This window comes from Elaeis guineensis, chromosome 5, assembly GCF_000442705.2.
Source record: "Elaeis guineensis isolate ETL-2024a chromosome 5, EG11, whole genome shotgun sequence".
Taxonomy (NCBI): Eukaryota; Viridiplantae; Streptophyta; class Magnoliopsida; order Arecales; family Arecaceae; genus Elaeis; species Elaeis guineensis.
This window is the reverse complement of record NC_025997.2, coordinates 24,043,090-24,187,268: the sequence shown is the minus strand read 5'-3', so window position 1 is coordinate 24,187,268 and position 144,179 is coordinate 24,043,090. Positions and strand designations below refer to the sequence as shown.

The window sequence follows — 144,179 nt, the reverse complement described above, 5'->3', positions numbered from 1 at the left end:
AAGGGTCTAGTAAGTTAGCCCTTCGGAGGTTCTTTAAGGGTCTCCCTTCGCTTTTCGTGCGACTTGGGTTCTGCAGAGGTTTAGTAAGTTAGTCCCACCTCGGAGTCGTTGAGGTCTTCTCGAGAGTCTGATAAGTTAGTCCTCTGGAGGTTTTCTAAAGGTCTCTCTTCGCTTCTCGAGCAACTTAGGCTCTGCAGGGGTCTAATAAGTTAGCCCCGCCTCGAAGTCGTCAAGGTCTTGAGTTGTGGATCTGCATACAAAAGATGAGAAAACTTGCAAAATTAGCTCTAACTGAGCTTTTTGATTTTTTAGTTAGATCATACTTTTGGAGGTAAATAGACTGTTGTTACCCATTTGAGCTAGTTTGCTTCTCCTTGGCTTGCTCAGATTTACCTTCTGATGATGTTGGCCCTTTGAGGCTAGTTTGGAGGTCGTCTCATAGGTCTCACCTCATCTTTGTGGCTTTGATTTGATCTCCACTTTAATTTAAATGCTTGAAGATCTGTTTTTCAAAAATAACGACATAGAACAATAGATAAAATTCAAAGCTTTTTACTATGAGAGTTGTGAGCACTGTTTGGAAGCTTTTTAAGTTTTACTTGATTCCTGTTGTTTGCCTCAGTTTGGGCTCATTTTTAGCTTCAGATTAGCCGAATTTTTACCTCAGATCTGCATACTTGGACCTTAGATTTGCATGTTTTACCTTGGATCTATATGCTTTTACCTCGGATTTAAAGGATTTACTTTAGATTTGCATGCTTTTATCTCATATTTGAAGGATTTATCTCGGATTTGAATACTTTTATCTCGAATTTGCATGCTTTTACCTCATATTTGAAAGATTTATCTCGGATTTGCATGTTTTTACCTCGGATTTGAAGGATTTACCTCAGATTTGCATGCTTTTACCTCGAATTTGAAGATTTTTACCTCGGATTTGAAGACTTTTACCTCGAAATTGAAAGATTTATCTCATATTTGAAGACTTTTATCTCGAAATTGAAGGATTTACCTCAGATTTGAAAGTTTTTACCTCGGATTTGAAGAATTTACCTCAGATTTGAAGACTTTTACCTTGGATTTGAAGATTTTTACCTCAAATTTAAAGGATTTACCTCAAATTTAAAAGTTTTTACCTCAAATTTGAAGGCTTTTATCTCGATTTGAAGGATTTATCTCGTATTTGAAGGATTTACCTCATATTTGAAGGTTTTTACCTCAGATTTGAAGGATTTACCTCGGATTTGAAGATTTTTACCTCGAATTTGACCTTGACGTCACCTTAGATGATGGATTTTTTAGCTCGAATCGGTTGGATCAGTCTTGACCTGAGCATCGAACCCATTTGATGTTGATTGGACCTTGGATGGCCATGTTCCACCATCTGCATGCATTCCTATGCTTCATTTTTGACCTAGAATGTTGTGGATCTATGGCGGACATGTGCTCCACTACTTTTTTTTGCAGGTTGTCCACCTGGGTCATAATAAATGAACATAGCGTACCTTGGGGCCCCTCATGGGTGGCCACGGCACAATCGTAGGCCAGACCTCGACTGTCGGTGATTTTCGTGACAAGGCGTGTGAGTGGAGGGTGTCACTATTAGATGTGTGCCCTAGATGCCAGATTGGCTGACACATTCCTGTACAAATGTAAGGATAAATTTATAATTTTGACTATAAATAAATAAAAGAGTTATTCTACTATCACATTGTGTACATTATGTCTGTGATACATCCTTTTAGTTAGTAGGAATGTTAATTCATATTTTCAAGAGTTAAAAATTTAAGTTATAAATTTACATAACTAACTTATAAACAGCTCCTGACCATAAGATCATCATGAGGATGGTGATCGATCCGAAAGATTGGTGTACGATCGCTTTTTTAGGGTAGATGTGTCTTGAGTCTTCAGTGTAGAGACACCGAAGTGAGAGTACAGATATTCATTGAGAATGAGAGTACTGAGCGTGATCACCTCGAGCAGTCATAAGGAAGTCTACCTTCTCGTCGATGACTAGCTCGATGCTGCAGCAGTGTGTCTAGTTCTTTGATCTGAGGTACATCGATAGTTCACCTTGAGTGTGTTATAGTTTGACTACAACATAACTCCATCTTCTAGCCATTCGAAATCCTGAGGTGTATGTTGGCTGTAGCATATTCATTGTAGGAACCAGATTGCACCAAGATGGGATCTATCAACCTCGGTAGATAAGAGGAGTAGTCCTATGATGATCGAAAGATTGAGTCCTTAAGTCCATGGCCATGGCAGAGTGAAATAATGAAAAAGAATTTTTCATTAAAGTTTCACATCGAACTTGGATCGATCGATTGATTCATATGACTGATATTGGGTTTGACGAGTTCACCTTAACCCTAATTCAGTCGGGACTCATGATAGAGGAACTCAATCACACAGGTAGCTGCATCGAGAGGTTCGTCTTCATTTCTGATGGGTTGCCACCATATACTGCTAGGTGTCATTGGTGGATTTTGAGAGCAATTAGAATGATCTTGATGATCGATCATTCTAATTGTCTAAATCAGAAGAGTTCTGATCCATCGAAAGGAGTTTCGATGATGTCGATAATGAGATCACGACATGTCTCATTACCATACGAAAATAAACCTAACTGGATCACACAAACAAGAGTTAGGATCTGGATGTCATCAATTGAACTAGCCCAGTTTGATTGATTTGGATTAGATCCAATTAGGTTCAAGAAAATCGTGCTAGCACACGATTGAGCCTAACTTTCTTCTCGTGTAATCTTTTCTATCTCGACTGAGCCAAATGTGATTTGACTCATCCAGAGAATCTTAAGAAGATTTCTCACAGTCTGACTGGAGTCAATCCAGCTTAGAAAGGACTTGTCTTAATTTATGAGATGAATTTAAGATAATACCTGCTAATTTCTGTCACCTGCCATTTTCGTTTTAGGACATTGGTCAAATGTTGACCCATGGACCTTGGACTGAAGACCACTTGGCAAGAGGTCATTGGAGATTTTTTATGGAGTGTCCACCTACTAAATTGGGCCTTAAAGTGGATGCCATATTCAGATTGGGTGTGCGCCCCAAGTGGATAAGGATAGAGTCCCATGAGATGAGGACTTTGATCCCTTGATCAACTTGGATTGTGGGGCGCCAATCTCACTGTGCTTATCCAGTGTTGGCGCCAACAGTAGGAAGAATTATGGGGATTCTTATCTGATATGATCAGATAATATCACTCCACCAATCAAAATTTTTTCAAAATTAATTAAAATTTTTTGATTGGTCGAATGATGTGGCACTGCATGGCACAGCAGGGTCTATTTAAACCTTGTCTGCGCCTAGGGTTTAGAGACTCTGTGCAATAACCAACAAAAGCCTAAATCTTCTCCACTTCTCCATACCCCTTCTACTCCTTTTCCTCCCCTCTTCACGTCCAAGAGGTTGGGCATCCATCTGGTGCTTGTCCAAAGTATGGTGGCTCTTTGATTAGAAGGCTGCAGAGATTTATCGAGAAGCTGCTGCTCCAGCTTTAGAAGATCTTTTGAAGATCTTTCAGATCAGATCTAGATCTGATTTTTGGAGCAAAGATTTGCGAGGAGAAGATAATCCAGATCCTACTTGAGTGGATATCGGTAGAGGTCAGATGACTGCGTGGCTATTTTAGAACCTCGGGCATTGCTGCGATCATCTACAAGGTAATTTAGTTACCCTAGAGGTATTTCTCTGTTCCTCATGATTTTAGATTTAATTTTAGATTTAATATTAGATAATAAAAATTAGATCTAATAGATCTTAGATCTGAAATATTGTAGGATAATTTTTTTAAAATATTCCACTCCAGATCTCATCAGATCTGGAAGATCCTAAAAAGAAAAAGTTGATTTTTTCTTCAACTGATATCAGAGCCAGGTTGATGGCTCTATTTTAGATCTAATTTAGATCTAATTTTTTTTTATTTATCTGATATTGATAGATTTTAGATGTCACATCAGATATAATAGGATCTGAAATCAAAAAAATTTAAAATTAAATCTAAGTAGATCTAACATGTATGAGATGCATGACTAGACTAGGAATAGTTTCATCTATGAATAGTCTTATAGTTTTATGTTTTAATGTGATTAAAATATAAATTAGATTTAATTTATTCTTTATTTTTTTGATATTATAAATATTATATTTAGATCAAAAAATAAAAAATAAAATTTAATTAATTCATAAGATTGATCTATTGCATGCCTAGACTAGTTGTAGAATTGTTCTAGTAACTGTCTAGAATAGATTTTATATTAAATAGTTCAATTTAAATCATATTTTTCAGCTGTTATATGTGATGTATCAGATCTGAAAGCATGCTAATTAGATCAGATTTTAATACATGAGATGTATGCAAAGCATGTATAAGTTAGATCTGAAATTATATATGTGATATGTAACTTAGATCTAACTAGTTTTGTAGTTAAATTAATATTTTTGATTAAGGTGTTCCTCATGGCCGTCCGGTCATAAAAATAAAGTAGGGTTTAAGATCCTCTCCTTCCATTCAATGGGGTGCTCTTATGGCATGTAGGGGTGCTGCACGTTCATCCTTAATCCGAAATCAAAATTTATTTTTCTGCAAAATCCTAGATCATGAAATTCTAAGATTTATTTTATATATTTTGTTTATGAATCCAAGACTTAATTAATGAATTAAGCCTATGAAATCAAATTAGATCTAAAATTAAGAATTTTAGATATAAGCCATTTTCATAAAATTGGATTCGGACTTGGATAGCTCAATTAGGTCTAGCGGTTGATCAAACCGAATCAAAAGTTGGTTAGGTGAGATCATGAAAGCTAATAATTGACCAGCCTAATAGGATTAAGTCTAGATCAAGGTTGAATCATATTTATATGTGACTCGATCAAGTTAAAACCTAATTTGGCTCAGTGGTTAGAGCCTGGATTGTAGGCTAACCCAATTGGTTCTGGTTCGATAATTTGGTGTCTAAGGTAAGTTGGACAGATGCGACCGACTGATTTTTAATTGGGAGCTACTCGACTCGAATGCGTTCTTGTCAAGTTAATGGCATATCCCTCCCACCGATCTCACTTACCTGGCCATATGTGTCGATCCAATTCTGATTTGAGGTGGCTAACAATTCGAGCTAATCCATACCACTAGGTTAGTCATAATTATTATGACTATGTCAAGTCAAGTTTAATGCGACCTAAATCAAATCTCTCTAAGAAAATATTAAGTCTAAGGTCTTCCACCATTGTGGATGTGCGGGCCCTTCTCAGGGTTGATTGTTTTCGGCTGGTTACAGTGGCTCAATTGCATCGGAAAGATGCAACCATGTCCATTAGGCATTGAATGCTACGGATTAGAGGATGGGTTGTGCTCAATATTCTGGATACAGTGAGGGACCCAATCAGGAATCTAATTCGGGCAAATGGTGGGTTTGACTTAACTAAAGATTAGAGCAATATTCCGGGCACGATGAGCTTCATGAATTAGAGATCAAGTTTTGGATGCACCATGATTAGAGAATCATTGGACAAGAGTTGTCCACTCATCGGTTGATCCATCACCAATAACTATTAGGTGAGGTGGTGAGCCAGTCGGTAAGACCGCACCACCCATTAGAAATCACTAATCACGGAGATTTTCACATCTCTACCTAGGGAGTGTAGGGATCTGAAAAAATAGTGAGAGCCTAATTTATTTAAAAATAAAATCTCTAAATAAATTGATTAAGTCTGATTACAAAATCTAACTAGAAACTTTTGACTCTCTATAGGAAACATGTCTGCGTCCAACCTCCTAACCAAAATACTAGACACCCACAGATTGACTGGACCTAATTTCAAGGACTGGTTGAGGAACTACAGAATTGTTCTGGATTTTGAGAAATTGACTCATGTCTTGGACCAGGACCCACCTGTCATACCAGCATGTCCGACTACTGAACAGAGAGCATCTTTGAAAAAGTGGATGGATGACGATAACAAAGCTAGGTACTACATGTTGGGTGCCATGTCTGATGACTTGCAGCGTCAGCATGAGAACATTATGACTACTCGCCAAATATTGGCTCACCTACAAGAGTTGTTTGGTGAACAAAATCGCGCAGCCAAGTATCAAGTCAGCCAAAGATTTTTTAAGGCTAAAATGCGTGATGGGCAGTCAGTCCAAGATCATTATTTGACAATGATCAAAGACCTTGAAGAGCTTGAAAAGCTCAGTGTCATCTTAGACAAGGATTTTCAGATTGATGTGATCCTTCAGTCCTTGTCTGATGCATATGGTTAGTTCATCATGAACTTCTATATGCATAAGATGCAGTGTACCTTGACTGAGTTAATGAACATGTTGGTTACGGCTGAGCTTTCTTTGAAGGGTTCAAAAGGCTCAGTCCTTACTATAGAGCGGACTTCTTCCAAGAAAAAATCTTTTGGAAAGAAGAAGAAGTCTGCGAAGAAGCAGAAGGTGGATGAGAAGAAGATGAAGATGGAACCGAAGAAGAAAGCTACTGAAAAGAAAAAATATTTTCACTGCAATTCAGACGGCCATTGGAAGCAGAACTGTCCTCAGTACCTGGCCATCCTGAAGAACAAGAAGGATGGTCCTTCTAGAGGAATACTCATTATAGAATCTAATCTTATGGTTTCCTCTGTATCCAGTTGGGTACTTGACTCTAGTTCTAGTGCTCATTTGTGCACTTCTATGCAGGGTCTTGAGGAGAGCAGGAGGCTGAGGGATGGGAATATGATCCTACGCGCGGGAACAGAGCAAGAGTTGCTACTGTGGCTGTGGAAACCTACCCTCTACGATTACCGTTAGGATTAGGTTTAGTTCTTAGAGATTGTTATTATATGCCTACAGCAAGCAGGAATTTGATTTCTGTTTCATATCTAGCATAAGAAGGCTATGTGATTAGCTTTCATAAGAACCATTGTAACATATTTTATGAAAATAATAAAATTATAAATAGTTTTCTTATTAATGATCTCTATCAGCTACATATTGATGTATCTGTATTTCATATCGAGCAAAATGTGAATGCCATAGAAATTAAAAGGCCTAGAGATAGTCTAAATGATAGGTATCTGTGGCATCAAACGTTGACCCATGGATCTTGGACTGAAGACCACTTGGCAAGAGATCATTGAAGATTTTTTGTGGAGTGTCCACCTGCTAAATTGGGCCTCAAAGTGGGCACCATATTCAGATTGGGCGTGTACCCCAAGTGGATAAGGATAGAGTCCCATAAGATGAGGACTCTGATTCCTTGATCAACTTGGACTGTGGGGCGCCAATCTCACCATGCTTATCCAGTGTTAGTGCCAACAGTAGGAGAGATTGTGGAGATTTTTATCTAATATGATCAGATGATATCACTCTACCAATCAAAATTTTTTTAGAATTAATTAGAATTTTTTGATTGGTCGAATGATGTGGCACTGCATGGCGCAGTAGGGTCTATTTAAACGCTGTCTGCGCCTAGGGTTTAGAGACTCTATGCAATAACCAATAAAAGCCTAAATCCTCTCCACTTCTCTACACCCCTCTGCTCCTTTCCCTCCCCTCTTCATGTCCAAGAGGTTGGGCATCCATCTGGTGCTTGTCCAAGGCGTGGTGGCTCTTTGATTAGAAGGCTGCAGAGATTTATCGAGAAGCTGCTGCTCCAGCTTCAGAAGATCTTTTGAAGATCTTTCAGATCAGATCCAGATCTGATTTTTAGAGTAAAGATTCACGAGGAGAAGATGATCTAGATCCTGCTTGAGTGGATACCGGTAGAGGTCAGGCGACTGCGTGGCTATTTTAGAACCTCGGACATTGCTGCGATCATCTACAGGATAATTTAGTTACCTTAGAGGTATTTTTCTGTTTCTCATAATTTTAGATTTAATTTTAGATTTAATATCAGATAATAAGAATTAGATCTAATAGATCTTAGATCTGAAATATCGTAGGAGAATTTTTTTGAAATATTTCACCTCAGATCTCATAGATCTGGAAGATCCTACAAGGAAAAAATCAATTTTTCCTTTAGTCACACGTAAATAACTTTGGATCTGCCACCTCCCAAGCCTCGGATCTGGCTAGTGTTGCGGTGATGTGATGAAATTCCTTCAATTTGGAGATGGCCAGTCTGTGTCTAGTCGGTGTCTAGATGATCCATAGGATCGGACTGGTATTAAGGAGTGTTATGAAACTTCTCTCTAGACTCTATGGAGGTGTCCACAGTTGCTCAGGGTGTGATGGTGGCCAGGAAGCCAAATTTGGTGAGGGTGTCGCCACAGAAGATGCCAGTGGCACCATCTGAAAGGATGTGAGAAAGGTCTGGACCGCTTGGATTGCGATCATCAGATGTTGAACTTGCTGAAAAAGTTGACCGAATTGGTCGGTCGTGACTAGTGCCGGCTGGTTGAACCGATGGAGAGACAACTGATTGAATCGATGGAGAAATTTTTGATGCTGATGATTGAACTTAATTGTTAGCCTAACTGGTCGCCTGTCAGAAAGCGATGGCATTGAAAAGCTGGAAAGATGTCCATCTTTGAGTCATGAATGCAAATATAGGCCCTTCCTCTATCTGTTGCTGCTTAAATTGATCGAAATCAGAGGACGGACACCTGGAGACCTTGAGCGGTGGTGCTGGTACTAGAGTGACTTGCAAAATAAGTTTTCAAATCGAAGGTTGTGGCTCCAGCGAGGATCCTCCGATGCTTAAGTCAGAAAAATAGAGAATAAAGAAGCAACAATGGATTCTCTAAGAGGGATTCGATTGAACTTACTTGGATCCTCAGGGCTCTGGTTGCTTATATAGAAGAATGTCGGATAGTTGGGTTGTTAGCTATGAGATTGCATGATTCCGAGATTGTTGGACCATTGGATATGTCAAATTGGGCAAGATAATTCAGCCCTTAATCGCTCCTGTGAAGTGAGAAGATTGTTGCTGGTAGCATACTGAGTGGGGGATTTGAATACCCCTTTTAAATAACTTCAAAGATCATTCTTGATCTTTTGGCCTTGTTGAATGAGTGGTGCGGTGAGGACCCTCCGATGCTCAAGTCAGAAAAGTAAAGAACAAAAAAGCAGCAACGAGTTCTCTGAGAGGGATTCGATTAAACTTTTTTGAATTCTTGAGGCTCTGGTTGTTTATATAGAAGAATGTCGAATAGTTAGATCATTAGTTGTGAGATTGCACGATCTTAAGATTGTCGGACCATTGGACATGCCAAATTGGAAGAGATAATTCAGCCCTTAAATGCTCCCGCGAGATCAGAGGAGATGGTTACGCCAAATCTTATCTTATTCGGGATGGACAGCTGTCACACACGTCGAAGAGATAAGTCGGTTGAACAGTTCAAATACAGGTCAGACCTTAGGGATACTTCAGCTCATATCAGCATAGATGCTTAGGATACCTCATATCAACATATAAGAGCTCATATCAGGGTCAGCTCAGCTCATATCAGGATCAGCTCAGCTCATATGAAGGTAGCTCTTCACAGTATGTCTTTTCACAGCATAGTCATAGCTCATTGAGCTGTTAATTTGAGACATCCATGATATTACTGTAACAATATTGTTTCCGCAATCCTTTACTCTTCTTTTAGATTCATGTTCTTCTATGCTGTCATAGCATACCTTGGAGCAAGCAATTTGGAAATTATTACCTGCTGCTCAATCTTTGGTTTAAAGATGCTAATATATAACTAACTTGGTCCTACACTTTTCTTTTTGAATTGTTTTTGGCCTCTATTGTGTATTTAATTTATATATAAAATATCTCAAAGATGGTGATGCAAGACATGTGGACAACTTTGGAACAACCAAATCTATGTTGACAATGACTTTGGAACTACCAGATTCCTAAAATTCAGCACATAAAACCTCACTTACTTTGCACCTAGCAAGTTTTTATTATTTAAAATACGCATTCCAAGGAGTAGATTATTTTTCTATTTTAATTTTTAAAAATAAATTACAAAAAATGAAGATAAAAATATGTTTGGTATTAAGATTTTGCTACAGTACTCTTTTATATTATTTTATTATAAAAAATATTTAAAATATTATATATTATATATTTTATTATTTTTTAGAAAATAATATTTTATTATTATTTTCTTTCTTTTTCCTTTCTCTGCTCATGCCTTCTCCTCGCCCACCATCCCCCCACCCCCCTCCAACCGGCACAGCTCCTCCATCCTCTTCTCCCCTTCCCTGTACTACCACCTCTCTGGTGGCTCGATGCTTCTTCGTGCCAACACTCCCCCTCCCCATGCTACCAACCCCCCTCGATGGCCTGTGACTTCTTCGTGCCACCGCCCTCCCCCCCCACGGTTGATGGCTTCTCTGCGCCTCCAACCTCTATGATCGTAGCTTCTCCGCACCCCCACCCCTACGGCTAGCAGCTTTTTCGTGGCCCCCCACCCCCATGGTGCCCATAGTTACTCTACGCTCCTCCCCCTGTGGTCCACGACTTCTCTGTGCCCTCCCGAGCTACGGTGCCGGTGGTTGCTTTGTGCTCTTCTCCACCGTAACCCATGGCTTCTCCATGCCCCCACCCCTCTGATGGGCCATAGCTTCTCTGCGGTGCCGCCACTACCCCCAACCCTCAAAGTCCATGGCTCCTCCGTGCTCCCCCACCACAACAGCTTGGAGACACCAGCACCTCCCTCCAGTGGCCTACAGAGAAAGAGAAGGCCTTTTGAAAAAAAATAATTATGATATAAAATAATTTTAATCTTGGAAATATTTATCGCACCAGCCATGCACATGGACACTCCATCCAGCTGAAATCTGAATGGTCCATATTTAATCTGACGGTCAAAAATAGATAAAAAAATTAAAAATTAAAATATCCTTTGAAGCACCATAGCAAAACTCTTGATATTATTAACTTTGTATTTTATTTATCAAAAATTATTTTTATTATTTATAAAAATATGAAATTAAGTAATTTTTACTTTTATTTTATTCAAAAAAATCATTTTCACTACCATATTGTGATCTTTTCACACCATTATATATCACCATTGTCATCTTTACTACCATAATTGCACCATTATATTGTTGCTGCCCCTATCATCTTTATTTTACCACCACTGCCACCATTTCACCTTCAGTGCACCTCCTCTATCACCACTAAGGCCTCCATTGCTTTTACAACTATTATCACAACCACCACTATTATATTGGATTCTGATTTTAGTACTCATATATATACTTTAATGCAGGATCTAATAAGAAGTAGGAGGTTGAGATAAGATGATATGATCTTTCGGATTGATAATGGAGCAAAAGTTGCTACAAAAGCTGTTGGAACCTACCCTCTTCAATTATCGTCAGGCTTTAGATTAGATTTAAAAGACTGTTATTTTATCTCTGTAGCTAGTTAAAATTTGATTTTGATTTCTGTACTAGCACAGGATAGATTTATTTTTCAATTTAATAAAGACTATTATTCAATTTATTTGCAAAATAAATTGGTTGCATCTGATCCGTTGATTGACAGTCTTTATCACTTGCATGTTGATACTAATGTAAACCTAAACGAGCAAGTAGTAAGTGTCATAGGCCAAAAGAGATCCAGAGATATATTTCACCATAAGTATTTGTGGCACCATAGACTTGGCCATACTGGAGAGGACAAAATAAATAGATTGAAAAAGGATGGGATGTTGGACTTGGTTAAATCTGAATCAATTTCGGCTTGTGAATCATACTTTCAAGAAAAAATATCTAGGTTACCCTTTATAGAACAAGAGTAAAGGGCTACTGAGCTACTAGTCTTAGTACATACCGATGTGTGTGGCCCATTTGATGTGCAGATCAGGAGTGATTATAGCTACTTTATTATCTTTACTGATGATTTATCATGGTACAGATATGTATTTCTTATAAAGTAAAAGTCTGAAGCCTTTGAAAAGTTCAAAGAATTCAGGCATGAGGTAGAGAAGCAAATAGATAAACCCATTAAGGTCTTTCGATCTGATCGAGAAGGAGAATATCTAAGTACTGAATTTCTGAGATATCTTAAGAAAAATGGTATAGTCTCTCAATAGACTCTTTCCGACATGTCTCAACTCAACGAGATATCCAAAAGGAGAAATAGGATCCTATTGGCCTATGGATCAAGAGTAGGAGTAGCAGCAAGAACATGGTAGAATGCCTGATAAAAGGCCTATGGATAAAGAAGGGTATGATACAGTCAGTTCTGACAGTGATTGTAGTGAACCCATGAGTGACTTATTGGATTCTAATGAGCTATTTGAGGAGTATGTTGATGCTTTAGTTGTTGATACAAATATTCAAAGACAGGAGGAAGGGGTTGTAGAAAAAGAGAGGATAGTTGAAAAAGAGTCTGAGCTTGCTAATAGTGATGAACTTAAAAGCATTGATAGCTCATTAGATGGGAAAGGGGACAACTCCTGCTTTTCAAAGTTTAATGAGATCACAGATTTCTTGAAGCCTTTAGATCTGAAGTTAGGAATGCCTTTTGCTTCAATCAATGCATTTAGAAAGGCTTTGAGGCAATATGCTATATAGCAACGATTTGACTATGAGTACAAGCACAATGAAAAAGCTAGAGTAATAGTAGCATGCAAGAAAAAAAGTACAATTAGAGGATACATGCCTCCCTCTACAAAGGGTATCCACCTATTAGATTAGAAAGTTTCAACCCATGACATAAATATAAGAGATTTTGATAATCACCTTATGAAACTTTAGGTGGTTGTTCGAAGCCTATATTGCTAAATGGAGTATTAAAAGATTTATTTCTAGGGTCAAGAGGGACGTTAAGGTATAGATCTCCAAGGCTCAAGCCTATAGAGCAAAGAAAGCACTCTAGCTATTCACGGATTGCATAGAGAGCAATATAAAAAACTATGGGAGTACTATGATGTTATTGAGATGACTAACCTCAGTAGTACTATGTTCATCAATTCATTACCTAGGGAAGGATAGAAGTCCATATTCTAAAGGTTATATGTCTGCCTTCATGCTTGCAAAAGGGGCTTTCTTGATGGATGCAAAGTCATTATTGGCTTAGATGGTGTCACATGAAAGGAGCTATGGGAGGACAACTATTATCAGCTATTGGGAGAGATGGGAATGATGACATTTTTCTTATTGCATAGTTGTTGTCGAGGTCGAGAGCAAAAAGAGCTGGATGTGATTTTTGACTAACTTTTTAGCAGATATAGGAATAAAGGAAGAAGGAGGTTGGACATCATCCCGGACAGATAGAAGGTACTGACCCTTGCCTACACTTATTGGGCTTTCCAATATATATATACTTACTTTTATCTTATTTTGTTAGGAGTTAATGGAGATATTCAACTGCAAGATGCTAAATGTTGATCATATATTCTATATGAGGCATTTGCATGCTAACTTTATGAAGTTGTTTAAAGAAAAGTTCAAAGATGCCCTATATGTGTACAATAGCTCAAGCTTTTACACAATCTGCATTCAAGTTGAGGATGAAGGCCCTAGCTGACTTAGATGAGAAAGCAACAGATGAACTACTTAGACAAGAGTTATCCCTATGTATAGTGTTGACATGCATTCAGTCCCAAGCCGAGTTGTGATATGATATCGAATAATATATGTGAATCAATTATCAATTATATCATGGAAGCTAGGGACAGGCCAATTACCACTTGTCTAGAGACCATTCGAAGGCTTTTGATGCCAAGGTTCCAGACAAAGAGGTAAGCTGCATTGAACTATAGTGGCCCTATATGTCCTAAGATTCAAAAACAAGTTGAGTTAGCAAAGCTGTAGGCTAAGTAGTGGCATATCATATGGGATGGAGGCAGCAGCTTTGAAGTGGATCATTATGATTGTACTTATATTATTGATTTTGAGAAAAAAACTTATGGGTATAGAAAGTTTGAGTTGATTGATATATCATGCTGCCATATAGCGACAGTGATCATATGCTCTAGAAAAAAAGATAAGCAATATATAGATCATTGATACACAAGAGATTTTCATAAGAGCATATGAGCTAATAATCAACCTTGTGCCTCGTATGTAGTCATAGGAGCTCTCTTTTTTTGAGCCACTAGATGCACTTGTACATAAGAGACCTCCTGATAGGCTAAAGAACTCAAGAAGATAGGAGGAGAATGAGGTGCAGGACCCTCACAAGGTAATAAAGACTAAAGATAGTCTTAGGTGTAGCAACTGTAGGCAGTGGAAGTATGATACTAGGACATGCAAAGATCTTAAGAAGAGCAAACCCCCTATGAAAGAAGCTTCTTAAGAAGGGGGAAGGTGCATCCAAACAAAAAAGATCTTATCAAATTTATACAAACTAAATATGTTTTGTTTGTGTTTTCAAGTGGCAAGAACTGAACAAAGAGCTAGGACTTTAGGTGGCAGTGGTCGGCCTTCTTCTGTACCAGCCCCAGCTATGGAGGTATTAGTAGTCCTAGCAGTAGCACCACCAACCCCACCACCACCACCAACAATCCTAGCCAAACAACCCCCTTGGAGACCTTGATATCTTTATCATATTGTTTCGATGTGCAGTATTTTTTCTTGTGATGTTTTTGTATTGATACATGTACATATTCATTGTATTGGGAGATACATGGTCGATATGTATAGAGCTTTTTGTTGTTTATGTGCTAATACATGTATAGAGTTTTTTTGAGGTTGTCGTGAGCATGTGGAATATACATAGCTTTTCATTGTTCAATGATTGATATATTTATAGAGCTTTTCATTGTTCAATGATTGAAACCTATACATAGCTTTATTTATTGTTGTGAATATGTTGATTGATATATTGCTTTTGGCTACTTAATTGAAAACATATTTGAAATATGATTTGGATGTATAATATGGCACAGATATAAACTTATTTGCATTAATAGGCTGACAACAGCTGATTGTATGTTTGTGCATAGTGGAAATAATAATCATATGAATGTATATAGGTGAAAGTTTGGATTGTAGGCATAAATGGTAATAGTGTGAATATGTATGAATGTGTACAAATGATTGTATAGACTATAAGTAGAAATGATAATCTTATGAATGTGTATGAATATGTATAGACAATTGTATGGACTATAGATAGAATTGATAATCATATGACTATGATAAATATGTATAAGTGATTGTATGGATTGTTGACAAAAATTTTAAAGTATATAGATATATATGGATATTTGTATGGACTACTAATAGAAATGATAATTGTACAAATGTAAATGAATACAAATGATTATATGGACAATAGACATAAATAATATGTGTATGTATGTGTATGGATGTGCACGGATGAACACTTGATATCTGTGATTGTATGATATGTATATTTTTTTATTGCATGGATAATTGTATAAATGTGTATGGATGTATACAAGTGGATACTTGATATCTATGATTATATGGATGTGTACATTTTTCCTATTGGATGGATAAATTATTCACTATTGTGTATCTATTCAACCATAGTATCCAATGTTGTTATTGACCATAAAAAGAATATATCAGGATATTTAAGGCACTGAATAGTAAATATGTCCATTCATGACTTAATAAAACTCATTACATAATGACCCCAAATGTTTTGGTTATAGACATTAAGCTCCCAAAATTACCAAAAAGTATACTGGGATCCTGAAACTTACAAAATATTAGAGTTTGCCCCTCCCCTAATAGCTATATCTATAGAGTGAATTGCTTCAGATCCTCATCCTAGCACTCCACTTCAGTGCCAATACAGCACCAACAAATACTCGTGAAGCAAGCAAACCATGCTAAACAGTTTTTCCTCCGTCTGCAGGCATGGAGCTCAGCTTTAAGTTCTTAGTTTTTTTGGATCGGTTTGTTCATGAGATCTCTTGTACGTGATGACAGTGGAGGATTATACCATTGAAAAAACCCACGTCATTTTCTTTTCTGTACTAAAAAATTGAAAAACTGAGTGAGATAGGGGTGATGGTAAAACAAAGAGGAAGTAAGAGATCCATTACCTAAAAAATGGAGCAGCCAAAGAACCTTCGGCTAAGATTAGCCGTGGTCCATGAGGTCTTTATGGATGCCTTCGACCCACGGTCACAATAAACCATGGTATTTTGGCTGGAGCAAATTGGATACATTATTATATTGCATGTGTTGATCCATTATTATATTGCGAATTGGATACATGGAGGGTGATCTTCTACATGTTTGGTTACCATGGCTGGGCGCCCCTTTTCTCATGAGTATCTTTTTGCATGGCAGCAGCGGAAGTTAAGCGGTTCGGGTAGTTAAACTTTAGCTGTAGAGTATTTTTTCTGTTTATTTCTTTTCTTTTGCTCCCTAAGTCATTTAACTGTGTCCATATTTAGTAGTTTATTTTACTAAGAAATGTAACAAAATCAATATAAAGGACTTGACATTGTTATGTGTGGCCAGATGTGGCATATAACTTGTGTAAGCATTCCAGTTTTCGACATGCTACCTAGCAAAGTATAACTTAGTTGATAGTGGATGCTCCATGTAGTTTGCTATGTTCAGGTGCGGCAAATTATTCGCATTGGTAAGTTTTTTTAATAAATCTTGTCTCAGTAGCTGAAAGTTGCTCATCGAGCTATCGTGGTCCCTCGGCTATAGTCAGTAATATAGCGTGTCAGCATGGTGATAAAAAATCCAATGTTTCTCCACAAAATGGGCATGGAGAGTTTATAATGCACCGTTGGAAAAAAGACTGGCATTATTATTCACAAATTGCTGATGAGTTAAGCTAGATATGGTGGCTTGCTTGATCAGAAACCCTTTGAAAAAAGAAGAAATGGTCTCAGTTTTCAGTTAACTAAAAGTGTGAGAAAGAACTAGGATTGGTTGCTAAGAGAGCTTTTAGATTGAAGGTCATGTTTTCAATTGTTAATCTACTGTGTTGTTATGCTCGGTTGCCATAAATTGTGCTTTCAAGTTCAACAGCTGAAAGAGTGTTCATTCAAGGGGTGTTGGAGCGTCCAACCTGAACACCAAGCGTATCTGCAATCCACAATCAAAATTAGGTTCATCAATTTTCATTAGGGATATTAGGATTGAGGGTAATGTCATATATCTGTTCTGCATGAATGAGATGATATTACTTCTGCAAGCTCTGCTATGTGTAGTTACACTGCAGCAATACAAGACAAGTGTTAATGTATTTCTCATGACAGATTGGCTATCTAAATGAGGAGGCAAATTACTCGGCCAAACACTGATTGGAAAAGTTGAGCATAAGTTTTCCTCGAATCATGATTTCCCCAGTTTTTGTCAAGAATTGTTGCTCTTAGATTCTTGGTATTTTAGTAGAGTAACCCACGATTAGATGTGGCACTTTGTCATACAAAAAATAGAAATGAAAAGATAACGAGTTAAATCCCAGATAACAGAACGTGGCAAATTTCTTAAGCATCCCTTTGCTCTTAAAATCTTCATGATGTTGCAATTTTTTAGCTAAAATTTTTATTTCTTTTCAGTGTTCATATTAACAAACCACAATAACAATTTGCCAAATTAGTGCTTACTGGTCTAATAAACATTCTATGTGCATTTTATGAGCACATGAAATATTTCCCATTCTCAAATAGGGGAAGAAAGAGCATCCTTTAGCAATTCAGGGGGCTATAATACTTCTAGGGATGTGCATTTGGTTTTTTGGTTCAAATCGAATCAAAATTATCAAAAATTGAACTTCTGAATTTATATTTCATAGAACCAAAAACCAAACCAGAGTAGCCTAAAACCAAACAAACTACACAAAAATAATTTCGGTTTGGTTCGATTTGGTAATTTGGTTTTGGGTGATGGACAAGTGGTAGAATGGCACGGTCCAAATGGACCTAGTTCAAGTAATACTTGATCAAATCTAAATATTGAACCAAAGGGGATTAGGTAATTTCGGATTTCTGTCAATCGAAGTTATCAAATTAAATACCAAAGACAGAACTGATTAAAAATCTTCGGTTTAGTTTTAAACAGAAACCAAATTTTCAAAAGAAAAAAGAAAAAAGAATCAGATATCAAAATAATTAATGGTTTAGGTTGATTTTTCGTTAATCAAATCATTTGCACACTCCTATAAATACTACAATACCATGGAGGGGTATATAACTATAGCTGTAATACTTGGCGACGGGGAAGACCTCACTGGCGTCCGCCTCATCACTGCCGCCAACGCTGGTAGAAACCTCGGCAGACAAAGCGCACCGCCTCTCTTGACATCTTTCAAAGCCTTGTCATCGTGGTATCTCCCTCCTTCATCTCCACCCAAAACAAAAATGTTATATGAAATTGATGATCTTGGTGAATGGAGCGGATATGATTGGCAACCATGTGCTGTGGAATGGCTGCAACCTCACCGGCTTCATGATGCACTTCTTTCACACCATCGTCAGGATGGCCATGGCCCTCTCTCTTACTCGGTTTGGGAGTTCTTCTTTGAATCATTTCTGCTGTGGTTTTTTTTTTAAGTCAAAAAAATGATACATCATGAAACGAGGAAGGCACACAGTGAGCATTCGTCCATGGGACAGTTGAGGAGGCAAGCTTAAAAGTTTATTTTGTTTTGTATGCCAAGAATACCGGAATGGCTTCGGGCTGTGAGCAGGACACCCTTGGTGTTTTTTTGATGAAATGAGAGGTTGTACCATCCAGATTTTATTGATGGTCTATGTAGTTGAATATTTACATAGAAGGGGAATGAATCAAGCTGAGAGGGCTTGATTCCCAGTACAGGTTACTGGTAACAGGTTTCAGACTTTCAGGTTACAAGTTTTGGACTTTCAGGTTTCAGGCTTTCCGGTTCTGAAGTTAAAGTTACAGGGTTGTAGGATATCAAATTTCAGACTTTCAGAGAGTACATTGAAGGCAAACGAGTGTCGGCTTGTTGTCACTATTTCATAACTCATTTTTTTTCATCCGACTAGGGATGTGTTTACAATAGGATTAGTTCTTCAGAGATTGCCATTCTGAAGATTAATATAGACGCTCTAGAGAGCAAATCAGAATGTCAAACAACATCTGTCTCCGCAACTCAGCAGCCCGTAGCCGATCTCTAAGCACTGTCCATCCTTTTTCAGTGGTCTTTCCATAAGAATGAGCTTGAAAAAGAAATATCCTTTTGTTCCGTTCTTTCCACGAGCGCCACATGATCGCTGAAACCATCCAGCTTACTGCCTGCTTTGTGGTATCTTTATCGAGGTTGTCCATCCATACTCCCAAGAACTCTTGGATGTTATGCGGTGGGGAAGGAAACAAAAGCCGTTGAGTAATCACCTTCCAGATTTGGGAGGAAAATTGGCAGGCAATGAATAGAGGATCGATACTTTCCTCTGCTAAGCTACAAAATAGACGTTGTTGAGGTGCAGCGAGTTTTCTCTTTCGAAGATTATCTGTAACGAGCATCTTTATTGTGAAAGGCAAGCCAAATAAAGATCTTAACCAGAGCAGGCATAGGTAAGGACCACATGCGATTAGGGAACCTAAAGACTATGCCACTGTGGATGAAGTTAAACCAAGAAAATACCTTGAGACCATGCCCCTGGTGTTGTTCGGGGCATTGGCTTCCAAGCTATATAGATATAAAATTAGCTTTTTAACCTTAAATTGAGTTTCACTTTGCTTGGTCTATAATTTGATGGATGTTAACCCAGTAATCAGCAGTAACATTACTTGTATAGTCACTACATGATCATTTGTATGGTCACTACATAAACGACAATGAAATTTATCTGCCTGGTTTCATCAAATAAATAAATATTTGTCTACTTAATTTATTCATAACATTGTAGCTTCTTTAATTGCTAATGCGGTTGACGTCGTTTTTTGGATTATTGATTTGGGCTACTTTCTTCAATCTACAAGACAATAAAGAGACCCAAGAGGAATTTAGAGAGCGAGTATTGTTCAACTTAGGACTTTTTTTTTGATTATCTTTCATGCATCGTTCTTGAGTTTATTCATGGTTGAGAGATGTGAAATTTCTCGAAATTGAGTTATAATGGCATGGTGTCATGCTATAACCATCTCTGATTTTGCTGTAATCATATGAAATATGGCTATAACCACTTGAAATCATGCTGCAACGGTCTAGGATCATGCTATATCTATAGTGGAATTTACTATAATCATCATATGAGTGGATTCCAGCTATAATCCCACCTCTGGCCATTGTCCAAGTGACAGGCCCCAGTTGGCTTGGTGCCGAGCTGAGATCTGTTGTCCGATCGAGTTTGGGAGCTTGACCTTAGAGATCGATCACTTTTGATATGCTTTGACTTACCATATGGTTGGTGGAAGTTGACTCGATCTGATCATGTCGAGAAGATGTCTTGATTGTCACATTGGTTATGGGTTGCACGAATATGGTTGTGTCACACCACTATGCTTCTTTTTCTTTTTTTGGTAAATCATCACTATGCTTATTTGAGGCTGCATCAAATGCATTTCCTATTAAAGTTTTTATAATATCCTTGCTGATCTAGTTGCTTATAGTTTCCCATATTATCATTTCTTAGTGGCTGTAATGGAGAGAACTGAGGTGTGGGATAGAGGCAGCCTTTTTATCTGGCTTGATTATGCCAAGGCAAAGCCAGGTATTGTTTATGGATAAGGCCACCGCTTCAGTGGATTTGGAGACAGACGGTTTGATTCACAAGATACTTCTTTTTTTAACCCCCGATGGAAAGGAAGGAATGTCAAGACATGCTCCCACCATCAAAATTTTTAGGACTAGAAAACCATGTAAGCATAGAGATCTAAAAATATTAAAAGAAAGGAAAAAAAAAAGATAAGATAAATAGCAAAGGATAGAAGAAGAAGAGTACAAATCAGAAATACCATAATTTAGGAAGTTAGGAAGTTAAGCAAAGGATAATTAATCCAAGAAGACTTCTCAGCTTGCACAATTATTAGCATTGCTCATTGTTGTAGGGGTCATACCATCTCAGTTGATGTGCTCAGAACAAGAGTTCTCAGATTGATAAGAATACTGATGTGAAGCTCGACTATGGAGCTCATCAGAAAGTCGACCTCATCGAAAGGCTGAGACCATCATAATGCCAACCTCATTGGAAGGCTGAGATCATTATAAGGCCAACCTCATCAAAAAGCTGAAGGCCAATTTCTTAGAAAGCCATCTCTGGCATGTGGCAATATCAGAGAGAATCATCTGAGAATTATGTTGATCAAAGTCTGCTTCTGAGTCAGATCGGTTGAATAGCGATTTGGTTCAACTCAGCTTAACTAAACACCAATTTGAGTTAATCTGAATTGACTCCTGATGAAGCATTATGATCAGTTTGACTATCTACCGACCTACTGTATGGGATATCGGTCCAAAATCGATGTGACCCCAAAATACAGATGATTATTTTACAACTGTCTTCTAACTTGCTATAGCCATGATACAGCTCATCGCCACATCGAGAGTCACCCTATGATCTCCATACAGCTGGACATTCTGTTATACCAAACTAACGGCCTAACAAACTCCTCTAACAGTCTAACAAATTCTGTAATGACCTCACCAACTCCTCTATAAATAGAGGGCCAAGGATCTTCTAGGGAAAAGCTCTAAGCCAAAACTAGAGTGAGACCCTGCTAGTGAAAACTTTGTCGGTTCCTAAAAGGAGCTCCAGTTCCTATAAAGTCCAATCTTTCTAGTTTGATTTAACTTTCCTGCTCTATTATGCTTTTTCCACCTCTTGTTCTTGGGCTCAAATTGATTTAAGCATCGGAAGATCTTAAACTAGAGGATCTCCATCAATTTTTGACTTATTTTATAGATTTTCTTGAAGGTGTTCCAAATCGAACTGCGACCGACCTCTAGCTCGGCTTTATCCGATCTCATCGTCTCAGATTTTGAGCCTCGCGATAATAGATTGGTGCTAGAGAAAGGAGATTTATCCAAAAAAATTATAAAAAATAATGAATTAGAGAGCACAAAATAATTCTATGCCTTCACCGTCTTTCCCTAGAGGCGTGCCAGAAGCAGTTTCACTTCCACTTCAATGTAACACAAAGTAGCAATTAGAGGCAATTCCTCAAGAAACTCTGTCTCAACACAATCAGCAACCAATCCATCACAATCTGCCTACTATTGGGATCATCAACATAATGTCAAACCTTGGTGGAGATTGAGGGGCCGATGAAAATTTTTCTCCAAAAAGACAGCGCACTGACAATAAGCCTCCAGTAAAGTTTTCTTCTTAATTCTTGTCCATAGAAGATCAAATCTCTACAATTAAGTTGAAGCATCTTTTGTCCAAATGAGGTCATGAAGTTTGATCAAACAAGGATAAAAAAGTCTGTCCAAATGAGATATCTATTTTAGAAAACTGAAATTTCAACTTGAGATTTTAAGATAATATACCCTTGAAAGGGAAGGAGATAAAACATCTCAAGATGAAACTTATCTGATATATGGGAGTCCCATTCTACCCATGACAACATCGATCAAAGATATTTCTTAAACCTCTATTATATTCAATTTATTAAGATTAGTTTGTTCTTAATTAATTAATCTAACTCTTAAAAGTCATATCATTTTTAATATTTTGAAGTTTACTTATTATATTAAGCTACATCAGCTTCATGATTGACCCAATTGAGGTCAGATAATATTCATATTATAAGAGGATGGCATCTTTAGTCCCACATCAGTTGTGAGTTAAGAAAAAGTATGGTTAATATGGATTGAAATTTTTTTTCTTTTCGTAAAGGGTAAAACCATGAAGTTACAAATGACCAAGGCTCACTGAAGCTCAAGACCCACTGAAGCCCAAAGATGGTCATGAGCCAAAACAGACATTACCTCATATACATGAGAGCAGAGTTAACTCAACCATCTAAGCCATCTAACCCCTTGACCATAATAGTTCATTATAAATATAATTATCTAAGTCTCATATAGGATAGTTAAATCCAGATTGGGCTATGTGAGGTCGGACAGACCAATATATACACACACACACACACACACAAATATATACATATATATACAAATATATACATATATATATATATATACAAATATATGCATATATATATATACATATATACACATATATATATATATACACACATATATATACATATATACACACACACGTGCGCACACACACACACACACACACACACACACACACCACACACACACATATATATATATATATATATATATATATATATATATATATATATATATATGCACACACACACACGCGCGCACACACACACACACATATATACATATAGATATATATACATATATACATACATATATATACATATATACATACATATATATACATATATATACATATATATATATATACATATATATACATATATGTGTGTGTGTGTGTGGGCGCATGTTTTTTCAAAAGAAAAAATCCTCAATAAGATCTGAGGTCGCTTCAATAAGATTCAAGGTGGAAGAAACTGATCTCGATAGGATTCGAGGTCATCCAAAAATCATCTACAAGATTCGAAGCCATCCCTAATAGGATCCAAAGTGGAGGAAGCCAAGCTTGACACTATCCATGGTCACCTAAAAATTTTTGATAGGATTCGAGGTAGAAGTCATTGATAAATATATATTAGCAATCTGTATGGAAAATTTATCCGAAGAGATATAGTGATTCACCTGAAGAACCAAGCAGAACAAAAGGCCGACCTCAGCAGAAAGCCAACATCATCAAAAAATAGAGCTCATCGAAAGAGCTTATGAGAAAGCCGAGCACACCAAAAAGCTGTCCTCATTAGGAGGCTGAAATCATCAAAAAACCAACCTTATCAGGAGGCTGAGATCATGTGGAGACCAAGCTTATCAAAAGATAAAGCTCATCAACAAGCCGACTTCATCAGAAAGTCGACCTCATTAGGAAGCTAACTTCATCAGAAGGTCGAGATCATCAGAAAGGCTGACCTCATCAGGAGGCTGATCTCATCAAAAAGTAGAGCTCATCGAAAGGACTCATAAAAAAGTCGAGCTCATTAAAAAGCTATTCTCATTAGGAGCCCAAAATCATCAGAAAACCAAACTCATCAGGAGGTCAAGATCATGAGGAGGTTGAGCTCATCAAAATATCGAGTTCATCTGAAGGTCAACCTCATCAAGAGGTCGAGTTCATCAGAAAGTTGATCTTATCAGGAAGCTGACCTCATCAGGAGATCGAGATCATCAGAAAGTCGATCTCATCAAGAGTCTGAGCTCATGAGAAAGCAGATCTCATCAGAAGACTGACCTCATCAGGAGGTCGGGCTCATCAAAAAACTGACCTCATCAAGAATCCAACCTCATTAGGAGGCCGACCTCATCAAAAAGCTGATCTCATCAGAAGGGCTCATCGGAAGGGGACCGATCTCATCAGGAGGACCAAAAATATGAAATAGCAACAAAAAGAACTAACCCCCTTAAGGGTTTTATCTCAATATAGCCATCAAGTTCATCAAGATGAACACCACATTGATGAAACTCAAAGCTCATTAAAGCTTGGACCTCACCAAAATCCAAAGTTTTGATTGGACCAGGGTTCTGATTGGACCACAAAGTATTCAAGGTGAGACACCCGATCTTCAGAATAAACCTCACCAAAATCCGATCTTCCAATTGGTTTAAAGCCCCGAATGGGCCAAGTCCCTCTAAGGACCAAAATATTGATCTTCGGATCGAGATAAGTCTTGAGAGGACCAAAAACTCGATCTCTGGATCAAGATAAGTCTCGATAAGACCAAACATTCGATCTCCGAATCAGTTTAAAGCCCCGAATGGGCCAAGTCTCTTTGAGGACCAAAATATCGATCTTCAAATCGAGATAAGTCCTGAGAGGACCAAAAATTTGATTTTTGAATCGAGATAAGTCCCAAGAGGATCAAACATCTGATTTATGGATCGAGATAAGTCTTGAGAGGATCAAAATATCGATCTTCGGATCAAGATAAGTTTTGAGAGGACCAAAAATTCAATCTCTGAATCGAGATAAGTCTGAAGAGAACCAAAAATTCGATATTCAAATCAGTTTAAAGCCCTAAATAGGCCAAATCTCCTTAAGGACCAAAATATCAATCTTCGAATGGAGATAAGTCTTGAGAGTATCAAAAACTCAATCTCTGGATCGAGATAAGTCTCGATAGAATAAAAAATCTGATCTCCAAATTGGTTTAAAGCTTTGAATGGGCCAAATCCCCTGAGGATCAAAATATCGATCTTCGGATCGAGATAAGTTTTGAAAGGACCAAAAATCCGATCTCCAAATCGATTTTAAGTCCCGAATGGGCTAAGTTCCCTTGAGGACCAAAATATCAATCTTCAGATCAAGATAAGTTTCCAGAAGACCAAAAATCTGATCTTCGAATTAGATCTCACAAAAATTCAAAATCTCGATTGGACCAAAAGTATTCAAAGTGAAACACCAGGTCTTTGGATTAGACTTCACCAAAATTTTATGTAGAAAAATTGATCTCCGGATTGGACTTTGCTAGTCTTGAAAAGATAAATTCTAGCTTGAAATTTCATGTGAAATGCCCTTGAAAGGGAAGGAGATGAAAAGCCTCAAGACAAAACTTCTGATGCATGGGAGAGATCTACCCATGATGATATTGGACAGGATCCAAGCTACTTACTTAAAGAACCAAATAGCACATATTTGCCACCTCGAACAAGTTGAGAATTTTTTTTTTGGACTACTTCTTTTATCCAAAGCAACTTCTTCGGACTCAAAAGTGGGGGGCAAGTGTTGTAGGGGTCATACCACCTCAGCTGATATCCTCGAAACTCAATAATTCTCTGATTGATAAGAATACCGATATGAAGCTCGATAGAAAGTCGATCTCATTGAAAGGCTAAGATCATCATAAAGCCAACCTCATCGAAAGGCTGAGATCATCATAAAATCGATCTCATCAAAAGGCTAAGATCATCATAAAATCAATCTCATCGAAAGATTGAGATCATTATAAGGCTGATCCAATCAGAAAGCTGAAGGCCGATCTCTTAGAAAGCCATCTCTAGCACATGGCAATATCAGAGAGAATCATCTGAGAATTATGTTGATCAAAGTCTACTTCTGGATTAGATCACTTGAATACTGATCTGATTCAACTCAGCTCAACTAAACACCGATTGGAGCTAATCTGAATTGACTCCCGATGAAGCATTATGATCAGTTCGACTATCTACCGACCTGTTATATAAGACATCGGTCCAAAATCGATGTGACCCCAAAATACAGATGGTAATTTTACAGTTGTCTTCCAGCATGCTACAGCCATGCTACAGCTCATTACCACATGGGCGGTCGCCTCATAATCTCCATATAGTTGGACATTTTGTTATAACAAAAACTAACGCTCTAACAAATTCTTCTAATGGCCTAACAAACTCTGTAACGGCCTCACCAGCCCCTCTATAAATAGAGGGTCAGAGATCTTCTAGAGGAAAGGTCTAAGCTAAAACTAGAGTGAGACTCTGCTAGTAGGAACTTTGCCAGTTCTTGAAAGGAGCTCCAGTTCCTATAAAGTCCAATCTCTTTAGTCCCACTTAACTCTCCTGATCTATTATGCTTTTTCCACCTACTGTTCTTGGATTCAAACTGACTTAAGCATCGGAGGGTCTTAAATCAGAGGATCTCCACTGATTTTTGACTTGTTTTGTAGGTTTTCTTGAAGGTGTTCCAGATTGGACTGCGACTGACCTCCAGCTTGGCTTCATCTAATCTCTCCATCTTAGATTTTGAGCCTCGCAGCAACACTCATAAAATACCTATTATCATGGGACGTGACAGAGTTTTGGTCATAGATTTTGGTAGCAACTTGTTTATCATTTCTTTCGCTGCATGGTTCTTTACCTCGATTGCAATGTTAATGAAAATAAGTAAATCATACACTTTAAAATGTATATTCATAGGTTTGTCTCTTGATCTAGAATTGTCTTTGGGTGACTGAGCTAGAGCCTTCATAAAATTTTTTGGTTTAGTCAACAAGTCAAAAAGGTTGCATATTGTGAAGTTAGTTACTAATTTCAACAGTGAGTCTTATTTACTTATTCTTGATACATGCAAGAGCTCCCTTAAAATGATTTGCATGCTTATTTAGGTTCTAGATGATATTATTCCATATTCTTACTCAGTTGATGGCTCAAAGGGAGAAGGAGAAAATTCTCACAAAAAGGATCCATTATGCCTCTATGACCTAACTACACTTTTAGAATAGCACTCGAAATTGCACAAAGATTTTAAGGGCTAATTTTTGAGGGTCATAATGATCCAACACACAGAAGTCAACTGAAAAGAAATTGGTTAACTATATTTCACATGTTATCATCTCCTCATGTTAAAATAAGCATCTCATCATCTCCTTAAGATTTGTATTGGTGAAATGTTAGTTTGTAAGACTTTTAATATCATCTTCTGAAACCAAACTCTTATTGAGGATATACAACATTCATGTGAAGTTTTGGAAGTTCATGCATTTGAAGATTCCAAGTTATTATGTGTCTACTTTCTCAGAAAAAGGCTAAAAAGGAAAGTTTGAATCTGCATTTGTTGTGTTCCATGTTAGTTGTTTTTGGAGATTTTGCTATTAAACTTGAGAAACATAAACATTTTCACTCAAGTGAAGAGGACTGTGAAAGGAGTTTGACAAACCATCCAACTTGATTAAATGGCCATCTCTCTTCTTTTTTTTGTGGGTACAATGGCCATCTCTCTTTGGAGCTTTAGTTCAAGAGCATGCAAACCACTCTTATAATAGTATTTGTATACAAAGTATGCTATATTAATGATTTCAAGTTCCAAGATATGATTTTTAATATAACTAAAAAATTACAATGACATCTCTTGAACTTTGACCTATTTATACTTAGACCCTAAAAGAAAAGAGTTTCAAAAGGACCTCAAAACTTTAAAAAATTGCAAAGAGCCCTAGTTGTTTGTCTCTGTTTGACTACGTTATAATATGAAACTCATCTGAGAGGTTAAATCTTATGAAATACTATAAGTGCCCTTCCTAGAGTTTTTTTAGTTTTGATGCCAAATAGAGTGGAGGAAAAAAGAGTCACGTAGCTCTCTGTTCCCCATTCATTATAGAGAAGTGGAAAAGAAGAGGGAGGGGGAGAAACGAGCATAGATATGGCAGAAACAAGAGAGACCTTATAGGAGGTAAAAAGGAGAGCATAGATTGAAGGAAGAGAGGGGAACTTGGACCATAATGGCTACGACTACTAGTAGCCATGCATCCACCCAATGCTCCAGCCAAAACACCATGGTTTATTGTGACCGTGGGTCGAAGGCATCCATAAAGACCTCATGGACCATGGCTAATCTTAATCGAAGGTTCTTTGGCTGCTCCATTTTTGAGGTAATGGATCTCTTACTTCCTTTTTGTTTTACCATCACCCATATCTCACTCATTTTTTCAATTTCTTAGTGCAGAAAAGAAACGATGTGGGTTTTTTTCGATGGTATAATCCTCCACTGTCACCATATACAAGAAATCTCATGAACAAACTGATCCAAAAAACTAAGAACTTAAAGCTGAGCTCCATGGCTGCAGAGGGAGGAAAAACTATTTAGCATATGTTTGCTTGCTTCACGAGTATTCGTTGGTGCTGTATTGGCACTGAAGTGGAGTGCTAGAATGAGGATTTGAAGCAATTCACTCCATAGATATAGCTATTAGAAGAGGGGCAAACTGTAATATTTTGTAAGTTTCAGGATTCCAGTATTCTTTTTGGTAATTTTGGGAGCTTAATGTCTGTAACCAAAACATTTGGGGTCATTATGTAACGAGTTTTATTAAGTCATGAATGGACATATTTACTGTTCAGTGCCTTAAATGTCCTGATATATTCTTTTTATGGTCAATAACAACATTGGATAATATGCTTGAATAGATACACAATAGTGAATAATTTATCCATCCAATAAGAAAAATGTACACATCCATATAATCATGGATATCAAGTATCCACTTGTATACATCCATACACATTTATACAATTATCCATGCAATAAAAAATATACATATCGTACAATCACAGATATCAAGTATTCATCCGTACACATCCATACACATACATACATATATTATTTCTGTCTATAGTCCATATAATCATTTGTACACATTCATTCACATTTGTACAATTATCATTTTTGTCAGCAGTCCATACAAATATCCATATATATCTATACGCTTTAAAATTTTTGTCAACAATCCATACAATCACTTATACATATTTATCATAGTCACATGATAGTCATTTCTGTCTATAGTCCATACAATCATCTATACATATTCATACACATTCATATGATTATCATTTCTACTTATACTCTATACAATCATCTGTACACATTCATACATATTCACACTATTACCATTTCTGCCTACAATCCAAACTTTCACCTATATACATTTATATACGTTTATATGATTATTATTTCCGCTATGCACAAACTACAATTAGCTGTTGTCAACCTATTAATACAGATAAGTTTATATATATGCCATATTATACATCCAAATCATATTTCAAATATGTTTTCAATTAAGTAGCCAAAAGCAATATATCAATCAACATATTCACAACAATAAATAAAGCTCTGTATAGGTTTCAATCATTGAACAATGAAAAGCTCTATAGATATATCAGTCATTGAACAATGAAAAGCTATGTATATTTCACATACTCACGACAACATCAGAAAAACTCTATACATGTATTAGCACATAAACAACAAAAAGCTCTATACATATCGACCATGTATGTCCCAATACAATGAATATGTACATCTATCAATACAAAAATATCACAAGAAAAAGTACTGCACATCAAAACAATATGATAAAGATATCAAGGTCTCCAAAGGGGTTGCTAGGCAGGGGTTGTTGGTGGTGGTGGTGGGGTTGGTGCTGCTACTGCTAGGGCTACTAATACCTCCGTAGCTGGGGCTGGTACAGAAGAAGGCCGACCACTGCCACCTAAAGTCCAGCTCTTTGTTCAGTTCTTGCCACTTGAAAATACAAACAAAACATATTTAGTTTGTATGAATTTGATAAAAGCTTTTTGTTTGGATGCACCTCCCCCCTTCTTAAGATGCTTCTTTCATAGGGGGTTTGCTCTTCTTAAAATCTTTGCATGTCCTAGTATCATACTTTCACTACATGCAGTTGCTACACCTAAGACTATCTTTAGTCTATATTACCTTGTGAGGGTCCTGCACCTCATTCTCCTCCTATCTTCTTGAGTTCTTTGGCCTATCAGGAGGTCTCTTATGTACAAGTACATCTAGTGGCTCAAAAAAAGAGAGCTCTGATAAATGATATATTTTTATATTTATTGTAGATATTTTTGATAATTTATGGTGCTAACATCTTCTAAAAAATCTAATTTCATGAATAAATTAGATTTTCTTGCAAAAATAAATAATTTTAAAAAAAAATAAAATTAAAAATATTTATAAAAAATAGATGTTAATTCAATTGAGTAATTTAAGCATCAAAATGATAAAAAAATTTTAAAAAATTAATACATATTTTTTTCAATTTTTTAGATAAAAATCGGAGCAAAAATGAGCCAAAATACCCTTAAAAAAGGCTTAAAAAAGACCTCCGATGCACGGTGGACCAGTCGGTCGGTCTACGGAATCAGGGTGCAGTCCATCAGAAATTTCATGCGATCCACAAGCGGGCTCACAGCACGCGGAAGGTATTTTTTCACGAACGGACGGTCAGGATTCAAACTAAGAGAGATCGAACGCCTATTGTTCGTTGCCGATTTATAAGGGAAAGTTTTGCATGATCCAATGATCAAAAATTTATCCATCATCAGATCCGATGGCTCAGACTCGTTGTCGATTTTGAATAGGACTCTTTTACGCCATCCGACGGCCAGAATTCAATTTGGAGCACGATTGGACGGTTGAGAGCGAATCTGACTGGAAGAAGGATTTAAACAGTGGTTTTTGATCAGATCTGGGTGGTCCAAGCTTCATCAACGGTCAAAAAATTCTTAAGTGTTTAATACATTTTCTAAGAATTTTAGGACTTTTTTCCTACCAAAAAATTATAAAAAATTTATCTATAAATAGGAGGTCCGGAAATAAGCTTTGGGAGTAGAAAAAATTAGTGAAAAGTGAGAAAATAAATAAAAAATAATAAAATAGCTTTAGAAACCCAAAAAAAAGAAGGAGAAAAGTTGGTTCACTCTACGGAGTACGACAGAAGACAGAGAGGCCATCCACCATCTTTCCGACGAGGCTGAGCTGATCAACTTCAGATCCTTGTTACAATTTTATTTTTTTATTTTATTATTCTTTTTAAATTTTTTATACTTGAATTTTAATTTCAATTAATGAAAACTTTATTTTCTTACACTTTAAATTTTTATTTTTTATTTTTTGCAAGTAGATGCTAGAATCTAGTTAGTAGATCTTAGTACCAATTTATTTTATGCACTTTAAATTCTTGTTATTTATTTTTATTGCAAGTAGATGCTAGGATCTAAATAGTAGATCTTAGTATCCGATTTATTTTTCATACTTTTAATTTTTATTTTTCGACTTAAATTACTTTCTTCAAAATTTTATTTTTTTTTATAAAAATCAAAGATTTCAAATCAAAATTCTGTCTTCTTTATGGATTCGACCTGACTCACTACATTCTATATATTTTTAATTTTTATTGAAGTCAAAATTTGATTGATAATCATGGTGTCCTAACGACAATATTGTGATCGTATCAATTTTTGACGTCGTTGCTGGGGAAGGTACCAATTTTAATATTTGATTTCTTTGATTTTTTTATAAATATAGCTTACTAACTTTTTTGATTTTTTTATAGAAAAAAGAAAAAAATTCAAAAAAAAGAAATAGAAAGCTTTCAAATTTGCTTGGTGAGATCAATCCTAACTCTAACCCTAACTAATTTTTTAGTATTAATTACTGTATTTTTTCAAATTAACCTAAAATTCATCCACATAAACCTAATAAAAATTACATGACAAGAGTAGAAACTTAATTGTTAGAAGCATTCATCATCTTAGATTTTCTTTTGGTGATTGCTGGAGACAAGATAAGCTTTCAAGTTTGATTAATTTCATGCATCTAGTTTAGTTGCATAGAACCCCTTGTTTGAAATTGGTTGTGCATATTTATCTCAAATCAATTTAAAGGCAATACCCATAATAAGATAAAGTGGAGATTTCATCACCCTTTCTTAGCCCAAAAACAACCAACCAGCATCCCACATTAGCCCAAACATAACTAAAATCAAGTAAATATTGCCCCTAGGATCAATTGAGTTCAGTTTGAGTATTATGGTCATGTCAAGTATAAAGTAAGTTTAGATTCACCCCTGAAATTAGTGTCTAAGGTAAGAGGTTACAAAGGCTCAGCTTAAGTGGACTCGTGATTATTTAATTGGTTCCGTTAGCTTACCTGGCCAATTTAATTGGTGTCTAAGGCAAGCAATAGGAGGACCCCCATGACCCCACCTCTTACCTGGCTAGTTGAAGGAAGTGAGAACAAACCCAATTTGTATCTAAGCTAAGCCACTCTATATCAAACTATTAGGTCTAAGAAATCCATAGGTATTTAGGTTTAATTGTTTGCTAACTTGATCCAATTAACACTTAACCACAACTAATTCTTCTCATCTTTCACCCTTACGTCTAGAGCTTTCTTAAGGATCTCACCTTTAGAACTTCTCTCTTTCTTTCTCTTTTCTTCTTTTTCTCCTTCTTCTTTTTCTTAAAAAAAAAAAAACTCAATCATATATTAGGGTTTGCACTGGTATATGCACGGTAGAAGATCTCTTTACCCTAACTTAGTTGAACCTAATCCTGAAATTGAATGGCTGATTCATACTAAACCCAAAAATCCAATGGCTGGAGACCCTAGAGAACCACCTAGACAGATGAAGAAATATTTTATTCCTTCTACCTATAACCCATCAACTTGTATCCACTTACCTGATATCCCTGCAAGCCATTATGAGATCAAGTTGACCACAATCCAGATGCTCCCATCTTTTTATGGGAACACCAATGAAGATCCTTACAAGTATCTAGATGAGTTCTTAAAAATCTGTTCCACGGTAAAAATTCAAAATTTTATGATGATGCACTTAGACTGATCCTATTCTCCTTCTCGCTTAAGGACAAAGTCAAGTACTGGCTTGGCACAATAGGGAGACCGATCCGATCATGGGCTGAAATGCAGCATGAGTTTCTTAAGAAATTTTATCCTATGGGTCGAACCAACACCATGAGGCAAGCCATCACTGGATTTGTTTAACTTCAGGAGAACAAATTCACGAATCATGAGAGAGACTTAAGGAACTTCTTAGAAAATATCCACACCATGGTCTATCTAAGTGGCAAATTATTCAAGCTTTTTATGTGGGTTTAGGTGACCAATACAGATAGATGGTAGATACATCTTGTGGAGGTGCATTCATGAGTAAGAGTGAGGATGAAGCCTATACTTTGTTTGAAATTTTGAGTAAAAATTCGATCAATTATGCTTCATTATCTTTCTATGAAAGATCAATCTCTCACCAAAAATGGATAAGAATTTTTGAGATCAAGCAAACAGACTCTAGTCCTAAGGCCGATTCGAACCTAATAGCCCAAAAATTAGATAAAGTCGACCTTCTTGCCCAGAAAATAGATCAGTTTCTAACCCTAGGTCAACAATCTCTTGCGCAATACACACAACTTTTTAATTATCAGGAGATTTATTCTATCTGTGCTAGCCCAGCCTATCATGTTAGTAAATGTCCTACGGCTGCACAGCTTTTACCTTTCATCCAAGAACAAGTTCAAGCTGCCCAAGGTTACTCTAAGCCTGTCAATGATCCATTCTCTAACACATATAATTTAGGCTGGAGGAACCATCCTAATTTTTCTTGAAGATCCTAACAGACTCAGGCCCAAATTCCTTCTGTGCAAAACTTTCAGAGTAGGCCTCCATACCAAAATTATGCCTGTAATAGAGGTCAGCCTAGTCAGCCTACCCAGCTACCATATCACAATCAACCACCATACCCACCTCCTCAACAGACTAATCTAGCTGACGATAGATTTAATCAACTTCAACAATTGATTATGACCCAACAGTAATCTATCGTTAGGTTAGAAGTACAAATAAGATAGTTAGCTGAGTCTACCATGAGGAGAGAACCAGGTCAATTGCCAAGCCAATCAGTACCAAATCCCAGAAATAACCCATCCACCCTCTAACCACTTGGACCAAGTCATCAATCTAAGGTCCCACTTAAGAATCCCCAATTTGAGAATGCCAAAGCAATTTTTGAGCTTAGAAGTGGTAGGATTCTTAAGGATCCATATCCAGACCAGGTGAGAGAGGCTAGTATTGATGCTAGCCAAAATGAAAATTTGAAAGAAGAGGTTAGTACTGAAATTAACCCAATAGAAGAACCTGAGTCTGAAATTGTTACTGATCTGAGTGAAAAAGATAAAGAAAAGAAGAGAGCGGATGAGTTACCCGAGACATATAAACTAAAAGTCCGTTCTCTTCAGCCTTAGAAGCCGATTCTTCTCGTAAAAAATAAGGAGCAGGCAATGAAGAATTAATAAAATTATTTAAGCAAGTTCACATTAATCTACCCCTCCTCGATGTAATTCAACATGTCCTAGCTTACGCTAAATTTCTTAAAGAACTTTGCACCCAAAAGTGTGAGCCATGAAAAATAGAGAGAATTATGCTATCTAAGGATGTTAGTGCAGTCCTGTTGAATCTATTACCTCAGAAAATGAAAGATCTTGATGCTCCTTTGATTTCATGTGTTATAGGAGGCATCACTTTTGATCGAGCCCTGTTAGACTTAGGAGCTAGTATCAACCTGCTTCCAACCTCAGTCTATCAAAAATTTGGGATAGGAGAACTAAAACCCACATCGGTTATTTTGCAACTAGCCGATAGATCTGTGAAGACACCACAGGGTCTGATTGAAGATGTTATAGTCAAAGTCAACATATGTTATTTTTCAGTAGACTTTCTCATACTTGATATGGAACCATCCCAAGAGCTGAATCAAAATTTCATAATTTTAGACGTCCATTCCTAACCACTGCCAATGCCAATATCAATTATAAAACAGGAGCTATGGATATTTCTTTTGGAGATCAAAAGATAAGAATTAATATTTTTAATGCCTCAAAGTATGCTCAAAAGGAGGAAAGCTGTTCGATAATTGATCTGATAGATGAGATAGTTGAAACTGATTCCTCCTTAGATTTAAAAAAACAAGATTTTCTAGATGAACCCATTGAAGAAACCCAAAATCAGGAGATGAATGCCTTGTTTGATTCACCTCACCCAGCACATTCACTACCTTGGTCAATGAAAATTGAATCCTTACCTAAGCTAGAAACTGAACCACTACGTCCTTCAATTCAGGCCCCACCACAACTTGAACTGAAATCTTTGCCTGAATCACTTAAGTATGTATTTTTAGGACTTAAGAAAATCCTGCCAGTAATCATTGCTTCTGATCTAACCTCCGAGCAGGAAGACCAATTGCTGAATGTATTGACAATACATAGAGAGGCCATAGGTTGGACCATTACTGATTTAAAAGGTATTAGTCCGTCAATATGCATGCACCATATTTACACAGAGGACAATGCCAAATCCATCCGAGAAATGCAAAGACGACTCAATCCGAATATGCAAGAGGTAGTCAAGAAGGAGGTAATTAAATGGTTAGATGCTGGTATCATTTATCCTATTTCAGACAGCCACTGGGTGAGTCCTACTCAAGTTGTTCCAAAGAAATATGGATTCACGATTGTCCATACTGACCATAGGGATCTAGTGCCAACACGACTTTCTACTGGGTGGTGTGTCTGCATAGATTATAGAAAACTCAATGCAGCCACCCGTAAAGATCATTTTTCTTTATCCTTTATTGATCAAATCTTAGAGAGACTAGCTGGCCAACAGTATTTTTGCTTTTTAGATGGATACTCAGGATACAATGAGGTAGCAATCTACCCAGGAGATCAGAAAAAGAACACCTTCACATGCTCCTATGGAACTTTTGCTTTTCATAGAATGTCTTTCGGACTATGTAATATACCCGCAATCTTTCAAAGATGCATGATATCAATATTTTCAGATATGGTAGAAATTTTCTAGAGATATTCATGGATAATTTTTCAATCTTTGGAGAATCTTTTGAGAATTGCCTCAACAATTTGAAGAAAATATTGAAACGATGCATTGAGGCCAATCTAGTTTTAAGTTAGGAAAAGAGCCATTTCATGGTTAAAAAGGGGATCGTATTAGGGCATATTGTGTCAAAGAGAGGGATTGAGGTTGATAGAGTAAAAGTTGAATTGATTTCTAAACTTCCTCCACCGACTTCTGTCAAACAAATCCGATCTTTCCTTGGCCATGTAGGATTTTACCGTCGCTTCATCAAAGACTTTTCTAAAACATCCCCCCCTTTATGTAATCTGCTTGCTAAGGATGTCCCTTTTAACTTTGATGAAGAATGTCTTAAGGCTTATAAATTTTTGAAAGAAGCTGTGACCAAAGCTCCAATCATCCAACCTCTAGACTGGTCACTACCTTTTGAGATCATATGCGATGCTTCTGATTTTGCCATAGGAGTTGTTTTGGGCCAAAGGATAAACAAATGTTCTGTAGTGATTTACTATGCCAGCAGAACTCTAAATGAAGCTCAAATGAATTATACCATAACTGAGAAAAAATTACTAGCTGTAGTATTTGCTCTGGAGAAGTTTCGATCATACTTGTTAGGATCAAAAATCATGATTTATTTGAATCATATGACTTTGAGATATCTGCTTTCAAAGAAAGATGATAAACCACGTTTGATTAGATGGATCTTACTGCTACAAAAATTTAATATTGAAATTCGAGATAAGAAGGGATCTAAAAATATTGTAGCAGACCACCTATCGAGGATTCTAGTTGAAGATTGTGAACCTACATCAATTGGAGAATCTTTTTCGGATGAGCAACTTTTAGTAGTTTCACACACAAAGGCCCCTTGGTTTGCAGATATTGTGAATTACTTAGCAGTTGGACAAATTTCTGATGGTTGGTCTAAGAATGAAAAGGATCGATTCTTTGCTCAAATCAAGTATTATTTTTGGGAAGATCTTGAATATTTTCGAATTTGTGCTGATCAGTCATTCGTAGATGTGTTCTTGAAACTGAATAATTGAGTATCTTGAAATTCTGTCATACTCTTGCTTGCGGAGGATATTTTTCTGGATGAAAAACTGCGGCCAAAGTATTGCAAAGTAGATTTTACTGGCCTACATTGTTTAAGGATGCTCATAATTTTAGTCAAGAATGTCTTAGGTGTCAAGCTTTAGGAAACATTTCAAAGAAAGATATGATGCCTTTGAATCCCATCTTGGTAGTTGAAATTTTTGATGTTTGGAAAATTGATTTTATGGGACCTTTTCCACCCTCCAATGGTTTTGAATATATTTTGGTGGCCGTCGATTATGTTTCTAAATGGATTGAGACAATAGCAACATGAACCAATGATCATAAGGTAGTCATAAAATTTGTTCAAAGGAATATCTTTTTTAGGTTCGGATTTCTACGTGCTATCATTAGCGACGGAGGTACCCACTTCATGAACTATCATTTTCGAATACTGCTGCAAAAATATGGGGTCACACATAAGATAGCTACACCATACCACCCGCAAACAAGTGGCCAAGTTAAAGTATCCAATAGGGAGATCAAGAATATCCTGCAAAAGACTATTAGGCCTGATCGTAGAGATTGGTCAGATCGATTAAATGATGCATTATGGGCCTATAGGACAGCTTATAAAAATCCTATTGAAATGTCTCCTTACAGATTGATTTATGGAAAAGCATGTCATCTTCTGGTAGAACTTGAACATAAAGCATATTGGGCAATCAAGCAACTGAATTTTGATTTGAAACAAGCTAGTTCCAATTGGATGTTGCAACTAAGTGAATTGGATGAATTGAGATGAGAGGCTTATGAAAATTTATGAATTTATAAAGAGAAAATGAAAGCCTTTCATGATAAACACATTTCAAGGAAAACCTTTGAGCCAAATCAATAAGTCTGGTTATTTAATTCAAGGCTAAAATTATTTTCAAAAAAATTAAGATCTAGATGGGATGGACCTTACATTGTAAATCAAGTATTCCCACATAGTGCAATCAAACTTTATGGTCCTAAATCAGGAAATTTCTTTAAGGTAAATAGTCAAAGATTAAAACCATACATTGAAGGGATGTCATTAAAACAAACCATTGACCAAATAGCATTAACAGACCCATACTAAATTGAGCTACATTGTGTCTGGCTGAAGACGGTAAACTTAGCACTTTCTGAAAGGCAACCCAACTTTTACTTTTTATTTACTTTTGTATTTTGTTTGGGTTAATCAAGTTTACTTAGTATCTTTTGTAGGGATCTGAAGATAATATTGGCTAAGTTGGGGGGAGAACTAATTTTGAAAAGATTTTTGGATCAGATGGTATCTCTCCTTTTTCTTTTTCTTTCTCTACACCTTTCATTTTTCCTACTCTATTGAGTACAATATCGATTAAGTTGGAGAGAGAGAATAATAAAATTTTTTAAATTTTTAAAGTCCTCAAGTAAGTCAGTATTTAGTATTTAAGCACCTGATTACACTTAAGAATCGAGTTAAACCAAGTATTTAAAAAAAAAATTGATGTACAGATCAGAGAGTTTGTGAGATATTGAGGGATCAAGTATTAAGAAAACTCAATAAAGAGTTAAGTTTAGAACTTAAGCAGTTTTCTTTGGGCATTTCTAAATTTTTCTACCAGCATCAAAGAAGAGTTAACTTTTTATGGGCTTATGTAGGGTAACTATATATTTCTTCATATTAAAAAAAAAAAGAGTTTTCAAGTACTTCATACTGAGTAACCGGATCTCTTTGCCTAAGCAAATATTGAGTTTTGCATCAAAAGGTATGAAGGGCAAAGAAGTTTTGTTGTAAAGTTAGTTTTAACTCATAGCCTGTTTGATTCGAGCAAATAGATCTGAGGGGTATTCTATACCTAGTGCCCTAAAGCCATCTGGTTTGGGAGTCATTGGCTGAAAATTCGCTACATAGATCAAACAGAAAGCTTAAGGGGTTAAGACACTCAATAGCAGTACAATGTTAAAAAAAAAAAAAAAGAGATAGAGAGAGATCAATAAATGAAGGACGGAAATAACAATATATTTGTCCATATGAAGATTAATGATTTGGAGATAAATGTAGGGATAATTTAGAAAAATTCAAAAAAAATTTAGTGTTCTTAGTTTAATTCTTATATTGACTAGTATTAATACCCCATTGACATACCTCATTTACACTCTACTGAACATCAGTGGCCCTTTTGAAAATTGTTTGATGAAATTTGAAATTTTAAGTTAAATGGTACTTAATTCTAAATTCTTTCTTTACTCGAGGACGAGCAAAGTTCAAATTGGAGGGTGTGATAAATGATATATTTTTGTATTTATTGTATGTATTTTTGGTAATTTATGGTGCTAACATCTTCTAAAAAATCTAATTTCATGAATAAATTAGATTTTCTTATAAAAATAAATAATTTTAAAAAAATATAAAATTAGAGAATATTTATAAAAAAATAGATGTTAATTCAATTGAATAATTTAAGCATCAAAATGATGAGAAATTTTTAAAAATTTAATACATATTTTTTAAATTTTTCAGGCAAAAATCAGAGCAAAAATGAGCCAAAATACCCTTAAAAAAAGCTTAAAAAAGACCTTTGATGTATGGTGGACCGGTCGGTCGATCCACAGAATCAGGGTGCGGTCCATCAAAAATTTCACGCGGTCCACAGGCGCGGCTCACAACGGGCGAAAGGTATTTTTTCGCGAACGGATAGTTAGGATTCAAACTAAGGGAGATCGAACGGCTGCTGTTTGCTGTCGATTTATAAGGAAAAGTTTTGCATGATCCAACGGTCAAAATGCATTCATCATCAGATCCGATGGTCCAGACTCATTGCCGACTTTGAATAGGACTCTTTTGCACCATCCGATGGTTAGAATTCAATCTGGTGTGCGATCGGACGGTTGAGAGTGAATTTGACTGGAAGAAGATTTAAACAGTGGTTTTTATCAGATCTGGGTAGTCCAAGCTTCATCCGATGGTCAGGAAAATTCTTAAGTGTTTAATACATTTTCTAAGGATTTTAGGACTCCTTTTCCTACCAAAAAATTATGAAAAATTCATCTATAAATAGGGGGTCCGGGAATAAGCTTTGAGAGTAGAAAAAATCAGTGAAAAGTGAGTAAAAAAATAGAAAAAAAAATAAAATAGCTTTAGAGATCCAAAAAAAAGAAGAAAAAAAGTTGGTTCGCTCTACGGAGTATGACGGAAGATGGAGAGGTCATCAACTATCTTCCCAACGAGACTGAGCTGATCAACTTTAGATCCTTGTTACAATTTTATTTTTTTATTTTATTATTTTTTTAAATTTTTTATATTTAAATTTTAATTTTAATTAATGTAAAATTTATTTTTTTATACTTTAAATTTCTATCTTTTATTTTTTGTAAGTAGATGCTAGGATCTAGTTAGTAGATCTTAGTACCAATTTATTTTATGCACTTTAAATTCATGTTATTTATTTTTATTGTAAGTAGATGCTAGGATCTAAATAGTAGATCTTAGTATCCGATTTATCTTTCATACTTTTAATTTTTATTTTCCGACTTAAATTACTTTCTTCAAATTTTTTTAACAAAAATCAAAGATTTCAAATCAAAATCCTGCCTTCTTTGTAGATTCGACCCGACTCACTATTTTTTATGTATTTTTAATTTTTATTGAAGTTAAAATTTGATTGATAATCATGGTGTCCTAACGATAACATCGCGATCGTATCAAGCTCCTATGACTACATACCAAGCACAATGTTGATTATTAACTCATATACTCATATGATGACCTCTTGTGTATCAATGATCTATATATTGCTTAACTTCTTTTCTAGAGAATATGATCGCCACCGCTACATGGCAGTATGATATATCAATCAACTCAAACTTTCTATATCCATAAGTTCTTTTCTCAAGGTCAATAACATAAGTACAATCATAATGGTCCACCTCAAAGCTGCTGCCTCCATCCCATATGATATGCCACTACTTAGCCTACAGCTTTGCTAGCTCAAATTTTTTTTTGAATCCTAAGACATATAAGGCCACTGTAGTTTAATGCAGCCAACCTCTTTGTGTGGAACCTTGGCATCAAAAACCTTCTAATGGTCTCTAGACAAGTGATAATTGGCCTGTCCCTAGCTTCCATGATATAATTGATAATTGATTCACATATATTATTTAATATCATATCACAACTCGGCTTGAGACTGAATGCGTGTCTACACTATATATAGAGACAACTCTTGTCTAAATAGCTCATCTGTTGCTTTCTCATCTAAGTCAGCTAGGGCCTTCATCCTCAACTTCAATGCAGATTGTGTAAAAGCTTGAGCTATTGTACACATATAGGGCATCTTTGAACTTTCCTTTAAATAACTTCCTAAAGTTGGCATGCAAATACCTCATGTAGAATATATGATCCGCATTTAGCATCATGCAGTTGAATGTCTCCACTAACTCCTAACAAGATAAGATAAAAGTAAGTATATATATATATATTGGAAAGTCTAATAAGTGTAGGCAAGGGTCAGTACCTTCTGTCTGTCTGGGATGATGTCCAACCTCCTTCTTCCTCTGTTCCTATATCTGCTAAAAGGTTAGTCAAAAATTACAACCAGCTTTCTTTGCTCTCGACCTCGACAACAACCCATGCAATAATAAAAATATCATCATTCTCATCTCTCCCAATAGCTGATAATAGTTGTCCTCCCATAGCACCTTTCATGTGACAACATCTAAGCCAATAATGACTTTGCATCCATCAAGAAAGCCCCTTTTGCAAGCATGAAGACAGACATACAACCTTTGGAATATGGGCTTCTGTCCTTCCCTAGGTAATGAATTGATGAGCATAGTACTACTGAGGTGAGTCATCTCAATAAAATCATAGTACTCCCACAGTTTTTCGTATTGCTTTCTATGCATTCCGTGAATAGCTAGAGTGCTTTGTTCTTTGCTCTATAGGCTTGAGCCCTGGAGATCTATACCTTAACATCCCTCTTGATATTAGAAATAATTTTTTTAATACTTCATTTAGCAATATAGGCTTCAGACAACCATCTAGAGTTCATAAGGTGATTATCAAAATCTCTCACATTTATGTCATAGGTTGAAACTTTCTAATCTAATAGGTGGATACCCTTTGTAGGGGGAGGCATGTATCCTCTAACTATACTTTTTTTTCTTGCACGCTGCTATTACTCTAGCTTTTTCATTGTGTTTGTACTCATAGTCAAATCGTTGCTGTATAGCATATTGCCTCAAAGCCTTTCTAAATGCATCGATTAAAGCAAAAGGTATTTCTAACTTTAGATCTAAAGGCTTTAAGAAATCTGTGATCTCATTAAACTTTGAAAAGCTAGAGTTGTCCCCTTCTCCATCTAATGAACTATTAATGCTTTTAAGCTCATCACTATTAGCAAGCTCAGACTCTTTTTCAACTATCTTCTCTTTTTCTACAACCCCTTCCTCCTATCTTTGAATATTTGTACCAACCACTGAAGCATCAACATACTCCTAAAATAGATCATTAGAATCCAATAAGTCACTCATGGGTTTACTAGAATCACTGTCAGAACTGACTGTGTCATATCCTTCTTTATCCATAGGCCTTTTATCTGGCATTCTACCATGTTCTTGCTGCTACCCCTGCTCTTGATCCATAGGCTAATAGGATCCTATTTCTCCTTTTGAATATCCCGTTGAGTTGAGGCATGCCGGAAAGAGTCCATTAAGAGACTATGCCATTTTTCTTAAGATATTCCAAAAATTCAGTATTTAGATATTTTCTTTTTCTATCAGATCGAAGGACCTTAATGGGTTTACCTATTTGCTTCTCTACCTCATATCTGAATTTTTTGAACTTTTTAAAGACTTTAGAGTTGTGCTTCATAAGAAATACATATCCGTACCATGACAAATCATCAGTAAAAATAATGAAGTAGCTATAACCACCACAGATCTGCACATCAAATGGACCACACACATCGGTGTGTACCAAAGCTAGTAGCTCAGTAGCTCTTTCCTCTTGTCCTACAAAGGGTAACCTTAATATTTTTCTTCGAAGGTATGACTCTCAAGCCAAAATTGACTCAGATTTAACCAAGTCCAGCATCCCATCCTTTTTCAATCTATTTATTTTATTCTCTCGAATATAGCCAAGTCTATGGTGCCATAAGTACTTATGCTTAAACATATCTCTGGATCTCTTTTAGCCTATGACACTACCTACTTGCTCGTGTAGGTTCACATTAGCATCAACATGCAAGTGATAAAGATGTCAATCAAAAGATCAGATGCAACCAATTTATTTCGTAAATAAATTGAACAATAATCTTTATTAAATTGAAAAATAAATCCATCCTGTGCTAGTACAGAAATCGAAATCAAATTTTGGCTAGCTACTGGGATAAAATAATAGTCTTTTAAATCTAATTTAAAGCCTGATGATAATTTAAGAGGATAGATTCCAACGACTTTTGTAACAATCTTTGCTCCATTGTTGATCCGAAGGATCATATCACCTTATCTCAACCTCCTACTTTTTTTTAGACCCTGCATTGAAGTATATATATGAGTTCTAAAATTAAAGTCCAATATCCAATTAAAAGTAGAAAAAATCATTAGGTTAGATTCTATTACGAGCATACCTTCAGAAGATGGTTCATTCTTTTTCTTCTTTAGGCCCTTCATGTAAGATGGATAGTTTCTCCTCCAATGGCCATCGAAGTTGCAATGAAAATACTTTTCCTTCTCCATAGCCTTCTTCAGAGCATCCCTCTTACGTTTGCTGTCCTTCTTTTGCTTCTTCACAGGCTTATTCTTCTTCTTCCCTTGAAATCTTCTCTTAGAAGATGCCCGCTTAACAAAAAAATAGAGCCCCTTAAACTTTTCAAGGTATCCTCAGTAGTGTCTAGCATGTTGACCAACTCAGATAAGTTGCAGTCCAATTTGTTCATATAGTAGTTTACGATAAATTATCCATACTAACTAGTAAGAGATTGAATGATCAAATCCACCTTCAACTCCTTCTACATAGTATGCCCGAGCTTCTCAAGTTCCTCAAAATCCTTGATCATTGTCATACAATGATCGTAGACTGACTGCCCCTCACGCATCTTCATATTGAACAATCGCTTGGACAATTTAAAGAGCACGGTCTTGCTCTACTCACTGTACAACTCTTATAGATGAGTGATTATGGTACTAGTAGTGGGCATGTGCTCATGCTGGCTTTGCAACTTGTTTGACATGAAAGCCATCACATAGTACTTTATCCTAAGGTCACCTTTTGTCCACTTATCTAGAGAAGCTCTTTGCTCTATCGTAAGATAGACTGGTAAGATTGGAGCATCCTGATTGGCTACATACCTAATTTTTTCGGATGTCAGGACTATCTTGAGATTTCTGAGCCAGTCCTTAAAGTCTGTGCTGGTCAGACGATTGGTTTCAAAGATGCAGGCTAGGGGGTTAAAGGCCGACATTATTTATTTACGAGAGTAAAGATTTTAGTTAGCTATTTGTACTTAAAATTATATTTGCTCTAGAAACTTTTAGATATAAATAATTTTTTAGATTTCGATACTCTTTGGATGAAAAATGAAAATCCGACGTGACCATGCTAGATTTCTAATGGGTGCTAGGGTCCCACTGATGCTGTGCACCTCACTTAATAGTTATTGGTGACATACACACTAATGTGTAGGCAACTCCTTATCTAGATACTTCTTTAAGCATATTGCAGTGACTTGGTCTCTAAGTCATGTGAGTTCAGAGAACATATATTGCCCCCACTCCTTACTTAAGCCAGACCCACCGTTCATAAGTAGGTGTGAAGCCATCATTAAGTCTCTCAGATAACACATATCGGGCCCAAACCCATCTCCACTTCAGAGCAACTCTTTGCTAATAGAATTGTTGTATGTTTTCGATACAACTGAACCACTGTAACCAACCGAGAACAGTCAACACCAGTAGCATGTCCGTACTTTTACAATAGTGGAAGACCATAAAACTTAATATTGATTAGAGAGGTTTAAGTCAGGTCTCATCTAATTAGTCATCATATGACCGATCTAACTGGCATGGGCTAAACCAAAATACCTTAGCAACTAATAAATCTAATCAATCAATTGGCCAGATAAGTGAGATCGGTAGAAGGGTGTGCCATTAACTCGTCGCAGGCAAAAATTATGTAGATGAGTAGTCTCCTAATTAAAAGCCACTGATCGAGGCTTGCCTTAGACACCAAATGGCTTATTGGTTTCAATTAGTCAGCTTAGGTGAATTGGATTCTAGCCATAAAGTCAAATTAGGTCCTTAAATTGACTCGATTCTATATATAGGGTTTAATCGACTCAATCTACAATACTTATAAAATTATAAGCTTAATTGATCTAATCCAAATCAATATTTGATTCGATTTGATCAATAGCTATATCGATTTCGATCTCATATGATTTTATCATAACCTAAGATGCAATCCAATTATATGACCTAATACTAAACTATCGATACCCAACTATTCATGTACACACTAATTTTAGATCACAAAAATAATTTTTAGATCTAAATTTATTGTATGAAAAGTAAGTTTTTGATTTTTGAAATATTTTCAAAATATGCATGCAATCATATATCATATATATGAAAAATTATGATTTTTTAAAAATTAATTTTAGATCTAAACATACCATCATATATCAATCACATACATAAAAAATTTAGATCACAAAAATTTAATTTCTAACCTATGCATGCTTTCATATATCACATATATGATTAAAAATCAGAGTTAAAATACTTTTTAGATCTGAACATAAACACATACATCGCATGCATGAATCAAAATCAAAATTTTAAAAATAATTTTTAAAATTTTTATGCTACTTTTATAAATATGAACATGTGGCTCTAATACTATTGTTGGATTTCTACAGACGTGCTAGTGCATGTGGATTTAAAAAATAATTTTTTAAACCCAAAATATAGTAAAAAAATTAGATTAAAATAATTTTAATCTAAATATACATTCATCATAGAAAAGTATCTATGGATCTAGTTCATATGCTAAAATTAATATAAACTGATTTAGCATGAATAATAAAAGCCTGTAATCAAGTTGTGCACCTGAATCGCTTTCCCTTTATGTTAAAACTGTAACTGAGGTTGAATCCAACTCAATCCTTGGATCTCGAGATTGAGTAGATTCTGAATTAGTAGCACAAATATCCTACCTCTACGGATATCTATAGGATCGATCTAGATTGGCTCCTCTTGAATCCTCTCACTTGAACCGAAAGTCTGAATAGGTTTGAACCAAGCTTGGATAGGAATCAACCCTTGATCCCTTTTTCACAATTCTTAATTGAAATTAACCCTTACTTGATCTTTCTTTCTTGATTCTTGAAGAAACCAATAATCCTTCTTGATCTCTCAACTGATTAAAAACAACAATCAAGAAGCGGTTGTAACTACCTCTCAACAACCTTGAGAGGAAGAAGAAGAATACCAACAATCTTTTGGCGCCAATGCTTGACACCAATAAGGAGTTGCTGCCCACCTCTCTCCAACATCTAAGAGAAAGGATGCCTAAAGAGAGAAAGGGCATGGGCTAGAGAGAGAGGAGAGGGGGCTTGGGCACAGCAAAGGTGGCAGCAAGGAAGAAAACTTTGAGATGTAAAGAGATAAAGGGCTAGGGTCCTTTAAATAGATAATATAAGGGAGTGCTAATCAAATTAAGATCTTTTTTTCTAATCATATTAGAAATCTGAGCCTAAAGCCTCTTGGACCAAATCAAAGGGGTGCCACCTAGCCTAGACCCATGCCCACATTGGGCTTGGGCATCCCATCATATGGGACCCAATCCAATATTTTCTAATAAGCCCACATGTTTCCTTTAGATCAATTGAAGGAATCTTGATCAAATCAAGATGAATTTTTAACTAATAAAATCAAAAAAATCAAAAAATTCTTTTTTGATTTAATCCAAGTCATAAATTAAGCATCCAACCATTGGAGTCCATTGAATTAAATTTAATTAGGTTCAAAATAAGTATAAAAATTAATTAATGCTTATCATATAAGTAAATCAATTATAAAAAAAATTTGGGTTCACCCATGTACTAGCAAGGTTAACATGAACCCAATAAGATTTTCCTAAATCTATATTAATTGGTGCTTTATAAGCCTAATTAACCAATCCAGGTCTTCGCTCTTTAATGTGTGACTCCATAGATTCATTTATGTCTGATAGTGAGACATACCATGATCTCTATCATAGGTATTACTAAAATATCTTTTAGCGAGTCGGAACAGTTTCACTCTAACTCGATAAAGATCATTGATCCAGAATGATCCTATTGAGCTCTCACAATCCATCAATAACATCTAACAATATGTAGTGACAATCCAGCAGAATCGAAATAAAACTTCTAGGTATAGTTAATGTATGATATAGTCCCTCTATTATGAGTCCCGACTAGATGATAGGTTATGGATAAATCGTCAAATCTCATCATCAGTCATATGATAGATCCGATCGAAATAGTAATTTCAAATAAAAAATTTTTCATCAATCACACTACTATGGCCATAGACTTGCGAACAACTATGACACCACAGGTCAAAAGATCAGTCACATAACTATAGCGTTGAGATGATCACTGATGATTGAATAGAAATTCATGTGATCTTCCGTATGATCACGCTCAATACTAGTTGTTCTCTAACAATTATCCATACTTGCCGCTCAGTATCTCTACATTATAAATTAGAGACTTATCTATTCCGAAGAAAGCAAACCGTGCATTGATCCATCTGAATTGATCATCGTCTCCATGACTATCCTATGATCAAAAGTAATTTAAGAATCGATCATACATGCCTCTAATTTTCAAAAATTGAGAATATGTATCATAACATCAATTTCAAAGATAATTTAAGGATACATAATACTTGAATCAAAAAAAAAATTTATCCTTTATTGATCAAATCAATAGTTTAAGTATAAATTTATGTCATAGAATAAAAAATATGTCAATCAATAATTGACTTCGTACATCTAACAAGATTCTTCACTTAATTTGTAATGTGTGAAAAAAATATTAAAATTTTGCATAGTACTAAAATAAAAAATTATGAACATAAGCAACCAAAAACACTCTATAGCAATTACTTACATTATTCTGAAACCATATGTGAATGTTTCTATATGAATCTTGTCAATATGATTTGCTGCTATACAAGAAACTTGCCTTCTCAAATATTTCCTTCCTATAAACTATAATATATTGATTATATTCTTATTTAAAATAATAAAAAAATACTTAATGTAGGGTTTAGATTAATTTACATTTGAAATGGAGCAACTTTGTCAATGTTATGCATGACATATCGATGAGCTTGTTCCAATATAATTCTATCAAAATGTATCCACAATCCCTTTCCAATAAGGTGATCAAATACATCACCACCATCATCATTCTAGGTTGCTCGATTTGACTTTGTTTCCACATCATTCAGACACATTGAACAAAAATGCATACATTCTTCCATCAAGTATCCTTTGGCAATACTGCCTTCTAGATGGGCTCGATTATGTACGTAGCATTTTAGTGTAAGTAAATACTTACAATATTATTTAAGATGACCAATATGTTGATAAATAATAGGAAAAAATTGATTTCATTCAATCACTATCATTTTGGACATACCTCTCAATGGGATACATCCATCGAAATTGAATTACTCTAGTGAGAATTGCTTCATTGGCTAAATATATAGGCAAATATTTCATCACATCAAAGAAAGATGGTGAAAATATCTTCTCAAGATGACAAAGTGTAAGAGCAATACGATGTTGGATATACTCAAAATCAGTCATTTTGTTCACCTTGGAGCATAATTGCCTAAAAAAATTACTCTATTCAATCAATGGTTCCACAACATTCTTGGGTAATGCTCTACGAATTGCCAGAGGAAGTAATTGTTGCATTAATATATGACTATCATGACTCTTTAAACCCAAATAATTCATTCTTTTCGATGCACGCATCGACTTATATTGGATACATGTCCATCAGACACTTTAATAGTCTTTAGCACTTTAAAGAATATATCCTTGTCCTCCTTGGTCATTGCAAAACATGCAGGGGGTGGATATATTTTGCCGAACCCTCTTGATTGTGGGTGTAACGCCTTCCTAATACCCATCTCTCTAAGATTACATCAAACTTTCAAATTGTCCTGTGATTTTTTTGCATGTCCCAACAATGTCCAAAGTACATTATCACAAATATTTTTCTTGATATGCATTACATCAAGATTGTGACATATTAAATTATACTCCTAACAAGGCAATTCAAAAAAAAAATATTTTTCTTTTTCCAACTAGGGCTTCTGCTTTTGTCATGATATTGCTCTTCTCTTTTTCACTTTTTAAGATCTTTTTTATCATATTCTATGAGTATATTCTCTAACTATCTGACAATATTTGATCCTGATAAGCAGATCTACCTGCTACTTCCCTCTTACTATTAAAAGAGACTTTATCCTTCTGAAATTTATGAGTATTGCCTAATCAGCGACGGTGTCCCATATAACAAAGCTTTCTGCCATTTGACAACCATTATGATCGAGTTTCATTATTACAATAGGGACAAGTAAGTTCACCTTTTGTGCCCCATCCAGATAAATTAGCATATATAGAAAAATTACTAATTGTCCATAATAATACAGCATGGGGTTGAAACATCCTCTTAGAGCATGCATCATAAGTGGGTATACCTTCTTCCCACAGTTCCTTCAACTCTTCAACTAATGGTTGCAAATACACATCAATCTTATTTTCAGGTCTTTTTGGCCCATCAACAAGCACAAATAAAATGAAGTATGGTTGTTTCATGCACATCCATGGAGGTAAATTGAATGGCATAAGGACAATAAGCAGGTATTATGCGCTATTAACATGGATCTAAAGGGATTAAATCCATCTATTGCTAAACCAAACCTCACATTTCGACAATCACTAGCAAACTATGGATTTTTTTTTGATCAAAAATTTTTTAGGCTTGAGAATCTGCAGGATGTCTTAAGACACCATCATCAACTCGTTCCTCTACATGCCATCTCATGAAACTAGTAGTTTTTGATGACATAAACAACCTCTGCAATCTCGATTTCAAAGAGAAGTATTGCACTTGTTTTGCAGCAATTTTGGTAGCCTTATTGCTCATTTGACTTGAATCTCTATCAAATTCTTTGTATCTAGAACTTTCATAGATTTCATATTCTGAACACCCCTCATTCTTACCTCTAAACAACATACAATTATTCGAACATGCATCCCATGTCTTATAAGTGAAACCCAAATCTGTAGTAATTTTATTGGCATCATAGTAATCCCTTGGTAGTTGTACTCCTTTAGAAAATACGTCACTTAACAACTCCAATAATATTATCATACTCTTGTCTGTCCACCCAGACAATACTTTCAAATGCAACAACCTAACAATAAATGAAAGTTTTGTAAATTTAGTACATCCTGGGTATAGTTCACACACTGCATCTTCAAGAAGTCAAAAAAATTTCTTAGTTTCATCATTAGGTCCATCATTATGATCAGTTTCTATTGGATCATCATGTGAAATTAAAATTCTATAAGCTTTATGTACCATCTCAACCATATCATCTCCCACACCTTCTCCTGGACTATTTTCATTTTGTTGTGAAAGAACATGCGGAGAAATATAAGGCTCCCCATGATTGTTCCAAATCTTATACTTTGTGAGAAATCCATTTACAATTATATGTTCTTTTGCAACATTTCATTTCACAAAGTAATGATTAACACATTTTCTACATGAACAATAAATGCTTGCATTAGGACCCTAGTTAGCAAATACAAAGTTGAAGAACTTTTCGACCCCTTCAATATACACAGGTGATACTCGATCTGACAAATCAATCCAGCTTTTATCCATTGCACTTAATATCCCTAATGGCAACAACGAAGACTTTTTCCCTCCTATTAAATATATATATATATATATATATATATATAAGAATAGTATTTAAAAAAAAGCATGCTTGAGAGGAAATGGTGATAACAAGAAAGCTAAAATTAACAAAAAGAAGAGAGGAAAAGACTTTATCCAAAACTATGCTGATTTCTTCAATAATGTTCAATTTGGAACATACTTAGAATTTCTTTACTTTGACCAAAATGGTTGAATTTTGCTCAAAGTAAAATATCTTCAAGTTCTTCGAAATTTGACCCATAGAGATAAAAACATGAATTGAAAACAAACAAAAAACAGAAGAGTTAAACTCGAGAATGATCAGACATTCAGACTAAACAGGAAAATAGCTGAAATTTAAGAATCCCTATTCTACCCGACAATAAACCTTCTAGTTCCAATTCTGAATCGATGTTGAAAAACATCCATTGGTACTTCCCAAATGGCTCGGTATCAAAGATAGGAAATGCAGTGAAAGGATATATAGTGATGTGATCTCGAATTGCCCAGACATAGCAAGCATTCCCCTCTTTCCAATTAGAAATATCCTCTACCTCATTGAACAAAGCACCACTCTTGTACCCAAAAAAAAAAAAAAAGCACCACTCAACATAACAACCTTATCCAATTGTTCTGGCTCCCAGTTCTCTTTAAAAAGATTTCTAATGAGAAAAGAATAGCAGCAAGGCATGTAGAATAGTGTGGGTTTATCAGCTATTCTACCACAATTCTCATTCACCCTGACAACTGTGCACCCAAACCACTGCTTAACTACAATATCAGCCCAAGTAAACATAGGATCGAATACTTGGATTTATAAAATGTTAAGGATGTCGAGTTCCCATTTCAGAACCAATGCTAAAGCAAATTGGAATTGGGAGAAGTGGTAATGTTGAAGGCTGTCAAGGCCATAGACCACCAGCTGAGCATGTTTACCAAAGTTGAAACTGCAAGCGAGCTCACTTCTAAGGTTTGGATCTTTCTCTAATTTTTCAAGAAATGACTTATGGAATTCAGATTCCTTCATATCTGTGGAGTAGAGCCGGAGGGAGCGGGAAGGGCCTCCATCATATTCGTGGGGCAGAGTCGGAGATCTCAGGATGGTAGGACATGCAGCGGCGATGGAAGAGGACTCCTCACTCCCGTGACTCCGAACATCTCCACGGCCTAAACCCCTGGGCCGTCCTCCCTCCTCCGCACCCTCCCCCTCCCCTCCAGTGGTCCTGCTTCCTTCGCGCCTGCCCCCTTCGACCCCTGTCTCCGTCTTAGAGAGAAAAATCAAAAAAAAAAAAAAGTATTGAGGAAGGAGGAACTCACAAGCTCCGAAGCTCGCTGCACATTGGTGTTGTCTCCATGCTAGTGTCGCTGTTTCTCTCCTCATCTGCTGCTTGGATGCCACTCACCTCGTCAGATGCGATCACCCCAATCGGCCAATCCCTAACCCAAAATACTGTCGTCCAGAAGAAGAGCAGAAGAAGAAGGCAAGAAGACATAACCTTTCATGGTGAGAAGATGCATGGGTCAGATGTTTTATTTGCTTAGGCAGTGGGAAGGTTTAATTTTGATGGTCCAAGATCCCATGGTGGATAATGCGCCACACCACCCCTTATATTTCAGCAATTTCTGATTGTGCGTTCTCCACCATGCATGTGCTCCAAGATCTGCCTTGGTCCACTTGAACCAGGTGCATGCAAAAATTTCTCGATGGGAAGGGTTTTTAGATAGAAGATTATAAGTCCAATGATTAGATCTGGTTATGGGTAACCTATTTTTTGATTGGGTCCTAATATCGGATTCAAACCTAACCTAATAGAAGATTGAATCTGATCGGATTAGGTCCATAATCAAAATTTTTGACCCAATAGGTCATTTGTGCTGGGTTGGTCTATATATAACAAGGCCCCAACTTAAAATTTTGGATTTGAATCGAGTCTGAGTCAAGTCTAGATAAAAAAAGGCCAACTACATCTAAACCTAATAAGACTTCAATCATTGTTCAAACCTTAATTTCATTCCAATAGGACAACAAAAGAAAATCACAGTCATCCATAGCATATACCTTCTACTATTTTTTCGAGACCCGTGACTATCAATCATAGCGCATATATGAGACTTTGATCAAGGAGGATGGATCAGGCTCACTATCCCAACACCGGCTTGAGATGGGTACGGACTAGATTTTTAATTATTAGTTATGCTAAATTTTATTATAAAAAAATTATATATTATTTTAGCCTAAATGGTTGTACTAATTAATTTCTTGATGGTAAGAATATTTTAGAACAACAATATAGAATTCTCAAAAAATCAAAATTAAATTATTTTTGACTTTTGATATTTGACAGATGTTTCTAGTTTCTTTTCATTAATGATGGCAATAATTTATTTCAGTGTCAGTTATTTTTTGTTCATGATGTATATCAAATTTTATAAAATTTAGACAAAAGCTCTCCATTCCCTCAACATGAATCTTTCCTACCTCATTTTATTTTTAGGTGCATATTTGGGAAAAAAGATTGGTACATAAATCTTAATATAATTTATATATTTCTCTATCCTGTTATATTTTTAAAAGAAGTAGAATTCTTAATAATATAAGAGTTCCAATAAAATACTTAAATTGTTGATTATTCATGGATACTCCTTTTTATTACTTTAAGATGGAGACTATAACTTTAAGATTCTTAAATTTAATGGAAAATGAGTTGTTACAAATTAATTTTTTAATAAAAATTATTTTAATTTTCATTTTATTTTTATTTGTGATGGACACTCGTCACATATAATACTTTTTGTTACAAATAATCACTTTTTGGATAGCATGATGGCTGTCACAAATAGCGGCCATCATTGATAAAAGTACTTTTATTTGTGACTATAAAATACCATCACAAAAAATTTTATTCTGCCATAAATATATACTTTTTTTATGATGGTACAATAAGTCTATCACAAATACTTTATTTTTATTGTGATGTATATATTTGCCATCACAAAAAATTGTAATTGTGATGATTTTTGGACCCTCGCAAAAAAATCATCATAAATGCTAACTTCTTTTGTGATGGCAGCATTTTTCATCGTAAAAATGAGTATTTATGATGATTTTTGATCCGTCACCAAAAAAATCATCATAAAAGTCCCTTTCTCTTGTAGTGAAAAAGACTTGAATGATATGGATATGTTGTCCCACCAATAGGATGGTTCAAAATCAATCTATCAGATCAATTTGGATTCAAAGCGATACCATGGGGACCCTTCACTAGATCCATATATCAAGTAGAAACAGAATGTTAGAGGAGAGAAAAATTAATAAGATCGAATAAAGTCGATCAGACGATACTATCCAGCATCTTGATCGATCAAATTAAGATGATTTAATGTAATCATAATTAAATTAGTATACAGATGACTTAATATAAATAATGGATAATCAAAATAAATACACTATAAGAAAAAAAATATTTTTATAATGAAATTATTTATGATGAAAATATTTTCATCATCAATAAGAGTATTTATGATGAAAAATTAAATTTATTATAAATAATAAAATATTTATGATAAAAATAATTTTTCATCATAAAGAGCTTGCTATTAGTGATGAAAAAAATTCCATCATCAATACTCATTATTTACGATGAATATTTTCATCATAAATAATATAATATATTTTAATTTTAAATTTATAAATATTTATGATGAAAATATTTTCATCATAAATAATTAAATTATTTATGATGAAAAATATTTTTTCATCAACAATAATATTATTCCCAATCAAAACATTCATCGCTAATATTTGAAAAAAAATAAAAAATTTAAAAAATTTAAAAATTATAAATTATTTATGATGAAAATATTATATCATAAATAATTAAGTATTTATGATGAAAAATATTTTCATCATAAATACTCATTATTTATGATGAAAAATTTTTATCATAAATATTTAAAAAAAAAGTAAAATTTTAAAAATTTAAAAATTATAAATTATTTATGATGAAAATATTACATCATAAATAATTTAGTATTTATGATGAAAAATAATTTTCCATCATAAATACTCATTATTTATAATGAAAAATTTTCATCATGAATATTTAAAAAAAAGTAAAATTTTAAAAATTCAAAAATTATAGATTATTTATGATAAAAATATTATATCATAAATAATTTAGTGTTTGTGATGAAAAATAGTTTTTAACCATAAATATTTATTATTTATAATGAAAAATTTTCATCACAAATATTTTAAAAAAGTAAAATTTTAAAAATTTATAAATTATATATTACTTACGATAAAAATATTACATCATAAATAATTTAGTGTTTGTGATAAAAAAATAATTTTTCATCATAAATAGTCCATTATTTATGATAAAAAATTTTCATTATCAATATTTAAAAAAAATAAGAAATTTAAAAAATATAAAAAATTATGAATTATTTATGATAAAAAATATTATATCATAAATAATTTAGTGTTTGTGATGAAAATAATTTTTCATTGTAAATAATTTATTATTTATGATAAAAAAAATTTTATCATCAATATTTTAAAATTTAAAAAATATAAAATTATAGATTATTTGTGATGAAAATATTTCATCATAAATAACAGACTATTTATGATGAAAAATTATTTTTCATCATAAATACTCAATTATTTATGATAAAAATATTTTTATCATAAAAATTTTAAAAAATAAGGAATTAAAAAAATATAAATATTATAAAAATAATTAAAATTTTAAAAATTTTAAAAAAATAACTTTCGATATTGAAAAAAAATTATTCTCTTAGTATCCAAATTTTGTTGGATGATGTAATAAAATTCTTCACCCACAATCGAATCAACCATCTATAAGATCCAAAAGCAAACCGCCTCAAAAAATTAAATACAAAAAATTTGATTCAGAGAAAATATCAACTTCCAACTATATGAAGAATGAAATTTTATCAACTATTTGATGGACTAAATTATGTCATTTACTTTTAAACCATCCCAAAAAAGTTTGGCCAATAATCTCTTATGACAACAACATCTTATAACATCTTTAACAGAAAAATATAATTTTTTGAACGCTATTTTTAATCTGCGACAGATGATGCACCATAGCAGTCCGATCCCTAAAATCACCATTAATGTCGATTCTTTATTAGAAAGATCAGACTCTATATAGAAACTAAGGCCAGCAGATCATCTAAAAATTGATCTAAACAAGGTATCTGTGAAAACATAAGAACATGATCAAAATTTAACTCACATATAACAAAGATTGTTAGTTAACATCTGCAATATATCAGTAGAAAAATGATTATCATCTAATAGTACATGATAATATGTTGGTCTGCTGGTCCGCTGAATGAAAGTAAAATATAGATAAATTGATAAAAAATTATTTTAAAAACTAGATAAAACTAGATTATGCAAATACTTAAAGCATATTTTAACCTGAATAAAACCATATGAAGATCAACTAGGCTCTTTAACATGTTTTAGATCCATAAACGTATGCATTACAAAGGATAGCCAAGATGCTTTTTTATGTACATAATTTTTTTTAAAAAAAATTATAAATTAACTATTTATATAATTATTTTTTATTAATAAAAAATTAATTTTTTTAATAAAATTATTTTGAAAAATTTTTTTAGATCAAAAATTTTTTAGATTAAAAAAAATTAATTTTTTTGGATGAAATTCTTTTCAAGGAAAAACTTTTTTAGTGGAGAAATTTTCTTAGTGAGAATTATTGGTGATGAAAATTAAATTTTTATTGCTAATAATGTTATTAACGATGAAATATGTCTTTTTTGTTGCCAATATTTTTTTTTTATTTTTTTAGTGAAATTTTTTTTTGGTGAGAATTATTGGTAACGAAAATTAAATTTTTATTGCTAATTAAGTTATTAACGATAAAACTTTTTTTCATCGCTAATAATTTTTTTGGATAGAATTCTTTTAATGAGAAAATTTTTTTAATAATTTTTTTTATTTTTTTATAAAAATTATTGATGACAAAAATAAAATTTTTGTTGCTAATAATGTTATTAACAATAAATTTTTTTCATTGCAAATAATATTTTTTAGAGAAAAAATTTTTTAGTGGAAAAATTTTTTTTGACAAAAATTATTGATGATGAAAATAATTTTTCATCGCTAATAATTGTATTAGCGACAAAAATTTTTATCGCTAATAGTTTTGCATTTAATGCACGTCAACTCGACGTCCCTTCGTGCGAAACCCTTCCCCTTCCTCTCTCCCCTCTCCATTTCCCTCTTACCTCTCCCTCTCCCTCTCCTTCTCCGAGCTCTCCCCGAGCTCTCCCATCTCCCCTCTCCTCTCTCCCCTCTCCCTCTCCGTGCTCTCCCCCCTCTCTTCTCACTGACGAGCCCCTCTCCACCATCGCCGCCGCCGTCCACTGGAGGTGAGGTAGCGGACGGGGGGGAGGGGGTGTGGGTGGTTGGCGGTGCCACGGGGCCGGGAAGGGGGTGGCCGGTAGGGAGGGGGTCGGGGGGCAATCGAGTCGAAATGGGGCCGGGATGGGGTCGGTGGGCGATCGAGGGAGAGACAGAGGTGTAGAGGGGGCCGTGGGTGGCTGGCGGCACCATGGGGCCAGGGATGGGGTTGGCTAGCGGAGATGGGGTCGGAGAGGGGGCGGCCGATGGCCGGGGATGAAATGGGAGCGGGATGGGGTCGAGGGGCAGCCGGGGGTGAGAAGGGGGCGGGGAGGGGGCCGTGGGTGGTCGGCAGTGCCATGGGGCTGGGGAGGGAATCAGCCGACAGAGACGAGGTCGGAGAGGGGGCGACCGACAACTGGAGGTGAAACAAGGCGGGGAGGGGGTCGGCTGCGACACGGTGGCGCCATGGAGCCACGAAGTGGGTCGATCGGGGAGGTGATGGTGAGGAGGGGGTCGATCGGGGAGGTGATGGTGGGGAGGGGGTCGGTCGGGGAGGTGACGATGAGGAGGGGGTCGATCGGGGAGGTGATGGTGGGGAGGGGGTCGGTCGGGGATGGGATTGGCCGGGGAGGTGATGGCGGGGAGGGGTGGGTGACGGCAGGGAGGAAGGAAGGGAAGAGAGAAACGAGGGAGAAAAAAAGAAAAGAAAAAAAGAAAGAAAAAAAAATAAAAAAATAAAAAAATAAAATATTAATCAAATATTTTATTATTTGATTAATAAAAATAAAATTTAGATCACGATTCGAATTGGATTGAGGTCGGGATCTGGGTCGAGATTTTGATTTGGATTGGGATCCAGATCGAGATCTGATCAGAATCCGAATTCGGATCCGAGTCATGGGGGGTTAGAGAGGGTGGTGGCACTGCGGGGGGTGGTTTGCGAGGGGTGGGTGACGGCGGTGGTGCTGCAGGAGCGGGGGTCACGGCGGTCGAGTCCGGAGCTCGTTTAGGAGAAAAAATATTTAGAAAAAAAATATTTTTAGATAAAAAATATTTTTAAAAAATAAAAAATTATTTATTATTTTTAGATAAAAAATATTTTAAAAAAAATAAAAAATCATTGGGTCTTCGAGATTAGATTTTATGTTATTATTTTATGTTAATATTATTTTGCATGCTCAACTGTTTATAGTTTATTTTATATTTGTTGCATAAATTTTTTAGTATTACTGCTAAAATTTATAATTTTTTTATTCCACTAGCATAATGCACATTGCTGTTGTTTATTATAATTTAATTATTTTATGTGCTATTTTGTATGCTTTTACTTATTATAAGTAAATATAAAAAATATTTTTATTTTAGATAAAACTCTATTAAAATTTTTGATGAAAAGATTTCAATACAGAGTTACTCGTTTTTGATAAATTAGAAATCCATCTTTGAATGTATGTTCAGAGATGATACTTAAATTGTAATGAGCCGTACATTTTCGTTCAAGAGTCGATCTTGATCGAAATCAACTCTTGGATGTTCCGTATTTGGACTTTTTAAAAAAGTAATAATCTTATTATTGTTAATAGTTGATATTTTATTTTATTATATGTTACTCAGTAGTTGTCTGTCTACTGTTCTTCGAGTATACGATGGATAGGGTGCGAAGGCACCATATTCACGTTGTATACTTGGAGAACCATAGAGAGATACTGTCAAAATTTTCATAATAATGAAATAAAATATCGACTAATAACAATAATAAGATTATTATTTTCTGAAAATGATAGGGCCACACCTGCTGGTAATGATTTGAAATGGATAGGATCATGCATTTTTGCTTCATTAAATTTGTGGAAGGAGATTTTTTGTGTTACTATTTAGTTTGTGTTCTTTAATATGTACTGTTTTATATAAAATGATCCATGTTTGGATTTGGATCAAAATTTCGTCCGAAATTTGGGTCGCGATTCGATCCAGAATTCGGATCGAGATTCGATTCAGATGAATATCACTGAAAATTTTTTTGTTATTAATGATTTTTATGTTTATGGTTAGATAGATGTCAACAAAAGTTGGATGAATACTAGAGGTATTTTTTTACCTGAATATCAAAAAGATGTTCAAGATTTTATTGAGTTTGCACGGCATAAGGCTACTAGTGCTAGTCGGATAAAGTGTCCATGCAAGAGATGTGTCAATATGGTATATCATCATATAACACTTGTTGAGGAGCATCTGCTATATTATGGTATAGATAAGAAGTATACTTGTTGGATATGGAATGAAGAGAGTGATCCGAATGAAGTTGTGTGCGACGATGATGATACTGAAGATGATAGTGATGCTGCTGAACCTGTCGAACATGGTAGTATAGGAGAACTATTGGATGATTTATATCAAGATGCTTGTTCAAATGTACGCATGAGTACTAGTGCATCTGAAGGCAATTCTGATCATGAATACCATATCCACTTGGAGGTAGAAGGGACTTCTGAACAGTTTGCAAAGCTTGTAAGGGATGCACGAGAGCCACTCTATCCAAATTATATAAAATTTTTTAAGTTAAAATTTTTGATAAAATTACTTCATATTAAAATCATAAATCGATGGAGTCAGAAGTATTTGATCAAAATTTGACATTGATTAAAGTAGCTCTTTCTGATGAAGAAAGACTTCCGAAATCATATTCTGAAGTAAAAATATACATGTGAAAATTGAAACTTGGCTATATTCCTATACATGCCTGCAAAAATGACTGTATATTATTTTATAAGGATAACGAATAGGCAACTGAATATCCGAAATACGGTGAGTCTAGGTATAAAATCGATAATAGAAAATGAAAGAAGATACTTCAAAAGATTTTGAGGTATTGTCTATTGATTCCAAGACTTCAAAGGCTGTATATGTCCACAAAGATAATAGAAGAAATAAGATGACATCATGAGCAGCAAGTTTTGAAGGAGAACATTCTTAGCCACCCGACTGACTCTATAGTGTGAAAAGACTTCGATGCAAAGTATCCGCACTTTGCGAGTGATCCGCGTAATATCCGACTTGGTCTAGCTTAAGATGAATTTAATCCGTTTGGTAATTTGAGTACTTTCTAAAGAAATTATATACACTTTGTCATATCAGTTATAAGATTAAATATCTTTTTAAAATTTAAATTTATTATATTTTTAAAATTTAAATTTATTTTTATTTATAGATTTTTGTGTACCCTAAAAAAGAATGTGCGCAGTAAAGCACGATCTGAAGGATCTATAGTGGAAGCATACGTAGCTATGGAGTGTGTTATATTCTGCTCGATGTATCTTGACGATATCGAAATAAGATTCAATCATACAGATCGTAATGCAAACCGTGAATGGGGTGATAATGAACCGATGCTGTCCATATTTAAACAAATAGTTCGACCCATTGGTGGAAGGAGATATGAATTTATAGACGTGAACAAGCTATCCAAGGCACACTTTTACGTTCTAAATAATTGTAAAGAAATTGAAGATTTCATTGAGTAAATACCATCTTAGCATACTATTTAATATTCTAAGTAATTTTTTTATGTCGATGTAAAATTAAAAATCATGACTTATTGCAGTGAGCACAAGAGTATACTATGCAGAAAGAATAATATGGATGCTGATATCAACATAGGAGAAAATTTGTAAAATGATTCGGTGATCTTGTAAATTGCACTAGTAATATGTTATTTTTAATAGTTATCAAAATAATTATCTGAACCAACATAATTTTTTATGTTATGGTGTAATAAAATATAAATATTTCAATAAAGAAGAGGGTGCGACTGAGAGTTGTATGATTTAGTATGTGGTCTCGATTGAAGAGTTAACCATTATGCATCCTATATCATTGGAAGAATGAGATTTCACACAAAAAAACTTCAGATGCAACGACGGACTCAGAATAGTGGGATTGCTACGATAGGATATGAAGGAGAAAAAGAGATTAAATATTATAGTATACTGATAGATATCATAGAACTGAAGTATGGATCCAGTAATTCTATATTTTTATTTCAATATGAATGGTAGGATATTATCAATAAAAAGATTGATATTCATATCGATCCATACTTTATCAGTGTGAATTTTGCAAGAATATGGTACCAGAATGAGCCGTATATATTAGCAACTCAAGCGAAACAAGTAATATATTTGAAAGATCTAAAGTATCAAGATAATTGATATGTCATACAAAAAATAATATCTAAAGGCATATATGACATACCAATCCTATTAGAGATGGATGAAAATTCGAATTTACATGAAGAAGAAACTTTTGAATAGTAATGGCTCTTTTGAATAGGGCCATCTATCGTCCAACGAAATTGAAGCTGAGTTTATATTTAATCTTGATGAGTCAGAGAGCGATGATCAGTTCATAAATGACGATGAGATAGAAGACGATACATATGTCGATTATTGTGATTCGAAAGAAGATCTACACATTGAGGAAGATACGAATATTGATGAGTAGATTTATATTATTTGTTCAATCTTCTCTTACAATAATGGTATGTGATATAATTCTATTCATTAGAATATAATTTATTTATTATTATTATTATTCAATATTATATTTATTTATATATCAAAAATTGCAGGTATGGCACCAGGAGACAGACGATGACTTCGCATTCGCTGTCTACCCTGGAGGATGAGGTGCCTTCATCGATTTTTACTACCGCACCAGCTCCGTCGTCAGAGGATCCTGCACTGGCAGGTCTTAGTGAGATGAGTTTGAGTGATGCGGGTTCAAGTGATATTATTATACTTTTTATATAATAAAATTTAATTTTTTTATTTGGATAGCTATCATACTAATGATTTATTTATTGCTGTTTTAAGCCAATCTTCACCTGTAGTGATGCGAGGGCGAGGTCCATCGAAGAACCTCGCTCTAGAGCATTGGAGATATGAGCACCCGGGACATCATCTCCATATCGAGATACCACCCGACTACACTAGGCCCATTAGGGGATGGTGTGAGTCGTGGCAGACCGAGCTGGGCATCATATGCCGCAGCTATGCCCCCGTAATGCTTTTCAATTGGCTTCACGTTATATTGGCTCAGAGAGAGATTTTTTATATCTAATTATAGGTAAAATAAATTATATTATGAATATTTAATTAGCACGATATTCTTCTAATATTTATAATTGACAGGATATTTTTGATATTATTGATTTTGAGGAGGATCGTGTGCGGCGAGTTGTAGATGCTCATTTATCTTTGCATTTTAAAGACTATTGCCATCACATCCATCAGCATTGGTACCATGTGATGTAGGATCATGGGATGGAGGTAGCACGGCAGCGCCCCTATGACAGCATCACTATAGATGATTGGACTGCCATATGCTGATATTACGAGGATTTGACATATCAGGTTACACATCCAAACTTTTTTTTTTAGAGTTTAATGATTGAATCATTTATTCTTAAATTCAGTTTGTTACCTACTAATTTGACTGCTAACTATATAGAGAAGATGTGTCCAGAACGCTGCGAATTGGACTAGACAGATGGTACCGTATTGTGGGGGTTCGAGGTCGTTCACTCATCACATGGAGCATATCGTAAATAATTTCTAATTAGTATATAATTTTTTAACTATTTAAAAATTTTTAATTAATTATTTTTAAATTATAAAGAGATGCTGAGAGTGGTGAGCTTCCTGGTAGGATCAATATCTACCAGTGGACCCACCAGCGATGGTCAGGGGAGTAGATGATGAGGAGCCAGGAGCTCTTTATAAGTTTTTTTAATTATTTTTTATTTACAGTTTGATTTTCAGTATGAAATTAACATAGCTATAACTTTAATTTTCAAGATCGTATGATAGACATCAGATCCCAACCTATCTTTGAGGACTCGACCGCACCCACAGATGACGAGATCTATGATCAGGTGCTTGGTATGAGATCCTATTATATTAGAGGTCAAAGGTATGAGATCACTGCTCCCTCATCCTTACACTCATCTAGGGCTGACATCTATGTTGCCTGCAATGCTCGACTGACGGAGGTGTAGAGGCAGACTGAGCAGCGAGCTGATGAGTTGACTGCATGCGTTGGTGAGTACCAGTAGCTTCAGATCCAGATGATGGAGCGGATGTTGTAGATGGAGTAGATGATACAGTTGATGAGACAGCAACAGATCGGTCCGAGCTCATCCGAGCGCTCCCTTCCCCAGCCCGTTCTCCTTTTGCAGATGCCGATACTTGACGGCCTATTTGTGTAGTTTTTTATTTTTATTTTAGACCTCTTATAATTTTAACTTAATATAATAAAATGATAAAATTTATTTATGAGTTTATTTTATAAATTTTTTATTTTTATTTTTTATTTTTAATTTATAAAAAATATTATAAATATAAATTAAATATACATATTCATAAATTATTTTTAAAAAAATATCTATAAATTATTAGCAATGGAATTATTTTCGACAAAATATTGATCATAAAAAAATATATTAGTGATGAAACATTGGTCATAAATAAATTTTTTTAATAAATTTAAAAATATTAAAATTTTATATTAAATTAATAGTGATGAAAATATACATCAAAATTTAAAATATTTGTAATATAAAATTTATATCGTTAATATTTTTTATAAAAATTTTTAATTAAATTAATAATGATGAAAATATCTCATCGCAAATAACTGTATTTGCGATGAAAAGTTTACATTGCTAATATTTTTTAAATTTAATTTTTATAAAATTTTTAATTAAATTAATAGTGATAAAAAATTTTATCATAAATAACCATATTTATGATGAAAAATTTATGTCACTATTTTTTTTTAAATTTGATTTTCATAAAATTTTTTATTTAAATTAATAACGATGAAAATATTTTCATCACTATAAATTTAATATTTATTAGTGATAAAACTTTTCATCAAAAATTGCTATATTGATGATGAAAAGTTTACGTTGCTAATATTTTTTTAAATTTATTTTTAGAAAAATTTTTAATTAAATTAATAACGACGAATAAAATTCATTGTAAATAATTGATTTCGTCATAAATTATCTTTTTTTATGACTAAAATTTTTTATCGTAAATAGTTTTTGAAAAAAATAATTTTTTAACAATAAAAATTTTTCATTGATAATATTTATTATTTACGATAAAAATTTTATTTCATCATAAAAAATTAGCAAGATGGCATTATTGTTGACTAAATATTAGCGATAAAATTTTCATCTCTAATAATTATTAGCGATGAAATTTTCATCTCCAATAACTATTAGCGATGAAAATCGGCTATTAGCGATAAATTTTTTTCATCGCTAATATCCTATTTTGTTGTAGTGATAGTACTTGATCTGGCTAGGAAGGATGCCGGCACGATGCCCAATAACTAAGGGTTAGGATTCGTTCACTAGAATCAATCAAGATCATTGAGAGTCTTTTGAAAATCTCAAAAATCTTTGAAGAAATAATTAATCTAGAGAGAGAAACTTTAAAGAGAGAAAGTTGAGACAGAGTGTGGAGAGACAAATTAGAGAGAGAAAAGAGGAAGAGAGAGAAAATCTCTCCTTTTTTGCTTCTTTTTTCTTTCCTTTCTTTTTCCTTTTTTTCTTTACTTTTCTTCTTTTTTTCTTCTTTCTTTTTTTTTTTCATTTCTTTCTTCCCCGGTTCCTTGGCAAAATAGAGAACTCCTTTGCCCCTCTTTCTCTGAACAAAAAGCCTCTCATTGGCAGCGACTGTGGCCTAAAGGTGGTTGGTGATATGGTGGTGTAGTCAGAGGTTCTCTTTTTTATGACCGGTGGCAACAATTAGAGACGAAAAATCCATAAAAGTTCACAAAAAAATAGGTAAAATTGGAAGCTTAGTTTTGAAGGAAAATCTGGTGATAGTTGGCCATAATCAAAGCTTCTAAAGGTTGGAAATAATGAGGAGAGTGAATAGTGAAAGCTTCAAGAGACCCTTCTTATTTTTGGCAATAGTTAACCTTGATTTTTGATGAACACAGTGAGCTTAATCAATAAGTTTCCTAGAAAAGATTTGGAAAGAAGAAAGGGGAAAGCTTGGCTGAGGTTGTCAGCTTCAAGGAGAGGTGGATCCCCTTCAAATAGAGGGCCAAATGAAGGGAGAATATGCTGAAAATCTGGCTCCAAATCAAAGTTGGAGTCTTGGTCGGACAAGGAAGAAGAACTCCTTCAAGAGTTCTACTTCTTGTTCCATGCCCAAGCATGTGCAGATCTCATGCTGGCTTAAGATATATATGTATTTCTTTTAGTTGGACCTAGTAGGGTTTTGGATTGGGTATTACAAAGAAAATCAAGATAATGAAGCATAGGTGTAGAGAACATAGAGTAACATATTGCGTATGAAAAATTACTTTTTCATGAACTAGAGAAAGATGCCAACAAACCGAGCTAATAGCTATTGATTGTCCGAAGATGTTCTATATCATGAAAGAAAGACAACTAAAATAGCAATTGAAAAGTTTAAAGTTTTTAGGTTGTGTCAAATTACTAATTGAAGGCTGCAAGTGTAGCATCGAACTTCAGGCCTATTCTTTTGTGGATAAATATTATGAAAATATTAATCAACTTTTTCATTGATCAACTTATCTATGTTATCATATTTTCAAGATGGATAAATTACTTTTCATGGATAGCATTTATTCATAAAATGAAAAAAAAAAAATTTACCCACCTAAAAGGTGGCTAAATCAATTTTTCATCAGTCAGTAAAGTCGGCATTTAATGTTTTTCCTAAAATGCTCCATCCTCATTTCTAATGTCTCTATTATTCAATGCCCACTAACTTAGTCATCCACTTTCTCTAAACCTAAAAAGCTTAAAAGATATTATAAAAAATATGGATAAATTTTAACAACATAGCCAGGAATATAGTAGGACAAAAGAATATGAATAATAGATTTTGAAGCCACTTTTCTATGCATAAAATAATATGACTAAATTATTTTACTATCTAAATATTGTCTAAAAGGATATAGATTCCTAGATAAATTTTTTATCCATAAAAGAATGGGCACTAAAAGGAATGGTGTGTCAAGCAATAGAGAGGATGGCACAAATAATCGGTTAAGGGATAAATTGAAGACAACTGATGAGAATCTGCACTACCAGTCAAGAGGTCGGGGGAGGGGAGCTGTTTAGTTGTTATACTTTTTCTATAGATCTAATTTAGGAAATTTGGAGAAATGTATAGGCTTTTTCAAGATACTCTACAATGCAAGTGGTGGTTCCTTATTGCTGTACCAGATGGCTCTTTTTGCATACTCATTTATCTTTCCTACCATTTAGTTGAGTCCCCCCAACCCACCCTCCAACCCCTTGACCAATAATGCATATTTCCATCAGTTGTTTATTTATTTAGAAAAACTTATCTTTTAAAAAAATATAAATATTGTTTATTTATTTATTCACCCCCTATCAACTTTATTCTCCTTTGAATTTCTTTCAACCCTATGAGGAGTTTTCTTGCTTGTCTAATATTTGTACCATAAAGAATTCACTCTAAATCAAAGGAGCACATAGATTTTGTTTCGCTGGGACCGTGGCACTGTTTTTTTTTTTCAGAATAAAGATCATGTATCCAATGTTACCAACTTGTATTTCAGCTATAATTATTGCATGCACACTTACTTGATCCATGTGATTTATACCGTGGAAGCAAATGACATTCTTGTTATGTGCAAGTCACTTTTGTTGCTGTAATTTACCCTTTTTTGGTGTTGCGGTATATTGGGCAGCCGGCATTTCTTTCTAAAAATTTTTCTGATGTATCTGCAAGCTTCTATGAATCCATTCTAGGTAAGCCTCAATACCATCAGATCATGCAACATGCACATGCTCAGGCATAATATGTTCATATGGTATTTTCGTTTTTGTCGTAGAACCTGTGTCTTGGACTGTTTTTGTGCTACTAGCTACTATTTTTGCTATAGTTGCTGGCCAAGCCATTATCTCAGCAACATTTTCAATTGTCAAATAGTGTCATTCTTTGGGTTGCTTTCCACGTGTCAAGGTTGTCCACACATGAAGGTGGATCCATGGTCAGATGCACATACACGAAAATAACTGGATTCTCATGGTCCTTTGTCTGGCTATCACTACGGGTTTTCATGGCACAAACCTTACTGCAAAATGCATATGGCAACTGACAATATCAACTTGATAAATATTATAAAGCAAAAGCTCAAAAATTTTTCTCTCTTATTACTACATATTAATTTTCATGGTTGTCACAGAAATAATGCTTACATATCTTTGCATATGCTCATACTACGATCTGCTATTAATTTTTGGGTATCAGTATTAGCTCTTCTGAATACTTAATGCTAACTAATATTAACAGTCACCCTCACATATTAGTTCTAGGCAGTAATTTCATGCATTGCATGCATAACCATGCATAATGTTCATGATTGCATATTAGTTCTAAGAGAGCTTTTAGATTTAAGGTCATGTTTTCAGTTGTTAATCTACTCATGTGTCAACTAGAATAATTATTAATCTTAACGATGCTCTGATCGTTGCAGTTCAAACAGGAGATAGCTGATTGTTCAAGGAGGGAAGATGCGAAATTAATTTTGAGTTTGTATTGTCGTGGTTGAAGTTCTGACAAGGGAAAATGCTTATCATGCTTGACATGGAGCACTGCTGTCAACCAGAAAATGATAAATATCATGTCAATTTATATCCTGCTTTCATGATCTATCTGATTGACATCTACTAAAGATAAGGCAAGCCAAAAATCAGCAAGATTTAATATAAATATCTCAAGTTTGTATATATAAAACCTTTCTTTTCATGCAAGACATGAGTATTTAAGATTGAGGAGGAGCTTTTTCTTCTACACCATTTTGGCCAGAAACCAAGACTTTGGGTATGAATCATCTATTCTGTTCGGACACCATTAATAATCCTTTTTGAGCCAAAGACAATCTGATAATGATAAAGAGCATTTAGTTCAGCTTGATTTATGGAGCTAGCATTGACTAACTACTCAATCTAGAGGTTGTTGGAGCATTTCTAACCTTGTCGACTTGTGTCTAATTTGATCTCTTGCATGAAACAGTTTCTGATATGCTATTCTTTTTAGTGCTCAACTTTCCACGATAATTGTTCTGATCAACAAAGAACAGATCCAACCATTTTATTGCAACAGTGCAGGTTTTCTTTTGTCATTTATGCCCGCATAATTACAGGCTTAACATCCTTTTACCAATCCTGTTTGCACTATTTTTACTGGAACGTATTCCAAAATGTCAGGATTTGCAGTTAGTCTTTCTTAACCCAGCTGGGAACTAGAAACAGATATACCAGAGGTGCAAAGTTGGCATATCGGTGCATGGGGTGAATGTTGGACTAGATGCAAGGTGCAAGGAGCCTATACAAAGTTCAGGTTGGGTATCGTTTGGAAGCGTTACAAGAGGACGTAAAATATACTTAGTAAGTGGCAACGTGGTATAACTATATTCGTGGAATTGTCAATTCCTCAATAAAAACAAGAGAAATATCAACTATGCTTGCTGAACGTTAAATTTTAGAAAGTCATAAAAAATACTATTTAATTCCTGATTTATGGTATTTAATCAGCTGCATCTGATATATGCATGGTTTGATTAAAATTACACTCTCACCCAGAATGCTTTTCTTCCAGCCAGTATGGTCTTCTGGGCCATTCAAACTGTGTTTACGTCTTCAAAAAGAAGAACCGCAAAACATGAACACCATTGGTCTGAATGCCTGTAAATGTTGAATACCCGAAACTCATGGTCCGAAAGCTAGTCTGAAAGCCGGTATCAGCAAACCCATAAACTCATTGTCTGAAAACCTGTAAAACCTGCAACCTGTAACCCCTTAACTTCAATGTCGGGCATGGGATCAAGCTTTCTCAGCTTGATCCATCACATCCCCCCCACTCTGTACATATTCTACAGCAATCAATATAAGGGTGGTATGACCTCCCACTTCATCAAAAAAAAGAAAAAAAAACACTCCCACCAAATTATGAAGAAAAAAACTCAGAACCATTTATCTCATTAATTTGCCAAAAAAGTTTAAATACACTTGTCATCAATATCAACACAATGCAATATCTTCAAAAGTACATGGGTGGTACAAAAATAAGCCTTAAAAATATTTAAATACACTTTTCAAGTCGATACAATGCGTACCTAAGCACCAGAGAGGTAAAATAGAACAACTATATAAGTCCAAGTGCAAAGGCATTCTCTCCAGCTTCCAAGATAGCTGCCCACTCTGAGACGTTGGCGCTGGTGGGGTGGCCGATTGAAGATCAAGGTGGCTGCACCTCCATGCCATCGTCAGCAGCTAACGAGCTCTCAATCCACACTAAGACATCAGCCACACTAGGGGTTCCCCTGTCTGATGGCATGAGCTCCTCGATAGGTTGGCTGCTAGAAGGAAGTGATATTGGAGAAGACGGTGGTGTTGAGATCAAGCTGTCAGCCATCAAGGTGTCAGAATCGATGAACCAACCATCACCAGAAGTGGAAGAGATGGTGGTGTTGGTGGAGCGGTCATCTATACGTCCTGGCGGTGGCACCAAATGAGCTACAATCTCCTGCCCGGTGCAGGTAGCGGTCACCGTCGCAACATTTTCACCACTGCTACTATCTTCGGTTGCAAAAGAAGATCCGGTTGCAAAAGAAGTTGGCTGTGCCACCATGCCATCATCAGCCGCTAACAAGCTATCCGTCCACTCCAAGATCTCGACCTCGATAGGTTGGTTGCTTGAAGGAACTGATGCTTGAGAAGATGGTGGTGTTGAGATCATGCTGTCAACCCCACTTCAGGGGTTCAGAGCGTCGACCTTGCAGCATGTATCCATCTTCTTTTGCAGTGTGCGACTGGATAATCATTCTTAACTTCTTTGTTCTCCTCCTTCGGATGAATTCTGCATAGTGCCATCTCTTGAAACTGCAAAATGGAGAGCGATGGTCACGTCAATTAGCGGTCGAAGATTCTACGTACCAAGGTTTGAAAGGAAAAAGATAATCAACTTTAAATCTGTTGGAGTAACAGATCATAATCAGATGTATTAAACAATCTAGTTAGCCAGAAGCCATGACGTAAGACTATAATGATATTAGATTCAGAAAAAGAAAATGAAAGAAAGGGAAACAAAAAAAAATAGAAAAATTGCATACCTTGCCATCAGGTGAGTGGAGGAGGTACTCGTGCATGATCCAGTTGTGGTGCAGTCTCTTCCTCTTGCTGTCTCTGAACTTGAAGACAAGGGAAGTCTTGTGCCCGATCAGCTCCAAGGATTCGTCAAAGATGAGCTGGTCCCGACCATTGCCATGCCAGAAGCCCTGCCCTGCGTTGCGGTTGGCCCTGCACCCACTGCCATTTGCACTTGCTTTGTGCCTGGGGGTGAAGTAGTACACCTCCTCCCCTATTCCGCGCATGAAATCCCCTGTAGATGGAGGGAGAAAATAATTAGAAACAGGGAGACAAGATTTACGACACTAGATTGTAACGGAAAGACAAAAGAACTGACGAAAAAAACAGGAACGGAAGACATGCTATAATTAAGAAAGTAACTCCACGATGCATGGTTGGAAGCAAGAGACAATGAGACAAAGGGAACCATCGGTTCACTTGTAATTCGGACAAGAGAACAGAGAAGAATGCGGGAATAAATTACAAGGATGCATGATCTAGAGTTTTAGTTGGGGTTCAAGAACTCGTTCTTGCTAGTGATGATCCTAAGAAAGGAAAATAAAAACAAGAACATGGGGAGGGAAACCTGAAGATAAGAGAAAAGAAGGGAGGAAAGAGGAGAAATCTTGCATGTAATTTGGACAAAAAAAAGGAGACGGGTGGGGGGGAAAGAAGAAGGATCCAGGGTTTTAATTAGGGTTTTATGCATATGATCAAGAACTCGTTTCTTGCTGGTGATACTAGCTAAAAAAGGAAAACAGGAACAGGAACAAACCAGATGAAGAAAGAAAGAAGAGGGATCATGCAATTTGGACCAAAAGAAGGAGAAGGACGTGTAGAAATTAAGAAGAAGGATCTAGGGTTTTAGGCAAAGCAATGTATCGATCAAGAACTCGATCGTTCTTGCTGGTGATACGTACTAGAGGAAACCGAAAGAAGGAAAAAGAAGAGAGAAAAGAGGTGGGATCACGTACTTGGGAGGTTCCACGGTTCTTGAGCATAAACATCGCACTCATGCATCAGCTTAGGTGGGAGTGGAGAGCCCTCCACGCGCTTCTGGAGGAAGCGGATGACTTCCACATCCGTTGGAAGAAACCTCATTCCATCCACCTCTCCGTCCATCGTCTCTTTTTCAGTATTCTGCTTCTTCTTCCTCTTCTCTTGGCCTTCTCTTCTTAGCGTTTCTCCTCCGAGAGCTATCACAGTCGTCAGAGATACACGATCGATCTCCGCTCCGGGATGCTATGGGTAAACCAAGAAGCTAGCCAACGATGCTTACGCAGCACGGTCAGGACTCGTGTGTTATAAAACAGAACCTAAGACCAACGGTAATAGATATTCCTTGGCTGTCACCGGGTGAAGCGCGCGGATCCTCTGCTGTGCGATGCGTGCCGCACAGCAGCGGATTGCCAAAGTAATTTGAATTATAATGGTGGGTTATCATGCATTACCAAAGAGTATTGCAACATATTGGGGTAAGGCATGATTGACTTACGTATACTAGCTAGGAAATTCTTGGCCTGAACACTAACCATATAAGTAACTTCCACGTACATAAAAGCTAGCATTCAACCCCCGCATTGTGGGGGTTTAATTGATATTAATAATAATGATATTTTCTTATATCATGAATGTTAGTAAATTCAAAAATCAAGAATGCTATAAGATATATCTGTAGAATACATTCTTGCAATGAAAGATCATTCATGTGGAGAAAGGTCAAGATAGGCAGTGGTAATCTCCCCAAACGTCCCTTGTTTTCTTCACGGCCTCTTCTTCTTCTCTTTTTTCCTGGGAACCACTGAGTCATCTAGGTGGCTGTTGTTCCATTCATTTTTTTAGTGGAAATAAGAAAAGTAAGGAACCACTTCTTGGTTCCCCCTCCCATGTAAACCAAATGAAAAGCATGATTAATGTTCCCTTCGCTAAAAGAGCTTAACCACTATAGACAAAGTGACTCATTAGTATTACTTACTTTCTTCCTAATCTAATATATAAACTATACCTGCAAAAGACACCATGGGTTTTATACATGATAGCCCATTTTGGTTGGTTTCATTACATTTCCTACCGCATGGCCATATAAGCGAAATTAAAATATTCAAACAAGATCTTAATCATTTGATCGACTCAGATTAAATAGTTTCTGTTCTATACCAGATAATATCAGACCCAAGCATAAAAGAAGAAACTTCACTTATGAAACAAATCAGCCTAACACCAGACCCTCAAATCATCCTCATATCCGTATAAGGAGGATAAAGATTAAAACACAAAGTTAGGTAGTCCACATAAGAGGATAGAAATGATACCCTTGCATCTCTAAGCTCGTCGAAATCCCCAGCACTCTGATATGCTATTCTTTTTAGTGCTCAACTTTCCACGATAATTGTTCTGATCAACAAAGAACAGATCCAACCATTTTGTTGCAACAGTGCATGTTTTCTTTTGTCATTTATGCCCGCATAATTACAGGCTTAACATCCTTTTACCAATCCTGTTTGCAAACATATCCCCAAATGTCAGGATTTGCAGTCAATCTTTCTTAACCCAGCTGGGAACTAGAAACAGCTGTACAAGAGATGCAAGGTTGGCATGTCGCCAGTATCTTTGAGGGGACTAGATCTCGATGCATGGGGTGAATGTTGGACTAGATGCAAGGTTGTATATGCAAGGAGCCTATACAAGTTTAGGTTGGGTGTGGTTTGAAAGCCTTACGAGATCAGGACGTAAACTATAGCTAGCAAGTGGCAACAAGGTTTTTTGGATGAGAAATATCAACCATGCTTGCTGAATGTTAAATTTTAGAAAGTCATAAAAAATATTATTTAATTCCAGATTTATGGTATTTAATCAGCTGCATCTGATATATGCATGATTTAATTAAAATTACACCCTCACCAAATGTTAGGTTTTGACGTCTCGAGATTCATCCCACATTGAGCCCACAGCGAGGTTCGCGGCGAAAAACGGAGTCCAACGAGACCAAGATCACCTGAATCGGAGCTCGGATGGAGAAGATACGAGCTTTCGAAGATGGCACGAAAATCGAGGCGGCGGAGGATCGCCGGCGACCGGCGGCGGTGCGCGGGACGCGCGACCCAGGCCCGCGCGGGGGGGCCCGCGGCCCAGGCGGGCGTGCGGCCCAGGCTGGCGCGCGGCCCAGGCGCGCGCGCGGCCCAGGCGCGCGCAGGCCCGCGCGCAGCGCGGGCCGGCCCAGGCCAGCGGGCCTGCTGGCCCATGCCCGGTCCACCGTGGACCGGGTGGTCCACGGCCCGGTCTGTGGACCGCGTGGGCGTTTCCCACGCGTTTCTCGCGGTCCACGGCCCTATTTCGTGGACCGGACGTCGAGGACGCTCCCGGTCTTGATCCGACGGTCAGGAGGATTTTTTGGCTATGTTTAGGATTCCTAATCACTCTCTAACCTATGTTTAAGGCTTTAAAAAGCCTGAGAACGAACAGAAGAGTTAAAGGGGCTCGGGTTTTCATCGTACAGCCGTACGAACCAGCGTGAAGAGAGAGAGGCGCGGGTGTGCTGTGAGAGAAGGAGCAGGAGGCTCCTGGACAGCGGTCGCCAGGCTCTTCAGGGGTTCAGGGGGGTCTCCAAAAGAGAGAGAGCTTTTATGAGGAAACTTTATGTGAGAGAGAATTGGGTGTACCAGGGTTGAGGGTGAGGTCTCCTCTTGTAAAATTTTCTTTTCATAGTGAAGTTTGCATGCCCCGTGGAGGCGAGCCCTTTTGTAGCTGATCCACGTATTTTGATTGTTTTTCCTTTTGTTTTGTTTCTTCTTTCTTCCTGCTGCATCGCGTGGTACTGAAAGGGTCTTGGGAGGTGGTGTCCTGGCCAGACATCCACCCAACAAGTGGTATCAGAGCAAGGCGGTACAAGGACGCAGATTGCAGTGGTGGTGAGCAAGACTGAAGATGGAGAAAACAGGAACAATCAGGATGGAGATCAACAAGTTTGATGGTAAGAGCAATTTCTCCTTGTGGCAGGCAAGGGTGAAGGACGTGCTCATCCAACAGGGGTTGATGAAGCTCTCTTGTGCGATGAGAAACCGACCACCATGGAGGTGCGGGATTGGAAACGGCTACAGATGCAGGCGGTGAGTACCATCCGCATGTACCTGGCGGATGAGGTGGTGATCCATGTGCTGAGCGAGACTTCCCCGACGGTGCTGTGGTCGAAGCTTGAGGAGTTGTACATGGCGAAATCTCTCACCAACACTCTTTTCCTCTGGAGGCAGTTTTACCAACTGCAGATGACTGAGGGACAGAGCGTGCAGGAGCATCTAAGCCACTTCCAGAAGATCCTCACCGACCTTCTCAGCGTTAGCGAGAATGTTGAGGAGAAGACCAGGGCGCTGGTTTTGCTGGCGTCGCTTCCTTCTTCGTACGAGTCCTTGGTGACTGCTCTTCTAGTGGGGAAGAGCACTATCAAGATGGACGAGGTCACCGCGGCGATACTCCAGAACGAGGTTCTCAGGAGGGAGAACCCAGCTTCGAGCTCAGGTGTCGATAGCTCAGCTTTGGTGGCTTCTGGAGGTGCAGGAGGCGGTAGACGGAGCGACAAGAGATCGCAACGAGGCGGTCTAAGTCCAGGAGGGACTTGAGCAAAACCAGGTGTTACCGGTGTGAGGAGTTGGGGCATCTAGCCAGAGATTGCCCTCAACTGAAAAATTGGACGGTGGCTGCTGTAGCGACGGCCGCAGTGATTCAGATGGAGATGTCCTGGAGATATCTGACGAGGTATCTACTTCTTCCCAGCAGTGGATATTAGATTCTGCATGCCCCTATCATGTGTGTTGCAGAGAGGAGCAGTTTGACTCCCTGGAGAACAGTGAGAGCACTGTATATCTGCCGAATGGATCGAGCTGTGCGATCAGAGGCATTGGGACGGTCAGCTGGAGGACACATGACGGTGCAGTGAGGAGATTGGGGGAGGTCCGATACATACCCGATTTCAGGCGGAATCTTATCTCACTTAGCAGACTGGATTCGAGAGGCTACAGGACGGTAGCTGGTGGAGGAATCCTGAGGGTGCTACGCGGCGATAGATTGTGCTGGAGGGGAAGAAGGGGAGCAGAGGACATTATTACCTGGCAGGGAGCCCAGTGCGAGGTGGAGCATCGGGAGCCAGGTGGAGCCCAGAGCGAGGTGGAGCTCCAGGAGGCGGATCGGGCACGAGACAGGAGACTCGGAGGACGAGAGGCGACGTCGCAAGGTAAGATTCCTATTGCCGCAGGATGATGCCCCGAGCAGGTCTCAGGTCAGGAGGAGCACAGCATACGACGGAGATGGATCGAGCAGCCTGGCTCGACTCCCATGTTTGCCCATCCATGATCAGCAGGCGATTGCCCCAGGGCATGGGGGCGAGGAGATCCAGAAGCTCTCGGAGTTTGGAGGTGGCCGAATATCGAGTCGAGGTGGAGATTGTTAGGTTTTGACGTCTCGAGATTTAGCCCACATTGAGCCCACAGCGAGGTTCGCGGCGAAAAATGGAGTCCAACGAGACCAAGATCACCTGAATCGGAGCTCGGATGGAGAAGATACGAGCTTTCGAAGATGGCACAAAAACCAAGGCGGCGGAGGATCGCCGGCGACCGGCGGCGGCGCCGGCGCGGCCGCAGGCAGCGGCGCGCGGGACGCGCGACCCAGGCCCACGCGGGGGGGCCCGCGGCCCAGGCGGGCGCGCGCCCAGGCTGGCGCGCGGCCCAAGCGCGCTCGGGCGCGCGGCCCGGGCACGTGCAGGCCCGCGCGCAGGCGCGGCCCAGGCCCGCGCGCGTGGGCCGGCCCAGGCCAGCGGGCCTGCTGGCCCATGCCCGGTCCACCGTGGACCGGGTGGTCCACGGCCCGGTCTGTGGACCGCGTGGGCGTTTCTCACGCGTTTCTCGCGGTCCACGGCCCTATTTCATGGACCGGAGCGCGATCTAAGGGTCGAGGACGCTCCCGGTCTTGATCCGACGGTCAGAAGGGTTTTTTGGCTATGTTTAGGATTCCTAATCACTCTCTAACCTATGTTTAAGGCTTTAAAAAGCCTGAGAACGAACAGAAGAGTTAAAGGGGCTCGGGTTTTCATCGTACAGCCGTACGAACCAGCGTGAAGAGAGAGAGAGGCGCGGGTGTGCTGTGAGAGAAGGAGCAGGAGGCTCCTGGACAGCGGTCGCCAGGCTCTTCAGGGGTTCAGGGGGGTCTCCAAAAGAGAGAGAGCTTTTGTGAGGGAAACTTTATGTGAGAGAGAATTGGGTGTACCAGGGTTGAGGGTGAGGTCTCCTCTTGTAAAATTTTCTTTTCATAGTGAAGTTTGCATGCCCTGTGGAGGCGAGCCTTTTGTGGCTGATCCACGTATTTTGATTGTTTTTCCTTTTTTTTGTTTCTTCTTTCTTCCTGCTGCATCGCGTGGTATTGAAAGGGTCTTGGAGGTGGTGTCCTGGCCAGACATCCACCCAACACCAAATTACCAAGAAAAAAGCTCAGAACCATTTATCTCATTAATTTGCCAAAAGAGTTTAAATACACTTGTCATCAACATCAACACAATGCAATATCTACAAAAGTACATGGGTGGTACCAAAATAAGCCTTAAAAATGTTTAAATACACTTTTCAACTCGATACAATTAATGCCTACCTTGGCACAAGAGGGGTAAACTAGAACAACTATATGAGTCCAAATGCAAAGGCATTCTCTCCCGCTTCCAAGATAGCTGCCCACTCTGAGACGCCGGTGATGGTGGGGTGGCTGATTGAAGATCCAGTTGCAAAAGAAGATGGCTGCATCTCCATGCCATCGTCTGCAGCTAACGAGCTCTCAATCCACACCAAGACGTCAGCCACACTAGGGCTTCCACTCTCTGATGACATAAGCTCCTCGGTGGGTTGGCTACTAGAAGGAACTGATATTGGAGAAGATGGTGGTGTTGAGATCAAGCTATCAGCCCACTTCAAGGTGTCAGAATCGATGAAGCAACCATCACCAGAAGTGGAAGAGATGGTGGGACGTGGAGCGTCATCTACAGGTCCAGGCAGCGGCACCAACTGAGATGCGATCTCCTGCTCATCCGGGTGGCGGTCACCATTGGAACTTCTTCACCACTGCTACCATCTCCAACCTCATAGTTCTGATCGAGAGCGTCGACCTCACAGCATGTATCCGTCTTCTCTTGCAGTCATGTGCGGCTGGATAATCATTCTTGGCTTCTTTGTTCTCCTCCTTCGGATGAATTCTGCATAGAGCCATCTCTTGAAACTGCAAAATGGAGAGCAATGGTTTCATCAATTAGCGGTCGAATATTCCACGTACCGAGGTTTGAAAGGAAAAAGATAATCAACTTTAAATCTGTCGGAGCAGCAGATAATCAGATGTACTAAACAATCTACTTAGCTAGAAGCCATGACGCAAGGCTGTAATGATATTAGATTCAGAAAAAGAAAATAAAAGAAAGGGAAAAAAAAAAAGAAAAATTACATACCTTGCCATCTGGTGAGTGGAGGAGGTACTCGTGCATGATCCAATTGGGGTGCAGTCTCTTCCTCTTGCTGTCTCTGAACTTGAAGACAAGGGAAGTCTTGTGCCCGATCAGCTCCAAGGATTCGTCAAAGATGAGCTGGTCCCGACCATTGCCATGCCAGAAGCCCTGCCCTGCGTTGCGGTTGGCCCTGCACCCACTGCCATTTGCACTTGCTTTGTGCCTGGGGGTGAAGTAGTACACCTCCTCCCCTATTCCGCGCATGAAATCCCCTGTAGATGAGGGAGAAAGGCGACACAACCATCAAATATTTTTCCTTTCTAAATAATTAGAAAACAGGAAACAAGATCTACGATATTAATTTATAACGGAAAGACAAAAGAACTGACGAAAAACAGGAACGGAAGACATGCTATAATTAAGAAAGTAACTCCACGATGCATGGTTGGAAGCAAGAGACGATGAGACAAAGTGAACCATCGGTTGACTTGTAATTCGGACAAGAGGACAGAGAAGAATGCGGGAATAAATTAGAAGGATGCATGATCTAGAGTTTTAGCTAGGGTTCAAGAACTCGTTCTTGCTCGTGATGATACTAAGAAAGGAAAATAAAAACAAGAACATGAAGAGGGAAACCTGAAGATAAGAAAAAAGAAGGGAGGAAAGAGGAGGGATCTTGCATGTAATTTGGACCAAAAGAAGGAGACGGGTGGGGAAGAAGAAGAAGGATCCAGGGTTTTAATTAGGGTTTTATGCATATGATCAAGAACTCGTTTCTTGCGGGTGATACTAGCTAAAAAAGGAAAACAAAAACAGGAACAAACCAGAAGAAGAAAAAAAGAAGAGAGAAGAGGGGAGGGATCATGCAATTTGGAAGGATGGGAAGAAATTAAGAAGAAGGATCTAGGGTTTTAGGCAACGCAATGTATCGATCAAGAACATGAGGGAAACCTGAAGATAAGAAAAAAGAAGGGAGGAAAGAGGAGGGATCTTGCATGTAATTTGGACAAAAAGAAGGAGACGGGAGGGGGGCAAAGAAGAAGGATCCAGGGTTTTAATTAGGGTTTTATGCATATGATCAAGAACTCGTTTCTTGCTAGTGATACTAGCTAAAAAAGGAAAACAGAAACAGGAACAAACCAGATGAAGAAAGAAAGAAGAGGGATCATGCAATTTGGACCAAAAGAAGGAGAAGGACGTGTAGAAATTAAGAAGAAGGATCTAGGGTTTTAGGCAAAGCAATGTATCGATCAAGAACTCGATCGTTCTTGCTGGTGATACGTACTAGAGGAAACCAGAAGAAAGAAAAAGAAGAGAGAAAAGAGGTGGGATCACGTACTTGGGAGGTTCCACGGTTCTTGAGCATAAACATCGCACTCATGCATCAGCTTAGGTGGGAGTGGAGAGCCCTCCGCGCGCTTCCGGAGGAAGCGGATGACTTCCACATCCGTTGGAAGAAACCTCATTCCATCCACCTCTCCGTCCATCGTCTCTTCTTCAGTATTCTGCTTCTTCTTCCTCTTCTCTTAGCCTTCTCTTCTTGGCGTTTCTCCTCCGAGAGCTATCACAGTCGTCAGAGATACACGATCGATCACCGCTCCGGGATGCTATGGGTAAACCAAGAAGCTAGCCAACGACGCTTACCCAACTCGTGTGTTATAAAACAGAACCTGAGACCAACGGTAATATTCCTTGGCTGTCACCGGGTGAATGGGCCAGCTGTCGTGATTTACCGATAATTATACTCAAGTAGAGGGTTCGGTTCACCGGACGGTTCGGTTCACGGAGATTTTTTATTCTCATATAATTATATGCCCTGAAATCCCATGGACGCAGGATCTGAGTCAAGGTCTTTTGTCCAACCAGGCCAAGAACTATGGTATAACTGTCTAACTTTCTGTGTCATTTGGGTAGATCAACCTGTCATGAATGTATTGCTTCTACGTGAAAGTAATTTGAATTATGATGTTGGGTTATCGTGCATTACCTAAGACTAATATTGCTCCTGTATTTGCATCCTGTTCCAATATTCCATGATATTATATGTCCATCTTCCGTCATTATATTTTATACTATATATATATATATATATATATATATATATATATATATATATATATATATATATATATATATATATATATATATATATATACATAACATCATACACCCATGACTCAAAGCTTCACCACTTGTTGCTTGGTTTGCTCTAAATGAATTAGAAATTACCCCTGCTTTCCTGCACCTACACGTGCCAAGCAGATGCCGGGACATTAATCTTGATAGCCATCAATTTCAGCTTGCCATTATCTACCAAATCTTTGAACTTGAATGAGTTTCACTCATGATGAACTTACCCTAAAAACAGAAGAGTCATATCTACTTAAATGTTGATATCCCAGAATAATCCTATGAATCTTAAGCTTCTCATTCCAGAGCATAGCTATGGAAACTAAAGGTTCTCAAAATTACCTAACCAAGTAATAATGATGTTAAGCATAATGTTACAATATTGGAGTTTGTGTCGTGCTGCTTTCTTATGCCAAATTTAGTATTCTTCTGTACTATCTCATGACGATCTTGGATGGTGTCTTAGATGCGTTAGATGTTGCTTTGAATGTATATTCCATATCAATGTTTTCTGATATTGAAGAAGTCTGGGTAAGTTCAAAGAATTTTAAACAATATAGTGTGCCAGCCACCATGCTATTTGATGATCCATTTTAAGCTCAGTTGGGACTAACGATCCTGCTTCCACTTAAAATCCTGAGCCTGAGATTCCACATCATTACAGGACCGAGGCTGCCTCGATATAGCAAAGGGTTCAGATTTCTGCTTCAGGCATTAGGAATACCGGGGAAGAATTAGATTCACATGGATGTAAGTGATAAAAAGTATTTCAGAGAAGCTAGTAGTGGCAACTCTTTTGAGTTGGGGAATAAAACTTGTAATGTTGCAATGTCATTGTTGATAAACAGGATCCCTTAAAAGTCCAAGCATCTTGCTTTCTTGGGTCATTGCAACACAATGGGGTAAGACATGATTGCTTTATATATACTAGGACATCTTTGGTCTGAACACTAAGTGGCTTCCATGTAAAAACTCAAATGGTCACCAAGGAATTAGGAAAAAAGATCATAAATCATTAGCAACTCTTTCGAACGATGAAGGATGAGATATGAACAAACCTCTTTGCTTGTCCAGACATCGAATACTCCTTTTTCTCCCTTTTTTTTTTTTTTTCAAAGGACCTTCATATTCAGCAGTTTCAGCATCTTCAGCTGAATAAATTTCACCAGATTCTCCAATCAGTTCTTTCCTCAAATTATCAAGAATATCATGAGCAACAAATGAATAGAAGGTGTCCCTTTTAATTGTAAGTATATCCAAGTATGCAGTAGCATGCTGCTCCTGATCATGCAACATATTTTTTGAAATGTGGAACTGAAACAGAAGACAACCATATTATCAACCACAACAGAACACTATGAGCTACTCTAGCATAAGTCACCAAAGCAGAAAAACTGTCACTCTTGCTAATAAAAAATAATACATTTGCAGTTCAGCATGTATATACATCCTAATATTCATGAAGATAAAATAATATAAGCAAACCCCCACCTCACAGCCAAGATTTCTATCTTGAAGTTCTTAGTGGTGACTTTTGCATCAAGTGTTCCTTCAAGAACTTCTACAATTATTTATACTTACTGTATGTTGCTAAACTGCTGGCTTCATTACAAATATGGAACATTTAACATTTGTATAAGTTCAACTAATTTGCATTATCAGCAGTGTGATAATATATTACGATCTCAATAAAACAATAAGACCACCACATTGTCACAAAACAATATGAACTAATTATTTATCAGTCTCATCCATGATTACCCTACCAGTAATATTAATAAAAATACATGTTAGGATTTGATATCTCAAGATTCAGTCCACATTGAGCCTACAGCGAGGTCCACGATGAAAAATGGAGTCCAATGAGTCTAAGATCATCTCAAACGGAGTCTGAATGGCCGAGATACGATCGATTGAAGTTGGCATGAAATTCGAAGCGGCGGAGGACCGCCGGCGGCCAATGGCAGACCGGCGGAGTGGTGGCGGCTCGGTCGCATGCTGCCTGGTGGCAGCACGCAGAGCACCGCCCAGGCTTGGGTGCACGTGTGCAGGGTGTGGCCCAAGCCTGGGTGCGGCCCAGGCCCATGCGCGCGCCCGCACGGGTTCAGTGGCCTGGTATCCCGATCCACGATGGACCGGGCGGTCCACGACCGAGCTCATGGACCGCGAGGGTGTTTCCCAAGCATTTCTTGTGGTCCATGCACCATGGACCGATAGTGGTTCCCCTGCGTTTCTCGCGGTCCATGGCTTATTCTATGAATCGGTGAGCGATAGGGTGGTCCTGAGTGCTGTCGGTCGAGATCTAAAGGTCTTGGGAGTTAGTGTCTGGCTAAACATCTACCCAACAAGTGATATCAGAGTGAGGTGGTACAAAGATGCAGATTGCAGCGGTAGTGAGCAAGACTGAAGATGGAGAAGACATGATCAATCAAGATAGAGATCAACAAGTTTGATGGAAAGAATAATTTCTCCTTGTGACAGGCAAGAGTGAAAGACGTGCTCATCCAGCAAGGGTTAATTGATGTTCTCTTATGCGAAGAGAAGCCGACCACCATGGAGGTACAGGATTGGAGACGGCTACAGATGCAGACGGTGAGTACCATCTGCATGTATCTAGCGGATGAGGTCGTGATCCATGTGCTTAGCGAGACTTTTCCGATGGTGCTGTGGTCGAAGCTCGAGGAGTTGTACATGATGAAATCTCTCACCAACACTCTTTTTCTCTGGAGGCAGTTCTATCAACTATGGATGGCTGAGGGACAGAGCATGCAGGAGCATCTCAGCCACTTCCAAAAGATCTTCACCGACCTCCTTAGTGTTGGCAAGAATGTTGAGGAGAAGATCAGGACACTGCTTTTACTAGTATCGCTTCCACTTTAGTATAAGTCCTTGGTGACTGCTCTTTTAGTGGAAAGAGCACCATCAAGATGGATGAGGTCACTGCAGTAATTCTCCAGAACGAGGTTCTCAGAGGGGAAAACCTAGCTTCGAGCTCAGGTGGCGGCAGCTTAGCTTTGGTGATTTTTGGAAAAGCAGGAGGCGGCAGACGGAGTGACAGGAGATCGTGACGAGGGCTATCCAAGTCCAGGATGAGAGACTTGAGCAAGATCAGATATTATCGATGTGATGAGTTATAGCATCTAGCCAGAGATTACCCTTAACTCAGAGATCGGATGATGGCTGCTGTAGCGACGGCCAGTAGCGATTTAGAGAGAGATGTCCTGAAGATATCTGATGAAGTATCTACTTCTTCCCAATAGTGGATCTTAGATTCTGCATGCATCTATCATGTATGTTGCAGAGAGGAGCAGTTTGACTCCCTGAAGAACAGTGAGGGCACTGTTTATCTACCGGATAGATCGAACTATGCGATCAGAGATATCAAGACGGTCAGCTGGAGGACACATGATGGTGCAGTGAGGAGATTGAGGGAGATCCGATATATATCCAATTTTAGGCAAAATTTTATCTCACTGAGTAGACTAGATTCGAGAGGCTATAGGACGATAGCTGGTAGAGAAATCTTGAAGGTGCTATGCAGTGATAGGATTGTTCTAGAGGAAAAAAAGAAGAAGAGAGGACATTACTACCTAACGGAGGGTCCAATGCGAGGTGGAGCTTCGGGAACCAGGAGGAGCCCAAAACGAAGTGGAGCTCTAGATGGAGGTGGATCAAGCACGAGACGCGAGACTCGGGAGGATGAAAGGTAATATCGCAAGGTGAGATTTTTATTATCGTAGGAGGACACCTTGAGCAGATCTCAGGTCATAAGGAGCACAGCATACGATGGAGATAGGATCGAGCGACCTGGCTTGACTCCCATGTTTGCTCATCCATGATCAGCAGGCAATTGTATCAGGGCATCAGGGTACGGAGATCCAGAAGCTCTCAGAGTTAGGAGGAGGCCGAATATCAAGTCGAGGTAGAGATTATTAAGATTTGACTCCTCAAGATTCAATCCATATTGAGCCCATAGCGAGGTCTACAATGAAAAATAGAGTCCAACGAGCCCAAAATCACCTCAAATGGAGTCCGAATGGTCGAAATACGATCGATTGAAGTTGGCACGAAATCTAGAGTGATGGAGGATCGCCGGCTGGCCTATGGAGCAGCAGCGGTGCGGCCGCGCACGGCAGCATGCGGCCCAGGCGCGGCAGCACGCAGCCTGAGGTCGATAGCATGCGGTTCGGCGGCAGGGCACGGCCCAGCGTGCAGAGCGTGGCCCAGGCTCGGGCGCACGTGCGCGGGGGACGGCCCAGGCCCAGGTGTGCATGCGGGTGCCGCCCAGGCCCACACGTGCACCTGTGCAGGTTTAGTGGCCTAATATCCTGGTCCACGTAGGATCGGGTGGTCCACGACCGAGCGCATAGACCGTAAGGACATTTTCCAGGCATTTCTCGCTATCCACCATGGACCGATAGTGGTTTCCCCTACATTTCTCGCAATCCATGGCTTATTCCGTGGACCGGTGCATGATCGGGTGGTCCTGGGTGCTGTTGGTCAAGATCTAAAGATCCTGGTAGGTAGTGTCCTAGCCAAACATCCATCTAACAATACAAATCAGTCTTTCCTACACTATAAGAGTAGTGAACCAAAGAACTGGTAAATAACGGCCTCGTACACCGTCAAACTCACCATACCAACACTCATCCACACTATATCCATGAAAACCACCTCCAACATGATCATGAATTCCGCCTCTACCCATGCACAGAAAGCATTGACGTACCACCTATACAGTATTGTTGGCTTCACTTTCCTTCCAATTTTCCATAAGCTTCCTTGATTCATAAAGCATGAGGTAGACTTCAACTGGTCTAGGAAACTTTGGAGCAGAACCCGAACTTTGGGTCGTCACTACTCTCCAGCTATGAAGCATCACGAATTACAAATTTGAGGGGCAATACTCAATAAGCACAAACAGTACAGCAAGGAATGTATGGCTTAAATCATATTGATTCTCATTGAAAAATAGATGGAAGCTAATTTAGAAACTAGCCTGTTCAAAACATGATTTTAATGAATTCTGTGCAAGGACATTCGATAACCTACAAGAACTAGCAGTTGTACACAATGCTTCAGAAAGTTGTCCAATTGCAAAGTTCCCACCCTTCTCAAGCATCTCTCATTTAGCGTCCCTAGCTTTCTTCGCCCTTGTGAAAGATGTCTAGCAGAGAAAAATGTAGCAGAGAAGGTCACTCGGTGGCCAGCCACCAGCACCATAAAGGGGCTGTACATATATCATATATAACTGCAGAATTAATTTGTTCTTAAACTGCATATGTCAGCTTGTAAAAGAAACCAATTGACAAAACTGCATCCAAGTACAATACATGAAAACATGGAGCTCTGCTTAGGCTAATTGAAGATCACTTACAATGAAAATGCTTAATCTCTTTGATGATTTTGAAAAAAGTCGCTAGATCTCTGTGCATCCAAGAAAAAAAAAGGGGAGGATCTACGTCAACTGACTCTTCACAATCCACCTGTTAAGACTGGCAATCAGAAACAAGGAGAGAACAAAATACATTTAGCGGCAATGTTTTTCTGCCATATGGAGATTCAAGCACTTCCATGATGTCATATCCTAAACTGGATAGCAAACCAAAAAGAAAGCATCAAATACATATAACGCTCGTAGTTAGTAGTAGTAACAAAAAGACCACCTTGATGCTAACAAACCACTCATTTAGCATTTTTGCAATCTCTTCAACCTCAAATGACTCCACCTCCATGACATGGCACCTATAATAATCAATCAATAAAAAAAAATCATCTCACATAACCAATCTACTAACAACCATACACCTAAAGTTCCTCGCTAATTTGAAATTAAATAAAGAAAAAAAACTTACAATAAGGCAGGTCAGCAAACAAGTGACATATTCTAGCCGTAGTATCAATTCAACCATCATGGAAGAAGAATACAAGAGAGATTTTCCACCGATGTTTCAAGGAATCAAGTCAATGAATCAGCAAACACTGATTTTCTACTGAATAGATACATGTCTATGCCTGAGACCTGTAACATATTTTATTTGTCAGCATGTGGTTTTCTCAGACGCGTGAAATTGCTTGAAAATGGAAAAATAAATGTAAAGACTAAATACACACACCAATGGCATGTCCCATATCTAACTACACAACACCCCTGCCACATCTGAACCGAGTAGACCAATAAGTCGACAAGCATCCAGAGAATAAAACCAAAGAAAGAATGTTTTTGTGATGATCCAGACCCAACCCACGGTTCATATGGATTAGAGGACACTACAGCACAAGCCCGATTAAGCTAATCACGGGTTGATCATGATTGTTATGAAAAGATTTAGGATTCATGAAAATATATTTGAATTAATGAATTAGGATTCTTAGTGTGGCAAGGATGTCAAGACTTAAACGAAAGAATATGTGATGATCCGTGAGGACATGTTTAGTCCCATATTGACTAGGCACTGGATAAATGTTGGCTACTTATATAGGGCCAAAGAATTTAAATATTACTTTCTAGCTGGCCCTTTTAGGTAAGGTCTTGACTCGTAACAAATGATATCAAAGATGATCCGATCTGCGATCCATACGGGCTAAGGGCCAGTGCAACATTCTATCACTGATCCGTTACAATACTTAGAATAAATCTATTACAAATCCATCACAAAATTTTATCATTGATTTGTCACAAATCCATCACAATATTTAAAATAAATCCATCACAAATCCATGACAACTTTTCATTATAAATTCGTGATGCATTTGTGATGGATCTTTTATGTCTGATATATCCATCACAAATTTATCACTGAAAGTAATAAAAAATCTATATTTCTTTTCTATCACAAATCCATCATAAATTTATGATGGATTTTTTATATCAGATATATCCGTCACAAAGCATTACCAAAGTAATCAAAAATTTGTATCTTTTTTTATCATAAATTTGTGATGGATAATTTGTGTCAAATATATCCATCACAAATCCACCATTGAAAGCAATCAAAAACTTGTATCTTTTTTCCATCATAAATTTGTGATAGATTTATGATAGATTTTGTTGTGACGGAAGTATCCATTACAAATCCATCAATGAAGGTCCAACAAAATTATTTTGCTTTTTCCTCATAGATCCATTACAAATCCATCATAATTTGTGATAGAAATTTTCTATCATAAATTTTCCATCACTAATGCCATTTTTTCTTGTGGTGAAGATTGGAAAGTGTTATCCCCGTAGAAATAAATTTTTCATATTTCATGGGAAAGAAATTTTTGGCTTTCTCACAAAAAAGGAGTTAGGATTTTTTTTTCCAAAAGTAACCTTAAAGCCATAAGTAGACTAGGATAAGATATTTTTTTATTATGGATATAATAGGTATTTTATATAGTTTTTTCAAAAAGTAGATGCTCAACCAAATATAAATCACTTTGAAATATGCCACTTTTCCATGCTAACCAAGCATGCCAAAATTATTTTTCTAAACATCATATTTTCAAAAATCAACTTGCTGAGAAAAACATTCCAATGAGAAAATTTCTTCTAAACCAAATAGAACTATGAGCTTTGTTTGATAAGGAAACCCAAAAGTTTACTCTTTCTGATCATGGAAAATACTAGACGAAGCCCCGTAGACTCGTTATATAAAGGATCCATCCTCTTCTATCAAAGGTACCTCCATCACATCTCCAGGGTACCTATCTTGGGGTATGGGTTTTTTTTCTTTCCAAATTATTACTGATGATAGAAATCTTTGATTTTTTTTTTCTTGTTTTGTTTTATTCTATTGTATTTCATTATACATGTATATGGGATTCTAGAGCTCAAGATCTAATGAATAAAAATATAAGCCATCAATTATTGATTACTAATTTTCATAAATGGGATGTGCCAAAGCTATAGGAGATTCTCACTTCAAATGTAATCCAATAGATTATTTGCGAGAACCGGTCCAAGTAGACCCAATTTGGAGTGAACTCGGCAAGGCCTACCAACTTCACCGTAATATTTCAAAAAAAAGGAGATTTCGATCGGAACAAGGAAACCTTGTCCCCTACCCAATCTCGTGTCGTGGATGAGGATAAGGCCGCGAGAGTGGCCTTATGGGTGTCGTACGCTGGTGAGCAATGATCGAAGGCCATTTGGATTGGTTACACCGGTGAAGTCCGGATTTATCCAAGAATAATCAAGCTTTTCCTCTTCATAATCTCTTCTTCTTAAACCCCTCCTCCCTTGGTTGATTCCACCACCAAAGCCTTTCCCACCTCCCTCTTCCTTCTTCCTCATCTTTGGGGGCCACCATGCTGCCTTGGCGAGCATCGCCACCACCCCTAAACCTAATTTTTCTCCTCCAAAACCATCAATGCCTTATTTTTTTCTTTGCTCCAGAGACTACCATCATCACCGCCAGAAACCGCCTACTCGGTTGAGCCATGCCATCGCCACCATCTCCAGTAAGCCTCCTCTCTTCCCTTTCCTTTCTCTTTGGCTTGAGTGTCGCAGCCATGACAGCAAGGGGCCGCAACTCCTTATTTTTTCTTGGACCTTGCCTCTAATCGCCGTCACACCACCATCGGTGCCATTGACCTGATCCCCTCCTCCCCTCTGCCCTCCCTCTTATTAAAACTCCTGTTCGACTTGGGAATAAAGAAAGAAAGAGAGAGAATGAATGAATGAATGAAAAATAAGGAAAGAAAGAGAGAGAGGAGCACAAAGAATAGAAGATAGAGAAAGAGAGGGAGGGAGAGAGAGAACCTAACCAAGATCCAATCCGAAGGGGCTAGGCCCCTGATTGGACTTAAATGAAGTAGGGTCCAGTCAAAAAAAATTCAATTGCCCTAGACCGAGCTCCTTCCCATTTTGGTCAAGTCAAATCAAAGAGATCCGACCTTGATTACTCTTTTCTTTGTACCTCTACTGATTGACCAGATCAAAGTCTAATTTTCTGTTGATCGATGAAATAGATCTGATTGAGAGTTTTGATCTAGATTGAGAGGAGCATGGATATCAAGATCAAGCCACGTGTCATAAATCATGACTTTTGGATTCGACTGATTATAAACTTTCTTTTATCTTTGGATTTTTAGTGTATACCCATGTGTTTAAAAATTAGATTATATATATATATTATTAAAATATTTAAAAATTATAAAAATTTAAAAATATGTATTTATGCATAAAAAGTAATTCAAAATATTGCATCAAGCATGGTGTTACCTCAGCATAATTAAAAAATCTGAAATGAGATGATTTTCTTATTTTAATATTGTATAATCTTTAAAAATAAGATTATATATGTTTGTTCTTGTATGAATTGTGAATAAAATTGTTTTGTTGTTTCTAAAATGAGATGTGGAAGATTTGATTTAATATTATTGTGAAAATAAGTATGATTATTTGGTTATGGTGAAATTGTGAGAAAAATTCTTTGACTGATCGTTGGCTACACGTCAGAAATTAGTTTCTCCTAAGTCTAGCCAGTCGGGATTCATCGCTGGCATTGTTAGTCCTTGTAGGCCTAGCCATTTGGGGCTGATTGTAGATACACATTGATACATTACGTATTTATTTTCAGAACTAATCTCTTTGTCGTATCACTGAGCTAATCGTGTCTTTGTGAATCAGAGCTAGTTTTCTTCTGAGCCTAACCAGTGGGACTAATCATATATACACACCAATAGATTGAATGTTTTATATTCAAGACTGGTCTCTTTTGGACCTTATCATAAGGCTGATCATGGCCATAGTCATTGAAGACTGAGAGAAGATTTTAAATCTTATTATTATATATGGCATATTTTAAAAATCAAAATTATGTTGGTTTATGCATCTATTATTGTCAATCACTATTGTTTGAAAAAAAAAATTAATTATGCTTGATCCCTCAGAGATATTGGAAACTTACTGAATCTGTAAAGATCATTCTCTCTTTTCTATTTTTTTATTTTAGATTTAGAAAAATCTATGGGGCTTGGGATCGAGCAGTAAGGAGCATAGGATCTTAGAGGATATTTGCTTAATCTACTTTTGAATAAATATTGATTTTGATTATGATGAGATATTAGTGAACTATATTTTATTTGAATCAATAAAATTAAAAGTTTACTTTTACTACCACTATCTCAGTATAATTTGATATAATATTTTTGAATTTGAAGCCTTACATGTCTTTAGGGGTTAAACCCTAGGAACGTGTGGCCATCTGTTGTGTGCTTGGGTCAGGCCTCGGGCTGGGGCATGACATTATTGCTTTGCCCATTCCAAAGCATCCAACTCAAGATACATTAGTATGGTATCAGATTGGTTCAAATAAACTAAAGACTCGGGATGTTTATAGAAATCTTCTTGCTACCCCTGAGGAGGATATTAACACTAGTAAAATATTTTCTACTTTATGGAAGGTAATTGTACCCCCTAGAGTTCAGCTCTTTTTGTGGAAAATTGGGTGCATAGACTTCCATGCAAGTTTCCATTGGATAAAAGAGGACTCATTGATGAACACTCAGCTAGTTGTGATGTATGTGTTCTTGTTGAAGATGTTGAGCATGTGTTGATCCATTATTATATTGCAAATTGGATACATGGAGGGTGATCTTCTACATGTTTGGTTACCATTGCTGGATGCCCCTTTTCTCATGAGTATCTTTTTGCATGGCAGCAGAGGAAGTTAAGCAGTTTAGGTAGTTAAACTTTAGCTGTAGAGTATTTTTTTCTATTTTTTTCTTTCCTTTTGCCCCCTAAGTCTTTTAGCTGTGTTTGTATTTAGTAGTTTATTTTGCTAAGAAATTGTAACAAAATCAATATAAAGGACTTGACATTGTTATGTGTGGCCAGATGTGGCGTATAACTTGTGCAAGCATTCCAGTTTTCGGCACGTTACCTAGCAAAGTATAACTTAGTTGATAGTGGATGCTCCATGTAGTTTGCTATGTTCAGGTGTGGCAAATTATTGGCATTGGTAAGTTTTTTTTCTTATAAATTTTCTCTCAGTAGCCAAAAATTGCTCATCGAGCTACCGTGGTCCCTTGGCTATAGTCAGTAATATAGCGTGTCAGCATGGTGATAAAAAATCCAATGTTTCTTCTCAAAATGGGCAAGGAGAGTTTATAATGCATCGTTGGAAAAAAGACTGGCATTATTATTCACAAATTGCTGATGAGTTAAGCTAGATATGGTGGCTTGCTTGATCAGAAACCCTTTGAGAAAAGAAGAAATGGTCTCAGTTTTTAGTTAACAAAAAGTGTGAGAAAGAACTAGCATTGGTTGCTAAGAGAGCTTTTAGATTGAAGATCATGTTTTCAGTTGTTAATCTACTGTGTTGTTATGCTCGGTTGCCATAAATTGTGCTTTCAAGTTCAACAGCTGAAAGAAGGTTCATTCAAGGGGTGTTGGAGCGTCCAACTTGAACACCAAGCATATCTGCAATCCACAATCAAAATTAGGTTCATCAGTTTTCATTAGGGATATTAGGATTGAGGGTAATGTCATGTATCTGTTCTGCATGAATGAGATGATATTACTTCTGCAAGCTCTGCTATGTGTAGTTACACTATAGCAATACAAGGCAAGTATTGATGTATTTCTCATGACAGATTGGCTATCTAAATGAGGCAAATTACTCGGCCAAACAGTGATTGGAAGAGTTGAGCATAAGTTTTCCTAGAATCATGATGTCTCCAATTTTTGTGAAGAATTGTTGCTCTTAGATTCTTGGTATTTTAGTAGAGTAACCCATGATTAGACGTGGCACTTTGTCATACAAAAAGTAGAAATGAAAAGATATGCGTTAAATCCCGGATGACAGAACATGGCAAATTTCTTAAACATCCCTTTGCTCTTAAAATCTTGATGATGTTGCAATTTTTTAGCTGAAATTTTTATTTCTTTTCAGTGTTCATATTAACAAACCACAATAACAATTTGCCAAATTAGCGCTTACTGGTCTAATAAACTTTCTATGTGCATTTTATGAGCACATGAAATATTTCCCATTCTCAAATAAGGGAAGAAAGAGCATCCTTAGGCAATTCAGGGGCTATAATACTTCTAGGGATGTGCATTCAGTTCTTTGGTTCTAATCGAATCAAAGTTATCAAAAACTGAACTTCCGAATTTGCATTTTATAGAACCAAAACCAAACCAGAGTAGCCTAAAACCAAACAAACTAAACCGAAATAATTTCGGTTTGGTTCGATTTGGTAATTTGGTTTTGGGCTTCTCACTTTGATGGACAAGTGGTAGAATGGCACGGTCCAAATGGACCTAGTTCAAGTAATACTTAGATCAAATCTAAATATTGAACCAAAAGGGATTAGGTAATTTTGATTATCGATTAACCTAAGTTATCAAATTAAATACCGAAGACGGAACCGATTAAAATTCTTCGGTTCAGTTTTAAGCAGAAACCCAATTTTTCAGGAAAACAACTGAATCAAATATCAAAATAATTAATGATTTAGTTTGATTTTTGGTTAATCGAACCATTTGTACACTCCTAAATACTATAATAGTGTGTGATACCATGAAGGGTAATATAACTATGGCTGTAATACTTGGCAATGGGGAAGACCTCACTGGCGTTTGCCTCATCACCACTGCCAACGCTAGTAGAAGCCTCGCCAGACAAAGCACGCCGCCTCACTCGACATCTTTCGAGGCCTTGTCATTGTGGTATCTCTCTCCTTCATCTCAACCCAAAACAAAAATGTTCCATGAAATTGATGATCTTGGTGGATGGAGTGGATATGATTAGCAACCATGTGCCGTGGAATGGCTGCAAACTCATTGGCTTCATGATGCACATTTTTCACGCCATCATCAGGATGGCCATGGCCCTCTCTCTTTCTTGGTTTGGGAGTTCTTCTTCGAATCATTTCCATCATGTTTTTATTTAAGTCAGAAAATAATACATCATGAAACGAGGAAGGCACACAGTGAGCATTCGTCGATGGCACGGTTGAGGAGGTAAGCTTAAAAGTTTATTTTGTTTTGTATGCCAAGATCCCAGAATGGCTTCGGGCTATAAGCAGGACGCCCTTGGTGTTTTTTTGATGAAATGGGAGGTTATACCACTCAGATTTTATTGATGGTCTATGTCGTTAAATATTTACATAGAAGGGGAATGAATCAAGCTGAGAGGGCTTGATTCCCTGGTGATTAGTACAGGTTACTGGTTATAGATTTTAGACTTTCAAGTTACAAGTTTTGGACTTTCAGGTTTCAAGTTCCAGGCTTTCAGGTTCTGAAGTTGAAGTTACAAGATCGTAGAATATCAAATTTCAGATTTTTAGGGAGTATATTGAAGGAAAAGACGAGTGTCAGCCTATTGTCACTATTTTGTAATTCATTTTCTTCATCGACGGGGATGTGATCAAAATGCTTCATCAGGAGTCAATTCAAGTTAGCTCAAATTGGTGTTTAGTTGAGCTGAGTTGAACCAGATCGCTATTCAACCGATCTGACCTAGAAGTAGATTTTGATCAATATAATTCTCAGATGATTCTATCGGATATTGCCACGTGCCAGAGATGGCTTTCTAGGAGATCGACCTTCAGCTTTCTAATGAGATCGGTCTTATAATGATCTCAACCTTTCGATGAGGTCGGCTTTATGATAGTCTCAGCCTTCCGATGAGGTCAGCTTTCTGATGAGCTCCACCTTCAAGCTTCACATCGATATTCTTATCAATCTAAAAACTCCTGAGTCCTGAGGACATCAGCTGAGATGGTATGACCTCTACAGCAATGAGCAATGCTGATAATTGTACAAACTGAGAAGTCTTCTTGGATTATCCTTTGCTTAACTTCCTAACTTCCTAAATTATGGTATTTCTAATGTGTACTCTTCTTCTTCTATCCTTTGTTATTTATCTTTTCTTTTCCTTTTTTCCTTTCTTTTAATTTTTTCGGATCTCTGTGCTTACATGGTTTTCTAGTCCTAAAAATTTTGATGGTGGGAACATGTCTTCACGTTCTTTCCTTTCCATCGGAGGTAAAAAACAAAAAGTATCTTGTGAATCAAACCGTCTGTCTTCGAATCCATAAACAATACCTGGTTTTGCCTTGGCATAATCAAGCCCAGATAAAAAGGCTGCCTCTATCCCACACCATAGTTCTCTCCATTACAACCACTAAGAAATGACAATATAGGAAACTATAACCAACTGGATCAGCGAGGATATTATAAAGACTTCGATAGAAAATGCATTTGATGCAGCCTCAAATAAACATAGTGATGATTTACCCAAAAAAGAAAAAAAGTATAGTGGTGTGACACAACCATATTCGTCCAACCCATAACCAATGTGACAATCAAGACATCTTCTCAACATGATCAGATCGAGTCAGATTCCACCAACCACATGGTAAGTCAAAGCACATTAAAAGTGATCGATCTTTGAGGTCAAGCTCCCGAACTCAATCAGACAACAGATCTCAGCTCGGCACGAAGCCAACTGGGGCCCTATCACTCAAACAATGGCCAGAGGTGGGATTATAGCTGGAATCCAATCATCCGATGATTACAGTAAATTCCACTATAGATATAGCACGATCCTAGACTGTTGCAGCATGATTTCAAGTGGTTATAGCCAAATTTCATATGATTATAGCGAAATCAGAGATGGTTATAGCACAACACCATGCTGTTATAACTCAATTTCAAAAAATTTCGCATCCCTCAACCATGAATAAACTCAAGAACCATGCATGAAAGATAATCAGAAAAAAAGTCCTAAGTTGAACAATACTTGCTCTCTAAATTCCTCTTCCATTCCTATGCAAATACTCTCTTTAACTTAACCATCAGATGGTCTAGCTAAAGCAAAACTCGGGCGAGTTCTCGGGTCTCTTTATTGTCTTGGAGATTGACATAAGTAGCCCAAATCAATGATCCAAAGAACGACATCAACTGCATCAGCAATCAAAGAAACTACAATTTTATGAATAAATTAAGTAGAAAAATACTTATTTATTTATTTTTTTGACAAAACCAGATAGATATGTTTCATTATCATTCATGCAGTGACAATACAAGTGATCATGTAGTGACTATACAAGTAATGTTGCTGCTGACTACCGTGTTAACATCCATCAAATTATAGACCAAACAAAGTGAAACTCAATTTACGGTTAAAAAGCTAATTTTATATCTATATAGCTTGAAAGCCCATGGCCCAAACCAACACTAGGGGCATAGTCTCAAGGTATTTTCTCGGTTTGCCTTCATCCACGGTGGCATAGTCTTTAGGTTCCCTAATCGCATGTGGTCCTTACCTATACCTGCTATGGTTAAGATCTTTATTTGGCTTGCCTTTCACAATAAAGATACTCATTGCAGATAATCTTCAAAAGAAAAAACTCCCTGCACCTCAACAATGTCTATTTTGTAGCTCAGTAGAGGAAAGTATTGATCATCTATTCATTGCATGCCAGTTTTCCTCCCAAATCTAGAAGGTGATTACTCAACGGCTTTTGCTGCCTTCTCCACCGCATAACATCCAAGAGTTCTTGGGAGTATGGATGGACAACCTCGACAAAGATATCACAAAACAGGTAGTAAGCTGGATAGTTTCAGTGGTCATATGGTGCTTGTGGAAAGAACGGAATAGAAGAATATTTCATTTTCAAGCTAATTCTTATGGAAAGACCACTAAAAAAGGATTGACAGTGCTCAGAGATTGGCTATGGGCTGCTGAGCTGCGGAGACAGATGTTGTTTGACACTTTGATTTGCTTTCTGGAGCATCTGTATTAATCTTCAGAATGGCGATCTCTGAAGAACTAATCCTATTGGAAACACATCCCTGGTTGGATGAAGAAAATGAGTTACGAAATAGTGACTACAGGCCGACACTCGTTTTCCTTCAATATTGTAATAACCCAGAATTAAAAAAAAAAAAAAAAAAAAAAAAAAAAAAAAAATAGAGGAGGAGGAAGATTCCTAACCGGAGTCTTCTTCCTCTTCGTTTACCATAAAATCGGACCGGTAGAGTCCGATCAGAGGTAGAAAATCTCCCCTATAAAATCCTCTTTCCCTCCCTTATGTCTCTACAATTGGTTTTGGAAAGATTTTTTAAGAAATTTGAGGGATTTTTTTCACGAGGATCCGCGGGTTCTTAGATGGAAAAAAGAGGTTCGCCGGAGCTCTTCTCAACCGCCGGAGCAAGGTAAGCCCCTCCCCTTCTTCCTCTCCCTCTTCCCTTTCTCTCCTGGCCCAAAGCCTCGCCGCCGGCCACCGTCTTCGTCGGAAAAATCCATGAACAAGAAATCTCCTGTTTTCTGATCTCTTTTTGATTCTCGCCGGCCGAACCTTGCCACCGGCCGTCCATTGCCCACCGCCGCCTCCACCTGTTGCCGGATCTCCGCCAAGCTACCGGAGCTCGAGCCACCGAGGGGGGGACCTCACGGTCTTCCCCTGTTTCAGCCAAGGGAGGCCGCGGGAAGAAAGGAAGAAGAAAAAAAAGAAGAAGAAGAAAAGAAAAGAAAAGAAAAGAAAAAGGAAAAAGAAAAAGAAAAGAAAAAGAAAAAAAAAAGAAAAGAAAAAGAGAAAGAGAAAAATAAAAATAAAATAAAATAAAAAGAAGAAGAAGAGAGAGAATTTTCCTCTCTCTCTTTTTCTCTCTTTTCCTCTCTCTACCTTCTCTCTCCAGTTTCTCTCTCTAGATTCTCTCTCTAGATTTTTTTCTCTTTTTATGGATTTTATCTCTCTAGAATCTTTCTACTCTCTCTCTCTGATTGCATCACAGACCCTAGGATATATTTTAATTAAAAATATGATGAATTGAGATTGCTCCGAAATTCGTATAGTAGGTCTGATCCCAGTCCGATCTTATTCGAAATTTGTAACACTTGATTCATATTGAGTCACCCTGATAGGACCTTTGATGATCTCGATCATGAGTGCCTCATCGAAAGGATATGAAAATTTCTCTCTCTACTTTCTCTCTCTAGAATTTCTCTCTCTTCATGGATTTTTTTCTCTCTAAAAGTCTTATGGATCAGTGGAGGATCAAGATACTTAGATAAATCCTAATTTTGATTAATCCTAAGAGAGGTCCTCGATTTGTGTATTAGGATCAATTATCGATAATTTTCTCCATATATGTGATTTTTATATTGATCAGGGTTATGAAGAGATGATTGTCTGCATATGATATCGAGTGGAATATCTTGTTAGAGAAATTCATAAATCAAAGAAAAACATTGATTTTTATGTTTGGATCAGTCACCGGTAAAGGTAAGAATCTCTATACATGATCACTATTATATATATGCTATTTTACTGTTGGTCTTGCATTATTGGTTTTGCGTTGTCGGATTTGAGATCGATGAATTTATTATATCTGAGATATTGTTATTTGATTTTGAGCATGAGTATGTTATGTTAATATATACGTATCAGAGATTGATGGTATGATTATATGGATATGACATATCTGAATTGATCATAATGCAAGACAGAATTGATTGATGAAATCAATACATAATGATTAAATGAAAAGAAAGAGATATATGGTATGGACTAGCCTTGTCATGTGGAACAGTCGGCCAGGAGCTTATGCCTGGGACAGTTCGCCAGGAGCTTATGCTTGGGACAGCCCCCACTGGCTTACAGGTGGATCAGCCGGCCAGGAGCTCATGCCTGGGACAGCTCGTCAGGAGCTTATGCCTGGGACAGCCTCTCACGGGCTTTGGTACGTGGGACAGTCTGTCAGGAGCTCATCCTGAGACAGTCTTTAAAGACTTTTTAAGTGGATTCGATCCGGATGATGACTGAGGTATAGACTTGGATAGTCCAGAGCCAGAAAGAAAATGTTAAAAATCATGTGATTATGAAAAGAGAAATGAAAGATAAGACATGAGATAATTGTTGAACAAAAGTATTTTACCTGTTAACATATGATGATGCATCTATTTTGACAAGACAGAAAATTTATGAATGTTTGCATTATTCTGGACATTGAACATGAGATTTTATATTTTATTGCTTATCCTTATTTTCAGACTATATTACTATATCAGTGTGATATGAGAATTCTTACTGGGCTGTAAAGCTCACACCCCTTCATCTTTCTTTTTCTTCTCAGAATTACAGGATGATTTAGATTGGCTATGGCTTGGATTTACGGGTGAGCAGAAGGATAAATAGAGTGTCATAGTATCTGATCAGAGAATTGAAGAAATTTAAATTGTAATTATGCAAGGTTTTATGAATTATATTTGAAATTAATTATTATGGATGTTAAGGTTGTAATATTTATTTTGGCCTTGCATATTCTTTAGGGCTTGCTCTAAGGAGTGTGCGGCCATCACATATCCGACTCGGGTGTTGGGTTCGGGGCGTGACAGAATGGTATCAGAGCTTAGGTTATGATCATTGGAAATTACGATATAAATGATTAGGATGTGATAGAATAATATCAAAGCTTAGGTTTAAGATCACTAGAGATTATGAAGAGATATTAAAATTTTATGTAAGATCAGTAGGATGTGACAGAGTGGCATTTGAGCTTAGAGCTTAGGTTACGTTTATTCGGGGACAATGATACAAGTAATTAGGATATAACAGAACAGTACTAGAGCCCAAGTTTAAGGTCACTAGGGATTGTCATATAGGTGATGTCAAAACTTTAAGATTATAATCAATAGAGTATGATAGATAATATTAGAGTCTGAGGTTATAATCATTAATGATGTAATAGAATGATATTACAATTTTAGGTTATGATCACTAGAAAATATGATTTAAGTGGTATTTGAGTTTAAGGTTATAATTATTCAGAATTGTAACTTTAGTAATATTTAAATTTAGGTTATGATCATGAGGAACATGATAGATATAAAAGAGAAGATTCAATATTTAGATTTCGAATCAATAGATATTAAGATAAAATTTATGTATAAGTGGTATATGATATTTATAATAGAATTGACGAGTTATATCTTAGATTTCAATTAGTAAGGTTGACCTAAGTATGAAAAGAGTTGACCTTGGAATGAAGTGGGGGGTATTGATAAGTTATGTTGAGTATACTAGATGATTTTGGAATGTAAAACTTATATGATTGAAGATCATGATATTTTTTTTAATTTCGATGATAATTGTCTGAGCATTATGAATTTTGGACTTATCAAAAGAAAGTTAATTAAGGTATGGTCTAAAAAGAAATTTCATCATATGAGAGAGAAATATTTTTGAACACTGAACGTATAAGAAGATCATATATGAAATTTAATTTTAAATAAAAAATATACTTGAATTTTATTATGAGAATATGAGATACACATCTTGGTGAAATCTTTGGTTACTCAAATATCATATTCTGAATATGATTCCTTGATCTTTCAAGTTGTATTGAATTTCAAGTCAAAAGCTTACCTTTCTAAGTGGTTCACAAGTATTTTGATATTATTGTTAAATTAAAGAAGAAAAAATTTATTTTGTCAGAGAATGATATACAGGTTATGATGAAATTTATGCAATAATTTCAAACATAGAAAGTGGATCAAGATTTAATTTTTATATGCTATGCCCAAAGGTAGTAAAGATGAAGAAACTTAAAATGTTGTCCTAAGTCTTATATAAATTTGAAGGTTGGATCTATCCTGGATCGATCTAACATATAAGGATATTTTTATCTTTGATATAATTATATAATTTGATAAATTGAGATCAGAGTGTGCAGCAAAAGCGTGATGGTCTGAATTGATTAGAAATATTAATCTTTTAAATCAAAAGATATTATAATGGAATACATTAGTTGCAAATAAGGAAGGATTTTATTGATAATGAAAGGATGCTATAAATTTTGATCAAATCTGATCATCATAGCCTGATAATTTTTGTCAGTAGGTTGTTTCATTGTAGATAATGCCAAGAAATCCTAGATATCTCAAGTTTATTAACAGCTTGATAGTTCTGTTATCAGTTCAAACTTAGAATATCCTGACATAGATCTCATAATTTTTTTAAAATTAATATTATTACTCGAACTAATATAGAAGATTGAGATTTTTCTTAAGATAAGAAGTTTACATATAAAAATTGTTGGAAGGTCAAAAGAAGAAAGAAATCGATGATTGTGAAGAGTGCTCGATGTTTGACCTTTATTTATTTTTCTATCAAAGGTAGTCTGAGACAATTATGAATTTCAAGTAAAATGTATTAGACAAATAACGGCGGTATATTAATACAAGTTCAAAATGTTACAGTTCTTCAAAAAGTTGAGAAATCAATAAGAAGGGATGAGTTTGAAATTTTAAATAATTTTTGTTATAACAAGATCATGAGAAATAAATAATATATATGATCTTATTGTAAGTTTGAGAATGACATGAAGAATGTATACTTTGAAATAGGTATCTCAAACGACATAACCTAATTTCGAGGACGAAATTATTTTAAGGAGGGGAGAATGTAATAACCCAGAATTAAAAAATAAAAAAATAAAAAATAGAGGAGGAAGACTCCTAACCGGAGTCTTCTTCCTCTCCGTTTACGATAAAATCGGACCGGTAGAGTCCGATCAAAGGTAGAAAATCTCCCCTATAAAATCCTCTTTCCCTCCCTTATGTCTCTACAATTGGTTTTGGAAAGATTTTTTTAGAAATTTGAGGGATTTTTTTCACGAGGATCCGCGGGTTCTTAGATGGAAAAAAGAGGTTCGCCGGAGCTCTTCTCAACCGCCGGAGCAAGGTAAGCCCCTCCCCTTCTTCCTCTCCCTCTTCCCTTTCTCCCCTGGCCCAAAGCCTCGCCGTCGGCCACCGTCTTCGTCGGAAAAATCCATGAACAAGAAATCCCTGTTTTCCGATCTCTTTTTGATTCTCGCCGGCCGAACCTTGCCACCGGCCGTCCATTGCCCACCGCCGCCTCCACTGTTGCCGGATCTCCGGCCAAGCTGCCGGAGCTCGAGCCACCGAGGGGGGACCTCACGGTCTTCCCCTGTTTCAGCCAAAGGAGGCCGCGGGAAGAAAGGAAGAAGAAAAAAAAGAAGAAGAAGAAGAAAAGAAAAGAAAAGAAAAGAAAAAGGAAAAAGAAAAAGAAAAGAAAAAGAAAAAAAAAGAAAAGAAAAAGAGAAAGAGAAAAATAAAAATAAAATAAAATAAAAAGAAGAAGAAGAGAGAGAATTTTCCTCTCTCTCCTTTTTCTCTCTTTTCCTCTCTCTACCTTCTCTCTCCAGTTTCTCTCTCTAGATTCTCTCTCTAGATTTTTTTCTCTTTTTGTAGATTTTATCTCTCTAGAATCTTTCTACTCTCTCTCTGATTGCATCACAGACCCTAGGATATATTTGAATTAAAAATATGATGAATTGAGATTGCTCCGAAATTCGTATAGTAGGTCTGATCCCAGTCCGATCTTATTCGAAATTTGTAACACTTGATTCATATTGAGTCACCCTGATAGGACCTCTGATGATCTCGATCATGAGTGTCTCATCGAAAGGATACGAAGATTTCTCTCTCTATTTCTCTCTCTAGAATTTCTCTCTCTTCTTGGATTTTTTTCTCTCTAAAAGTCTTATGGATCAGTGGAGGATCCAGATACTTAGATAAATCCTAATTTTGATTAATTTAAGAGAGGTCCTCGATTTGTGTATTAGGATCAATTATCGATAATTTTCTCCATATATGTGATTTTTATATTGATCAGGGTTACGAAGAGATGATTGTCTGCATATGATATCGAGTAGAATATCTTGTTAGAGAAATTCATAAATCAAAGAAGAACATGGATTTCTGTGTTTGGATCAGTCATCGATAAAGGTAAGAATCTCTATACATGATCACTATTATATATATGCTATTTTACTGTTGGTCTTGCATTATTGGTTTTGCGTTGTCGGATTTGAGATCGATGAATTTATTATATCTGAGATACTGTTATTTGATTTTGAGCATGAGTATGTTATGTTAATATATACGTATCAGAGATTGATGGCATGATTATGTGGATATGACATATCTGAATTGATCATAATGCAAGACAGAATTGATTGATGAAATCAATACATAATGATTAAATGAAAAGAAAGAGATATATGGTATGGACTAGCCTTGTCATGTGGAACAGCCGGCCAGGAGCTTATGCCTGGGACAGTCCGCCAGGAGCTTATGCCTGGGACAGCCCCCACTGGCTTACAGGTGGATCAGCCGGCCAGGAGCTCATGCCTGGGACAGCCCGCCAGGAGCTTATGCTGGGACAGCCTCTCACGGGCTTTGGTACGTGGGACAGCCGGCCAGGAGCTCATCCTGAGACAGTCTTGAAATACTTTTTAAGTGGATTCGATCCGGATGATGACTGAGGTATAGACTTGGATAGTCCAGAGCCAGAAAGAAAAGGTTAAAAATCATGTGATTATGAAAAGAGAAATGAAAGATAAGACATGAGATAATTGTTGAACAAAAGTATTTTACCTGTTAACATATGATGATGCATCTATTTTGACAAGACAGAAAATTTATGAATGTTTGTATTATTCTGAACATTGAACATGAGATTTTATATTTTATTGCTTATCCTTATTTTCAGACTATATTACTATATCAGTGTGATATGGAATTCTTACTGGGCTGTAAAGCTCACACCCCTTCATCTTTCTTTTTCTTCTCAGAATTACAGGATGATTTAGATTGGCTATGGCTTGGATTTACGGGTGAGCAGAAGGATAAATAGAGTGTCATAGTATCTGATCAGAGAATTGAAGAAATTTAAATTGTAATTATGCAAGATTTTATGAATTATATTTGAAATTAATTGTTATGGATGTTAAGGTTGTAATATTTATTTTGGCCTTGCATATTCTTTAGGGCTTGCTCTAAGGAGTGTGCGGCCATCACGTATCCGACCCGGGTGTTGGGTTCGGGGCGTGACAAATATGCTCTCTAAAAGTTTGAAATTTGACATCCTACAACCCTGTAACTTCAACTTCAGAACCTGAAAGCCTGGAACCTAAAACCTGAAAGTCCAAAACTTATCACCTGAAAGTCTGAAACCTGTAACCAGCAACCTGTACTGATTGCCTGAGAATCAAGCCCTCTCAACTTGATTCACTCCCCTTCTATGTAAATATTCAACTACATAGACCATCAATAAAATCTGGGTGGTATAACCCCCCATTTCATTAAAAAAACACCAAAGGTGTCCCGCTCACAGCCCGAAGCCATTCCGGTATTCTTGGCATACAAAACAAAATAAACTTTTAAGCTTGCCTCCTCAACCATCCCATGGATAAATGCTCACTATGTGCCTTCCTCGTTTCATGATGTATTATTTTTTGACTTTAAAAAAAACACGGCAGAAATGATTCGAAGAAGAACTCCCAAACCAAGAAAGAGAGAGGGCCATGGCCACCCTGACGATGGTGTGAAAGAAGTGCATCATGAAGCCGGTGAGGTTGCAGCCATTCCACGGCACATGGTTGCCAATCATATCTGCTCCATCCACCAAGATCATCAATTTCATGGAACATTTTTGTTTCGGGTGGAGATGAAGGAGAGAGATACCGCGATGACAAGGCCTCCAAAGATGTCAAGAGAGGCATCGCGCTTTGTCTGGCGAGGTTTCTACCAGCGTTGGCGGCAGTGATGAGGCAGACGCCGGTGAGGTCTTCCCTATCGCCAAGTATTACAGCCATAGTTATATACCCCTTCATGGTATCATACACTATTATAGTATTTAGGAGTGTGCAAATGGTTCGGTTAATCAAAAATTAAATTAAACCATTAATTATTTTGATATTTGATTCAGTTTTTTTCCTAAAAAAATTGGTTTCTATTTAAAACTGAACCAAAGATTTTTAATTGATTCCATCTTCGATATTTAATTTGATAATTTCGATTAACCGAAAATTAAAATTACCTAATCTCCTTTGGTTCAATATTTAGATTTGATCTAAGCATTACTTGAACTAGGTCCATTTGGACCGTGCCATTCTACCATTTGTCCATCACTGTGAGAAGCCCTAAACCAAATTACCAAATTGAACCAAACTGAAATTATTTCAGTTTGGTTTGTTTGGTTTTAGGCATGTGATTTTTTGGTTCTATAAAATACAAATTCGAAAGTTTAGTTTTTGATAACTTTGATTCGGTCTGAACCAAAAAATCGAATGCACATCCCTAGAAGTATTATAGCCCCTCAATTGCTTAAGGACGCTCTTTCTTCCCCTATTTGAGAATGGGAAATATTTCATGTGCTCATAAAATGCACATAGAATGTTTATTAGACCAGTAAGTGCTAATTTGGCAAATTGTTATCGTGGTTTGTTAATATGAACACTGAAAAGAAATAAAAATTTCAGCTAAAAAATTGCAACATCATGAAGATTTTAAAAGCAAAGGGATGTTTAAGAAATTTGCCATGTTCTGTCATCTGGGATTTAACTCATTATCTTTTCATTTCTATTTTTTGTATGACAAAGTGCCACGCCTAATCGTGGACTACTATACTAAAATACCAAGAATCTAAGAGCAACAATTCTTGATAAAAACTGGGGAAATCATGATTTGAGTAAAACTTATGCTCAACTTTTCCAATCACTGTTTGGTCGAGTAATTTGCCTCCTTATTTAGACAGCCAATCTATCATGAGAAATACATTAACACTTGCCTTGTATTGCTGCGTGTATCTACACATACCAGAGCTTGCAGAAGTAATATCATCTCATTCATGCAGAACAGATATATGACATTACCCTCAATCCTAATATCCCTAATGAAAACTGATGAACCTAATTTTGATTGTGGATTGCAGATATGCTTGGTGTTCAGGTTGGACGCTCCAACACCCCTTGAATGAACCCTCTTTCAGCTGTTGAACCTGAAAGCACAATTTATGGCAACCGAGCATAACAACACAGTAGATTAACAACTGAAAACATGATCTTCAATCTAAAAGCTCTCTTAGCAACCAATGCTAGTTCTTTCTCACACTTTTAGTTAACTAAAAACTGAGACCATTTCTTCTTTTCTCAAAGGGTTTCTGATCAAGCAAGCCACCATATCTAGCTTAACTCATCAGCAATTTGTGAATAATAATGCCAGTCTTTTTTCCAACGGTGCATTATAAACTCTCCTTGCCCATTTTGAGAAGAAACATTGGATTTTTTATCACCATGCTGACACGCTATATTACTGACTATAGCCAAGGGACCACGGTAGCTCGATGAGCAATTTTTGGCTACTGAGAGAGGATTTATAAGAAAAAAAACTTACCAATGTGAATAATTTGCCACACCTGAACATAGCAAACTACATGGAGCATCCACTATCAACTGAGTTATACTTTGCTAGGTAACATGTCGAAAACTGGAATGCTTGCACAAGTTATACGCCACATCTGGCTACACATAATAATGTCAAGTCCTTTATATTGATTTTGTTACAATTTCTTAGTAAAATAAACTACTAAATACGGACACAGTTAAAAGACTTAGGGGGCAAAAGAAAAAAAAAAATAAAAAAAAATACTCTACAGCTAAAGATTAACTACCTGAACAGCTAGTTACCTTCCTATGCTGCCATGCAAAAAGATACTCATGAGAAAAGGGGCACCCAGCCATGGTACCCAAACCTATAGAAGATCACCCTCCACGTATCCAATTCGCAATATAATAATGGATCAACACATGCTCAACATCTTCAACAAGGACACATACATCACAACTAGTTGAGTGTTCATCAATGAGTCCTCTTTCATCCAACGGAAACTTGCATGGAAGTCTATGCACCCAATTTTCCACAAAAAGAGCTAAACTTTAGGGGCCGCAATTACCTTCCATAAAGTAGAAAATATTTTACTAGTGTTAATATCCTCCTCAGGGGTAGCAAGAAGATCTCTATAAACATCCCGAGTCTTTAGTTTATTTGAACCAGTCTTATACCATACTAATGTATCTTGAGTTGGATGCTTTGGAACGGGCAAAGCAATAATGTCACGCCATGGCCCGAGGCCTAAGCCGAGCATGCAACAGATGGTCACATGTTCTTAGGGTTTAACCTCTAAAGACATGCAAGGCCTACCTTCAAATTCCAAAATATTATATCAAATCATACTGAGGTAGTGATAGTAAAAGTAAACTTTTAATTTTATTGATTCAAATAAAATATAGTTCACTAATGCCTCATCATAATCAAGATCAATATTTATTCAAAAACAGACTAAGCAAATATTCTCTAAGATCTTATGCTCCTCACTGCTCGATCCCAAGCCCCAAAAATTTTTTTAAATCTAACATAAAAAAATAAAAAGGTGGGAATGAGCTTTACAGATTCAATAAGTTACCAATATCTCTAAGGAATGATGCATAATTAAATTTTTTTTCCAACAATAGCGATTGATAATAATAGATGCATAAACCAACATAATTTTGATTTTCAAAATATGCTATGTGAAATAATAATATTTAAAATTCTCTCTCAGTCTTTAATGATTATGGCCATGATCAGCCTCGTGATAACATCCAAAAGAGACTAGTCCTGAATATAAAACATTCGATCTATTGGTATGTACCTTTGATCAGTCCCACTGTTGACTCAGAAGAAAACTAGCTCTGATTCACAATCGTGATAGGACAAAGAGATTAGTTCTGAAAATAAATATATAATGTATCAATATATCCCTACAATCAACCTTGACTGGCTAGGTCTACAAGGACTAACTATGCCAGCGATCAGTCCCGACTGGCTAGACTTAAGAGAAACTAATTTCTGACGTGTGGCCAATGATCAGTCAATTAGAAATTTTTTTTCATAATTTCACCATAACCAAATAATCATACTTATTTTCACAATAATATTAAATCCAATCTTCCACATCTCATTTTCAAAAATAAGAGAATAATTTTATTCACAATTCATACAAGGATAAATATGTAACAATTTTATTCACAATTCATACAAGGATAAATATGTATAGTCTTATTTTTAAAGATTATATGATATTAAAACAAAGAAATCATCTCATTTCATATTTTTTAATCATGCTGAGATAACACCATGCTTGATGCAATATTTTGAATTATTTTTCATGTATAAATACATACTTTTAAATTTTTAAAATTTTTAAATATTTTAATAATTTTTATATATATAATTTAATTTTTAAACATATGATTATGTACTAAAAATCCAAAGATAAAAAAAAATTTACAATCAGTCGAATCCAAAAGTTATGATTTACGGCATGTGGCTTGATCCTCATATCTATGGTCCTCTCGATCTAGATCAAAATCTTCAATCAGATATATTTCATTGATCAACAGAAAATTAGATTTTGATCTGGTCAATCAGTAGAGGTACAAAGAAAAGAGTTATTAGGGTCTAATCTCTTTGATTTGACTTGATCAAAATGGGAAGGAGAGAGATGCTCAGTCTAGGGCAATTGGATTTTTTTTGACTGGATCTTACTTCATTTAAATCCAATCAGGGGCTTAGCCCCTTCAGATTGGATCTTGGTCAGGTTCTCTCTCTCTCTCTCCCTCTCTCTTTTTCTTTATCTTCCATTCTCTGTGCTCTTCTCTCTTCCTCTCTCTCTTTCTTTCCTTATTTTTCATTCTTTCATTCTTTCATTCTTTCTCTCTCTTTCTTTCTTTTTTCCCAAGTCGAACAGGAGTTTCAATAAGGGAGAGGGCAGAGAGGAGAAGGAGGGGATGGGGTCGATGGCGATGGTGGTATGATGACGATTAGAGCCAAGGTCTAAGAGAAAATTAGGAGGTGTGGCCCCTTGCTGTCATGGCAATGACACTCAAGTCAAAGAGAAAGGAAAGGAAAGAGAGGAGGCTTATCGGAGATGGTGGCGACAGTATGGCTCAACCGAGTAGGCAGTTTCTGGTGGTGATGATGGTAGTCCTCGGAGCAAAGAAAAAATAAGTCGTTGATGGTATTGGAGGAGAAAAATTAGGTTTAGGGGTGGTGGCGATGCTCGCCAAGGCAGCATGGTGGCTCCCAAAGATGAGGAAGAAAGAAGAGGGAGGTGGGGAAGACTTTGGTGGTGGAATCAACTGAGGGAGGAGGGGTTTAAGAAGAAGAGATTATGAAGAGGAAAAGCTTGATTATTCTTGGATAAATCCAGACTTCACCGATGTAACCAATCCAAATGGCCTTCAATCATTGCTCACCGGCGTACGACACCCATCTGGCCACGAGAGCGGCCTTATCCTCATCCACGACATGAGATCAAGTAGGGGATAAGGTTCTCTTGTTCCGATCGAAATCTCCTTTTTTTGAAATATTATGGTGAGGTCGGTAGGCCTTGCCGACTTCACTCCAAACTATGTCCAATTGGATCGATTCTCACAAATAATCTATTGGATTGTATTTGAAGTGAGAATATTCTCCTATAGCTTTGGCACATCCTATTCATGAAAATTAGTAATCAGTAATTGATGGCTTATATTTTTATTCAATAGATCTTGAGCTCTATAATCTCATATATATGTATAATGAAATACAATAGAATAAAACAAAACAAGAAAAAAATATCAAAGATTTCTATCATCAGTAAATAATTTGAAAACAGAAAAAAAACCCATACCCCAAGATAGGTACCTAGGAGAAGAGATGGAGGTATCTTTGATAGAAGAGGATGGATCCTTTATACAATGAGTCTATGGGCCTTCTTCTAGTATTTTCCATGATTAGAAAGAATAAACTTTTGGGTTTTCATATCAAACAAAGCTCATAGCTCCATTTGGTTTAGAAGAAATTTTCTCATTAGAATGTTTCTCTTAGGAAGTTGATTTTTGGAAATATGATATTTTGAAAAATGATTTTGGCATGTTTGGTTACCATGGAAAAGTCGCATATTTCAGAGTGATTTATATTTGGTTGAACATCTACTTTTTGAGAAAACTATATAAAATACCTATTACATCCATCATAAAAAATATCTTATCCTAGTTTATTTATGGCTTTAAGGTTACTTTTGGAAAAAAAAATCCTAGTTCCTTTTCTATGGGAAAGCCAAAAATTTCTTTCCCATGAAATATGGAAAATTTATTTCTATGGGCATAACACTTTCCAATCTTCACTACAAGAAGAAATGGCATTAGTGATGGAAAATTTAAGATAGAAAAATTCTATCACAAATTGTGATGGATTTGTAATGGATCTACGAGGGAAAAGCAAAATAATTTTGTTAGACCTTCATTGATGGATTTGTAATGGATACTTCCGATACAACAAGATCTATCATAAATCCATCACAAATTTATGATGGAAAAAAGATACAAGTTTTTGATTGCTTTCAGTGGTGGATTTGTGATGGATATATTTGACACAAATTATCCATCACAAATCCATCACAAATTTATGATGGAAAAAGATACAAATTTTTGATTACTTTAGTAATGCTTTGTGATGGATATATCCAATATAAAAAATTCATTACAAATTTGTCACAAATTTGTGATGAAAAAAAAAATATAGATTTTTTTATTACTTTCAGTATTAGATTTGTGATAGATATATCTGATATAAAAAATCGATCACAAATGCATCATAAATTTATTACAAAAAGTTGTTATGGATTTGTTTTTTAAATATTATGATGAATTTGTAACAAATCAATAATGAAATTTTGTGATGAATTTGTAATAGATTTATTCTAAATATTGTGACGAATCAGTGATAGAATGTTGCACTGGTCCCTAACCCGCATGGATCACAGATCAGATCAGCTCTGATATCATTTGTAACGAGTCAAGACCTTATCCAAAAGGACCAGCCAGAAAGTAATATTTAAGTTCAAATGGCCAACATTTATCCAGTAGTCAATATGGGACTAAACATGTCCTCACGGATCCTCACATACTCTCTCGTTTAAGTCTTGACATTCTCGCCAAACTAAGGATCCTAATTCATTAATTCAAATATATTTTCAAGAACCCTAAATCTTTTCATAATAATCATGATCAATTCATGATTAGCTTAATTGGGCCTATGTTGTAGTATCCTCTAGTCCATATAAACTGTGGGCCGGGTCTGGATCATCACAAAAATATTTTTTCTTTGATTTGATCTTTGGATGCTTGTCGACTTATCGGTCTACGTGGTTCAGATGTGGCAGGGGTGTTGGGTAGTTAGATATGGGACATGCCATTGGTGTGTGTATTTAGTCTTTATATTTATTTTTCCATTTTCAAGCAATTTCACGCGTCTGAGCAAACCACGTGCTGACAAATAAATATGTTACAGGTCTAAGGCATACACATGTATCTATTCAGTAGAAAATCAGTGTTTGCTGATTCATTGACTTGATTCCTTGAAACATCGGTGGAAAATCTCTCTTGTATTCTTCTTCCATGATGGTTGAATTGATACTACAGCTAGAATATGTCACTTCTTTGCTGACCTGCCATATTGTAAGTTTTTTTTCTTTATTTAATTGCAAATTAGCGAGGAACTTTAGGTGTATGGTTGTTGGTAGATTGGTGATGCAAGACAATTTTTTTTTTTTTATTGATTGATTATTATAGGTGCCATGTCATGGAGGTGGAGTCATTAATTTGAGGTTGAAGAGATTGCAAAAATGCTAAATGAGTGGTTTGTTAGCATCAAGGTGGTCTTTTGTTACTACTACAAACTACGAGCATTATATGTATTTGATGCTTTCTTTTTGGTTAGTTATCCAGTTTAGGATATGACATCATGGAAGCGCTTGAATGTCCATATGGTAGAAAAACATTGCCGCTAAATGTATTATGTTCTCTCCTTGTTTCTGATTGCCAGTCTTAACAGGTGGATTGTGAAGAGTCAGTTGACGTAGATTAAGCATTTTCATCGTAAGTGATCTTCAATTAGCCTAAGCAGAGCTCCATGTTTTCATGTATTGTACTTGGATGCAGTTATGTCAATTGGTTTCTTTTACAAGCTGACATATGCAGTTCAAGTTAATGCCTTTTTGCAGTTCCTATTTCTATTCCTAAGAACAAATTAATTCTGCAGTTATATATGACATATGTACAGCCACTTTATGGTGCTGGTGGCTGGCCACTGTCCTCAAGGGAACATACTTTCCCCCAGATGACAAAGTATGGGAGACCAGGTTTTAAAACAGTCCTCAAGTGCAAAGCATGTCTTTTTTATGGATGGTTGCACTGATTTCAAACTTCGAGGCTTATTCCTACATTTTTCTCTGCTAGACATCTCTCAGAAGGGCGAAGAAAGCTAGGGACGCTAAATGAGAGATGCTTGAGAAGGGTGGGAACTTTGCAATTGAACAACTTTCTGAAGCATCGTCTACAACTGCTACTTCTTGTAGGTTATCGAATGTCCTTGCACAGAATTCATTAAAATCACGTTTTGAACAGGTTAGTTTCTAAATTAGCTTCCATCTATTTTTCAATGAGAATCAATATGATTTAAGCCATACATTCCTTACTGTACTGTTTGTGCTTATTGAGTATTGCCCTTCAAATTTGTAATTCGTGATGCTTCATAGCTGGAGAGTAGTGACGACCCAAAGTTCGGGTTCTGCTCCAAAGTTTCCCAGACCAGTTGAAGTCTACCTCATGCTTTATGAATCAAGGAAGCTTACGGAAAATTGGAAGGAATGTGAAGCCAACAATACCGTGCAGATGGTATGTCAAAGCTTTCTGTGCATGGGTAGAGGCGGAATTCATGATCATGTTGGAGGTGGTTTTCATGGATATAGTGCGGATGAGTGTTGGCATGGTGAGTTTTGACGGTGTACAAGGCTGTTATTTACCAGTTCTTTGGTTCACTGCTTTTGTATTGTGGGAAAGACTGGTTTGTAATTTCATTAATATTACTGGTAGGGTAATCATGGATGAGACTGATAAATAATCAGTCATACTGTTCTGTGACAGTGTGGTGATCTTATTGTTTTATTGAGATAGTAATATATTATCACACTGCCAATAATGCAAATTAGTTGAACTTATACAAACATTAAATGTTACATATGTGTAATGAAGCAAGCGGTTTAGCAATATACAGTAAGTGTAAATAATTGTAGAAGTTCTTGAAGGAACCCTTGATGCAAAAGTCACCGCTAAGAACTTCAAGATGGAAATCTTGGTTGTGAGGTGGGTGTTTGCTTATATTATTTTATCTTCATGGACATTAGGATGTATATACATGCTGAACTGCAAATATATGATTTTTGATTAGCAAGAGTGATAGTTTTCTGCTTTGGTGACTTACGCTAGAGTAGCTCATAGTGTTCTGCTGTGGTTGATGATATGGTTGTCCTCTGTTTTTTCAGTTCCACGTTTCAAAAAATATGTTACATGTTCAAGGGCAGCATGCTACTGCATACTTGGATATACTTACAATTAAAAGGGACACCTTCTATTCATCTGTTGCTCATGATATTCTTGATAATTTGAGGAGAGAACTGATTGGGGAATCAGGTGAAATTTATTCAGCTGAAGATGCTGAAAGTGCTGAATATGAAAGTCCCCTGAAAAAAAAAAAAAAAAGGAAAAAGGAGGGGTATTTGATATCTGGACGAGCAAAGAGGTTTGTTCATATCCAAGTCTTCATCATTCGAAAGAGTTGCTAATGATTTACGATCTTTTTTCCTAATTCCTTGGTGACCATCTGAATTTTTACATGGAAGCCACTAAGTGTTCAGACCAAGGATGTCCTAGTATATATAAAGAAATCATGTCTTACCCCAATGTGTTGCAATGTCCCAAGAAAGCTGGATGCTTGGACTTTTAAGGGATCCTGTTTATCAACAATGACATTGCAACATAACAAGTTTTATTCCCCAACTCAAAAGAGTTGTCGCTACTAGCTTCTCTGAAAAACTTTATATCACTTACATCCATGTGAATCTAATTCTTCCCTGGTATTCCTAATGCCTGAAGCAGAAATCTGAACCCTTTGCTATAGCAAGGCAGCCTCGGTCCTGTAATGATGTGGAATCTCAGGCTCAGGATTTTAAGTGGAAGCAGGATCGTTAGTCCCAGCTGAGCTTAAAATGGATCACCAAATAGCATGGTGGCTGGCACACTATATTGTTTAAAATTCTTTGAACTTACCCAGACTTCTTCAATACCAGAAAACATTGATACGGAATACACATTCAAAGCAACATCTAAGGCAGAGCACAAAATTAATCTAAGACACTATCCAAGATCGTCATGAGATAGCACAGAAGAATGCTGAATTTGGCATAAGAAAGCAGCACGACGCAAACTCCAATATTGTAACATTATGGTTAATATCATTATTAAATGGTTAGGTAATTTTGAGAACCTTTAGTTTCCATAGGTATGCTGTGGAATGAGAAGCTTAAGATTCAAAGGACAACTGTGAGATCTCAACATTAGGGCCGGTCCTGATATTTTTTAGATCCAGAGCCAAATGAAAAAATGGAGCATTCTTTATTAAAAATTAATATACTTTAAACATTAATTATTATTAAAAAATTAATCTACGTATAATAATTTTCTATAGATATATTCGTTAAGCGGCGTGTAAAATTCATCATTAACCTATTTAATTATTTTTTTTATTATAATATTATGGAAAGCTATCTTTGCATCGAATTAGAACATCAATACAGCGCCTGAGATCTGAGACGGTCGCTCAGTTTGACCTGCCCCAAGGTCAGCCCTGCTCAACATTCAAGTAGATATGACTCTTCTGTTTTTAGGATAAGTTCATCATGAGTGAAACTCATTCAAGTTCAAAGATTTGGCAGATAATGGCAAGCTGGAATTGATGGCTATCAAGATTAATGTCCAGGCATCTGCTTGGCACGTGTAGGTGCAGAAAAGCAGGTGTAATTTCTAATTCATTTAGAGCAAATCAAGCAACAAGTGGTGGAGCTTTGAGTCATGGGTGTATGATGTTATGTATATATATATATATATATATATATATATATATATATATATATATATAACGACGGAAGATGGGCATATAATATCATGGAATATTAGAGCAGGATGCAGATACAGGAGCAATATTAGTCTTGGGTAATGCACGATAACTCAACATCATAATTCAAATTACTTTCACGTAGAAGCAATACATTCATGACAGGTTGATCTACCCAAATGACACAGAAAGTTAGACAGTTATACCATAGTTCTTGGCCTGGTTGGACAAAAGACCTTGACTCAGATCCTGCGTCCATGGGATTTCAGGGCATATAATTATATGAGAATAAAAAATCTCCTGTGAACCGAACCGTCCGGTGAACCGAACCCTCTACTTGAGTATAATTATCGGTAAATCACGACAGCTGGCCCATTCACCCGGTGACAGCCAAGGAATATTACCGTTGGTCTCAGGTTCTGTTTTATAGCACACGAGTTGGGTAAGCATCGTTGGCTAGCTTCTTGGTTTACCCATAGCATCCCGGAGCGGTGATCGATCGTGTATCTCTGACGACTGTGATAGCTCTCGGAGGAGAAACGCCAAGAAAAGAAGGCTAAGAGGAGAGGAAGAAGAAGCAGAATACTGAAGAAGAGACGATGGACGGAGAGGTGGATGGAATGAGGTTTCTTCCAAAGGATGTGGAAGTCATCCGCTACCTCCGGAAGCGAGCGGAGGGGTTTCCACTCCCACCTAAGCTGATGCATGAGTGCGATGTTTATGCTCAAGAACCATGGAACCTCCCAAGTACGTGATCCCTCCTCTTTTCTCTCTTCTTTTTCCTTCTTCCGGTTTCCTCAAGTACGTACCACCAGCAAGAACGATCGAGTTCTTGATCGATACATTGCGTTGCCTAAAACCCTAGATCCTTCTTCTTAATTTCTTCCCGTCCTTCCAAATTGCATGATCCCTCCCCTCTTCTCTCTTCTTTTTTTCTTCTTCTGGTTTGTTCCTGTTTTTGTTTTCCTTTTTTAGCTAGTATCACCCGCAAGAAACGAGTTCTTGATCATATGCATAAAACCCTAATTAAAACCCTGGATCCTTCTTCTTCTTCCCCACCCGTCTCCTTCTTTTGGTCCAAATTACATGCAAGATCCCTCCTCTTTCCTCCCTTCTTTTTTCTTATCTTCAGGTTTCCCTCTTCATGTTCTTGTTTTTATTTTCCTTTCTTAGTATCATCACGAGCAAGATCGAGTTCTTGAACCCTAGCTAAAACTCTAGATCATGCATCCTTCTAATTTATTCCCGCATTCTTCTCTGTCCTCTTGTCCGAATTACAAGTCAACCGATGGTTCACTTTGTCTCATCGTCTCTTGCTTCCAACCATGCATCGTGGAGTTACTTTCTTAATTATAGCATGTCTTCCGTTCCTGTTTTTTCGTCAGTTCTTTTGTCTTTCCGTTATAAATTAATATCGTAGATCTTGTTTCCTGTTTTCTAATTATTTAGAAAGGAAAAATATTTGATGGTTGTGTCGCCTTTCTCCCTCATCTACAGGGGATTTCATGGGCGGAATAGGAGAGGAGGTGTACTACTTCACCCCTAGGCACAAAGCAAGTTCAAATGGCAGTGGGTGCAGGGCCAACCGCAACGCAGGGCAGGGCTTTTGGCATGGCAATGGTCGGGACCAGCTCATCTTTGACAATGAATCCTTGGAGCTGATTGGGCATAAGACTTCCCTTGCCTTCAAGTTCAGAGACAGCAAGAGGAAGAGACTGCACCCCAATTGGATCATGCACGAGTACCTCCTCCACTCACCAGATGGCAAGGTTTGTAATTTTTCTTTTTTTCTTCCCTTTCTTTTATTTTCTTTTTCTGAATATAATATCATTACAGTCTTACGTCATGGCTTCTAGCTAACTAGATTGTTTAGTACATCTGATTATCTGTTGCTCCGACAGATTTAAAGTTGATTATCTTTTTCCTTTCAAACCTTGGTACGTAGAATATTCGACCGCTAATTGATGTGACCATTGCTCTCCATTTTGCAGTTTCAAGAGATGGCTCTATGCAGAATTCATCCGAAGGAGGAGAACAAAGAAGCCAAGAATGATTATCCAGCCGCACATGACTGCAAGAGAAGACGGATACATGCTGCGAGGTCGACGCTCTTCGATCAGGCCTATGAGGTTGGAGATGGTAGCAGTGGTGAAGAAGTTCCAATGGTGACCGCCACCCGGATTGAGCAGGAGATCGCATCTCAGTTGGTGCCGCTGCCTGGACCTGTAGATGACTGCTCCACCGTCGCCACCATCTCTTCCACTTCTGGTGATGGTTGCTTCATCGATTCTGACACCTTGAAGTGGGCTGATAGCTTGATCTCAACACCACCATCTTCTCCAATATCAGTTCCTTCTAGTAGCCAACCCACCGAGGAGCTTATGTCATCAGAGAGTGGAACCCTAGTGTGGCTGACGTCTTGGTGTGGATTGAGAGCTCGTTAGCTGCTGACGATGGCATGGAGATGCAGCCATCTTCTTTTGCAACTGGATCTTCAATCAGCCACCTCACCAGCGCCGGCGTCTCAGAGTGGGCAGCTATCTTGGAAGCTGGAGAGAATGCCTTTGCATTTGGACTCATATAGTTGTTCTATTTTACCCCTCTTGTGCCAAGGTAGGCATTAATTGTATCGAGTTGAAAAGTGTATTTAAACATTTTTAAGGCTTATTTTGGTACCACCCATGTACTTTTGTAGATATTGCATTGTGTTGATGTTGATGACAAGTGTATTTAAACTCTTTTGGCAAATTAATGAGATAAATGGTTCTGAGCTTTTTTCTTCATAATTTGGTGAGGGTGTAATTTTAATTAAATCATGCATATATCAGATGCAGCTGATTAAATACCATAAATCTGGAATTAAATAATATTTTTTATGACTTTCTAAAATTTAACATTCAGCAAGCATGGTTGATATTTCTCATCCAAAAAACCATGTTGCCACTTGCTAGCTATAGTTTACGTCCTCTCGTAAGGCTTTCAAACCACAACCAACCTGAACTTGTATAGGCTCCTTGCATATACAACCTTGCATCTAGTCCAACATTCACCCCATGCATCGAGATCTAGTCCCCTCAAAGATACTGGCGACATGCCAACCTTGCATCTCTTGTACGGCTGTTTCTAGTTCCCAGCTGGGTTAAGAAAGATTGACTGCAAATCCTGACATTTGGGGATATGTTTGCAAACAAAATGACAAAAGAAAACCTGCACTGTTGCAACAAAATGGTTGGATCTGTTCTTTGTTGATCAGAACAATTATCGTGGAAAGTTGAGCACTAAAAAGAATAGCATATCAGAGTGATGGGGATTTCGACGAGCTTAGAGATGCAAGGGTATCATTTCTGTCCTCTTATGTGGACCTAACTTTGTGTTTTAATCTTTATCCTCCTTATACAGATATGAGGATGATTTGAGGGTCTGATGTTAGGCTGATTTGTTTCATAAGTGAAGTTCCTTCTTTTATGCTTGGGTCTGATATTATCTGGTATAGAACAGAAACTATTTAATCTGAATCGATCAAATGATTAAGATCTTGTTTGAATATTTTAATTTCGTTTATATGGCCATGCGGTAGGAAATGTAATGAAACCAACCAAAATGGGCTATCATGTATAAAACCCATGGTGTCTTTTGCAGGTATAGTTTATATATTAGTTTAGGAAGAAAGTAAGTAATACTAATGAGTCACTTTGTCTGTAGTGGTTAAGCTCTCTTAGCGAAGGGAACATTAATCATGCTTTTAGATTTGGTTTACATGGGAGGGGGAACCAAGGGGTGGTTCCTTACTTTTCTTATTTCCACCAAAAAAATGAATGGAACAACAGCCACCTAGATGACTCAGTGGTTCCCAGGAAAAAAGAGAAGAAGAAGAGGCCGTGAAGAAAACAAGGGACGTTTGGGGAGGAAAGCGAGAAAGAAAGAAGATATAAAGCCATCTAAAGGAGATTACCGAGACTGCCTATCTTGACCTTTCTCCACATGAATGATCTTTCATTGCAAGAATGTATTCTACAGATCTATCTTATAGCATTCCTGATTTTTGAATTTACTAACATTCATGATATAAGAAAATATCATTATTATTAATATCAATTAAACCCCCAAAATGCGGGGGTTGAATGCTAGCTTTTATGTATGTGGAAGTCACTTATATGGTTAGTGTTCAGGCCAAGAATTTCCTAGCTAGTATACGTAAGTCAATCATGCCTTACCCCAATATGTTGCAATACTCTTTGGTAATGCATGATAACCCACCATTATAATTCAAATTACTTTGGCAATCCGCTGCTGTGCGGCACGCATCGCACAGCAGAGGATCCGCGCGCTTCACCCGGTGACAGCCAAGGAATATCTATTACCGTTGGTCTTAGGTTCTGTTTTATAACACACGAGTCCTGACCGTGCCGGGTAAGCATCGTTGGCTAGCTTCTTGGTTTACCCATAGCATCCCGGAGCGGTGATCGATCGTGTATCTCTGACGACTGTGATAGCTCTCGGAGGAGAAACGCCAAGAAGAGAAGGCTAAGAGAAGAGGAAGAAGAAGCAGAATACTGAAGAAGAGACGATGGACGGAGAGGTGGATGGAATGAGGTTTCTTCCAACGGATGTGGAAGTCATCCGCTTCCTCCAGAAGCGCGTGGAGGGCTCTCCACTCCCACCTAAGCTGATGCATGAGTGCGATGTTTATGCTCAAGAACCGTGGAACCTCCCAAGTACGTGATCCCACCTCTTTTCTCTCTTCTTTTTCCTTCTTTCGGTTTCCTCTAGTACGTACCACCAGCAAGAACGATCGAGTTCTTGATCGATACATTGCTTTGCCTAAAACCCTAGATCCTTCTTCTTAATTTCTACACGTCCTTCTCCTTCTTTTGGTCCAAATTGCATGATCCCTCTTCTTTCTTTCTTCATCTAATTTGTTCCTGTTTCTGTTTTCCTTTTTAGCTAGCATCACCAGCAAGAAACGAGTTCTTGATCATATGCATAAAACCCTAATTAAAACCCTGGATCCTTCTTCTTTCCCCCCACCCGTCTCCTTCTTTTTGTCCAAATTACATGCAAGATCCCTCCTCTTTCCTCCCTTCTTTTTCTTATCTTCAGGTTTCCCTCCTCATGTTCTTGTTTTTATTTTCCTTTCTTAGGATCATCACTAGCAAGAACGAGTTCTTGAACCCCAACTAAAACTCTAGATCATGCATCCTTGAAATTTTTTCCCGCATTCTTCTCTGTTCTCTTGTCCGAATTACAAGTGAACCGATGGTTCCCTTTGTCTCATTGTCTCTTGCTTCCAACCATGCATCGTGGAGTTACATTCTTAATTATAGCATGTCTTCCGTTCCTGTTTTTTTTCGTCAGTTCTTTTGTCTTTCCGTTACAATCTAGTGTCGTAAATCTTGTCTCCCTGTTTCTAATTATTTTCTCCCTCCATCTACAGGGGATTTCATGCGCGGAATAGGGGAGGAGGTGTACTACTTCACCCCCAGGCACAGAGCAAGTGCAAATGGCAGTGGGTGCAGGGCCAACCGCAACGCAGGGCAGGGCTTCTGGCATGGCAATGGTCGGGACCAGCTCATCTTTGACGAATCCTTGGAGCTGATCGGGCACAAGACTTCCCTTGTCTTCAAGTTCAGAGACAGCAAGAGGAAGAGACTGCACCCCAACTGGATCATGCACGAGTACCTCCTCCACTCACCTGATGGCAAGGTATGCAATTTTTCTATTTTTTTTTTTTTGTTTCCCTTTCTTTCATTTTCTTTTTCTGAATCTAATATCATTATAGTCTTACGTCATGGCTTCTGGCTAACTAGATTGTTTAATACATCTGATTATAGTCTTTCGCACAGCAATGCAACAAAGTCTGCTGTCCCAAGTCCACACAATTCAATGCCCCACATGAATCCTCTTGATCAACTAAACTTTAGAAGGCATCCTCACAAAAATTTATCATACTTTCCGAAAGCTAAGAATGCTCATATATATAACACAACTTTAATGGAGAGAGAACCGTCATGCGCATGACGACGTCAAGGGGTGTGAGACAACTAGCATAAGCACCCTTATGTATATAGCCAATGCCAGCACCAAAATTTTGAAATAGCCAGAAGCAAATTATTATAATAGCACAGAAGCATCCTTGAATGCAAATTTGGCCATTAGCACAAACAAATATCACTACATTTTGTTGCATTGTAAACACAAAATGGACATTTTTCATGTAGAAGCTCCAAGCGCAAATTAATGTACATCGGAAACATTATCACAGTAAAACCAACAATAGAGGATGTTTATCATCTCCATTAAGGAAAAATACCCTGATCATCTGCAGCTTGTGCAGCAAAGACAACATATAACCGTACAGCTGCATTTGCAGTATTGAAGCCTGCAGCCGCACTCTAAAATTGTAGCCAGAAATCATTTACGCAGTAAACATCATAAGAGCAGCAACATGGGAGACATGCCATACTACAAACCAATCACTAAACACCAAAGTAGCGAAGGGGGAAGCATCAATTTACAACCTCAGTGAGGTCGAGATCTTGGAGTGGACGGATAGCTTGTTAGCGGCTGATGATGGCATGGTGGCACAGCCAACTTCTTTTGCAACCGGATCTTCTTTTGCAACCGAAGATGGTAGCAGTGGTGAAAATGTTGCGACGGTGACCGCTACCTGCACCGGGCAGGAGATTGCAGCTCATTTGGTGCCACCGCCAGGACGTATAGATCACCGCTCCACCAACACCACCATCTCTTCCACTTCTGGTGATGGTTGGTTCATCGATTCTGACACCTTGAAGTGGGCTGACAGCTTGATCTCAACACCACCATCTTCTCCAATATCACTTCCTTCTAGCAGCCAACCTATCGAGGAGCTCGTGCCATCAGACAGGGGAATCCCTAGTGTGGCTGATGTCTTGGCGTGGATTGAGAGCTCGTTAGCTGCTGACGATGGCATGGAGGTGCAGCCACCTTGATCTTCAATCGGCCACCCCACCAGCGCCAACGTCTCAGAGTGGGCAGCTATCTTGGAAGCTGGAGAGAATGCCTTTGCACTTGGACTTATATAGTTGTTCTATTTTACCTCTCTGGTGCTTAGGTACGCATTGTGTCGACTTGAAAAGTGTATTTAAATATTTTTAAGGCTTATTTTTGTACCACCCATGTACTTTTGAAGATATTGCATTGTGTTGATATTGATGACAAGTGTATTTAAACTTTTTGGCAAATTAATGAGATAAATGGTTCTGCGTTTTTTTCTTCATAATTTGGTGGGAGTGTTTTTTTTCTGTTTTTTTGATGAAGTGGGAGGTCATACCACCCTTATATTGATTGCTGTAGAATATGTACAGAGTGGGGGGGATGTGATGGATCAAGCTGAGAAAGCTTGATCCCATGCCCGACATTGAAGTTAAGGGGTTACAGGTTGCAGGTTTTACAGGTTTTCAGACAATGAGTTTATGGGTTTGCTGATACCGGCTTTCAGACTAGCTTTCGGACCATGAGTTTCGGGTATTCAACATTTACAGGCATTCAGACCAATGGTGTTCATGTTTTGCGGTTCTTCTTTTTGAAGACGTAAACACAGTTTGAATGGCCCAGAAGACCATACTGGCTGGAAGAAAAGCATTCTGGGTGAGAGTGTAATTTTAATCAAACCATGCATATATCAGATGCAGCTGATTAAATACCATAAATCAGGAATTAAATAGTATTTTTTATGACTTTCTAAAATTTAACGTTCAGCAAGCATAGTTGATATTTCTCTTGTTTTTATTGAGGAATTGACAATTCCACGAATATAGTTATACCACGTTGCCACTTACTAAGTATATTTTACGTCCTCTTGTAACGCTTCCAAACGATACCCAACCTGAACTTTGTATAGGCTCCTTGCACCTTGCATCTAGTCCAACATTCACCCCATGCACCGATATGCCAACTTTGCACCTCTGGTATATCTGTTTCTAGTTCCCAGCTGGGTTAAGAAAGACTAACTGCAAATCCTGACATTTTGGAATACGTTCCAGTAAAAATAGTGCAAACAGGATTGGTAAAAGGATGTTAAGCCTGTAATTATGCGGGCATAAATGACAAAAGAAAACCTGCACTGTTGCAATAAAATGGTTGGATCTGTTCTTTGTTGAAGAACAATTATCGTGGAAAGTTGAGCACTAAAAAGAATAGCATATCAGAAACCGTTTCACCCAAGAGATCAAATTAGACACAAGTCGACAAGGTTAAAAATGCTCCAACAACCTCTAGATTGAGTAGTTAGTCAATGCTAGCTCCATAAATCAAGCTGAACTAAATGCTCTTTGTCATTATCAGATTGTCTTTGGCTCAAAAGGATTATTAATGGTGTTCGAACAGAAGAGATGATTCATACCCAAAGTCTTGGTTTCTGGCCAAAATGGTGTAGAAGAAAAAGCTCCTCCTCAATCTTAAATACTCATGTCTTGCATGAAAAGAAATTTCTATATATACAAACTTGAGATATTTATATTAAATCTTGCTGATTTTTGGCTTGCCTTATCTTTAGTGGATGTCAATCAGATAGATCACGAAAGCTGGACATAAATTGACATGATATTTATCATTTTCTGGTTGACAGCAGTGCTCCATGTCAAGCATGATAAGCATTTTCCCTTGTCAGAACTCCAGCCACGACAATACAAACTCAAAATTAATTTCGCATCTTCCCTCCTTGAGCAATCAGCTATCTCCTGTTTGAACTGCAACGATCAGAGCATCGTTAAGATTAATAATTATTCTAGTTGACACATGAGTAGATTAACAACTGAAAACATGACCTTAAATCTAAAAGCTCTCTTAGCAATCAATCCAAGTTTTTTCTCATTGCAATCATGAACATTATGCATGGTTATGCATGCAATGCATGAAATTACAGCCTAGAACTAATATATGAGGGTGACTGTTAATATTAGTTAGCATTAAGTATACAGAAGAGCTAATGCTGATACCCAAAAATTAATAGCAGATCGTAGTATGAGCATATGCAAAGATATGTAAGCATTATTTCTGTGACAACCATGAAAATTAATATGCAGTAATAAGAGAGAAAAATTTTTGAGCTTTTGCTTTATAATATTGAGCAAGTTGATATCGTCAGTTGCCATATGCATTTTGCAGTAAGGTTTGTGCCATGAAAACCCGTAGTGATAGCCAGACAAAGGACCATGAGAATCCAGTTATTTTCGTGTATGTGCATCTGACCATGGATCCACCTTCATGTGTGGACAACCTTGACACGTGGAAAGCAACCCAAAGAATGACACTATTTGACAATTGAAAATGTTGCTGAGATAATGGCTTGGCCAGCAACTATAGCAAAAATAGTAGCTAGTAGCACAAAAACAGGCCAAGACACAGGTTCTACGACAAAAACGAAAACACCATATGAACATATTATGCCTGAGCAAGTGCATGTTGCATGATCTGATGGTATTGAGGCTTACCTAAAATGGATTCATAGAAGCTTGCAGATACATCAGAAAAATTTTTAGAAAGAAATGCCGGCAGCCCAATATACCGCAACACCAAAAAAGGGTAAATTACAGCAACAAAAGTGACTTGCACATAACAAGAATGTCATTTGCTTCCATAGTATAAATCACATGAATCAAGTAAGTGTGCATGCAATAATTATAGCTGAAATACAAGTAGGTAACATTGGATACATGATCTTTATTCTGAAAAAAAAAACAGTGCCACGCTCCCAGCAAAACAAAATGTTTGTGCTCCTTTGATCTTAGAGTGAATTCTTTGTGATACAAACATTAGACAAGCAAGAAAACTCCTTGTAGGGTTGAAAGAAATTCAAAAGAGAATAAAGTTGATAGGGGCGAATAAATAAATAAACAATATTTATATTTTTTTAAAGGATAAAGTTTTTCTAAATAAATAAATAATTGATGGAAATATGCATTATTGGTCAAGGGGTTGGAGGGTGGGTCGGGGGGACTTAACTACATGGTAGGAAAGATAAATGAGTATGCAAAAAGAGCCATCCGGTGCAGCAATAAAGAACCACCACTTGCATTGTATAGCATCTTGAAAAAGCCTATGCATTTCTCCAAATTTCCTAAATTAGATCCATAGAAAAAATATAACAACTAAACAGCTCCTCTCCCTCGACCTCTTGACCGGTACCGTAGATTCTCATCAATTGTCTTCAATTTATCTCTTAGCCGATTATTTATGCCATCCTCTCTATTGCTTGACACACCATTCCTTTTAGTGCCCGTTCTTTTATGGATAAAAAATTTACCTTGAAATCTATATCTTTTCAGATAATATTTAAATAGTAAAATAATTTACTCATATTCTTTTATGCATAGAAAAGTGGTTTCAAAATCTATTATTCATATTCTTTTGCCCTACTACATGCCTGGTTAAGTTGTTAAAATTTATCCATATTTTTTATAATATCTTTTAAGCTTTTTAGGTTTAGAGAAAGTGGATGACTAAGTTATTGGGTATTGAATAATAGAGATATTGAAAATGAAGATGGAGCATTTTAGGAATAGCATTAAATGCCGACTTTACTGACTGATGAAAAATTAATTTAGCCACCTTTTAGGTGGGTAAGATTTTTTTTTCATTTTATGGGTAAATGCTATCCATGAAAAGTAACTTATCCATCTTGAAAAATATGAGAACATAAATAAGTTGATCAATAAAAAAGTTGATCAATATTTTCATGATATTTATCCACAAAAAATAAACCCTAAAGTTCGTTGCTGCACTTGCAGCCTTCAATTAGTAATTTGACACAACCTAAAAACTTTAAACTTTTCAATTGCTATTTTAGTTGTCTTTCTTTCATGATATAGAACATCTTTGGACAATCAATAGCTATTAGCTCGATTTGTTGGCATCTCTCTCTAGTTCATGAAAAAGTAATTTTTCATGTGCAATACGTTACTCTATGTTCTCTACACCTATGCTTCATTATCTTGATTTTCTTTGTAATACCCAGTCCAAAACTATACTAGGTCCAACTAAAAGAAATATATATATATCTTAAGCCAGCATGAGATCTGCACATGCTTGGGCATGAAACAAGAAGCAGAACTCCTGAAGGAGTTCTTCTTCCTTGTCTGATCAAGACTCCAACTTCGATTTGGAGCTAGATTTTTAGCATATTCTCCCTTCATTTGGCCCTCTATTTGAAGGGGATCCACCTCTCCCTTGAAGCTGACAACCGCAACCAAGCTTTCCCCTCTCTTCTTCCCAAATCTTTTCTAGGAAACTTGTTGATTTAGCTCACTGCGTTCGTCGGAAATCAAGGTTAACCATTGCCAGAAATAAAGTAAGGGTCTCTTGAATCTTTCACTATTCACTCTTCTCATTATTTCCAACCTTTAGAAGCTTTGATTATGGCCAACTATCACCAAATTTTCCTTCAAAACTGAGCCTCCAATTTTATCTACTTTCTTGTGAACTTTTATGGATTTTCTAGCTCTAATTGTTGCCACCGATCATAAGGAAGAGAACCTCCAACTACACCACCATATCACCAACCACCTTAGTCATTGTCAATGAGAGGCTTTTTGTTCAGAGAAAGAGAGGCAATGGAGTTCTCTATTTTGCCAAGGAATCAGGGAAGAAATAAATGGAAAAAAAAAAGAAAGAAGAAAAAAAGAAGAAAGTAAAGAAAAAAAAGAAGAAAAGGAAAAAGAAAGGAAAAGAAAAAGAAGCAAAAAAAAAGAGAGATTTTCTCTCTCTTTCTTCTTTTCTCTCTCTAGTTTCTCTCTCCACACACTCTCTCTACTTTCTCTCTTTAAAATTTCTCTCTCTAGATTAATTCTTTCTTCAAAGTTTTTTTGGATTTTCAAAAAGATTCTCAATGATCTTGATTGATTCTAGTGAACGAATTCTAACCCTTGGTCATTGGGCATCGTGCCGGCATCCTTCCTATCCAGATCAAGTATTATTTGTTTTGATTATCCATGATTTATATTAAGTCATCTGTATACTAATTTAATTATGATTAGATTAAATCATCTTGATTTGATCGATCAAGATGATGGATAGTATCATCTGATCAACTCTATTCCATCTTGTTAATTTTTCTCTCCTCTAACATTCTATTTCTATTTGATTTATGAATCTAGTGAAGGATCCTCGTGATATCGCTTTGAATCCAAATTGATTCGATAGATAGATTTTGAACCATCCTATTGGTTGGACAGCATATCTATACCATCTAAGTCTTTTTCACTACAAGAGAAAAGGATTTTTATGATGATTTTTTTTCGTGACGGATCAAAAACCATCACAAATACTCATTTTTGTGATAAAAAATGCTGCCATCACAAAAGAAGTTAGCATTTGTGATGATTTTTTTGTGACCATCCAAAAATCATCACAATTATAATTTTTTGTGATGGCAAATATATACGTCACAATAAAAATAAAGTATTTATGATGAACTTATTGTACCATCATAAAAAAAAAGTATTTGTGGTGGAACAAAATTTTTGGTGACAGTAATTTACAATCACAAATAAAAGTACTTTTATCAATGACGGCAGCTATTTGTGATGGCTATCATGCTATCCAAAAAGTGATTATTTGTAACAAAAAGTATTACATATGATGGGTGTCCGTCACAAATAAAAATAAGAATAAAAATTAAAATATTTTTTATTAAAAATTTAATTTGTAGCAACTCGTTTTCCATTAAATTTAAGAATCTTTAAGTTATAGTCTCCATCTTAAAGTAATAAAAAGGAGTATCCATGAATAATCAACAATTTAAGTATTTTATTGGAACTCTTATATTATTAAGAATTCTACTTCTTTTAAAAATATAACAGGATAAAGAAATATATAAATTATATTAATATTTATGTACCAATTTTATTTTCCAAATATGCACCTAAAATAAAATGAGGTAGGAAAGGTTCATGATTGATGGAATGGAGAGTTTTTGTCTAAATATTATAAAATTTTGATATACATCATGAACAAAAAATAATTGATACTGAAATAAATTATTGTCATCATTAATGAAAAGAAATTGAAAACGTCTGTCAAATATCAAAAGTCAAAAATAAATTAATTTTGATTTTTTGAGAATTCTATGTTGTTGTTCTAAAATATTCTTACCATCAAGAAATTAATTAGTACAATCATTTAGGCTAAAATAATATATAATTTTCTATGATAAAATTTGGCATAACTAATAATTAAAAATCCAGCCCATACCCATCTCAAGCCAGCGTTGGGATAGTGAGCCTGATCCATCCTCCTTGACTGGAGTCTCATATGTGCGCTATGATTGGTAGTCGCGGGTCTCAAAAAATGATAGAAGATACATGCTATGGATGACTGTGATTTTCTTTTGTTGTCCTATTGGAATAGAATCAAGGTTTGAACAATGATTGCATTCCTATTAGGTTTAGATGTAGTTGGCTTTTTTTGATCTAGACTTGACTCAGACTCGATTCAAATCTAAAATTTTTAAGTTGGGGCCTTGTTATATATAGACCGACCCAACACAAGTGACCTATTGGGTCGAAAATTTTGATTATGGACCTAATCTGATCTGATCCAATCTTCTAGTAGGTTAGGTTTGAATCCGATATTAAGACCCAATCAAAAAATAGGTTACCCATAATCAGATCTAATCATTAGACTTATAATCTTCCATCTAAAAACCCTTCCCATCGAGAAATTTTTGCATGCACCTGGTTCAAGTGGACCAAGGCAAATCTTGGAGCACATGCACGGTGGAGAATGCACAATCAGGAATTGGTGAAATACAAGGGGTGGTGTGGCACATTATCCACCATGGATATTGGACCAGCAAAATTAAACCTTCCCACCACCTAAGCAAATGAAACACCTGACCCCCATGCATCTCTTCACCATGAAAACATCTTCTCGCCTTCTTTTTCTGCTCTTCTTCTAGGTGATGGCATTTTGGGTTAGGGATTGGCCGATTGGGGTGACTACATCTGGCGAGGTAAGTGGCATCCAAGTGACAGAGGAGGAGAGAAATAGCGGCATCGACATGGAGATAACACCGACGTGCAGCGAGCCGATGACAGCGAGCTTTGGAGCTTGTGAGTTCCTCCTTCCTTAATGCTTTTTTTTTTTGATTTTTCTCTCTGAGATAGAGATAGGGGTCAGAGGGGGGAGGTATGGAGGAGGCAGGACTACCGGAGGGGAGGGGGAGGGCACGAAGGAGGTAGGACCGCCTAGGGGGTTAGGCTGTGGAGGAGGCCAGAGTCACGAGAGTGAGGAGTCCTCTTCCATCACCGCTGCATGTCTTGCAATTTTGAGATCTCCGATTCTACCCCACGAATACGATGGAGGTCCTTCCCGGCTCCCTCCGGCTCTACCCCACGGATATGAAGGAATCTGAATTCTATAAGTCGTTTCTTGAAAAATTAGAGAAAGATCCAAACCTTAGAAGTGAGCACTCTTGCAGTTTCAACTTTAGTAAACATGCTCAGATGGTAGTCTTATTAGATGCATGCTCTAGAAGCCAATCTTGACTGACACATATTATATTTCTAGAACATAATTTTATACTTATTGGGTATTTATATTACTATTCATATTTTATGTATCCATGAATCATCTAAGGGATTAACAAGATGATGACACATATCTCAAAAAGTTAAAAATTTGAAACATGTGTCATTGATGATTGATTCCTTAATTACTCCTGGTCATAGGATCATCATGGAGATGGTGATTGATTCAGATAGACCAGTGCACGGATCACTTTCTTTGGACAGATGGATCTCGAGTCTGCAGTATAGAGGCACTGGAGCGAGAGTGCATGTGGTTGTTAGAAAATAACTAATACTGAGCGTGATCAATATGAAAAGTCACATGGATGTTTGCTCACTCGTTAGTGACTTTTTCGATGCTACAGTTGTATGACTGATCTTTTAACTTGAGATGATACTACTGCTCGCAGTGAGACTACTAAAGTTTGACTAATATATCAATATAGATCTCAATGAGCCTTTGTAATGGATGTTGATGACAGTTGATCCACTATAGGAGTGGGGTGTGCATCAAGATGGGATCTATCGATCCTAGCAGAAAGGAGTAGTCCTATGAAATTTAAGAGGCTGAGTCCTTAAGTCTATGGCCATAGCAGTGTGATTGATGAAAAAAAATTTTATAGAATCATATATGGGCTCAAGCTGATTGAATCTATCATATGACTGATGATGAGGTTTGACGAATTATCTATGACCTGCCATTCGATCGGACTCACGATAGAGGGATTATATTATATGTTAACTGTACCTAGAGGTTCATCATCTTTTATTCTGCTGGATTATCACTACATACTACTAGGTGTCACTGGTAGATTGTGAGACCCATGAGCATTATCTTGATGATCGATAATCTTTGATGGATAGCGTTAGAACAGTTCCAATCCATTGAAAAGAGTTTCAATGATATTGTGATAGGGATCACAATATATCTCACTACCAGATAGAATAGAACCTATGGGTCACACACAAAGAGACTATTGACTGATCAGATGGTTGAATTACGATTATGAATCGTAACAAGATTTGATTATTAATTTGATTGATAATTGATCCAATGCAAAGTTGCATTATGTAACTCGCTAAAAAGTTAGTGAGTTAAAGGAGGATTAATTAGCAATTAGATTGCTAAGTGGCTCAATTTGATTGAGCTATAGAGCTTATATCAAGTCTAATTAAATTAGATTTAATTTGATTTGATATGGATTTGATTTGATCAAACCCGATTGGGTTATAAGATAACTTAAATTGCATGAAAGAATGATTCCTATTTGAATTAAGATTTGAATTTGACTCAATTCTTAATTAGACTAAGATATATGAGTTTCTATTTGAACTAAAAATTCTCATTTCTATGGATGCACCAAATTTTAATTGGATTAGGATTAAATTGAGTTTGACTCAAACACCAAGCAAGAGTCTAAAAGGACTAGGACTCCTTCTCCAATTAGGTGACATCTAATCTAAATAGTTTGGATTCCAAATCAGATTTAATTTTTCATCTATTTGGACCTAATCTAGTTCTAATATGATTAAGATTGATTGAAGTTTTATTTGATTTAAAACAGCCACCTAATCTAAGAGTCTTGTGGGATTAAACTTCTTCCTTTCCATGCACCAAACAAAGCCCACGCCCACCTAGTTTTTGTGCGCCAATCCAAACCCCATTCCCCACTCTTTTTAGCGTGTAAGAATCCTTGTGAAATCCTCTTTCTCTCGTGTAAAACCTAGGTGGAAATATGATTGGGGTGGGCGGCATTAAAAGGATTAGAGTCCTAACTTGTTTGGACTCTCATCTCCTATCCAAATTAGAACTCTATCTCTTCTCTTTTAAACCCAGCACTTTGGGATGTTGGACACCAGATGAGGATCAGATTGACACCAAAAAGAGAGTTTTTTGTGCATGAAAAATTATGGGAGAAAAGTAAGATGGAGTGAAGAAGGGAGGCATGAGGTATGTATCCATATCCTTTCTTTCTTACACACACCAAGTGTTGGTTGTTTGGACATATGCTCTCCACTCTTTTGTCCATGTTTGGATATGGATGTCTCCTCTCTTCTTTGTTCAAAAATTGGATAAAATTTTTGCATCTCTATTGTAGAGATTTGATGTATGAATTTTAGGAAGAAAAGAGAAGAAAAGGTTCTTCTCATGATCTCTAGCATAGTGATCAATATCTTCCTACCTCTTCTTCTTCTCTAAGAGTGTCTTGAGAGAAAAAAGATTTTCAATCATAAGATGCAATCTCTGCAAAGGAAGCTAGCACTCTGGTAAGATCAAAATACTTCTGATCAGATCAGAATCTTGTGTAGATATCCGTAGAGGCTGGACACTTGTGCGGCTACAAGGGACCTTCGGAAGACATCCATGATCATCAGTTCGTGGTGAAGATTGATCCATGCCAAGGTATGTTGTTTATTTATTTTTCTCTATGTAATTTTTATATCTAAATCTTATCTCATATATGATGATTCTGTTTATAGTTTGAAGATTTGATCTTATACATGCTTAGATTAAATTAATTTAATTTAAAATTTTTAAATTCTACTGCATACTTTTTTGAAAAATTTTGCATGCATGAAACTATGAAATTCTCAATATGATATCAGAGCCACGTCATATGCATGAGATTAAGATTTAGATCTAAAATTGTAGAGAAAAATTTCAGATTAAAGGTTTTGATATCTTCTGATATAAGGTTGTCCTGACATAATTTTATGATGTATGATTGTCCTAAATGATGTTAAAATTTTTAATTAAATTAAAATTTTAGATCTAATTTTTTATATATATGTGATATATATTTTATTATTTAGATCTAAAAAGAGTTTTGAATCTATTTTGATTCATATATATATGATATATGAAAGTATATTTAGGATTGAAATTTATTTCTATGATCTGAACTTGTTTACGTATATGATATATTTGTATTGTGATCTGAAATTATTTTAAGATCAAAATTTACTTTTTATGTAAAAATTTAGATCTAAAATTTAGATTTAAGATCTGAAATTAGTGTTTGTGCATGAGGGATTGGTCATAGATAGATGAATTTGGTCATGTAATTGGATTACATCAAAAAATTTTTGATTTGATCATATTGGATCTAAATTAATTTAGCAGTTGATCAAATCGAGTCAAGTATTGATTAGGATGAGGTCAATAAACTCAAGATCATAGAATTATTGTTGATCGAATCGATTGACACCCATATATAGAATTGATTAACCTAAAGACTTAATTTGACTCTATGGATCGAATCTAATTACCTAAGCTAACCTATTCGGATCAATTATCCAATTGAGTTTAAAGAAATAATTAAAGGTGATTATTTAATTAATTTTTTTATTGATCTAATCAATTTATTAGTGTCTAAAAAAGTAACGAGGAGATCCCCCACCAATCTCACTTACTTGGCCAATTTGAAAGATTGAGCCTCAAATATGATTGCTGATGGTTTGATTTAACCCATGCCAATTACATCAATTATGTGATGACTGATTAAATGATATCTAATTCAAATCTCTCCTAAATATTAAGTCCAAGTCTTCCATCATTGTAGATGTGTGGGTGTGCTACCGACGTTGATTATTCTCGCTGGTCATGGTGGTTCAATTGCATCAAAATACTAACCACTCTATTACAAAAAGTTACTCCGAAAAGATGAGGTTGGGCCCATAACTATTAGGTGAGGGACCCAATGATGACTTTGCACCTGCTTGTGAACGGTGGTTTGATTAACTAAGGAGTATGGGCAATAATGTTAGGTGAGCCCACATGACTTAGAGATCAAGTGGCTGCAACATGCTTAGAGAAGCATCTAGGCAAAGAGTTATCCATGCATCGGTATTTATTCGTGTTACTAATAACTATTAGGTGAGGTGCACGGCATCGTGGGACCGCAGCATCCACTAGAAATCCAATTATCACTTAGAATTTTTATTTCTCTATCTGAAGAGTGTGGGAGATCTGATAAAATAGTGAGAGTTTTTTTTTACATCTAAAAGTCTCTAGAGCAAATTATAAAAATAAGTACAAACATTCAATTAGAATCTTTGCTCTCTGCTATTCATTGTGTCAGCTTTCAACCCTCTAGCTTAAATCCTAGATGTCAACTGATTAACCAAAATTGATTATATAGACTGGCTCATAAACCTAAAAATTATTCTTAATTTTAAAAAATTAAGCAATATTCTCTATCAGTTATTCTAATGTTAACAATCCATCCCATCATAGTCAACGAGCTATATTTGATGAGTGGATGGACAATATCAATAAAGATGGTACTATATGTTGAAATCCATGTTAGATGAACTCCAATGCATGCATGAGCATATAAGGAGCTTGAAAGGCTCAACATGATCATGCACAAGGAATTGCTTATAGATTTGATCCTGCGATCTTGATTAGTTTATATAGATAGTTTATAATAAATTACAATATGAAAGATCATTTTGGCACCTTATCTGAATTGGTCAAAGTGTTGCTAACAAAGGAACCTTAAAAAAGTTCAGAGTAAATACTTGGAGAGCCTAAAGAAATGATGACACGCCTAGAGTAGGTATGTCAAAATTACTCAATACAATCCTTACAATTTTTCTTCTCCCAGTTGAGCTATGGACTCGAGTGTAAAGTCGATGAAAAGATAGAGGGCTGAGGAAGTAACTCTTAAATTGACTATAGGGTAACAGTTGTTGCTTGGCCATGGTATCTATTCTTTGTGATTATCATTTGAATTTAATTCTTAGAGATGGTCTCTATCAATTCATGGTGATACATCTTGAACTTAATTGAGCAAGCAGTGAGTGCCATTGGACCTGAGAGATCTAAATTGAAATAAAATTTAAGTATATGTGGAATCCTAGGCTAAGTCATATTGGAGAAAAAATAATTAACAAACTGAAGAATTATAGGCTTTTGGGAGCATTGACTGTTGAGTCATACCTAGTTTATATATCATCTCTTTGAGAAAATATGACCAAGCTACTCTTGTGGGATAAGAGAAAAAGGATCACTAAGATACTTCGTACACATTTGATGTGTGTAGCCCATATAATGTGCTAACCAAGGAGTTGTCTCTACTTTGTTACCTTTATCAATGATCGATCATGGTATGGGTATGTATATGAGATACAAGTCTGAAATTGTTGAAAAGTTCAAAGAATTCAGATGTAAATAAAAAAATAAATCAAAAAATTTTTAAAAATACTTCGATCAGATTGAGGATGCATACTAATGAAAAATAATTTTCGATTATCTCATAAAATGGCATAGTTTCATATTGGACTATTCTTAGTACATCTTAGCTCAACGAGATAAGAAGAGTCATGAGACTATATGAGAAATGATCTGATCTATAATGAACTTCATTGATTTATTTATGTTTCTTTAGGAACATGCTTTATTTCTATGAAATTGGGTTCTCTCTAAACCTGTTCCTACCACACCATATAAGATATGGTACGGTGAGAATTGAATCTTGATTATTTCAGATCCAAGGATGTCCAATCTTGTCTAAGACAGCAGGTGGATATGTTAGAAGAAAGGTCTATAAAGTTCATCCTAAAAGAGTTTGGAATACTACTTTCTGATAGGATCATAATGTGATTGTGACCCGACATACTATCTTTTTGAAATATTGTTTTGACTAAGATGAAGTAGTTAAAGAAAAGTTAAGCTCGAAGAGAGTGTGTCTGAAGAGCAACGAGCCTTGGGACCTTAAGAACATATTCATCATGAGCCAGTAGACATAAATTCCACCTCCACCTCGTACAATAGTAGGATCTTTAATCCTCTCGAAAGGTACTTGGGTATGCTTAATAGAGGATGTGAGAAATAGTTTCTCATAGGAGATAGGAAACATAGAAATGATCTCAAAACTTACAATGAGATGATGTGAGACATCGACTCTAAGAAAGGGATGTGAAATAACATTCCTGAGTAGAGATCTTTTGAAGATTTCTATATGAAAAAGCCTATGAATTTCACTTCTCGTGATAGAAGATCACAAAGTCTATAATAATCTTGAAGTTGGAATAGTCATCTTGATGATATGATCAAATTATTTGATCAGAAAAGAAGAATTATGGTATTTTCAAAAGAGTCAGTGGAAGTATCCAATACTGACATCGATTAAATTATGGTTGAATATCGATTTTTTCATAAAAGACTTAAAGTGAGCGTCCTAAAGATTTATAGAGATAGATACAATTGGATGCTTGTATTTCACAGATAAATATAGAGACTGGATGCTGAAAGGGTTCAGCATAAAAATCTCTAAGAGGGTCTGCTATCCTCTTGGGCATAGAAGTATGCCATGTAATGTACTTGAATTGATACAGTTAATACTGTGAATATCACAAGTAGATATCAGTTATATCCAGGCTGAGAGCACTGGATTGCTGTGAAAATATCCTTAAGCTCTTGAGAAGAACTGAGAACATGTTCTCAATTGGAGAAGAATCAAAACGAGGAGTGGGAGGATACACCAATTCAGATTTTATATCTGATATTGATGGTAGAGTGTCTACATCATAGGGTGTGTTCCTGTATCGATATCATAAAAATATTTCAAATAATCAATTGATGGAAGCTAAGTACACTATAGATGTGTAGGATGCATTCTAGTTATAATGTTAGTTGTAGAACTAGTTGTCATGCCATCAAATGCTGTGACACTATACTGCAAGACAATGGCACCACAGTCCTTGCTAAGGAGCCTAGGTCTCACCAAATATCCAAGCACATAGAGCAGTAGAACATGTGACTATCTCAAGTAAAATACATAGAAGTGCAGAGAGTAAACTCCACATATGATGTGGATGATTCACTGGTAAGTCACTTAGCTAGCCTCAGACTGAAGCCTGTCTTGTGAAGATGGGGCTTGGTACATAGCAGATTGGCTTTAGTGCAAGTGGAGATTGTTGGATGTATGTCCTAGAAGATAATCTTGGCTGACATATATTATATTCTTAGGATATGATTTTCTACTTATTGGACATCTATATTACCATTCATATTTTATGTGTCCATGAATCATCCAAGGGATTAACAAGATGATGACACATATTCTCAAAGAGTTGAAAATTTGAGACATGTGTCATTGATGGTTGATTCTTAAATTGCTCCTGATCATAGGATCATCATGAGAATGATGATTGATCCAGATAGATCAGTGTACGGATTACTTCTTTCGGACAAATAGATCTCGAGTCTGCATATAGAGACACTGGAGTGAGAGTGCAGGTGGTTGTTAGAGAATAACTAGCACTGAGTGTGACCAATACGAGAAGTCACATGAATGTCTGCTCACTCGTTAGTGATTTTCTCGATGTTGCAGTTGTATGGCTGAATTTTTAATCTGAGATGATACTACTGCTCACAGTGAGGCTGCTAGAGTTTGACTGACACATCAACATAGATCTCAATGAGCCCTTATAGTGGATGTTGGCGATAGTTAGTCATTATAGGAGTGGGGTGTGCATTAAGATGGGATCTATCGATCCTAGCAGAAAAAAGTAGTTTTATGGGATTTAAGAGGCTGAGTCCTTAAGTCTATGGCCATAGCAGTGTGATTGATGAAAAAATATTTTTATAGAATCATATATGGACTCAAGCTGATTGAATCTATCATATGATCGATGATGAGGTTTGACGAATTATCTATGACCTGCCATTCGGTCGGAACTCACGATAGAGGGATTGTATCATATGTTAACTGCACCTAAAGGTTCATCATCTTTTATTCTGTTGGATTATCACTACATACTACTAGGTATTACTGGTAGATTGTGAGACCACGAACATCATCTTGATGATCGATGATCCTTGATAGACAGAGTTGGAACGGTTCCAATCTATTGAAAAGAGTTTCAATGATATTGTGATAGGGATCATAATATATTTCACTACCAGATAGAATATAACCTATAGGATCACACACAAAGAGGCTATTGACTGATCAGATGGTTGAATTATGATTATGAATCATAACAGGATTTGATTATCAATTTGATTGATGATTGATCCAATGCAAAAGTTGTATTATGTAACTCGCTAAAGAGTTAGTGAGTTAAAGGAGGATTAATTGGCAATTAGATTGCTAAGTGGTTCAATTTGATTGAGCTCTGAGATTTGTATCAAGTCTAATTAAATTAAATTTAATTTGACTTGATATGAATTTGATTTGATCAAACCCGATTAGGTTATAGATAACCTAGATTGCATGAGAGAATGATTCTCATTTGAATTAAGATTTAGATTTTACTTAATTCTAATTAGACTAAGATGTATGAGTTTCTATTTGGATTAAAAATTTTTATTTCTATGGGTGCATCAAATTCTAATTGGATTATGATTAAATTGAGTTTGACTCAAGCACCAAGCAAGAGTCTTAAGGACTAGGACTCCTCCAATTAGGTGACATCTGATCTAAATAGTTTGGACTCCAAATCAGATTTGATTTTTTATCTATTTAGGTCTAATCTAGTCCTAATATGATTAAGATTGATTGGAGTTTTATTTGATTTAAACTAGCCACTTAATCTAAGAGTCTTATGGGATTAAACTTCTTCCTTCCATGCGCCAAACAAAGCCCACGCCCACCTAGTTTTTGTGTGCCAATCCAAACCCCACGCCCCACTCTTTTTAGCGTGTAAGAATCCTTGTGAAATCCTCTTTCTCTCATGTAAAACTAGGTGGAAATCTGATTGGGGTGGGCGGCATTAAAAGAATTAGAGTCCTAACTTGTTTGGACTCTCATCTCCTATCCAAATTAGAACTCTATCTCTTCTCTATTTAAACCCAGCACTTTGGGACGTTGGACACCAGATGAGGATCAATTGACACCAAAAAGAGAGCTCTTTTGTGCATGAAAGTTATGGGAGAAAAGTAGGATGGCATGAAGAGGGAGGCATGAGGTATGTATCCCATATCCTTTCTTTCTTACACACAACGAAGTGTTGGTTGTTTGGACATCTGCTCTCCACTCTTTTGTCCATGTTTGGATATGGATGTCTCCTCTCTTCTTTGTTCAAAAATTGGATAAATTTTTACATCTCTATTGTAGAGATTTGGTGCATGAATTTTAGGAAGAAAAAAGAAGAAAGGATTCTTCTCATAATCTCTAGCATAGTGATCAATATCCTCCTACCTCTTCTTCTTCTCTAAGAGTATCTTGAGAGAAAAGAAGATTTTCATATTCAAGATGCGATCTATGCAAGGGAGCTAGCACCCAGTGAGATTAAAAGGCTTATGATCAGATCAGAGTCTCGTATGAATATCCATAGAGGTCGGATGCTTGTGCGGCTACAAAGGACCTTCGAAAGATATCCATGATCATCAGTGCATGGTGAAGATTGACCATACTAAAGTATGTTCTTTATTTATTTTTTTCTATTTGATTTCTGTATCTGAATCTTATCTCACATATAATGATCTTGTTTACAATTTGAAGATTTGATCTTATGCATGCTTAGATTAAATTAGATTTAATCTAAAAATTTTTAAATTCTGCTGCATACTTGTTTTGAAAAATTCTGCATACATAAAATCATAAAACTCCAACAGGTCTATGCCCTTGACAGCCTTCAACGTTACCACTTCTCCAAATTCCAATTTGCTTTAGCATTGGTTCTGAAACGGGAACTCGACATCCTTAACATTTTATAAATCCAAGTATTCGGTCCTATGTTTATTTGGGCTGATATCGTAGTTATGCATGGTTTGGGTGCACAATTGTCAGGGTGAATGAGAGTTCTAGTAGAATAGCTGATAAACCCACACTATTCTACATGCCTTACGGCTATTCTTTTCTCATTGGAAATCTTTTTAAAGAGAACTGGGAGCCAGAACAATTGGATAAGGTTGTTATGTTGGGTGGTGCTTTATTTTTTTTTTTGGGGGGGGAGAGGGGGGGGGGGTACAAGAGTGGTGCTTTGTTCAATGAAGTAGAGGATATTTCTAATTGGAAAGAGGGGAATGCTTGCTATGTCTGGGCAATTCGAGATCACATCACTATATGTCCTTTCACTGCATTTCCTATCTTTGACACCGAGCCATTTGGGAAGTACCAATGGATGTTTTTCAACATCGATTCAGAATTGGAACTAGAAGGTTTATTGTCGGGTAAAATAGGGACTCTTAAATGTCAGCTATTTTCCTGTTTAGTCTGATCATTCTCGGGTCTAACTCTTCTGTTTTTTGTTTGTTTTCAATTTATGTTTTTATCTCTATGGGTCAAATTTTGAGAACTTGAAGATATTTTACTTTGAGCAAAATTTAACCATTTTGGTCAAGTAAAGAAATTCTAAGTATGTTCCAAATTGAACATTATTGAAGAAATCGGCATAGTTTTGGATAAAATCTTTTTCTCTCTTTTTTTATTAATTTTAGCTTTCTTGTTATCACCATTTCCTCTTAAGCACGCTTTTTTTAAATACTATTCTTATATATCTATATTTTTATTAGGAGGGATAAAGTCTTTGTTTTGCCATTTAGGGATATCAAGTGCAATGGATAAAAGCTGGATTGATTTGTTAGATCGAGTATCACCTGTGTATATTGAAGGGGTTGAAAAGTTCCTCAACTTTGCATTTGCTAACAAGGATCCTAATGCAAGCATTTATTGTCTGTGTAGAAAATGTGTTAATCATTACTTTGTGAAACGAAATGTTGCAAAAGAACATATAATTGTAAATGGATTCCTGATAAAGTGTAAGATTTGGACAAATCATGGGGAGCCTTATGTTTCTCCGCATGTTCTTTTACAACAAAATAAAAATAGGCTAGGAGAAGGTGTGGGAGATGATATGGTTGAGATGGTATATGAAGCTTATGGAATTTCAATTTCACATGATGATCCAATAGAAACTGATCATAATGATGGACCTAATGATGAAACTAAGAATTTTTTTCAACTTCTTGAAGATGCAGAGTGCGAACAATACCCAGGATGTACTAATTTACAAAACTTTCATTTATTGTTAGGTTGTTGCATTTGAAAATATTGTCTGAGTGGACAGACAAGAGTATGACAATATTATTGGAGTTGTTAAGTGATGTATTTTTCGAAGGAGTACAACTACCAAGGGATTACTATGATGCCAATAAAATTACTATAGATTTGGGTTTCACTTATAAGACATGGGATGCATGTTCAAATAATTGTATGTTGTTTAGAGGTTAGGATGAGGGGTGTTCAGAATGTGAAATCTATGAAAGTTCTAGATACAAAGAATTTGATGGAGATTCAAGTCAAATGAGCAATAAGGCTACCAAAATTATTGCAAAACAAGTGCAGTATTTTCCTTTGAAATTGAGATTGTAGAGGTTGTTTATGTCATCAAAAACTACTAGTTTTATGAGATGGCTGAAGAAAAAATCATCTTTTTCTTTGTAGGATCTTCCAGATTTCATCAAATCTGGGGCGAAATAATTTAAAAATTTTATCCTATGCTATTTCAGATCTAATGTCTGTTAGATCTAATTTTATTATCTGATATTTAAAATCTAAAATTAAATCTAAAAGTATAAGAAGTATAAACATACCTCAAGGGTAATCTGATTACCCTGTAGATGATCTCAGCACAGTCCGAGGTTTTGATTTAGCCACGCAAGTGCCTGGCCTCTACCGATATCCACTCGGGTAGGACCTAGAACGTCTTCTCCTCATGAATCTATGCTCCAAAAATTAGATCTCTATCTGATTTGCAAGTGCTTCAGAACTCCTTCTGAAGTTGGAGCAGCAGCCTGTCGAAGATGTCCTGCAGCCTTCCTATTCCAGGTGTCACCACGCCTTTTCCTTGCACCAGATGAATGTCCAACTCCTTGGATGTGAAGAGGGGAGATAGGAGAGCAGGAGGACATGGAGAAGAAGGGAGGAGGTGGTAGCTATTGGGTTTGGTGTATAAAAAACTTCAGCCCAAAATCCTAGGCACAGAAGGGTTTATATAGACCCTGTATGCTGCGCAGTGCCACATCATTCAATCAATCAAAAAATTTTAATAAATTTTGAAAAATTCTAATTGGTTGCTTGATGTCATTTGATCATATCAGATAAGAACCCAAGTCTCTATCTCAAAGTTGGCACCAACATTGGATAAGGACAAAGAGAGGTTGGCGCCAAAGAGTCCATCTTATCAAGACTCTCCAACCTTATCCACTTGGGGCGCCCACTTAATCCAATTGGGCTCGCACCATAATCTGATTATGGCATCCAATTTGATGTGATTTGGCTTCAAAAAAATCTTCAATAAGCTCTTGCTAAGTGGCCTTCAATTTAAGATCCATATGCCAACTTTTGACAATGTCCTAAAATAAAATTGGCAGTGACAGGAATTAGCAGGTGATTGTCTTAAATTCATCTCATGAATTAAGACAAACCTTTTCTGAACTGGATAAGTTTCATTTAGACTGAGAAAAATCTTCTCAAGGTTCTCTAGGTGAGTCAAATCACATTTGACTTAGTAGAGACAGAAAAGATTACACGAGGAGAAAGTTAGGCTCATCGTGTGCTAGCATGATTTCCTTGAATCTAATTGATCTTATCCAAATCAATTAGGTTAGCCCAATTGATGACATTCAGACCCTAACTCTTGTTTGTGTGATCCAGTTAGGTTTAATTCTGTATGGTAATGAGACTGTCGTGATCTCATCATCGACGTCATCGAAACTCCTTTCGATGGACCAGAACTCTTTCGATTCAGACAATTAGAATAATCGATTATCAATATCATTCTAATTGCACCAAAATCTCCCAGTGACACCTAGCAGTATGTGGTGGCAACCCATCAGAACTGAAGATGAACCTCTCGGTGCAGCTACCTGTGTGATTAAGTTCCTCTATCATGAGTCCCGACTGAATTAGGGTTAAGGTGAACTCGTCAAACCCAACATCAGTCATATGAATCAATCGATCGATCCGAGTCTGATGTGAAATCTCAATGAAAAACTTTTTTCCATTATTTCACTCTGCCATGGCCATGGGCTTAAGGACTCGATCTTTGATCACATAGGACTACTCCTCTCATCTACCGAGGTTGATAGATCCCATCTTGGTGCGACCTAGTTCCTACAATGAATATGCTATAGCCAACATACACCTCAGGGTTTGAATGGCTAAGAGACCTAGTTATGGTGTATTCAAACTATAACACACTCAAGGTGAACTATCGATGCACCTCAGGTCAAAGAACCAGACATACAACTGCAGCATCGAGCTAGTCATCGACGAGAAGGTAGACTTCTTTATGACTGCTCGAGATGGTCACGCTCATACTCTCATTCTCAATGAATACCTATACTCTTGCTCTGGTGTCTCCACACCATAGACTCAAGACATATCTATCCTAAGGAAGCATCGTACATCAACCTTCTGGATCGATCACCATCCTCGTGATATCCTATGGTTAGGAGCTATTTATGAGTTAGTTATGTAAATTCATCTTAAATTTTTAACTCTTGAAAATATGAATTGACATTCCTACTAACTCAAAGATGTATCACAGACATAATGTACACAATGTGATAGAAAAAAAAATTATTTATTGATTTATAGTCAAAATTATAAATTTGTCTTTAATTTGTACAGGAATGTGTCAGCCAATCTGGCATCTAGGACACACATCTAACAAACTCCACTTGACCTAATGCCAATTGGCTATATATCTAAGTCCCATCTTCTCAAGGTGGGCTTCAATCTTTTGCTGGCCCAATGGCTTAGTCAGTGGATCTGCCATATTATCTGTGGAGTCGACTCTCTTGACCTCGACATAACCATTTTCGAGGTAATCACGGATCAAATAAATCGCCGCTCGATGTGCTTGGACTTCTGGTGAGACCTTGGCTCCTTAGCTAGGGTTATGGTGCCATTATTGTCACAGTAAAGAGGTATGGCATCCGATGACATCACTCCAAGCTCTGCGGTAAACTTGTTGTACCAAAATGCCTCTTTGTAGCTTTCGATGCAGCAATATACTCTGCTTCTATGGTGGAATCAGCAATCACTATCTGCTTGGAACTCTTCTAGCTGACTGCACCATCATTACAAATGAACAGACTCCCAGATGTGATTTCGATCATCTATATCAGATATAAAGTTTGAGTCTGTATATCCCTGAATCTGGAGTTTTTCATTCCCAAAGACTAGAAACATATCCTTAGTCCTTCTCAAGTACTTAAGGATACATTTCATAGAAGTCCAGTGCTCTTCGCCTGGATTCGACTGATATTTACTTGTGACACTCACAGCATGGGCTATATCAGGTCGTGTACATAGTATGCATACATGAGGCTCCTTATTGCCGAAGCATAAGAGATCTTGCTCATGCGTTCAATCTCCTCAGGTGTGCTAGGGCACATCTTCTTGGAGAGATGAATGTCATGTCTAAAAGGTAATAAATCTCTTTTAGAGTTTTTCATGCTAAACCTTTTTAGCACCTCCTCTATGTACATCTTCTGTGAAAGTCCGAGCATCCTATTTGGTCTATCTCTATAGACCTTAATACTCAGTATAAAGGATGCTTCTCCTAGATCTTTCATAGAGAACTCCTTAGACAACCATACTTTGATTGAGGTCAACATGAAAATGTCATTCCCAATTAGGAGGATGTCATCTACGTACAATACGAGGAAGACAACCGCCTTCCACTGATCTTTTTGAACATACATAGTTCCTCCTCGTTCTTGATGAAATCAAATATTTTGATCACATCATTGAAATGAGTATTCCAGCTCTGAGATGCTTGCTTAAGTCCATAAATGGACCTTTGCAGCTTGCAGACTTGTGATCATCATCACTAGATGTGAAACCAAGTGGCTGTTCCATATAGATATCTTCCTCAAGATGTCTATTTAAGAACATCATTTTCACGTCCATCTGCCATATTTCATAATCGAAATAGACTGCAATAGCAAGCAATGTGCGGATGAATTTTAGCATAGCTACGGACGAGAAGGTATCCTGATAGTCAATGCCTTCACGCTGACTATAATCTTTCGCTATGAGCCTAGCCTTGAATGTCTCCACATTTCATCTGCACCTATCTTTCTCTTGAAGATCTATTTACACCCAATAGGTACAATACCTTCAGGTGGATCTACTAAGATCCAGACTTGGTTTGAGTGCATCGAGTCAATTTCTGATCTCATTGTCTCTAACCATTTCTCGGAGTTGATATCTAATATCGCCTCATCATAGGTCTTGGGATCATCACCATGAATCCCATTTTTGTGAGGAATATTTTCTCTACATCCTCTTGTATGGTACCTAAGTACCTTTCAGGAGGATGGAAAATCCTAGTCGATCTACGAGGTGGAAGAGGTTGTGTTAGGACTGGTTCTGATTATTTGGTTCCTCA

The 144,179-nt window shown here is 36.8% G+C and overlaps 1 protein-coding gene across 1 annotated transcript; it reads right to left on the bottom strand.

The window, feature by feature from the left end:
* Positions 1-70,674: 70,674 nt before the first annotated feature.
* LOC140857963 (NAC transcription factor 47-like) lies at positions 70,675-71,958 on the bottom strand. The gene is made up of 3 exons (XM_073257375.1): positions 71,811-71,958; positions 70,821-71,089; positions 70,675-70,680 (listed from the first exon to the last, which is right to left on the bottom strand). The coding sequence occupies exons 1-3, from the start codon at positions 71,956-71,958 to the stop codon at positions 70,675-70,677; spliced, it is 423 nt and encodes a 140-aa protein (XP_073113476.1).
* Between the last annotated feature and the right edge of the window lie 72,221 nt (positions 71,959-144,179).

Coding starts and splice junctions, on each gene's coding strand:
- LOC140857963 (XM_073257375.1), bottom strand. CDS start 71,958: ATGGACGGAGAGGTGGATGGAATGAGGTTTCTTCCAACGGATGTGGAA. Junction 71,090..71,810: donor AGAACCGTGGAACCTCCCAA/GTACGTGATCCC, acceptor CTCCATCTACAG/GGGATTTCATGCGCGGAATA.